This window comes from Mesoplodon mirus, assembly GCF_964341445.2.
Source record: "Mesoplodon mirus genome assembly, chromosome: 5".
Classification (NCBI taxonomy): Eukaryota; Metazoa; Chordata; class Mammalia; order Artiodactyla; family Ziphiidae; genus Mesoplodon; species Mesoplodon mirus.
The window spans coordinates 33,947,895-34,058,857 of record NC_138980.1 but is presented as its reverse complement, the minus strand read 5'-3'; the positions used below and the strand labels follow the sequence as shown (position 1 = coordinate 34,058,857).

Below are 110,963 nucleotides of genomic sequence, written 5' to 3'. Positions count from 1 at the left end.
TGGGATCTTCCCGGACGGGGGCACGAACCCGTGTCCCCTGCATCGGCAGGCGGACTCTCAACCACTGCGCCACCAGGGAAGCCCCACCTTGGACATTTCTTATTGCCCTGTCTTCTCTTGTGTCCAGTCTACTGTTGCTCCTAGCTGCCAATATTTTCATTACAGATACTGTATTTTTCAGTGCTAGACTGTCAAATATAGATATGTTCCAACTCTGTTGAATTTTGCTATTTTTTTCTTATGTATTCATTTATTTTAATTTTTTTTTACATTGGAGTATAGTTAATTTTCAGTGTTGTGTTTTAGGTGTACAGCAAAGTGACTCAGTTATACATATATCAATTCTTTTCCCACTTCGAATATTACAGACTGTTGAGTAGAGTTCCTTGTGCTATACAGTAGGTCCTTGTTGGTTATCTATTTTATGTCTAGTAGTGTGTATTTGTTAATCCCAACCTCCTAATTTATCCCTCCCCCCACCTTTCCCCTTTGGTAACCATAAGTTTGGTTTCTAAGTCTGTGAGTCTGTTTCTGTTTTGTAAATAAGTTCATTTGTATCATTTTTTTTAGATTCCACATATAAGTGGTATCATAAGATATTAGTCTTTTCTGTCTGACTTCACTTAGTATGAGAATCTCTCGGTCCATCCATGTTGCTGCAAATGGCATTATTTCGTTTTTTTATGGCTGAGTAGTATTCCATTGCATGTATGTACTGCATCTTCTTTATGTATTCATCTGTCAGTGGACATTTAGGTTGCTTCTGTGTCTTGCCTATTGTGAATAGTGCTGCTATGAACATTGGGGTGCATGTATCTTTTTGAATTATGGTTTTCTCTGGATATATGGCCAGGTGTGGGATTGCTGAATCACATGGTAGCTCTCTTTTTAGTTGTTTAAGGAACCTCCATACTGTTGTCCATAGTGGCTGCACCAATTTTCATTCCCACTAACAGGGTGGGAGGGTTCCCTTTTCTCCACACCCTCCCCAGCATTTATTGTTTGTAGCCTTTTTAAAAAATTAATTAATTAAATTTATTTTCGGCTGCGTTGGGTCTTCATTGCTGTGCGCGGGCTGCTTCTTTAGTTACGGTGAGCGGGGGCTACTCTTCGGTGCGGTGTGTGGCAGTGGCTTACTGCAGTGGCTTCTGTTGTCGCGGAGCATGGGCTCTAGGCACGCAGGCTTCACTAGTTGTGGCACGCGGGCTCAGTAGTTGTGGCTCGTGGGCCCTAGAGCGCAGGCTCAGCAGTCGTGGCTTGCGGGCTGCGGAGTGCAGGCTCAGTAGTTGTGGCGCACGGGCTTCGTTGCTCCGCGGCATGTGGGATCTTCCCGGACCAGGGTTCAAACCCGTGTGCCCTGCATTGGCAGGCGGATTCTCAGCCACTGCGCCACCAGGGAAGTCCCTGTTTGTCGACTTTTTGATGATGGCTGTTCTGACTGATGTGAGGTAATACCTCGTATTATAGTTTAGATTTGCATTTCTCTAGCAGTTAGTGACGTTGAGCATCTTTTCATGTGCTTTTTGACCATCTGTATGTCTTCTCTGGAGAAAGGCCTATTTAGGTCTTCTGCCCATCTTTCGATTGGGTGTTTTACTTTTTTTGATATTGAGCTGCATGAGCTGTTTGTATATGTTGGAGATTAATCCCTTGTAGGTCGCATCGTCTGCAAATGTTTTTTCCCATTTCTTAGGTTGTCTTTTTGTTTTGTTTATGGTTTCCTTTGCAGTTCAAAAGCTTTTAAGTTTAGTTAGGTCCCATTTGTTTATTTTTGTTTTTATTTTCATTACCCTAGGAGGTGAATCCAAAAAGACATTGCTGCAATTTATATCAGAGAGTGTTCTGCTTGTTGAAATTATTATTACATCTATTTTGTCCATTTTTCTACTGTCTTGAATATATGAATTCTCTGATAACTCCAATTTCTTTTATTGTTTTTGACGTATAGTTGATTTACCGTGTTCTGTTAGTTTCAGGTATACAGCGAAGTGATGCAGTTACCTATGTATCTGTTCTTCTTCAGATTCTTTTCCATTATAGGTTATTACAGGATGTTGGATATAGTTTCCTGTGTTATCAGTAGGTCCTTGTTGTTTATTTTAGACATAGTAGTGTGTGTATGTTAATCCCATACTCCCAACTAATCCCTCCCCCCACACCTTTCCCCTTTGGTAACTGTAAGTTTGTTTTCTATGTCTGTGAGTCTGGTTTGTACATATGTTCATTTGTATTATTTTTTAGATTCCACATGTAGCGGATATCATGAGACATTTGTCTTTCTGATTTACTTTGTATGATAATCTCTAGGTCCACGGATGTCGCTGCAAATGGCATTATTTCATTCATTTTTTATGGCTGAGTAGTATTCCATTTTATATATGTAGCATTTCTTTATCCATTCATCTGTCGGTGGACATTTAGATTGTTTGCATGTCTTGGCTATTGTCAACTATTAGAGCGCCGCTATTAGAGTGCTACTCTGAGCATAGGGGTTACATGTACCTTTTTTTTTTTTTTTGACGTGGACCGTTTTTAATGTTTTTATTGAAGTTGTTACAATATTGCTTCTGTTTTATGTTTTGGTTTTTTGGCTTGAGGCATGTGGGATCCTAGCTCCCCATCCAGGGATTGAACCGACACCCTGTACACTGGAAGGCAAAGTATTAACCACTGGACCACCAGGAAACTCCCTGCATGTACCTTTTTGAATTATGCTTTTGTCCAGATACATGCCCAGGAGTGGGATTACTGGATCATACGGTAGTTCTAGGTTTAGTTTTTGAAGGAACCTCCGTACTATTCTCCATAATGGCTGTACCAGTTTACATTCCCACCAACAGTGCAGGAGGGTTTCCTTCTCTCAACACCCTGTCCAGCATTTATTATTTGTAGACTTTTTAATGATGGCCATTCTGACTGGTGTGAGGTGATTCCTCATTGTTGTTTTGATTTGCGATATATGTACCTATACATATATATGTACATACATAGATATATATGTATTTATACCGTATGCAGATTAGGAACGATCCTGAACTGAATGATAATGTGATTATGGTATACCAGAAAAAAATGTATATATCATATTTTCTTTGTCTATTCATCCATCAAGGGACACTTAGGTTGTTTCCATGTCTTGGCTATTGTGAATAATGCTGCAGTGAACATGGGGGGTGCATATATGTCTTCAAGATAACCTGATTTCACTTCCTTTGGATATATACCCAGAAGTGGGACTGCTGAATCATATGGGAATTCTATTTTGAATTGTTTGAGGAACCGTCATGCTGTTTTCCATTGTGGCTGTATCTATATATGGTTTCTGTAGTGAATCTGTTCTTTTTCTAGTTTTATTTTTAACCGTCTAAAGTTATGGTCTTCCACAACAGTCTATGTCGTAACCAGAAATTGAACCCCTTTTATTATCTCTTTCATGTCTGTAGGATCTGTAGTGGTGTCCCCCTTCTCTTGTTTTTTTTTTTTAAAGGGAAGTTTATTTTTATTTATTTATTTACTTATTTATGGCTGCGTTGGGTCTTCATTGCTGCGTGCGGGCTTTCTTTAGTTGCAGCGAGCGGGGGCTGCTCTTCATTGCAGTATGTGGGCTTCTCATTGCGGTGGCTTCTCTTGTTGTGGAGCACGGGCTGTAGGGCGCGCAGGCTTCAGTAGCTGTGGCACGAGGGCTCAGTAGTTGTGGCGCACGGGCTTAGTTGCTCCGCAGCACGTGGGATCTTCCCGGACCAGGGCTCGAACCCGTGTCCCCTGCAGTGGCAGGTGGATTCTTAACCACTGCGCCACCAGGGAAGCCCCCGCTTCTCACGTTTGGTGTTAGTCATGTGTTTTCTCTTTAAAAACAAACAGACAGAAACGTTTGCTGTTGTTTTATCAAAGGACCAAAGGTTGGTTTGTATTTCATTCGTTTTCTGCTTCATGTTTGGCCTCCTTATTTTGTTATTTCTCCTGTTTTGGGTTGAACTTGCTGTTAATTCTCTAGTGTCTTAAGATGAAACCTGAGACCATGGATTTTAAACCTCTCTTCTTGGGAATACCCTGGCGGTGCAGTGGTTAGGACATGGCACTTTCACTTCGGGGCCCGGGTTAAATCCCTGGTCAGGGAACTAAGATCCTGCAAGCTGTGTGGTGCAGCCAAAAAATTAATGATAATAAAAAAGTAAAATAAACCTTTCTTCTTTTCCAACCTATGCATAAAGCATAAGTGTTCCCCTCAATCCTGCTTTAGCAGGATCTTCAAATTTTGGTGTATTATAATCACCATCATTCAGTTCAAAGTAGTTCTTAATTTCCATATGGTTTCTATTTTAGCCTATGTTTATGTCAAGGAGTTAATTACCAAACATTGGGGGATTTCTTGTTGTTATCCTGTGATTGATCCTAGTTTGATTCCACTTTAGCCAGAGAACATGCTCTGCAGGAGATAAATTATTCTTAAACCTGCATTAGGGTACATAGTATTACCTACTGTGGTCATCGTTTCCTGTGCACTTGAGAAGAACCTGTGTTCTGCAGTTGCTGGGAGTAGTGTTCTGTGTATGTCCACTAGGCAAGTCTGCTGTTCATGTTGTTCCGATCTTAATGATCCTTCCTGATTTCTTCTGTCATTTATAGAGAGCTGTGCGATGGTGTCCATCTCCAACTATGAATATAGATTTGCCTATTTTTCAATTTTGTCCTCTCAGTTCTTGTTTTTAATATATTTTTTTAAATATTTATTTATTTATTCATTCATTCATTCATTCATTCATTCATTCATTCATTCATTCATTTAGCTGCACCGGGTCTTAGTTGCAGCACATGGGATCTTTAGTTGTGGCATGCAGGATCTAGTTCCCTGACCGGGGATTGAGCAAGGGCCCACTGCATTGGGAGTGCGGAGTCTTTTTTTTTAAATGATTATTTTTTTAAAGAAATTTTTATTTATTTTTGGCTGCATTGGGTCTTCACCGAATGGAGTCTTCTTCATTCTTCCTCTTCCCCTCCTCTGGGACTCCACTGACAGACGTCAGGCCCTTTGTGTCCCACATCCCTTATGGTCTGTTTCATTTTCCCATTCTTATTACTGTTTACTTTCTTCACCTTGGACATTTCTCTTTTTTTTTTTTTTGGTGGTACGCGGGCCTCTCACTGTTGCGGCCTCTCCCGTTGCGAAGTACAGGCTCGGACGCGCAGGCTCAGCGGCCATGGCTCACGGGCCCAGCCGCTCCGCGGCATGTGGGATCTTCCCGGACGGGGGCACGAACCCGTGTCCCCTGCATCGGCAGGCGGACTCTCAACCACTGCGCCACCAGGGAAGCCCCACCTTGGACATTTCTTATTGCCCTGTCTTCTCTTGTGTCCAGTCTACTGTTGCTCCTAGCTGCCAATATTTTCATTACAGATACTGTATTTTTCAGTGCTAGACTGTCAAATATAGATATGTTCCAACTCTGTTGAATTTTGCTATTTTTTTCTTATGTATTCATTTATTTTAATTTTTTTTTACATTGGAGTATAGTTAATTTTCAGTGTTGTGTTTTAGGTGTACAGCAAAGTGACTCAGTTATACATATATCAATTCTTTTCCCACTTCGAATATTACAGACTGTTGAGTAGAGTTCCTTGTGCTATACAGTAGGTCCTTGTTGGTTATCTATTTTATGTCTAGTAGTGTGTATTTGTTAATCCCAACCTCCTAATTTATCCCTCCCCCCACCTTTCCCCTTTGGTAACCATAAGTTTGGTTTCTAAGTCTGTGAGTCTGTTTCTGTTTTGTAAATAAGTTCATTTGTATCATTTTTTTTAGATTCCACATATAAGTGGTATCATAAGATATTAGTCTTTTCTGTCTGACTTCACTTAGTATGAGAATCTCTCGGTCCATCCATGTTGCTGCAAATGGCATTATTTCGTTTTTTTATGGCTGAGTAGTATTCCATTGCATGTATGTACTGCATCTTCTTTATGTATTCATCTGTCAGTGGACATTTAGGTTGCTTCTGTGTCTTGCCTATTGTGAATAGTGCTGCTATGAACATTGGGGTGCATGTATCTTTTTGAATTATGGTTTTCTCTGGATATATGGCCAGGTGTGGGATTGCTGAATCACATGGTAGCTCTCTTTTTAGTTGTTTAAGGAACCTCCATACTGTTGTCCATAGTGGCTGCACCAATTTTCATTCCCACTAACAGGGTGGGAGGGTTCCCTTTTCTCCACACCCTCCCCAGCATTTATTGTTTGTAGCCTTTTTAAAAAATTAATTAATTAAATTTATTTTCGGCTGCGTTGGGTCTTCATTGCTGTGCGCGGGCTGCTTCTTTAGTTACGGTGAGCGGGGGCTACTCTTCGGTGCGGTGTGTGGCAGTGGCTTACTGCAGTGGCTTCTGTTGTCGCGGAGCATGGGCTCTAGGCACGCAGGCTTCACTAGTTGTGGCACGCGGGCTCAGTAGTTGTGGCTCGTGGGCCCTAGAGCGCAGGCTCAGCAGTCGTGGCTTGCGGGCTGTGGAGTGCAGGCTCAGTAGTTGTGGCGCACGGGCTTCGTTGCTCCGCGGCATGTGGGATCTTCCCGGACCAGGGTTCAAACCCGTGTGCCCTGCATTGGCAGGCGGATTCTCAGCCACTGCGCCACCAGGGAAGTCCCTGTTTGTCGACTTTTTGATGATGGCTGTTCTGACTGATGTGAGGTAATACCTCGTATTATAGTTTAGATTTGCATTTCTCTAGCAGTTAGTGACGTTGAGCATCTTTTCATGTGCTTTTTGACCATCTGTATGTCTTCTCTGGAGAAAGGCCTATTTAGGTCTTCTGCCCATCTTTCGATTGGGTGTTTTACTTTTTTTGATATTGAGCTGCATGAGCTGTTTGTATATGTTGGAGATTAATCCCTTGTAGGTCGCATCGTCTGCAAATGTTTTTTCCCATTTCTTAGGTTGTCTTTTTGTTTTGTTTATGGTTTCCTTTGCAGTTCAAAAGCTTTTAAGTTTAGTTAGGTCCCATTTGTTTATTTTTGTTTTTATTTTCATTACCCTAGGAGGTGAATCCAAAAAGACATTGCTGCAATTTATATCAGAGAGTGTTCTGCTTGTTGAAATTATTATTACATCTATTTTGTCCATTTTTCTACTGTCTTGAATATATGAATTCTCTGATAACTCCAATTTCTTTTATTGTTTTTGACGTATAGTTGATTTACCGTGTTCTGTTAGTTTCAGGTATACAGCGAAGTGATGCAGTTACCTATGTATCTGTTCTTCTTCAGATTCTTTTCCATTATAGGTTATTACAGGATGTTGGATATAGTTTCCTGTGTTATCAGTAGGTCCTTGTTGTTTATTTTAGACATAGTAGTGTGTGTATGTTAATCCCATACTCCCAACTAATCCCTCCCCCCACACCTTTCCCCTTTGGTAACTGTAAGTTTGTTTTCTATGTCTGTGAGTCTGGTTTGTACATATGTTCATTTGTATTATTTTTTAGATTCCACATGTAGCGGATATCATGAGACATTTGTCTTTCTGATTTACTTTGTATGATAATCTCTAGGTCCACGGATGTCGCTGCAAATGGCATTATTTCATTCATTTTTTATGGCTGAGTAGTATTCCATTTTATATATGTAGCATTTCTTTATCCATTCATCTGTCGGTGGACATTTAGATTGTTTGCATGTCTTGGCTATTGTCAACTATTAGAGCGCCGCTATTAGAGTGCTACTCTGAGCATAGGGGTTACATGTACCTTTTTTTTTTTTTTTGACGTGGACCGTTTTTAATGTTTTTATTGAAGTTGTTACAATATTGCTTCTGTTTTATGTTTTGGTTTTTTGGCTTGAGGCATGTGGGATCCTAGCTCCCCATCCAGGGATTGAACCGACACCCTGTACACTGGAAGGCAAAGTATTAACCACTGGACCACCAGGAAACTCCCTGCATGTACCTTTTTGAATTATGCTTTTGTCCAGATACATGCCCAGGAGTGGGATTACTGGATCATACGGTAGTTCTAGGTTTAGTTTTTGAAGGAACCTCCGTACTATTCTCCATAATGGCTGTACCAGTTTACATTCCCACCAACAGTGCAGGAGGGTTTCCTTCTCTCAACACCCTGTCCAGCATTTATTATTTGTAGACTTTTTAATGATGGCCATTCTGACTGGTGTGAGGTGATTCCTCATTGTTGTTTTGATTTGCGATATATGTATCTATACATATATATGTACATACATAGATATATATGTATTTATACCGTATGCAGATTAGGAACGATCCTGAACTGAATGATAATGTGATTATGGTATACCAGAAAAAAATGTATATATCATATTTTCTTTGTCTATTCATCCATCAAGGGACACTTAGGTTGTTTCCATGTCTTGGCTATTGTGAATAATGCTGCAGTGAACATGGGGGGTGCATATATGTCTTCAAGATAACCTGATTTCACTTCCTTTGGATATATACCCAGAAGTGGGACTGCTGAATCATATGGGAATTCTATTTTGAATTGTTTGAGGAACCGTCATGCTGTTTTCCATTGTGGCTGTATCTATATATGGTTTCTGTAGTGAATCTGTTCTTTTTCTAGTTTTATTTTTAACCGTCTAAAGTTATGGTCTTCCACAACAGTCTATGTCGTAACCAGAAATTGAACCCCTTTTATTATCTCTTTCATGTCTGTAGGATCTGTAGTGGTGTCCCCCTTCTCTTGTTTTTTTTTTTTTAAAGGGAAGTTTATTTTTATTTATTTATTTACTTATTTATGGCTGCGTTGGGTCTTCATTGCTGCGTGCGGGCTTTCTTTAGTTGCAGCGAGCGGGGGCTGCTCTTCATTGCAGTATGTGGGCTTCTCATTGCGGTGGCTTCTCTTGTTGTGGAGCACGGGCTGTAGGGCGCGCAGGCTTCAGTAGCTGTGGCACGAGGGCTCAGTAGTTGTGGCGCACGGGCTTAGTTGCTCCGCAGCACGTGGGATCTTCCCGGACCAGGGCTCGAACCCGTGTCCCCTGCAGTGGCAGGTGGATTCTTAACCACTGCGCCACCAGGGAAGCCCCCGCTTCTCACGTTTGGTGTTAGTCATGTGTTTTCTCTTTAAAAACAAACAGACAGAAACGTTTGCTGTTGTTTTATCAAAGGACCAAAGGTTGGTTTGTATTTCATTCGTTTTCTGCTTCATGTTTGGCCTCCTTATTTTGTTATTTCTCCTGTTTTGGGTTGAACTTGCTGTTAATTCTCTAGTGTCTTAAGATGAAACCTGAGACCATGGATTTTAAACCTCTCTTCTTGGGAATACCCTGGCGGTGCAGTGGTTAGGACATGGCACTTTCACTTCGGGGCCCGGGTTAAATCCCTGGTCAGGGAACTAAGATCCTGCAAGCTGTGTGGCGCAGCCAAAAAATTAATGATAATAAATAAGTAAAATAAACCTTTCTTCTTTTCCAACCTATGCATAAAGCATAAGTGTTCCCCTCAATCCTGCTTTAGCAGGATCTTCAAATTTTGGTGTATTATAATCACCATCATTCAGTTCAAAGTAGTTCTTAATTTCCATATGGTTTCTATTTTAGCCTATGTTTATGTCAAGGAGTTAATTACCAAACATTGGGGGATTTCTTGTTGTTATCCTGTGATTGATCCTAGTTTGATTCCACTTTAGCCAGAGAACATGCTCTGCAGGAGATAAATTATTCTTAAACCTGCATTAGGGTACATAGTATTACCTACTGTGGTCATCGTTTCCTGTGCACTTGAGAAGAACCTGTGTTCTGCAGTTGCTGGGAGTAGTGTTCTGTGTATGTCCACTAGGCAAGTCTGCTGTTCATGTTGTTCCGATCTTAATGATCCTTCCTGATTTCTTCTGTCATTTATAGAGAGCTGTGCGATGGTGTCCATCTCCAACTATGAATATAGATTTGCCTATTTTTCAATTTTGTCCTCTCAGTTCTTGTTTTTAATATATTTTTTTAAATATTTATTTATTCATTCATTCATTCATTCATTCATTCATTCATTCATTCATTCATTTAGCTGCACCGGGTCTTAGTTGCAGCACATGGGATCTTTAGTTGTGGCATGCAGGATCTAGTTCCCTGACCGGGGATTGAGCAAGGGCCCACTGCATTGGGAGTGCGGAGTCTTTTTTTTTAAATGATTATTTTTTTAAAGAAATTTTTATTTATTTTTGGCTGCATTGGGTCTTCACTGAATGGAGTCTTCTTCATTCTTCCTCTTCCCCTCCTCTGGGACTCCACTGACAGACGTCAGGCCCTTTGTGTCCCACATCCCTTATGGTCTGTTTCATTTTCCCATTCTTATTACTGTTTACTTTCTTCACCTTGGACATTTCTCTTTTTTTTTTTTTGGTGGTACGCGGGCCTCTCACTGTTGCGGCCTCTCCCGTTGCGAAGTACAGGCTCGGACGCGCAGGCTCAGCGGCCATGGCTCACGGGCCCAGCCGCTCCGCGGCATGTGGGATCTTCCCGGACGGGGGCACGAACCCGTGTCCCCTGCATCGGCAGGCGGACTCTCAACCACTGCGCCACCAGGGAAGCCCCACCTTGGACATTTCTTATTGCCCTGTCTTCTCTTGTGTCCAGTCTACTGTTGCTCCTAGCTGCCAATATTTTCATTACAGATACTGTATTTTTCAGTGCTAGACTGTCAAATATAGATATGTTCCAACTCTGTTGAATTTTGCTATTTTTTTCTTATGTATTCATTTATTTTAATTTTTTTTTACATTGGAGTATAGTTAATTTTCAGTGTTGTGTTTTAGGTGTACAGCAAAGTGACTCAGTTATACATATATCTATTCTTTTCCCACTTCGAATATTACAGACTGTTGAGTAGAGTTCCTTGTGCTATACAGTAGGTCCTTGTTGGTTATCTATTTTATGTCTAGTAGTGTGTATTTGTTAATCCCAACCTCCTAATTTATCCCTCCCCCCACCTTTCCCCTTTGGTAACCATAAGTTTGGTTTCTAAGTCTGTGAGTCTGTTTCTGTTTTGTAAATAAGTTCATTTGTATCATTTTTTTTAGATTCCACATATAAGTGGTATCATAAGATATTAGTCTTTTCTGTCTGACTTCACTTAGTATGAGAATCTCTCGGTCCATCCATGTTGCTGCAAATGGCATTATTTCGTTTTTTTATGGCTGAGTAGTATTCCATTGCATGTATGTACTGCATCTTCTTTATGTATTCATCTGTCAGTGGACATTTAGGTTGCTTCTGTGTCTTGCCTATTGTGAATAGTGCTGCTATGAACATTGGGGTGCATGTATCTTTTTGAATTATGGTTTTCTCTGGATATATGGCCAGGTGTGGGATTGCTGAATCACATGGTAGCTCTCTTTTTAGTTGTTTAAGGAACCTCCATACTGTTGTCCATAGTGGCTGCACCAATTTTCATTCCCACTAACAGGGTGGGAGGGTTCCCTTTTCTCCACACCCTCCCCAGCATTTATTGTTTGTAGCCTTTTTAAAAAATTAATTAATTAAATTTATTTTCGGCTGCGTTGGGTCTTCATTGCTGTGCGCGGGCTGCTTCTTTAGTTACGGTGAGCGGGGGCTACTCTTCGGTGCGGTGTGTGGCAGTGGCTTACTGCAGTGGCTTCTGTTGTCGCGGAGCATGGGCTCTAGGCACGCAGGCTTCACTAGTTGTGGCACGCGGGCTCAGTAGTTGTGGCTCGTGGGCCCTAGAGCGCAGGCTCAGCAGTCGTGGCTTGCGGGCTGCGGAGTGCAGGCTCAGTAGTTGTGGCGCACGGGCTTCGTTGCTCCGCGGCATGTGGGATCTTCCCGGACCAGGGTTCAAACCCGTGTGCCCTGCATTGGCAGGCGGATTCTCAGCCACTGCGCCACCAGGGAAGTCCCTGTTTGTCGACTTTTTGATGATGGCTGTTCTGACTGATGTGAGGTAATACCTCGTATTATAGTTTAGATTTGCATTTCTCTAGCAGTTAGTGACGTTGAGCATCTTTTCATGTGCTTTTTGACCATCTGTATGTCTTCTCTGGAGAAAGGCCTATTTAGGTCTTCTGCCCATCTTTCGATTGGGTGTTTTACTTTTTTTGATATTGAGCTGCATGAGCTGTTTGTATATGTTGGAGATTAATCCCTTGTAGGTCGCATCGTCTGCAAATGTTTTTTCCCATTTCTTAGGTTGTCTTTTTGTTTTGTTTATGGTTTCCTTTGCAGTTCAAAAGCTTTTAAGTTTAGTTAGGTCCCATTTGTTTATTTTTGTTTTTATTTTCATTACCCTAGGAGGTGAATCCAAAAAGACATTGCTGCAATTTATATCAGAGAGTGTTCTGCTTGTTGAAATTATTATTACATCTATTTTGTCCATTTTTCTACTGTCTTGAATATATGAATTCTCTGATAACTCCAATTTCTTTTATTGTTTTTGACGTATAGTTGATTTACCGTGTTCTGTTAGTTTCAGGTATACAGCGAAGTGATGCAGTTACCTATGTATCTGTTCTTCTTCAGATTCTTTTCCATTATAGGTTATTACAGGATGTTGGATATAGTTTCCTGTGTTATCAGTAGGTCCTTGTTGTTTATTTTAGACATAGTAGTGTGTGTATGTTAATCCCATACTCCCAACTAATCCCTCCCCCCACACCTTTCCCCTTTGGTAACTGTAAGTTTGTTTTCTATGTCTGTGAGTCTGGTTTGTACATATGTTCATTTGTATTATTTTTTAGATTCCACATGTAGCGGATATCATGAGACATTTGTCTTTCTGATTTACTTTGTATGATAATCTCTAGGTCCACGGATGTCGCTGCAAATGGCATTATTTCATTCATTTTTTATGGCTGAGTAGTATTCCATTTTATATATGTAGCATTTCTTTATCCATTCATCTGTCGGTGGACATTTAGATTGTTTGCATGTCTTGGCTATTGTCAACTATTAGAGCGCCGCTATTAGGGTGCTACTCTGAGCATAGGGGTTACATGTACCTTTTTTTTTTTTTTTGACGTGGACCGTTTTTAATGTTTTTATTGAAGTTGTTACAATATTGCTTCTGTTTTATGTTTTGGTTTTTTGGCTTGAGGCATGTGGGATCCTAGCTCCCCATCCAGGGATTGAACCGACACCCTGTACACTGGAAGGCAAAGTATTAACCACTGGACCACCAGGAAACTCCCTGCATGTACCTTTTTGAATTATGCTTTTGTCCAGATACATGCCCAGGAGTGGGATTACTGGATCATACGGTAGTTCTAGGTTTAGTTTTTGAAGGAACCTCCGTACTATTCTCCATAATGGCTGTACCAGTTTACATTCCCACCAACAGTGCAGGAGGGTTTCCTTCTCTCAACACCCTGTCCAGCATTTATTATTTGTAGACTTTTTAATGATGGCCATTCTGACTGGTGTGAGGTGATTCCTCATTGTTGTTTTGATTTGCGATATATGTATCTATACATATATATGTACATACATAGATATATATGTATTTATACCGTATGCAGATTAGGAACGATCCTGAACTGAATGATAATGTGATTATGGTATACCAGAAAAAAATGTATATATCATATTTTCTTTGTCTATTCATCCATCAAGGGACACTTAGGTTGTTTCCATGTCTTGGCTATTGTGAATAATGCTGCAGTGAACATGGGGGGTGCATATATGTCTTCAAGATAACCTGATTTCACTTCCTTTGGATATATACCCAGAAGTGGGACTGCTGAATCATATGGGAATTCTATTTTGAATTGTTTGAGGAACCGTCATGCTGTTTTCCATTGTGGCTGTATCTATATATGGTTTCTGTAGTGAATCTGTTCTTTTTCTAGTTTTATTTTTAACCGTCTAAAGTTATGGTCTTCCACAACAGTCTATGTCGTAACCAGAAATTGAACCCCTTTTATTATCTCTTTCATGTCTGTAGGATCTGTAGTGGTGTCCCCCTTCTCTTGTTTTTTTTTTTTAAAGGGAAGTTTATTTTTATTTATTTATTTACTTATTTATGGCTGCGTTGGGTCTTCATTGCTGCGTGCGGGCTTTCTTTAGTTGCAGCGAGCGGGGGCTGCTCTTCATTGCAGTATGTGGGCTTCTCATTGCGGTGGCTTCTCTTGTTGTGGAGCACGGGCTGTAGGGCGCGCAGGCTTCAGTAGCTGTGGCACGAGGGCTCAGTAGTTGTGGCGCACGGGCTTAGTTGCTCCGCAGCACGTGGGATCTTCCCGGACCAGGGCTCGAACCCGTGTCCCCTGCAGTGGCAGGTGGATTCTTAACCACTGCGCCACCAGGGAAGCCCCCGCTTCTCACGTTTGGTGTTAGTCATGTGTTTTCTCTTTAAAAACAAACAGACAGAAACGTTTGCTGTTGTTTTATCAAAGGACCAAAGGTTGGTTTGTATTTCATTCGTTTTCTGCTTCATGTTTGGCCTCCTTATTTTGTTATTTCTCCTGTTTTGGGTTGAACTTGCTGTTAATTCTCTAGTGTCTTAAGATGAAACCTGAGACCATGGATTTTAAACCTCTCTTCTTGGGAATACCCTGGCGGTGCAGTGGTTAGGACATGGCACTTTCACTTCGGGGCCCGGGTTAAATCCCTGGTCAGGGAACTAAGATCCTGCAAGCTGTGTGGTGCAGCCAAAAAATTAATGATAATAAATAAGTAAAATAAACCTTTCTTCTTTTCCAACCTATGCATAAAGCATAAGTGTTCCCCTCAATCCTGCTTTAGCAGGATCTTCAAATTTTGGTGTATTATAATCACCATCATTCAGTTCAAAGTAGTTCTTAATTTCCATATGGTTTCTATTTTAGCCTATGTTTATGTCAAGGAGTTAATTACCAAACATTGGGGGATTTCTTGTTGTTATCCTGTGATTGATCCTAGTTTGATTCCACTTTAGCCAGAGAACATGCTCTGCAGGAGATAAATTATTCTTAAACCTGCATTAGGGTACATAGTATTACCTACTGTGGTCATCGTTTCCTGTGCACTTGAGAAGAACCTGTGTTCTGCAGTTGCTGGGAGTAGTGTTCTGTGTATGTCCACTAGGCAAGTCTGCTGTTCATGTTGTTCCGATCTTAATGATCCTTCCTGATTTCTTCTGTCATTTATAGAGAGCTGTGCGATGGTGTCCATCTCCAACTATGAATATAGATTTGCCTATTTTTCAATTTTGTCCTCTCAGTTCTTGTTTTTAATATATTTTTTTAAATATTTATTTATTTATTCATTCATTCATTCATTCATTCATTCATTCATTCATTCATTTAGCTGCACCGGGTCTTAGTTGCAGCACATGGGATCTTTAGTTGTGGCATGCAGGATCTAGTTCCCTGACCGGGGATTGAGCAAGGGCCCACTGCATTGGGAGTGCGGAGTCTTTTTTTTTAAATGATTATTTTTTTAAAGAAATTTTTATTTATTTTTGGCTGCATTGGGTCTTCACTGAATGGAGTCTTCTTCATTCTTCCTCTTCCCCTCCTCTGGGACTCCACTGACAGACGTCAGGCCCTTTGTGTCCCACATCCCTTATGGTCTGTTTCATTTTCCCATTCTTATTACTGTTTACTTTCTTCACCTTGGACATTTCTCTTTTTTTTTTTTTGGTGGTACGCGGGCCTCTCACTGTTGCGGCCTCTCCCGTTGCGAAGTACAGGCTCGGACGCGCAGGCTCAGCGGCCATGGCTCACGGGCCCAGCCGCTCCGCGGCATGTGGGATCTTCCCGGACGGGGGCACGAACCCGTGTCCCCTGCATCGGCAGGCGGACTCTCAACCACTGCGCCACCAGGGAAGCCCCACCTTGGACATTTCTTATTGCCCTGTCTTCTCTTGTGTCCAGTCTACTGTTGCTCCTAGCTGCCAATATTTTCATTACAGATACTGTATTTTTCAGTGCTAGACTGTCAAATATAGATATGTTCCAACTCTGTTGAATTTTGCTATTTTTTTCTTATGTATTCATTTATTTTAATTTTTTTTTACATTGGAGTATAGTTAATTTTCAGTGTTGTGTTTTAGGTGTACAGCAAAGTGACTCAGTTATACATATATCTATTCTTTTCCCACTTCGAATATTACAGACTGTTGAGTAGAGTTCCTTGTGCTATACAGTAGGTCCTTGTTGGTTATCTATTTTATGTCTAGTAGTGTGTATTTGTTAATCCCAACCTCCTAATTTATCCCTCCCCCCACCTTTCCCCTTTGGTAACCATAAGTTTGGTTTCTAAGTCTGTGAGTCTGTTTCTGTTTTGTAAATAAGTTCATTTGTATCATTTTTTTTAGATTCCACATATAAGTGGTATCATAAGATATTAGTCTTTTCTGTCTGACTTCACTTAGTATGAGAATCTCTCGGTCCATCCATGTTGCTGCAAATGGCATTATTTCGTTTTTTTATGGCTGAGTAGTATTCCATTGCATGTATGTACTGCATCTTCTTTATGTATTCATCTGTCAGTGGACATTTAGGTTGCTTCTGTGTCTTGCCTATTGTGAATAGTGCTGCTATGAACATTGGGGTGCATGTATCTTTTTGAATTATGGTTTTCTCTGGATATATGGCCAGGTGTGGGATTGCTGAATCACATGGTAGCTCTCTTTTTAGTTGTTTAAGGAACCTCCATACTGTTGTCCATAGTGGCTGCACCAATTTTCATTCCCACTAACAGGGTGGGAGGGTTCCCTTTTCTCCACACCCTCCCCAGCATTTATTGTTTGTAGCCTTTTTAAAAAATTAATTAATTAAATTTATTTTCGGCTGCGTTGGGTCTTCATTGCTGTGCGCGGGCTGCTTCTTTAGTTACGGTGAGCGGGGGCTACTCTTCGGTGCGGTGTGTGGCAGTGGCTTACTGCAGTGGCTTCTGTTGTCGCGGAGCATGGGCTCTAGGCACGCAGGCTTCACTAGTTGTGGCACGCGGGCTCAGTAGTTGTGGCTCGTGGGCCCTAGAGCGCAGGCTCAGCAGTCGTGGCTTGCGGGCTGTGGAGTGCAGGCTCAGTAGTTGTGGCGCACGGGCTTCGTTGCTCCGCGGCATGTGGGATCTTCCCGGACCAGGGTTCAAACCCGTGTGCCCTGCATTGGCAGGCGGATTCTCAGCCACTGCGCCACCAGGGAAGTCCCTGTTTGTCGACTTTTTGATGATGGCTGTTCTGACTGATGTGAGGTAATACCTCGTATTATAGTTTAGATTTGCATTTCTCTAGCAGTTAGTGACGTTGAGCATCTTTTCATGTGCTTTTTGACCATCTGTATGTCTTCTCTGGAGAAAGGCCTATTTAGGTCTTCTGCCCATCTTTCGATTGGGTGTTTTACTTTTTTTGATATTGAGCTGCATGAGCTGTTTGTATATGTTGGAGATTAATCCCTTGTAGGTCGCATCGTCTGCAAATGTTTTTTCCCATTTCTTAGGTTGTCTTTTTGTTTTGTTTATGGTTTCCTTTGCAGTTCAAAAGCTTTTAAGTTTAGTTAGGTCCCATTTGTTTATTTTTGTTTTTATTTTCATTACCCTAGGAGGTGAATCCAAAAAGACATTGCTGCAATTTATATCAGAGAGTGTTCTGCTTGTTGAAATTATTATTACATCTATTTTGTCCATTTTTCTACTGTCTTGAATATATGAATTCTCTGATAACTCCAATTTCTTTTATTGTTTTTGACGTATAGTTGATTTACCGTGTTCTGTTAGTTTCAGGTATACAGCGAAGTGATGCAGTTACCTATGTATCTGTTCTTCTTCAGATTCTTTTCCATTATAGGTTATTACAGGATGTTGGATATAGTTTCCTGTGTTATCAGTAGGTCCTTGTTGTTTATTTTAGACATAGTAGTGTGTGTATGTTAATCCCATACTCCCAACTAATCCCTCCCCCCACACCTTTCCCCTTTGGTAACTGTAAGTTTGTTTTCTATGTCTGTGAGTCTGGTTTGTACATATGTTCATTTGTATTATTTTTTAGATTCCACATGTAGCGGATATCATGAGACATTTGTCTTTCTGATTTACTTTGTATGATAATCTCTAGGTCCACGGATGTCGCTGCAAATGGCATTATTTCATTCATTTTTTATGGCTGAGTAGTATTCCATTTTATATATGTAGCATTTCTTTATCCATTCATCTGTCGGTGGACATTTAGATTGTTTGCATGTCTTGGCTATTGTCAACTATTAGAGCGCCGCTATTAGGGTGCTACTCTGAGCATAGGGGTTACATGTACCTTTTTTTTTTTTTTTGACGTGGACCGTTTTTAATGTTTTTATTGAAGTTGTTACAATATTGCTTCTGTTTTATGTTTTGGTTTTTTGGCTTGAGGCATGTGGGATCCTAGCTCCCCATCCAGGGATTGAACCGACACCCTGTACACTGGAAGGCAAAGTATTAACCACTGGACCACCAGGAAACTCCCTGCATGTACCTTTTTGAATTATGCTTTTGTCCAGATACATGCCCAGGAGTGGGATTACTGGATCATACGGTAGTTCTAGGTTTAGTTTTTGAAGGAACCTCCGTACTATTCTCCATAATGGCTGTACCAGTTTACATTCCCACCAACAGTGCAGGAGGGTTTCCTTCTCTCAACACCCTGTCCAGCATTTATTATTTGTAGACTTTTTAATGATGGCCATTCTGACTGGTGTGAGGTGATTCCTCATTGTTGTTTTGATTTGCGATATATGTATCTATACATATATATGTACATACATAGATATATATGTATTTATACCGTATGCAGATTAGGAACGATCCTGAACTGAATGATAATGTGATTATGGTATACCAGAAAAAAATGTATATATCATATTTTCTTTGTCTATTCATCCATCAAGGGACACTTAGGTTGTTTCCATGTCTTGGCTATTGTGAATAATGCTGCAGTGAACATGGGGGGTGCATATATGTCTTCAAGATAACCTGATTTCACTTCCTTTGGATATATACCCAGAAGTGGGACTGCTGAATCATATGGGAATTCTATTTTGAATTGTTTGAGGAACCGTCATGCTGTTTTCCATTGTGGCTGTATCTATATATGGTTTCTGTAGTGAATCTGTTCTTTTTCTAGTTTTATTTTTAACCGTCTAAAGTTATGGTCTTCCACAACAGTCTATGTCGTAACCAGAAATTGAACCCCTTTTATTATCTCTTTCATGTCTGTAGGATCTGTAGTGGTGTCCCCCTTCTCTTGTTTTTTTTTTTTAAAGGGAAGTTTATTTTTATTTATTTATTTACTTATTTATGGCTGCGTTGGGTCTTCATTGCTGCGTGCGGGCTTTCTTTAGTTGCAGCGAGCGGGGGCTGCTCTTCATTGCAGTATGTGGGCTTCTCATTGCGGTGGCTTCTCTTGTTGTGGAGCACGGGCTGTAGGGCGCGCAGGCTTCAGTAGCTGTGGCACGAGGGCTCAGTAGTTGTGGCGCACGGGCTTAGTTGCTCCGCAGCACGTGGGATCTTCCCGGACCAGGGCTCGAACCCGTGTCCCCTGCAGTGGCAGGTGGATTCTTAACCACTGCGCCACCAGGGAAGCCCCCGCTTCTCACGTTTGGTGTTAGTCATGTGTTTTCTCTTTAAAAACAAACAGACAGAAACGTTTGCTGTTGTTTTATCAAAGGACCAAAGGTTGGTTTGTATTTCATTCGTTTTCTGCTTCATGTTTGGCCTCCTTATTTTGTTATTTCTCCTGTTTTGGGTTGAACTTGCTGTTAATTCTCTAGTGTCTTAAGATGAAACCTGAGACCATGGATTTTAAACCTCTCTTCTTGGGAATACCCTGGCGGTGCAGTGGTTAGGACATGGCACTTTCACTTCGGGGCCCGGGTTAAATCCCTGGTCAGGGAACTAAGATCCTGCAAGCTGTGTGGTGCAGCCAAAAAATTAATGATAATAAATAAGTAAAATAAACCTTTCTTCTTTTCCAACCTATGCATAAAGCATAAGTGTTCCCCTCAATCCTGCTTTAGCAGGATCTTCAAATTTTGGTGTATTATAATCACCATCATTCAGTTCAAAGTAGTTCTTAATTTCCATATGGTTTCTATTTTAGCCTATGTTTATGTCAAGGAGTTAATTACCAAACATTGGGGGATTTCTTGTTGTTATCCTGTGATTGATCCTAGTTTGATTCCACTTTAGCCAGAGAACATGCTCTGCAGGAGATAAATTATTCTTAAACCTGCATTAGGGTACATAGTATTACCTACTGTGGTCATCGTTTCCTGTGCACTTGAGAAGAACCTGTGTTCTGCAGTTGCTGGGAGTAGTGTTCTGTGTATGTCCACTAGGCAAGTCTGCTGTTCATGTTGTTCCGATCTTAATGATCCTTCCTGATTTCTTCTGTCATTTATAGAGAGCTGTGCGATGGTGTCCATCTCCAACTATGAATATAGATTTGCCTATTTTTCAATTTTGTCCTCTCAGTTCTTGTTTTTAATATATTTTTTTAAATATTTATTTATTCATTCATTCATTCATTCATTCATTCATTCATTCATTCATTCATTCATTTAGCTGCACCGGGTCTTAGTTGCAGCACATGGGATCTTTAGTTGTGGCATGCAGGATCTAGTTCCCTGACCGGGGATTGAGCAAGGGCCCACTGCATTGGGAGTGCGGAGTCTTTTTTTTTAAATGATTATTTTTTTAAAGAAATTTTTATTTATTTTTGGCTGCATTGGGTCTTCACTGAATGGAGTCTTCTTCATTCTTCCTCTTCCCCTCCTCTGGGACTCCACTGACAGACGTCAGGCCCTTTGTGTCCCACATCCCTTATGGTCTGTTTCATTTTCCCATTCTTATTACTGTTTACTTTCTTCACCTTGGACATTTCTCTTTTTTTTTTTTTGGTGGTACGCGGGCCTCTCACTGTTGCGGCCTCTCCCGTTGCGAAGTACAGGCTCGGACGCGCAGGCTCAGCGGCCATGGCTCACGGGCCCAGCCGCTCCGCGGCATGTGGGATCTTCCCGGACGGGGGCACGAACCCGTGTCCCCTGCATCGGCAGGCGGACTCTCAACCACTGCGCCACCAGGGAAGCCCCACCTTGGACATTTCTTATTGCCCTGTCTTCTCTTGTGTCCAGTCTACTGTTGCTCCTAGCTGCCAATATTTTCATTACAGATACTGTATTTTTCAGTGCTAGACTGTCAAATATAGATATGTTCCAACTCTGTTGAATTTTGCTATTTTTTTCTTATGTATTCATTTATTTTAATTTTTTTTTACATTGGAGTATAGTTAATTTTCAGTGTTGTGTTTTAGGTGTACAGCAAAGTGACTCAGTTATACATATATCAATTCTTTTCCCACTTCGAATATTACAGACTGTTGAGTAGAGTTCCTTGTGCTATACAGTAGGTCCTTGTTGGTTATCTATTTTATGTCTAGTAGTGTGTATTTGTTAATCCCAACCTCCTAATTTATCCCTCCCCCCACCTTTCCCCTTTGGTAACCATAAGTTTGGTTTCTAAGTCTGTGAGTCTGTTTCTGTTTTGTAAATAAGTTCATTTGTATCATTTTTTTTAGATTCCACATATAAGTGGTATCATAAGATATTAGTCTTTTCTGTCTGACTTCACTTAGTATGAGAATCTCTCGGTCCATCCATGTTGCTGCAAATGGCATTATTTCGTTTTTTTATGGCTGAGTAGTATTCCATTGCATGTATGTACTGCATCTTCTTTATGTATTCATCTGTCAGTGGACATTTAGGTTGCTTCTGTGTCTTGCCTATTGTGAATAGTGCTGCTATGAACATTGGGGTGCATGTATCTTTTTGAATTATGGTTTTCTCTGGATATATGGCCAGGTGTGGGATTGCTGAATCACATGGTAGCTCTCTTTTTAGTTGTTTAAGGAACCTCCATACTGTTGTCCATAGTGGCTGCACCAATTTTCATTCCCACTAACAGAGTGGGAGGGTTCCCTTTTCTCCACACCCTCCCCAGCATTTATTGTTTGTAGCCTTTTTAAAAAATTAATTAATTAAATTTATTTTCGGCTGCGTTGGGTCTTCATTGCTGTGCGCGGGCTGCTTCTTTAGTTACGGTGAGCGGGGGCTACTCTTCGGTGCGGTGTGTGGCAGTGGCTTACTGCAGTGGCTTCTGTTGTCGCGGAGCATGGGCTCTAGGCACGCAGGCTTCACTAGTTGTGGCACGCGGGCTCAGTAGTTGTGGCTCGTGGGCCCTAGAGCGCAGGCTCAGCAGTCGTGGCTTGCGGGCTGCGGAGTGCAGGCTCAGTAGTTGTGGCGCACGGGCTTCGTTGCTCCGCGGCATGTGGGATCTTCCCGGACCAGGGTTCAAACCCGTGTGCCCTGCATTGGCAGGCGGATTCTCAGCCACTGCGCCACCAGGGAAGTCCCTGTTTGTCGACTTTTTGATGATGGCTGTTCTGACTGATGTGAGGTAATACCTCGTATTATAGTTTAGATTTGCATTTCTCTAGCAGTTAGTGACGTTGAGCATCTTTTCATGTGCTTTTTGACCATCTGTATGTCTTCTCTGGAGAAAGGCCTATTTAGGTCTTCTGCCCATCTTTCGATTGGGTGTTTTACTTTTTTTGATATTGAGCTGCATGAGCTGTTTGTATATGTTGGAGATTAATCCCTTGTAGGTCGCATCGTCTGCAAATGTTTTTTCCCATTTCTTAGGTTGTCTTTTTGTTTTGTTTATGGTTTCCTTTGCAGTTCAAAAGCTTTTAAGTTTAGTTAGGTCCCATTTGTTTATTTTTGTTTTTATTTTCATTACCCTAGGAGGTGAATCCAAAAAGACATTGCTGCAATTTATATCAGAGAGTGTTCTGCTTGTTGAAATTATTATTACATCTATTTTGTCCATTTTTCTACTGTCTTGAATATATGAATTCTCTGATAACTCCAATTTCTTTTATTGTTTTTGACGTATAGTTGATTTACCGTGTTCTGTTAGTTTCAGGTATACAGCGAAGTGATGCAGTTACCTATGTATCTGTTCTTCTTCAGATTCTTTTCCATTATAGGTTATTACAGGATGTTGGATATAGTTTCCTGTGTTATCAGTAGGTCCTTGTTGTTTATTTTAGACATAGTAGTGTGTGTATGTTAATCCCATACTCCCAACTAATCCCTCCCCCCACACCTTTCCCCTTTGGTAACTGTAAGTTTGTTTTCTATGTCTGTGAGTCTGGTTTGTACATATGTTCATTTGTATTATTTTTTAGATTCCACATGTAGTGGATATCATGAGACATTTGTCTTTCTGATTTACTTTGTATGATAATCTCTAGGTCCACGGATGTCGCTGCAAATGGCATTATTTCATTCATTTTTTATGGCTGAGTAGTATTCCATTTTATATATGTAGCATTTCTTTATCCATTCATCTGTCGGTGGACATTTAGATTGTTTGCATGTCTTGGCTATTGTCAACTATTAGAGCGCCGCTATTAGGGTGCTACTCTGAGCATAGGGGTTACATGTACCTTTTTTTTTTTTTTTGACGTGGACCGTTTTTAATGTTTTTATTGAAGTTGTTACAATATTGCTTCTGTTTTATGTTTTGGTTTTTTGGCTTGAGGCATGTGGGATCCTAGCTCCCCATCCAGGGATTGAACCGACACCCTGTACACTGGAAGGCAAAGTATTAACCACTGGACCACCAGGAAACTCCCTGCATGTACCTTTTTGAATTATGCTTTTGTCCAGATACATGCCCAGGAGTGGGATTACTGGATCATACGGTAGTTCTAGGTTTAGTTTTTGAAGGAACCTCCGTACTATTCTCCATAATGGCTGTACCAGTTTACATTCCCACCAACAGTGCAGGAGGGTTTCCTTCTCTCAACACCCTGTCCAGCATTTATTATTTGTAGACTTTTTAATGATGGCCATTCTGACTGGTGTGAGGTGATTCCTCATTGTTGTTTTGATTTGCGATATATGTATCTATACATATATATGTACATACATAGATATATATGTATTTATACCGTATGCAGATTAGGAACGATCCTGAACTGAATGATAATGTGATTATGGTATACCAGAAAAAAATGTATATATCATATTTTCTTTGTCTATTCATCCATCAAGGGACACTTAGGTTGTTTCCATGTCTTGGCTATTGTGAATAATGCTGCAGTGAACATGGGGGGTGCATATATGTCTTCAAGATAACCTGATTTCACTTCCTTTGGATATATACCCAGAAGTGGGACTGCTGAATCATATGGGAATTCTATTTTGAATTGTTTGAGGAACCGTCATGCTGTTTTCCATTGTGGCTGTATCTATATATGGTTTCTGTAGTGAATCTGTTCTTTTTCTAGTTTTATTTTTAACCGTCTAAAGTTATGGTCTTCCACAACAGTCTATGTCGTAACCAGAAATTGAACCCCTTTTATTATCTCTTTCATGTCTGTAGGATCTGTAGTGGTGTCCCCCTTCTCTTGTTTTTTTTTTTTAAAGGGAAGTTTATTTTTATTTATTTATTTACTTATTTATGGCTGCGTTGGGTCTTCATTGCTGCGTGCGGGCTTTCTTTAGTTGCAGCGAGCGGGGGCTGCTCTTCATTGCAGTATGTGGGCTTCTCATTGCGGTGGCTTCTCTTGTTGTGGAGCACGGGCTGTAGGGCGCGCAGGCTTCAGTAGCTGTGGCACGAGGGCTCAGTAGTTGTGGCGCACGGGCTTAGTTGCTCCGCAGCACGTGGGATCTTCCCGGACCAGGGCTCGAACCCGTGTCCCCTGCAGTGGCAGGTGGATTCTTAACCACTGCGCCACCAGGGAAGCCCCCGCTTCTCACGTTTGGTGTTAGTCATGTGTTTTCTCTTTAAAAACAAACAGACAGAAACGTTTGCTGTTGTTTTATCAAAGGACCAAAGGTTGGTTTGTATTTCATTCGTTTTCTGCTTCATGTTTGGCCTCCTTATTTTGTTATTTCTCCTGTTTTGGGTTGAACTTGCTGTTAATTCTCTAGTGTCTTAAGATGAAACCTGAGACCATGGATTTTAAACCTCTCTTCTTGGGAATACCCTGGCGGTGCAGTGGTTAGGACATGGCACTTTCACTTCGGGGCCCGGGTTAAATCCCTGGTCAGGGAACTAAGATCCTGCAAGCTGTGTGGTGCAGCCAAAAAATTAATGATAATAAATAAGTAAAATAAACCTTTCTTCTTTTCCAACCTATGCATAAAGCATAAGTGTTCCCCTCAATCCTGCTTTAGCAGGATCTTCAAATTTTGGTGTATTATAATCACCATCATTCAGTTCAAAGTAGTTCTTAATTTCCATATGGTTTCTATTTTAGCCTATGTTTATGTCAAGGAGTTAATTACCAAACATTGGGGGATTTCTTGTTGTTATCCTGTGATTGATCCTAGTTTGATTCCACTTTAGCCAGAGAACATGCTCTGCAGGAGATAAATTATTCTTAAACCTGCATTAGGGTACATAGTATTACCTACTGTGGTCATCGTTTCCTGTGCACTTGAGAAGAACCTGTGTTCTGCAGTTGCTGGGAGTAGTGTTCTGTGTATGTCCACTAGGCAAGTCTGCTGTTCATGTTGTTCCGATCTTAATGATCCTTCCTGATTTCTTCTGTCATTTATAGAGAGCTGTGCGATGGTGTCCATCTCCAACTATGAATATAGATTTGCCTATTTTTCAATTTTGTCCTCTCAGTTCTTGTTTTTAATATATTTTTTTAAATATTTATTTATTCATTCATTCATTCATTCATTCATTCATTCATTCATTCATTCATTCATTTAGCTGCACCGGGTCTTAGTTGCAGCACATGGGATCTTTAGTTGTGGCATGCAGGATCTAGTTCCCTGACCGGGGATTGAGCAAGGGCCCACTGCATTGGGAGTGCGGAGTCTTTTTTTTTAAATGATTATTTTTTTAAAGAAATTTTTATTTATTTTTGGCTGCATTGGGTCTTCACTGAATGGAGTCTTCTTCATTCTTCCTCTTCCCCTCCTCTGGGACTCCACTGACAGACGTCAGGCCCTTTGTGTCCCACATCCCTTATGGTCTGTTTCATTTTCCCATTCTTATTACTGTTTACTTTCTTCACCTTGGACATTTCTCTTTTTTTTTTTTTTGGTGGTACGCGGGCCTCTCACTGTTGCGGCCTCTCCCGTTGCGAAGTACAGGCTCGGACGCGCAGGCTCAGCGGCCATGGCTCACGGGCCCAGCCGCTCCGCGGCATGTGGGATCTTCCCGGACGGGGGCACGAACCCGTGTCCCCTGCATCGGCAGGCGGACTCTCAACCACTGCGCCACCAGGGAAGCCCCACCTTGGGCATTTCTTATTGCCCTGTCTTCTCTTGTGTCCAGTCTACTGTTGCTCCTAGCTGCCAATATTTTCATTACAGATACTGTATTTTTCAGTGCTAGACTGTCAAATATAGATATGTTCCAACTCTGTTGAATTTTGCTATTTTTTTCTTATGTATTCATTTATTTTAATTTTTTTTTACATTGGAGTATAGTTAATTTTCAGTGTTGTGTTTTAGGTGTACAGCAAAGTGACTCAGTTATACATATATCTATTCTTTTCCCACTTCGAATATTACAGACTGTTGAGTAGAGTTCCTTGTGCTATACAGTAGGTCCTTGTTGGTTATCTATTTTATGTCTAGTAGTGTGTATTTGTTAATCCCAACCTCCTAATTTATCCCTCCCCCCACCTTTCCCCTTTGGTAACCATAAGTTTGGTTTCTAAGTCTGTGAGTCTGTTTCTGTTTTGTAAATAAGTTCATTTGTATCATTTTTTTTAGATTCCACATATAAGTGGTATCATAAGATATTAGTCTTTTCTGTCTGACTTCACTTAGTATGAGAATCTCTCGGTCCATCCATGTTGCTGCAAATGGCATTATTTCGTTTTTTTATGGCTGAGTAGTATTCCATTGCATGTATGTACTGCATCTTCTTTATGTATTCATCTGTCAGTGGACATTTAGGTTGCTTCTGTGTCTTGCCTATTGTGAATAGTGCTGCTATGAACATTGGGGTGCATGTATCTTTTTGAATTATGGTTTTCTCTGGATATATGGCCAGGTGTGGGATTGCTGAATCACATGGTAGCTCTCTTTTTAGTTGTTTAAGGAACCTCCATACTGTTGTCCATAGTGGCTGCACCAATTTTCATTCCCACTAACAGGGTGGGAGGGTTCCCTTTTCTCCACACCCTCCCCAGCATTTATTGTTTGTAGCCTTTTTAAAAAATTAATTAATTAAATTTATTTTCGGCTGCGTTGGGTCTTCATTGCTGTGCGCGGGCTGCTTCTTTAGTTACGGTGAGCGGGGGCTACTCTTCGGTGCGGTGTGTGGCAGTGGCTTACTGCAGTGGCTTCTGTTGTCGCGGAGCATGGGCTCTAGGCACGCAGGCTTCACTAGTTGTGGCACGCGGGCTCAGTAGTTGTGGCTCGTGGGCCCTAGAGCGCAGGCTCAGCAGTCGTGGCTTGCGGGCTGCGGAGTGCAGGCTCAGTAGTTGTGGCGCACGGGCTTCGTTGCTCCGCGGCATGTGGGATCTTCCCGGACCAGGGTTCAAACCCGTGTGCCCTGCATTGGCAGGCGGATTCTCAGCCACTGCGCCACCAGGGAAGTCCCTGTTTGTCGACTTTTTGATGATGGCTGTTCTGACTGATGTGAGGTAATACCTCGTATTATAGTTTAGATTTGCATTTCTCTAGCAGTTAGTGACGTTGAGCATCTTTTCATGTGCTTTTTGACCATCTGTATGTCTTCTCTGGAGAAAGGCCTATTTAGGTCTTCTGCCCATCTTTCGATTGGGTGTTTTACTTTTTTTGATATTGAGCTGCATGAGCTGTTTGTATATGTTGGAGATTAATCCCTTGTAGGTCGCATCGTCTGCAAATGTTTTTTCCCATTTCTTAGGTTGTCTTTTTGTTTTGTTTATGGTTTCCTTTGCAGTTCAAAAGCTTTTAAGTTTAGTTAGGTCCCATTTGTTTATTTTTGTTTTTATTTTCATTACCCTAGGAGGTGAATCCAAAAAGACATTGCTGCAATTTATATCAGAGAGTGTTCTGCTTGTTGAAATTATTATTACATCTATTTTGTCCATTTTTCTACTGTCTTGAATATATGAATTCTCTGATAACTCCAATTTCTTTTATTGTTTTTGACGTATAGTTGATTTACCGTGTTCTGTTAGTTTCAGGTATACAGCGAAGTGATGCAGTTACCTATGTATCTGTTCTTCTTCAGATTCTTTTCCATTATAGGTTATTACAGGATGTTGGATATAGTTTCCTGTGTTATCAGTAGGTCCTTGTTGTTTATTTTAGACATAGTAGTGTGTGTATGTTAATCCCATACTCCCAACTAATCCCTCCCCCCACACCTTTCCCCTTTGGTAACTGTAAGTTTGTTTTCTATGTCTGTGAGTCTGGTTTGTACATATGTTCATTTGTATTATTTTTTAGATTCCACATGTAGTGGATATCATGAGACATTTGTCTTTCTGATTTACTTTGTATGATAATCTCTAGGTCCACGGATGTCGCTGCAAATGGCATTATTTCATTCATTTTTTATGGCTGAGTAGTATTCCATTTTATATATGTAGCATTTCTTTATCCATTCATCTGTCGGTGGACATTTAGATTGTTTGCATGTCTTGGCTATTGTCAACTATTAGAGCGCCGCTATTAGGGTGCTACTCTGAGCATAGGGGTTACATGTACCTTTTTTTTTTTTTTTGACGTGGACCGTTTTTAATGTTTTTATTGAAGTTGTTACAATATTGCTTCTGTTTTATGTTTTGGTTTTTTGGCTTGAGGCATGTGGGATCCTAGCTCCCCATCCAGGGATTGAACCGACACCCTGTACACTGGAAGGCAAAGTATTAACCACTGGACCACCAGGAAACTCCCTGCATGTACCTTTTTGAATTATGCTTTTGTCCAGATACATGCCCAGGAGTGGGATTACTGGATCATACGGTAGTTCTAGGTTTAGTTTTTGAAGGAACCTCCGTACTATTCTCCATAATGGCTGTACCAGTTTACATTCCCACCAACAGTGCAGGAGGGTTTCCTTCTCTCAACACCCTGTCCAGCATTTATTATTTGTAGACTTTTTAATGATGGCCATTCTGACTGGTGTGAGGTGATTCCTCATTGTTGTTTTGATTTGCGATATATGTATCTATACATATATATGTACATACATAGATATATATGTATTTATACCGTATGCAGATTAGGAACGATCCTGAACTGAATGATAATGTGATTATGGTATACCAGAAAAAAATGTATATATCATATTTTCTTTGTCTATTCATCCATCAAGGGACACTTAGGTTGTTTCCATGTCTTGGCTATTGTGAATAATGCTGCAGTGAACATGGGGGGTGCATATATGTCTTCAAGATAACCTGATTTCACTTCCTTTGGATATATACCCAGAAGTGGGACTGCTGAATCATATGGGAATTCTATTTTGAATTGTTTGAGGAACCGTCATGCTGTTTTCCATTGTGGCTGTATCTATATATGGTTTCTGTAGTGAATCTGTTCTTTTTCTAGTTTTATTTTTAACCGTCTAAAGTTATGGTCTTCCACAACAGTCTATGTCGTAACCAGAAATTGAACCCCTTTTATTATCTCTTTCATGTCTGTAGGATCTGTAGTGGTGTCCCCCTTCTCTTGTTTTTTTTTTTTAAAGGGAAGTTTATTTTTATTTATTTATTTACTTATTTATGGCTGCGTTGGGTCTTCATTGCTGCGTGCGGGCTTTCTTTAGTTGCAGCGAGCGGGGGCTGCTCTTCATTGCAGTATGTGGGCTTCTCATTGCGGTGGCTTCTCTTGTTGTGGAGCACGGGCTGTAGGGCGCGCAGGCTTCAGTAGCTGTGGCACGAGGGCTCAGTAGTTGTGGCGCACGGGCTTAGTTGCTCCGCAGCACGTGGGATCTTCCCGGACCAGGGCTCGAACCCGTGTCCCCTGCAGTGGCAGGTGGATTCTTAACCACTGCGCCACCAGGGAAGCCCCCGCTTCTCACGTTTGGTGTTAGTCATGTGTTTTCTCTTTAAAAACAAACAGACAGAAACGTTTGCTGTTGTTTTATCAAAGGACCAAAGGTTGGTTTGTATTTCATTCGTTTTCTGCTTCATGTTTGGCCTCCTTATTTTGTTATTTCTCCTGTTTTGGGTTGAACTTGCTGTTAATTCTCTAGTGTCTTAAGATGAAACCTGAGACCATGGATTTTAAACCTCTCTTCTTGGGAATACCCTGGCGGTGCAGTGGTTAGGACATGGCACTTTCACTTCGGGGCCCGGGTTAAATCCCTGGTCAGGGAACTAAGATCCTGCAAGCTGTGTGGTGCAGCCAAAAAATTAATGATAATAAATAAGTAAAATAAACCTTTCTTCTTTTCCAACCTATGCATAAAGCATAAGTGTTCCCCTCAATCCTGCTTTAGCAGGATCTTCAAATTTTGGTGTATTATAATCACCATCATTCAGTTCAAAGTAGTTCTTAATTTCCATATGGTTTCTATTTTAGCCTATGTTTATGTCAAGGAGTTAATTACCAAACATTGGGGGATTTCTTGTTGTTATCCTGTGATTGATCCTAGTTTGATTCCACTTTAGCCAGAGAACATGCTCTGCAGGAGATAAATTATTCTTAAACCTGCATTAGGGTACATAGTATTACCTACTGTGGTCATCGTTTCCTGTGCACTTGAGAAGAACCTGTGTTCTGCAGTTGCTGGGAGTAGTGTTCTGTGTATGTCCACTAGGCAAGTCTGCTGTTCATGTTGTTCCGATCTTAATGATCCTTCCTGATTTCTTCTGTCATTTATAGAGAGCTGTGCGATGGTGTCCATCTCCAACTATGAATATAGATTTGCCTATTTTTCAATTTTGTCCTCTCAGTTCTTGTTTTTAATATATTTTTTTAAATATTTATTTATTCATTCATTCATTCATTCATTCATTCATTCATTCATTTAGCTGCACCGGGTCTTAGTTGCAGCACATGGGATCTTTAGTTGTGGCATGCAGGATCTAGTTCCCTGACCGGGGATTGAGCAAGGGCCCACTGCATTGGGAGTGCGGAGTCTTTTTTTTTAAATGATTATTTTTTTAAAGAAATTTTTATTTATTTTTGGCTGCATTGGGTCTTCACTGAATGGAGTCTTCTTCATTCTTCCTCTTCCCCTCCTCTGGGACTCCACTGACAGACGTCAGGCCCTTTGTGTCCCACATCCCTTATGGTCTGTTTCATTTTCCCATTCTTATTACTGTTTACTTTCTTCACCTTGGACATTTCTCTTTTTTTTTTTTTGGTGGTACGCGGGCCTCTCACTGTTGCGGCCTCTCCCGTTGCGAAGTACAGGCTCGGACGCGCAGGCTCAGCGGCCATGGCTCACGGGCCCAGCCGCTCCGCGGCATGTGGGATCTTCCCGGACGGGGGCACGAACCCGTGTCCCCTGCATCGGCAGGCGGACTCTCAACCACTGCGCCACCAGGGAAGCCCCACCTTGGACATTTCTTATTGCCCTGTCTTCTCTTGTGTCCAGTCTACTGTTGCTCCTAGCTGCCAATATTTTCATTACAGATACTGTATTTTTCAGTGCTAGACTGTCAAATATAGATATGTTCCAACTCTGTTGAATTTTGCTATTTTTTTCTTATGTATTCATTTATTTTAATTTTTTTTTACATTGGAGTATAGTTAATTTTCAGTGTTGTGTTTTAGGTGTACAGCAAAGTGACTCAGTTATACATATATCTATTCTTTTCCCACTTCGAATATTACAGACTGTTGAGTAGAGTTCCTTGTGCTATACAGTAGGTCCTTGTTGGTTATCTATTTTATGTCTAGTAGTGTGTATTTGTTAATCCCAACCTCCTAATTTATCCCTCCCCCCACCTTTCCCCTTTGGTAACCATAAGTTTGGTTTCTAAGTCTGTGAGTCTGTTTCTGTTTTGTAAATAAGTTCATTTGTATCATTTTTTTTAGATTCCACATATAAGTGGTATCATAAGATATTAGTCTTTTCTGTCTGACTTCACTTAGTATGAGAATCTCTCGGTCCATCCATGTTGCTGCAAATGGCATTATTTCGTTTTTTTATGGCTGAGTAGTATTCCATTGCATGTATGTACTGCATCTTCTTTATGTATTCATCTGTCAGTGGACATTTAGGTTGCTTCTGTGTCTTGCCTATTGTGAATAGTGCTGCTATGAACATTGGGGTGCATGTATCTTTTTGAATTATGGTTTTCTCTGGATATATGGCCAGGTGTGGGATTGCTGAATCACATGGTAGCTCTCTTTTTAGTTGTTTAAGGAACCTCCATACTGTTGTCCATAGTGGCTGCACCAATTTTCATTCCCACTAACAGGGTGGGAGGGTTCCCTTTTCTCCACACCCTCCCCAGCATTTATTGTTTGTAGCCTTTTTAAAAAATTAATTAATTAAATTTATTTTCGGCTGCGTTGGGTCTTCATTGCTGTGCGCGGGCTGCTTCTTTAGTTACGGTGAGCGGGGGCTACTCTTCGGTGCGGTGTGTGGCAGTGGCTTACTGCAGTGGCTTCTGTTGTCGCGGAGCATGGGCTCTAGGCACGCAGGCTTCACTAGTTGTGGCACGCGGGCTCAGTAGTTGTGGCTCGTGGGCCCTAGAGCGCAGGCTCAGCAGTCGTGGCTTGCGGGCTGCGGAGTGCAGGCTCAGTAGTTGTGGCGCACGGGCTTCGTTGCTCCGCGGCATGTGGGATCTTCCCGGACCAGGGTTCAAACCCGTGTGCCCTGCATTGGCAGGCGGATTCTCAGCCACTGCGCCACCAGGGAAGTCCCTGTTTGTCGACTTTTTGATGATGGCTGTTCTGACTGATGTGAGGTAATACCTCGTATTATAGTTTAGATTTGCATTTCTCTAGCAGTTAGTGACGTTGAGCATCTTTTCATGTGCTTTTTGACCATCTGTATGTCTTCTCTGGAGAAAGGCCTATTTAGGTCTTCTGCCCATCTTTCGATTGGGTGTTTTACTTTTTTTGATATTGAGCTGCATGAGCTGTTTGTATATGTTGGAGATTAATCCCTTGTAGGTCGCATCGTCTGCAAATGTTTTTTCCCATTTCTTAGGTTGTCTTTTTGTTTTGTTTATGGTTTCCTTTGCAGTTCAAAAGCTTTTAAGTTTAGTTAGGTCCCATTTGTTTATTTTTGTTTTTATTTTCATTACCCTAGGAGGTGAATCCAAAAAGACATTGCTGCAATTTATATCAGAGAGTGTTCTGCTTGTTGAAATTATTATTACATCTATTTTGTCCATTTTTCTACTGTCTTGAATATATGAATTCTCTGATAACTCCAATTTCTTTTATTGTTTTTGACGTATAGTTGATTTACCGTGTTCTGTTAGTTTCAGGTATACAGCGAAGTGATGCAGTTACCTATGTATCTGTTCTTCTTCAGATTCTTTTCCATTATAGGTTATTACAGGATGTTGGATATAGTTTCCTGTGTTATCAGTAGGTCCTTGTTGTTTATTTTAGACATAGTAGTGTGTGTATGTTAATCCCATACTCCCAACTAATCCCTCCCCCCACACCTTTCCCCTTTGGTAACTGTAAGTTTGTTTTCTATGTCTGTGAGTCTGGTTTGTACATATGTTCATTTGTATTATTTTTTAGATTCCACATGTAGCGGATATCATGAGACATTTGTCTTTCTGATTTACTTTGTATGATAATCTCTAGGTCCACGGATGTCGCTGCAAATGGCATTATTTCATTCATTTTTTATGGCTGAGTAGTATTCCATTTTATATATGTAGCATTTCTTTATCCATTCATCTGTCGGTGGACATTTAGATTGTTTGCATGTCTTGGCTATTGTCAACTATTAGAGCGCCGCTATTAGAGTGCTACTCTGAGCATAGGGGTTACATGTACCTTTTTTTTTTTTTTTGACGTGGACCGTTTTTAATGTTTTTATTGAAGTTGTTACAATATTGCTTCTGTTTTATGTTTTGGTTTTTTGGCTTGAGGCATGTGGGATCCTAGCTCCCCATCCAGGGATTGAACCGACACCCTGTACACTGGAAGGCAAAGTATTAACCACTGGACCACCAGGAAACTCCCTGCATGTACCTTTTTGAATTATGCTTTTGTCCAGATACATGCCCAGGAGTGGGATTACTGGATCATACGGTAGTTCTAGGTTTAGTTTTTGAAGGAACCTCCGTACTATTCTCCATAATGGCTGTACCAGTTTACATTCCCACCAACAGTGCAGGAGGGTTTCCTTCTCTCAACACCCTGTCCAGCATTTATTATTTGTAGACTTTTTAATGATGGCCATTCTGACTGGTGTGAGGTGATTCCTCATTGTTGTTTTGATTTGCGATATATGTATCTATACATATATATGTACATACATAGATATATATGTATTTATACCGTATGCAGATTAGGAACGATCCTGAACTGAATGATAATGTGATTATGGTATACCAGAAAAAAATGTATATATCATATTTTCTTTGTCTATTCATCCATCAAGGGACACTTAGGTTGTTTCCATGTCTTGGCTATTGTGAATAATGCTGCAGTGAACATGGGGGGTGCATATATGTCTTCAAGATAACCTGATTTCACTTCCTTTGGATATATACCCAGAAGTGGGACTGCTGAATCATATGGGAATTCTATTTTGAATTGTTTGAGGAACCGTCATGCTGTTTTCCATTGTGGCTGTATCTATATATGGTTTCTGTAGTGAATCTGTTCTTTTTCTAGTTTTATTTTTAACCGTCTAAAGTTATGGTCTTCCACAACAGTCTATGTCGTAACCAGAAATTGAACCCCTTTTATTATCTCTTTCATGTCTGTAGGATCTGTAGTGGTGTCCCCCTTCTCTTGTTTTTTTTTTTTAAAGGGAAGTTTATTTTTATTTATTTATTTACTTATTTATGGCTGCGTTGGGTCTTCATTGCTGCGTGCGGGCTTTCTTTAGTTGCAGCGAGCGGGGGCTGCTCTTCATTGCAGTATGTGGGCTTCTCATTGCGGTGGCTTCTCTTGTTGTGGAGCACGGGCTGTAGGGCGCGCAGGCTTCAGTAGCTGTGGCACGAGGGCTCAGTAGTTGTGGCGCACGGGCTTAGTTGCTCCGCAGCACGTGGGATCTTCCCGGACCAGGGCTCGAACCCGTGTCCCCTGCAGTGGCAGGTGGATTCTTAACCACTGCGCCACCAGGGAAGCCCCCGCTTCTCACGTTTGGTGTTAGTCATGTGTTTTCTCTTTAAAAACAAACAGACAGAAACGTTTGCTGTTGTTTTATCAAAGGACCAAAGGTTGGTTTGTATTTCATTCGTTTTCTGCTTCATGTTTGGCCTCCTTATTTTGTTATTTCTCCTGTTTTGGGTTGAACTTGCTGTTAATTCTCTAGTGTCTTAAGATGAAACCTGAGACCATGGATTTTAAACCTCTCTTCTTGGGAATACCCTGGCGGTGCAGTGGTTAGGACATGGCACTTTCACTTCGGGGCCCGGGTTAAATCCCTGGTCAGGGAACTAAGATCCTGCAAGCTGTGTGGTGCAGCCAAAAAATTAATGATAATAAATAAGTAAAATAAACCTTTCTTCTTTTCCAACCTATGCATAAAGCATAAGTGTTCCCCTCAATCCTGCTTTAGCAGGATCTTCAAATTTTGGTGTATTATAATCACCATCATTCAGTTCAAAGTAGTTCTTAATTTCCATATGGTTTCTATTTTAGCCTATGTTTATGTCAAGGAGTTAATTACCAAACATTGGGGGATTTCTTGTTGTTATCCTGTGATTGATCCTAGTTTGATTCCACTTTAGCCAGAGAACATGCTCTGCAGGAGATAAATTATTCTTAAACCTGCATTAGGGTACATAGTATTACCTACTGTGGTCATCGTTTCCTGTGCACTTGAGAAGAACCTGTGTTCTGCAGTTGCTGGGAGTAGTGTTCTGTGTATGTCCACTAGGCAAGTCTGCTGTTCATGTTGTTCCGATCTTAATGATCCTTCCTGATTTCTTCTGTCATTTATAGAGAGCTGTGCGATGGTGTCCATCTCCAACTATGAATATAGATTTGCCTATTTTTCAATTTTGTCCTCTCAGTTCTTGTTTTTAATATATTTTTAAAAATATTTATTTATTTATTTATTTATTTATTTATTTATTTGTGTATTTATTTATTTATTTATTTGGCTGCACCGGGTCTTAGTTGCAGCACATGGGATCTTTAGTTGTGGCATGCAGGATCTAGTTCCCTGACCGGGGATTGAGCAAGGGCCCACTGCATTGGGAGTGCGGAGTCTTTTTTTTTAAATGATTATTTTTTTAAAGAAATTTTTATTTATTTTTGGCTGCATTGGGTCTTCACTGAATGGAGTCTTCTTCATTCTTCCTCTTCCCCTCCTCTGGGACTCCACTGACAGACGTCAGGCCCTTTGTGTCCCACATCCCTTATGGTCTGTTTCATTTTCCCATTCTTATTACTGTTTACTTTCTTCACCTTGGACATTTCTCTTTTTTTTTTTTTGGTGGTACGCGGGCCTCTCACTGTTGCGGCCTCTCCCGTTGCGAAGTACAGGCTCGGACGCGCAGGCTCAGCGGCCATGGCTCACGGGCCCAGCCGCTCCGCGGCATGTGGGATCTTCCCGGACGGGGGCACGAACCCGTGTCCCCTGCATCGGCAGGCGGACTCTCAACCACTGCGCCACCAGGGAAGCCCCACCTTGGACATTTCTTATTGCCCTGTCTTCTCTTGTGTCCAGTCTACTGTTGCTCCTAGCTGCCAATATTTTCATTACAGATACTGTATTTTTCAGTGCTAGACTGTCAAATATAGATATGTTCCAACTCTGTTGAATTTTGCTATTTTTTTCTTATGTATTCATTTATTTTAATTTTTTTTTACATTGGAGTATAGTTAATTTTCAGTGTTGTGTTTTAGGTGTACAGCAAAGTGACTCAGTTATACATATATCAATTCTTTTCCCACTTCGAATATTACAGACTGTTGAGTAGAGTTCCTTGTGCTATACAGTAGGTCCTTGTTGGTTATCTATTTTATGTCTAGTAGTGTGTATTTGTTAATCCCAACCTCCTAATTTATCCCTCCCCCCACCTTTCCCCTTTGGTAACCATAAGTTTGGTTTCTAAGTCTGTGAGTCTGTTTCTGTTTTGTAAATAAGTTCATTTGTATCATTTTTTTTAGATTCCACATATAAGTGGTATCATAAGATATTAGTCTTTTCTGTCTGACTTCACTTAGTATGAGAATCTCTCGGTCCATCCATGTTGCTGCAAATGGCATTATTTCGTTTTTTTATGGCTGAGTAGTATTCCATTGCATGTATGTACTGCATCTTCTTTATGTATTCATCTGTCAGTGGACATTTAGGTTGCTTCTGTGTCTTGCCTATTGTGAATAGTGCTGCTATGAACATTGGGGTGCATGTATCTTTTTGAATTATGGTTTTCTCTGGATATATGGCCAGGTGTGGGATTGCTGAATCACATGGTAGCTCTCTTTTTAGTTGTTTAAGGAACCTCCATACTGTTGTCCATAGTGGCTGCACCAATTTTCATTCCCACTAACAGGGTGGGAGGGTTCCCTTTTCTCCACACCCTCCCCAGCATTTATTGTTTGTAGCCTTTTTAAAAAATTAATTAATTAAATTTATTTTCGGCTGCGTTGGGTCTTCATTGCTGTGCGCGGGCTGCTTCTTTAGTTACGGTGAGCGGGGGCTACTCTTCGGTGCGGTGTGTGGCAGTGGCTTACTGCAGTGGCTTCTGTTGTCGCGGAGCATGGGCTCTAGGCACGCAGGCTTCACTAGTTGTGGCACGCGGGCTCAGTAGTTGTGGCTCGTGGGCCCTAGAGCGCAGGCTCAGCAGTCGTGGCTTGCGGGCTGCGGAGTGCAGGCTCAGTAGTTGTGGCGCACGGGCTTCGTTGCTCCGCGGCATGTGGGATCTTCCCGGACCAGGGTTCAAACCCGTGTGCCCTGCATTGGCAGGCGGATTCTCAGCCACTGCGCCACCAGGGAAGTCCCTGTTTGTCGACTTTTTGATGATGGCTGTTCTGACTGATGTGAGGTAATACCTCGTATTATAGTTTAGATTTGCATTTCTCTAGCAGTTAGTGACGTTGAGCATCTTTTCATGTGCTTTTTGACCATCTGTATGTCTTCTCTGGAGAAAGGCCTATTTAGGTCTTCTGCCCATCTTTCGATTGGGTGTTTTACTTTTTTTGATATTGAGCTGCATGAGCTGTTTGTATATGTTGGAGATTAATCCCTTGTAGGTCGCATCGTCTGCAAATGTTTTTTCCCATTTCTTAGGTTGTCTTTTTGTTTTGTTTATGGTTTCCTTTGCAGTTCAAAAGCTTTTAAGTTTAGTTAGGTCCCATTTGTTTATTTTTGTTTTTATTTTCATTACCCTAGGAGGTGAATCCAAAAAGACATTGCTGCAATTTATATCAGAGAGTGTTCTGCTTGTTGAAATTATTATTACATCTATTTTGTCCATTTTTCTACTGTCTTGAATATATGAATTCTCTGATAACTCCAATTTCTTTTATTGTTTTTGACGTATAGTTGATTTACCGTGTTCTGTTAGTTTCAGGTATACAGCGAAGTGATGCAGTTACCTATGTATCTGTTCTTCTTCAGATTCTTTTCCATTATAGGTTATTACAGGATGTTGGATATAGTTTCCTGTGTTATCAGTAGGTCCTTGTTGTTTATTTTAGACATAGTAGTGTGTGTATGTTAATCCCATACTCCCAACTAATCCCTCCCCCCACACCTTTCCCCTTTGGTAACTGTAAGTTTGTTTTCTATGTCTGTGAGTCTGGTTTGTACATATGTTCATTTGTATTATTTTTTAGATTCCACATGTAGCGGATATCATGAGACATTTGTCTTTCTGATTTACTTTGTATGATAATCTCTAGGTCCACGGATGTCGCTGCAAATGGCATTATTTCATTCATTTTTTATGGCTGAGTAGTATTCCATTTTATATATGTAGCATTTCTTTATCCATTCATCTGTCGGTGGACATTTAGATTGTTTGCATGTCTTGGCTATTGTCAACTATTAGAGCGCCGCTATTAGAGTGCTACTCTGAGCATAGGGGTTACATGTACCTTTTTTTTTTTTTTTGACGTGGACCGTTTTTAATGTTTTTATTGAAGTTGTTACAATATTGCTTCTGTTTTATGTTTTGGTTTTTTGGCTTGAGGCATGTGGGATCCTAGCTCCCCATCCAGGGATTGAACCGACACCCTGTACACTGGAAGGCAAAGTATTAACCACTGGACCACCAGGAAACTCCCTGCATGTACCTTTTTGAATTATGCTTTTGTCCAGATACATGCCCAGGAGTGGGATTACTGGATCATACGGTAGTTCTAGGTTTAGTTTTTGAAGGAACCTCCGTACTATTCTCCATAATGGCTGTACCAGTTTACATTCCCACCAACAGTGCAGGAGGGTTTCCTTCTCTCAACACCCTGTCCAGCATTTATTATTTGTAGACTTTTTAATGATGGCCATTCTGACTGGTGTGAGGTGATTCCTCATTGTTGTTTTGATTTGCGATATATGTATCTATACATATATATGTACATACATAGATATATATGTATTTATACCGTATGCAGATTAGGAACGATCCTGAACTGAATGATAATGTGATTATGGTATACCAGAAAAAAATGTATATATCATATTTTCTTTGTCTATTCATCCATCAAGGGACACTTAGGTTGTTTCCATGTCTTGGCTATTGTGAATAATGCTGCAGTGAACATGGGGGGTGCATATATGTCTTCAAGATAACCTGATTTCACTTCCTTTGGATATATACCCAGAAGTGGGACTGCTGAATCATATGGGAATTCTATTTTGAATTGTTTGAGGAACCGTCATGCTGTTTTCCATTGTGGCTGTATCTATATATGGTTTCTGTAGTGAATCTGTTCTTTTTCTAGTTTTATTTTTAACCGTCTAAAGTTATGGTCTTCCACAACAGTCTATGTCGTAACCAGAAATTGAACCCCTTTTATTATCTCTTTCATGTCTGTAGGATCTGTAGTGGTGTCCCCCTTCTCTTGTTTTTTTTTTTTAAAGGGAAGTTTATTTTTATTTATTTATTTACTTATTTATGGCTGCGTTGGGTCTTCATTGCTGCGTGCGGGCTTTCTTTAGTTGCAGCGAGCGGGGGCTGCTCTTCATTGCAGTATGTGGGCTTCTCATTGCGGTGGCTTCTCTTGTTGTGGAGCACGGGCTGTAGGGCGCGCAGGCTTCAGTAGCTGTGGCACGAGGGCTCAGTAGTTGTGGCGCACGGGCTTAGTTGCTCCGCAGCACGTGGGATCTTCCCGGACCAGGGCTCGAACCCGTGTCCCCTGCAGTGGCAGGTGGATTCTTAACCACTGCGCCACCAGGGAAGCCCCCGCTTCTCACGTTTGGTGTTAGTCATGTGTTTTCTCTTTAAAAACAAACAGACAGAAACGTTTGCTGTTGTTTTATCAAAGGACCAAAGGTTGGTTTGTATTTCATTCGTTTTCTGCTTCATGTTTGGCCTCCTTATTTTGTTATTTCTCCTGTTTTGGGTTGAACTTGCTGTTAATTCTCTAGTGTCTTAAGATGAAACCTGAGACCATGGATTTTAAACCTCTCTTCTTGGGAATACCCTGGCGGTGCAGTGGTTAGGACATGGCACTTTCACTTCGGGGCCCGGGTTAAATCCCTGGTCAGGGAACTAAGATCCTGCAAGCTGTGTGGTGCAGCCAAAAAATTAATGATAATAAATAAGTAAAATAAACCTTTCTTCTTTTCCAACCTATGCATAAAGCATAAGTGTTCCCCTCAATCCTGCTTTAGCAGGATCTTCAAATTTTGGTGTATTATAATCACCATCATTCAGTTCAAAGTAGTTCTTAATTTCCATATGGTTTCTATTTTAGCCTATGTTTATGTCAAGGAGTTAATTACCAAACATTGGGGGATTTCTTGTTGTTATCCTGTGATTGATCCTAGTTTGATTCCACTTTAGCCAGAGAACATGCTCTGCAGGAGATAAATTATTCTTAAACCTGCATTAGGGTACATAGTATTACCTACTGTGGTCATCGTTTCCTGTGCACTTGAGAAGAACCTGTGTTCTGCAGTTGCTGGGAGTAGTGTTCTGTGTATGTCCACTAGGCAAGTCTGCTGTTCATGTTGTTCCGATCTTAATGATCCTTCCTGATTTCTTCTGTCATTTATAGAGAGCTGTGCGATGGTGTCCATCTCCAACTATGAATATAGATTTGCCTATTTTTCAATTTTGTCCTCTCAGTTCTTGTTTTTAATATATTTTTTAAAATATTTATTTATTTATTTATTTATTTATTTATTTATTTGTGTATTTATTTATTTATTTATTTGGCTGCACCGGGTCTTAGTTGCAGCACATGGGATCTTTAGTTGTGGCATGCAGGATCTAGTTCCCTGACCGGGGATTGAGCAAGGGCCCACTGCATTGGGAGTGCGGAGTCTTTTTTTTTAAATGATTATTTTTTTAAAGAAATTTTTATTTATTTTTGGCTGCATTGGGTCTTCACTGAATGGAGTCTTCTTCATTCTTCCTCTTCCCCTCCTCTGGGACTCCACTGACAGACGTCAGGCCCTTTGTGTCCCACATCCCTTATGGTCTGTTTCATTTTCCCATTCTTATTACTGTTTACTTTCTTCACCTTGGACATTTCTCTTTTTTTTTTTTTGGTGGTACGCGGGCCTCTCACTGTTGCGGCCTCTCCCGTTGCGAAGTACAGGCTCGGACGCGCAGGCTCAGCGGCCATGGCTCACGGGCCCAGCCGCTCCGCGGCATGTGGGATCTTCCCGGACGGGGGCACGAACCCGTGTCCCCTGCATCGGCAGGCGGACTCTCAACCACTGCGCCACCAGGGAAGCCCCACCTTGGACATTTCTTATTGCCCTGTCTTCTCTTGTGTCCAGTCTACTGTTGCTCCTAGCTGCCAATATTTTCATTACAGATACTGTATTTTTCAGTGCTAGACTGTCAAATATAGATATGTTCCAACTCTGTTGAATTTTGCTATTTTTTTCTTATGTATTCATTTATTTTAATTTTTTTTTACATTGGAGTATAGTTAATTTTCAGTGTTGTGTTTTAGGTGTACAGCAAAGTGACTCAGTTATACATATATCAATTCTTTTCCCACTTCGAATATTACAGACTGTTGAGTAGAGTTCCTTGTGCTATACAGTAGGTCCTTGTTGGTTATCTATTTTATGTCTAGTAGTGTGTATTTGTTAATCCCAACCTCCTAATTTATCCCTCCCCCCACCTTTCCCCTTTGGTAACCATAAGTTTGGTTTCTAAGTCTGTGAGTCTGTTTCTGTTTTGTAAATAAGTTCATTTGTATCATTTTTTTTAGATTCCACATATAAGTGGTATCATAAGATATTAGTCTTTTCTGTCTGACTTCACTTAGTATGAGAATCTCTCGGTCCATCCATGTTGCTGCAAATGGCATTATTTCGTTTTTTTATGGCTGAGTAGTATTCCATTGCATGTATGTACTGCATCTTCTTTATGTATTCATCTGTCAGTGGACATTTAGGTTGCTTCTGTGTCTTGCCTATTGTGAATAGTGCTGCTATGAACATTGGGGTGCATGTATCTTTTTGAATTATGGTTTTCTCTGGATATATGGCCAGGTGTGGGATTGCTGAATCACATGGTAGCTCTCTTTTTAGTTGTTTAAGGAACCTCCATACTGTTGTCCATAGTGGCTGCACCAATTTTCATTCCCACTAACAGGGTGGGAGGGTTCCCTTTTCTCCACACCCTCCCCAGCATTTATTGTTTGTAGCCTTTTTAAAAAATTAATTAATTAAATTTATTTTCGGCTGCGTTGGGTCTTCATTGCTGTGCGCGGGCTGCTTCTTTAGTTACGGTGAGCGGGGGCTACTCTTCGGTGCGGTGTGTGGCAGTGGCTTACTGCAGTGGCTTCTGTTGTCGCGGAGCATGGGCTCTAGGCACGCAGGCTTCACTAGTTGTGGCACGCGGGCTCAGTAGTTGTGGCTCGTGGGCCCTAGAGCGCAGGCTCAGCAGTCGTGGCTTGCGGGCTGCGGAGTGCAGGCTCAGTAGTTGTGGCGCACGGGCTTCGTTGCTCCGCGGCATGTGGGATCTTCCCGGACCAGGGTTCAAACCCGTGTGCCCTGCATTGGCAGGCGGATTCTCAGCCACTGCGCCACCAGGGAAGTCCCTGTTTGTCGACTTTTTGATGATGGCTGTTCTGACTGATGTGAGGTAATACCTCGTATTATAGTTTAGATTTGCATTTCTCTAGCAGTTAGTGACGTTGAGCATCTTTTCATGTGCTTTTTGACCATCTGTATGTCTTCTCTGGAGAAAGGCCTATTTAGGTCTTCTGCCCATCTTTCGATTGGGTGTTTTACTTTTTTTGATATTGAGCTGCATGAGCTGTTTGTATATGTTGGAGATTAATCCCTTGTAGGTCGCATCGTCTGCAAATGTTTTTTCCCATTTCTTAGGTTGTCTTTTTGTTTTGTTTATGGTTTCCTTTGCAGTTCAAAAGCTTTTAAGTTTAGTTAGGTCCCATTTGTTTATTTTTGTTTTTATTTTCATTACCCTAGGAGGTGAATCCAAAAAGACATTGCTGCAATTTATATCAGAGAGTGTTCTGCTTGTTGAAATTATTATTACATCTATTTTGTCCATTTTTCTACTGTCTTGAATATATGAATTCTCTGATAACTCCAATTTCTTTTATTGTTTTTGACGTATAGTTGATTTACCGTGTTCTGTTAGTTTCAGGTATACAGCGAAGTGATGCAGTTACCTATGTATCTGTTCTTCTTCAGATTCTTTTCCATTATAGGTTATTACAGGATGTTGGATATAGTTTCCTGTGTTATCAGTAGGTCCTTGTTGTTTATTTTAGACATAGTAGTGTGTGTATGTTAATCCCATACTCCCAACTAATCCCTCCCCCCACACCTTTCCCCTTTGGTAACTGTAAGTTTGTTTTCTATGTCTGTGAGTCTGGTTTGTACATATGTTCATTTGTATTATTTTTTAGATTCCACATGTAGCGGATATCATGAGACATTTGTCTTTCTGATTTACTTTGTATGATAATCTCTAGGTCCACGGATGTCGCTGCAAATGGCATTATTTCATTCATTTTTTATGGCTGAGTAGTATTCCATTTTATATATGTAGCATTTCTTTATCCATTCATCTGTCGGTGGACATTTAGATTGTTTGCATGTCTTGGCTATTGTCAACTATTAGAGCGCCGCTATTAGAGTGCTACTCTGAGCATAGGGGTTACATGTACCTTTTTTTTTTTTTTTGACGTGGACCGTTTTTAATGTTTTTATTGAAGTTGTTACAATATTGCTTCTGTTTTATGTTTTGGTTTTTTGGCTTGAGGCATGTGGGATCCTAGCTCCCCATCCAGGGATTGAACCGACACCCTGTACACTGGAAGGCAAAGTATTAACCACTGGACCACCAGGAAACTCCCTGCATGTACCTTTTTGAATTATGCTTTTGTCCAGATACATGCCCAGGAGTGGGATTACTGGATCATACGGTAGTTCTAGGTTTAGTTTTTGAAGGAACCTCCGTACTATTCTCCATAATGGCTGTACCAGTTTACATTCCCACCAACAGTGCAGGAGGGTTTCCTTCTCTCAACACCCTGTCCAGCATTTATTATTTGTAGACTTTTTAATGATGGCCATTCTGACTGGTGTGAGGTGATTCCTCATTGTTGTTTTGATTTGCGATATATGTATCTATACATATATATGTACATACATAGATATATATGTATTTATACCGTATGCAGATTAGGAACGATCCTGAACTGAATGATAATGTGATTATGGTATACCAGAAAAAAATGTATATATCATATTTTCTTTGTCTATTCATCCATCAAGGGACACTTAGGTTGTTTCCATGTCTTGGCTATTGTGAATAATGCTGCAGTGAACATGGGGGGTGCATATATGTCTTCAAGATAACCTGATTTCACTTCCTTTGGATATATACCCAGAAGTGGGACTGCTGAATCATATGGGAATTCTATTTTGAATTGTTTGAGGAACCGTCATGCTGTTTTCCATTGTGGCTGTATCTATATATGGTTTCTGTAGTGAATCTGTTCTTTTTCTAGTTTTATTTTTAACCGTCTAAAGTTATGGTCTTCCACAACAGTCTATGTCGTAACCAGAAATTGAACCCCTTTTATTATCTCTTTCATGTCTGTAGGATCTGTAGTGGTGTCCCCCTTCTCTTGTTTTTTTTTTTTAAAGGGAAGTTTATTTTTATTTATTTATTTACTTATTTATGGCTGCGTTGGGTCTTCATTGCTGCGTGCGGGCTTTCTTTAGTTGCAGCGAGCGGGGGCTGCTCTTCATTGCAGTATGTGGGCTTCTCATTGCGGTGGCTTCTCTTGTTGTGGAGCACGGGCTGTAGGGCGCGCAGGCTTCAGTAGCTGTGGCACGAGGGCTCAGTAGTTGTGGCGCACGGGCTTAGTTGCTCCGCAGCACGTGGGATCTTCCCGGACCAGGGCTCGAACCCGTGTCCCCTGCAGTGGCAGGTGGATTCTTAACCACTGCGCCACCAGGGAAGCCCCCGCTTCTCACGTTTGGTGTTAGTCATGTGTTTTCTCTTTAAAAACAAACAGACAGAAACGTTTGCTGTTGTTTTATCAAAGGACCAAAGGTTGGTTTGTATTTCATTCGTTTTCTGCTTCATGTTTGGCCTCCTTATTTTGTTATTTCTCCTGTTTTGGGTTGAACTTGCTGTTAATTCTCTAGTGTCTTAAGATGAAACCTGAGACCATGGATTTTAAACCTCTCTTCTTGGGAATACCCTGGCGGTGCAGTGGTTAGGACATGGCACTTTCACTTCGGGGCCCGGGTTAAATCCCTGGTCAGGGAACTAAGATCCTGCAAGCTGTGTGGCGCAGCCAAAAAATTAATGATAATAAATAAGTAAAATAAACCTTTCTTCTTTTCCAACCTATGCATAAAGCATAAGTGTTCCCCTCAATCCTGCTTTAGCAGGATCTTCAAATTTTGGTGTATTATAATCACCATCATTCAGTTCAAAGTAGTTCTTAATTTCCATATGGTTTCTATTTTAGCCTATGTTTATGTCAAGGAGTTAATTACCAAACATTGGGGGATTTCTTGTTGTTATCCTGTGATTGATCCTAGTTTGATTCCACTTTAGCCAGAGAACATGCTCTGCAGGAGATAAATTATTCTTAAACCTGCATTAGGGTACATAGTATTACCTACTGTGGTCATCGTTTCCTGTGCACTTGAGAAGAACCTGTGTTCTGCAGTTGCTGGGAGTAGTGTTCTGTGTATGTCCACTAGGCAAGTCTGCTGTTCATGTTGTTCCGATCTTAATGATCCTTCCTGATTTCTTCTGTCATTTATAGAGAGCTGTGCGATGGTGTCCATCTCCAACTATGAATATAGATTTGCCTATTTTTCAATTTTGTCCTCTCAGTTCTTGTTTTTAATATATTTTTAAAAATATTTATTTATTTATTTATTTATTTATTTATTTATTTGTGTATTTATTTATTTATTTATTTGGCTGCACCGGGTCTTAGTTGCAGCACATGGGATCTTTAGTTGTGGCATGCAGGATCTAGTTCCCTGACCGGGGATTGAGCAAGGGCCCACTGCATTGGGAGTGCGGAGTCTTTTTTTTTAAATGATTATTTTTTTAAAGAAATTTTTATTTATTTTTGGCTGCATTGGGTCTTCACTGAATGGAGTCTTCTTCATTCTTCCTCTTCCCCTCCTCTGGGACTCCACTGACAGACGTCAGGCCCTTTGTGTCCCACATCCCTTATGGTCTGTTTCATTTTCCCATTCTTATTACTGTTTACTTTCTTCACCTTGGACATTTCTCTTTTTTTTTTTTTGGTGGTACGCGGGCCTCTCACTGTTGCGGCCTCTCCCGTTGCGAAGTACAGGCTCGGACGCGCAGGCTCAGCGGCCATGGCTCACGGGCCCAGCCGCTCCGCGGCATGTGGGATCTTCCCGGACGGGGGCACGAACCCGTGTCCCCTGCATCGGCAGGCGGACTCTCAACCACTGCGCCACCAGGGAAGCCCCACCTTGGACATTTCTTATTGCCCTGTCTTCTCTTGTGTCCAGTCTACTGTTGCTCCTAGCTGCCAATATTTTCATTACAGATACTGTATTTTTCAGTGCTAGACTGTCAAATATAGATATGTTCCAACTCTGTTGAATTTTGCTATTTTTTTCTTATGTATTCATTTATTTTAATTTTTTTTTACATTGGAGTATAGTTAATTTTCAGTGTTGTGTTTTAGGTGTACAGCAAAGTGACTCAGTTATACATATATCTATTCTTTTCCCACTTCGAATATTACAGACTGTTGAGTAGAGTTCCTTGTGCTATACAGTAGGTCCTTGTTGGTTATCTATTTTATGTCTAGTAGTGTGTATTTGTTAATCCCAACCTCCTAATTTATCCCTCCCCCCACCTTTCCCCTTTGGTAACCATAAGTTTGGTTTCTAAGTCTGTGAGTCTGTTTCTGTTTTGTAAATAAGTTCATTTGTATCATTTTTTTTAGATTCCACATATAAGTGGTATCATAAGATATTAGTCTTTTCTGTCTGACTTCACTTAGTATGAGAATCTCTCGGTCCATCCATGTTGCTGCAAATGGCATTATTTCGTTTTTTTATGGCTGAGTAGTATTCCATTGCATGTATGTACTGCATCTTCTTTATGTATTCATCTGTCAGTGGACATTTAGGTTGCTTCTGTGTCTTGCCTATTGTGAATAGTGCTGCTATGAACATTGGGGTGCATGTATCTTTTTGAATTATGGTTTTCTCTGGATATATGGCCAGGTGTGGGATTGCTGAATCACATGGTAGCTCTCTTTTTAGTTGTTTAAGGAACCTCCATACTGTTGTCCATAGTGGCTGCACCAATTTTCATTCCCACTAACAGGGTGGGAGGGTTCCCTTTTCTCCACACCCTCCCCAGCATTTATTGTTTGTAGCCTTTTTAAAAAATTAATTAATTAAATTTATTTTCGGCTGCGTTGGGTCTTCATTGCTGTGCGCGGGCTGCTTCTTTAGTTACGGTGAGCGGGGGCTACTCTTCGGTGCGGTGTGTGGCAGTGGCTTACTGCAGTGGCTTCTGTTGTCGCGGAGCATGGGCTCTAGGCACGCAGGCTTCACTAGTTGTGGCACGCGGGCTCAGTAGTTGTGGCTCGTGGGCCCTAGAGCGCAGGCTCAGCAGTCGTGGCTTGCGGGCTGCGGAGTGCAGGCTCAGTAGTTGTGGCGCACGGGCTTCGTTGCTCCGCGGCATGTGGGATCTTCCCGGACCAGGGTTCAAACCCGTGTGCCCTGCATTGGCAGGCGGATTCTCAGCCACTGCGCCACCAGGGAAGTCCCTGTTTGTCGACTTTTTGATGATGGCTGTTCTGACTGATGTGAGGTAATACCTCGTATTATAGTTTAGATTTGCATTTCTCTAGCAGTTAGTGACGTTGAGCATCTTTTCATGTGCTTTTTGACCATCTGTATGTCTTCTCTGGAGAAAGGCCTATTTAGGTCTTCTGCCCATCTTTCGATTGGGTGTTTTACTTTTTTTGATATTGAGCTGCATGAGCTGTTTGTATATGTTGGAGATTAATCCCTTGTAGGTCGCATCGTCTGCAAATGTTTTTTCCCATTTCTTAGGTTGTCTTTTTGTTTTGTTTATGGTTTCCTTTGCAGTTCAAAAGCTTTTAAGTTTAGTTAGGTCCCATTTGTTTATTTTTGTTTTTATTTTCATTACCCTAGGAGGTGAATCCAAAAAGACATTGCTGCAATTTATATCAGAGAGTGTTCTGCTTGTTGAAATTATTATTACATCTATTTTGTCCATTTTTCTACTGTCTTGAATATATGAATTCTCTGATAACTCCAATTTCTTTTATTGTTTTTGACGTATAGTTGATTTACCGTGTTCTGTTAGTTTCAGGTATACAGCGAAGTGATGCAGTTACCTATGTATCTGTTCTTCTTCAGATTCTTTTCCATTATAGGTTATTACAGGATGTTGGATATAGTTTCCTGTGTTATCAGTAGGTCCTTGTTGTTTATTTTAGACATAGTAGTGTGTGTATGTTAATCCCATACTCCCAACTAATCCCTCCCCCCACACCTTTCCCCTTTGGTAACTGTAAGTTTGTTTTCTATGTCTGTGAGTCTGGTTTGTACATATGTTCATTTGTATTATTTTTTAGATTCCACATGTAGCGGATATCATGAGACATTTGTCTTTCTGATTTACTTTGTATGATAATCTCTAGGTCCACGGATGTCGCTGCAAATGGCATTATTTCATTCATTTTTTATGGCTGAGTAGTATTCCATTTTATATATGTAGCATTTCTTTATCCATTCATCTGTCGGTGGACATTTAGATTGTTTGCATGTCTTGGCTATTGTCAACTATTAGAGCGCCGCTATTAGGGTGCTACTCTGAGCATAGGGGTTACATGTACCTTTTTTTTTTTTTTTGACGTGGACCGTTTTTAATGTTTTTATTGAAGTTGTTACAATATTGCTTCTGTTTTATGTTTTGGTTTTTTGGCTTGAGGCATGTGGGATCCTAGCTCCCCATCCAGGGATTGAACCGACACCCTGTACACTGGAAGGCAAAGTATTAACCACTGGACCACCAGGAAACTCCCTGCATGTACCTTTTTGAATTATGCTTTTGTCCAGATACATGCCCAGGAGTGGGATTACTGGATCATACGGTAGTTCTAGGTTTAGTTTTTGAAGGAACCTCCGTACTATTCTCCATAATGGCTGTACCAGTTTACATTCCCACCAACAGTGCAGGAGGGTTTCCTTCTCTCAACACCCTGTCCAGCATTTATTATTTGTAGACTTTTTAATGATGGCCATTCTGACTGGTGTGAGGTGATTCCTCATTGTTGTTTTGATTTGCGATATATGTATCTATACATATATATGTACATACATAGATATATATGTATTTATACCGTATGCAGATTAGGAACGATCCTGAACTGAATGATAATGTGATTATGGTATACCAGAAAAAAATGTATATATCATATTTTCTTTGTCTATTCATCCATCAAGGGACACTTAGGTTGTTTCCATGTCTTGGCTATTGTGAATAATGCTGCAGTGAACATGGGGGGTGCATATATGTCTTCAAGATAACCTGATTTCACTTCCTTTGGATATATACCCAGAAGTGGGACTGCTGAATCATATGGGAATTCTATTTTGAATTGTTTGAGGAACCGTCATGCTGTTTTCCATTGTGGCTGTATCTATATATGGTTTCTGTAGTGAATCTGTTCTTTTTCTAGTTTTATTTTTAACCGTCTAAAGTTATGGTCTTCCACAACAGTCTATGTCGTAACCAGAAATTGAACCCCTTTTATTATCTCTTTCATGTCTGTAGGATCTGTAGTGGTGTCCCCCTTCTCTTGTTTTTTTTTTTTAAAGGGAAGTTTATTTTTATTTATTTATTTACTTATTTATGGCTGCGTTGGGTCTTCATTGCTGCGTGCGGGCTTTCTTTAGTTGCAGCGAGCGGGGGCTGCTCTTCATTGCAGTATGTGGGCTTCTCATTGCGGTGGCTTCTCTTGTTGTGGAGCACGGGCTGTAGGGCGCGCAGGCTTCAGTAGCTGTGGCACGAGGGCTCAGTAGTTGTGGCGCACGGGCTTAGTTGCTCCGCAGCACGTGGGATCTTCCCGGACCAGGGCTCGAACCCGTGTCCCCTGCAGTGGCAGGTGGATTCTTAACCACTGCGCCACCAGGGAAGCCCCCGCTTCTCACGTTTGGTGTTAGTCATGTGTTTTCTCTTTAAAAACAAACAGACAGAAACGTTTGCTGTTGTTTTATCAAAGGACCAAAGGTTGGTTTGTATTTCATTCGTTTTCTGCTTCATGTTTGGCCTCCTTATTTTGTTATTTCTCCTGTTTTGGGTTGAACTTGCTGTTAATTCTCTAGTGTCTTAAGATGAAACCTGAGACCATGGATTTTAAACCTCTCTTCTTGGGAATACCCTGGCGGTGCAGTGGTTAGGACATGGCACTTTCACTTCGGGGCCCGGGTTAAATCCCTGGTCAGGGAACTAAGATCCTGCAAGCTGTGTGGCGCAGCCAAAAAATTAATGATAATAAATAAGTAAAATAAACCTTTCTTCTTTTCCAACCTATGCATAAAGCATAAGTGTTCCCCTCAATCCTGCTTTAGCAGGATCTTCAAATTTTGGTGTATTATAATCACCATCATTCAGTTCAAAGTAGTTCTTAATTTCCATATGGTTTCTATTTTAGCCTATGTTTATGTCAAGGAGTTAATTACCAAACATTGGGGGATTTCTTGTTGTTATCCTGTGATTGATCCTAGTTTGATTCCACTTTAGCCAGAGAACATGCTCTGCAGGAGATAAATTATTCTTAAACCTGCATTAGGGTACATAGTATTACCTACTGTGGTCATCGTTTCCTGTGCACTTGAGAAGAACCTGTGTTCTGCAGTTGCTGGGAGTAGTGTTCTGTGTATGTCCACTAGGCAAGTCTGCTGTTCATGTTGTTCCGATCTTAATGATCCTTCCTGATTTCTTCTGTCATTTATAGAGAGCTGTGCGATGGTGTCCATCTCCAACTATGAATATAGATTTGCCTATTTTTCAATTTTGTCCTCTCAGTTCTTGTTTTTAATATATTTTTTTAAATATTTATTTATTCATTCATTCATTCATTCATTCATTCATTCATTCATTTAGCTGCACTGGGTCTTAGTTGCAGCACATGGGATCTTTAGTTGTGGCATGCAGGATCTAGTTCCCTGACCGGGGATTGAGCAAGGGCCCACTGCATTGGGAGTGCGGAGTCTTTTTTTTTAAATGATTATTTTTTTAAAGAAATTTTTATTTATTTTTGGCTGCATTGGGTCTTCACTGAATGGAGTCTTCTTCATTCTTCCTCTTCCCCTCCTCTGGGACTCCACTGACAGACGTCAGGCCCTTTGTGTCCCACATCCCTTATGGTCTGTTTCATTTTCCCATTCTTATTACTGTTTACTTTCTTCACCTTGGACATTTCTCTTTTTTTTTTTTTGGTGGTACGCGGGCCTCTCACTGTTGCGGCCTCTCCCGTTGCGAAGTACAGGCTCGGACGCGCAGGCTCAGCGGCCATGGCTCACGGGCCCAGCCGCTCCGCGGCATGTGGGATCTTCCCGGACGGGGGCACGAACCCGTGTCCCCTGCATCGGCAGGCGGACTCTCAACCACTGCGCCACCAGGGAAGCCCCACCTTGGACATTTCTTATTGCCCTGTCTTCTCTTGTGTCCAGTCTACTGTTGCTCCTAGCTGCCAATATTTTCATTACAGATACTGTATTTTTCAGTGCTAGACTGTCAAATATAGATATGTTCCAACTCTGTTGAATTTTGCTATTTTTTTCTTATGTATTCATTTATTTTAATTTTTTTTTACATTGGAGTATAGTTAATTTTCAGTGTTGTGTTTTAGGTGTACAGCAAAGTGACTCAGTTATACATATATCAATTCTTTTCCCACTTCGAATATTACAGACTGTTGAGTAGAGTTCCTTGTGCTATACAGTAGGTCCTTGTTGGTTATCTATTTTATGTCTAGTAGTGTGTATTTGTTAATCCCAACCTCCTAATTTATCCCTCCCCCCACCTTTCCCCTTTGGTAACCATAAGTTTGGTTTCTAAGTCTGTGAGTCTGTTTCTGTTTTGTAAATAAGTTCATTTGTATCATTTTTTTTAGATTCCACATATAAGTGGTATCATAAGATATTAGTCTTTTCTGTCTGACTTCACTTAGTATGAGAATCTCTCGGTCCATCCATGTTGCTGCAAATGGCATTATTTCGTTTTTTTATGGCTGAGTAGTATTCCATTGCATGTATGTACTGCATCTTCTTTATGTATTCATCTGTCAGTGGACATTTAGGTTGCTTCTGTGTCTTGCCTATTGTGAATAGTGCTGCTATGAACATTGGGGTGCATGTATCTTTTTGAATTATGGTTTTCTCTGGATATATGGCCAGGTGTGGGATTGCTGAATCACATGGTAGCTCTCTTTTTAGTTGTTTAAGGAACCTCCATACTGTTGTCCATAGTGGCTGCACCAATTTTCATTCCCACTAACAGGGTGGGAGGGTTCCCTTTTCTCCACACCCTCCCCAGCATTTATTGTTTGTAGCCTTTTTAAAAAATTAATTAATTAAATTTATTTTCGGCTGCGTTGGGTCTTCATTGCTGTGCGCGGGCTGCTTCTTTAGTTACGGTGAGCGGGGGCTACTCTTCGGTGCGGTGTGTGGCAGTGGCTTACTGCAGTGGCTTCTGTTGTCGCGGAGCATGGGCTCTAGGCACGCAGGCTTCACTAGTTGTGGCACGCGGGCTCAGTAGTTGTGGCTCGTGGGCCCTAGAGCGCAGGCTCAGCAGTCGTGGCTTGCGGGCTGCGGAGTGCAGGCTCAGTAGTTGTGGCGCACGGGCTTCGTTGCTCCGCGGCATGTGGGATCTTCCCGGACCAGGGTTCAAACCCGTGTGCCCTGCATTGGCAGGCGGATTCTCAGCCACTGCGCCACCAGGGAAGTCCCTGTTTGTCGACTTTTTGATGATGGCTGTTCTGACTGATGTGAGGTAATACCTCGTATTATAGTTTAGATTTGCATTTCTCTAGCAGTTAGTGACGTTGAGCATCTTTTCATGTGCTTTTTGACCATCTGTATGTCTTCTCTGGAGAAAGGCCTATTTAGGTCTTCTGCCCATCTTTCGATTGGGTGTTTTACTTTTTTTGATATTGAGCTGCATGAGCTGTTTGTATATGTTGGAGATTAATCCCTTGTAGGTCGCATCGTCTGCAAATGTTTTTTCCCATTTCTTAGGTTGTCTTTTTGTTTTGTTTATGGTTTCCTTTGCAGTTCAAAAGCTTTTAAGTTTAGTTAGGTCCCATTTGTTTATTTTTGTTTTTATTTTCATTACCCTAGGAGGTGAATCCAAAAAGACATTGCTGCAATTTATATCAGAGAGTGTTCTGCTTGTTGAAATTATTATTACATCTATTTTGTCCATTTTTCTACTGTCTTGAATATATGAATTCTCTGATAACTCCAATTTCTTTTATTGTTTTTGACGTATAGTTGATTTACCGTGTTCTGTTAGTTTCAGGTATACAGCGAAGTGATGCAGTTACCTATGTATCTGTTCTTCTTCAGATTCTTTTCCATTATAGGTTATTACAGGATGTTGGATATAGTTTCCTGTGTTATCAGTAGGTCCTTGTTGTTTATTTTAGACATAGTAGTGTGTGTATGTTAATCCCATACTCCCAACTAATCCCTCCCCCCACACCTTTCCCCTTTGGTAACTGTAAGTTTGTTTTCTATGTCTGTAAGTCTGGTTTGTACATATGTTCATTTGTATTATTTTTTAGATTCCACATGTAGTGGATATCATGAGACATTTGTCTTTCTGATTTACTTTGTATGATAATCTCTAGGTCCACGGATGTCGCTGCAAATGGCATTATTTCATTCATTTTTTATGGCTGAGTAGTATTCCATTTTATATATGTAGCATTTCTTTATCCATTCATCTGTCGGTGGACATTTAGATTGTTTGCATGTCTTGGCTATTGTCAACTATTAGAGCGCCGCTATTAGGGTGCTACTCTGAGCATAGGGGTTACATGTACCTTTTTTTTTTTTTTTGACGTGGACCGTTTTTAATGTTTTTATTGAAGTTGTTACAATATTGCTTCTGTTTTATGTTTTGGTTTTTTGGCTTGAGGCATGTGGGATCCTAGCTCCCCATCCAGGGATTGAACCGACACCCTGTACACTGGAAGGCAAAGTATTAACCACTGGACCACCAGGAAACTCCCTGCATGTACCTTTTTGAATTATGCTTTTGTCCAGATACATGCCCAGGAGTGGGATTACTGGATCATACGGTAGTTCTAGGTTTAGTTTTTGAAGGAACCTCCGTACTATTCTCCATAATGGCTGTACCAGTTTACATTCCCACCAACAGTGCAGGAGGGTTTCCTTCTCTCAACACCCTGTCCAGCATTTATTATTTGTAGACTTTTTAATGATGGCCATTCTGACTGGTGTGAGGTGATTCCTCATTGTTGTTTTGATTTGCGATATATGTATCTATACATATATATGTACATACATAGATATATATGTATTTATACCGTATGCAGATTAGGAACGATCCTGAACTGAATGATAATGTGATTATGGTATACCAGAAAAAAATGTATATATCATATTTTCTTTGTCTATTCATCCATCAAGGGACACTTAGGTTGTTTCCATGTCTTGGCTATTGTGAATAATGCTGCAGTGAACATGGGGGGTGCATATATGTCTTCAAGATAACCTGATTTCACTTCCTTTGGATATATACCCAGAAGTGGGACTGCTGAATCATATGGGAATTCTATTTTGAATTGTTTGAGGAACCGTCATGCTGTTTTCCATTGTGGCTGTATCTATATATGGTTTCTGTAGTGAATCTGTTCTTTTTCTAGTTTTATTTTTAACCGTCTAAAGTTATGGTCTTCCACAACAGTCTATGTCGTAACCAGAAATTGAACCCCTTTTATTATCTCTTTCATGTCTGTAGGATCTGTAGTGGTGTCCCCCTTCTCTTGTTTTTTTTTTTTAAAGGGAAGTTTATTTTTATTTATTTATTTACTTATTTATGGCTGCGTTGGGTCTTCATTGCTGCGTGCGGGCTTTCTTTAGTTGCAGCGAGCGGGGGCTGCTCTTCATTGCAGTATGTGGGCTTCTCATTGCGGTGGCTTCTCTTGTTGTGGAGCACGGGCTGTAGGGCGCGCAGGCTTCAGTAGCTGTGGCACGAGGGCTCAGTAGTTGTGGCGCACGGGCTTAGTTGCTCCGCAGCACGTGGGATCTTCCCGGACCAGGGCTCGAACCCGTGTCCCCTGCAGTGGCAGGTGGATTCTTAACCACTGCGCCACCAGGGAAGCCCCCGCTTCTCACGTTTGGTGTTAGTCATGTGTTTTCTCTTTAAAAACAAACAGACAGAAACGTTTGCTGTTGTTTTATCAAAGGACCAAAGGTTGGTTTGTATTTCATTCGTTTTCTGCTTCATGTTTGGCCTCCTTATTTTGTTATTTCTCCTGTTTTGGGTTGAACTTGCTGTTAATTCTCTAGTGTCTTAAGATGAAACCTGAGACCATGGATTTTAAACCTCTCTTCTTGGGAATACCCTGGCGGTGCAGTGGTTAGGACATGGCACTTTCACTTCGGGGCCCGGGTTAAATCCCTGGTCAGGGAACTAAGATCCTGCAAGCTGTGTGGTGCAGCCAAAAAATTAATGATAATAAATAAGTAAAATAAACCTTTCTTCTTTTCCAACCTATGCATAAAGCATAAGTGTTCCCCTCAATCCTGCTTTAGCAGGATCTTCAAATTTTGGTGTATTATAATCACCATCATTCAGTTCAAAGTAGTTCTTAATTTCCATATGGTTTCTATTTTAGCCTATGTTTATGTCAAGGAGTTAATTACCAAACATTGGGGGATTTCTTGTTGTTATCCTGTGATTGATCCTAGTTTGATTCCACTTTAGCCAGAGAACATGCTCTGCAGGAGATAAATTATTCTTAAACCTGCATTAGGGTACATAGTATTACCTACTGTGGTCATCGTTTCCTGTGCACTTGAGAAGAACCTGTGTTCTGCAGTTGCTGGGAGTAGTGTTCTGTGTATGTCCACTAGGCAAGTCTGCTGTTCATGTTGTTCCGATCTTAATGATCCTTCCTGATTTCTTCTGTCATTTATAGAGAGCTGTGCGATGGTGTCCATCTCCAACTATGAATATAGATTTGCCTATTTTTCAATTTTGTCCTCTCAGTTCTTGTTTTTAATATATTTTTAAAAATATTTATTTATTTATTTATTTATTTATTTATTTATTTGTGTATTTATTTATTTATTTATTTGGCTGCACCGGGTCTTAGTTGCAGCACATGGGATCTTTAGTTGTGGCATGCAGGATCTAGTTCCCTGACCGGGGATTGAGCAAGGGCCCACTGCATTGGGAGTGCGGAGTCTTTTTTTTTAAATGATTATTTTTTTAAAGAAATTTTTATTTATTTTTGGCTGCATTGGGTCTTCACTGAATGGAGTCTTCTTCATTCTTCCTCTTCCCCTCCTCTGGGACTCCACTGACAGACGTCAGGCCCTTTGTGTCCCACATCCCTTATGGTCTGTTTCATTTTCCCATTCTTATTACTGTTTACTTTCTTCACCTTGGACATTTCTCTTTTTTTTTTTTTGGTGGTACGCGGGCCTCTCACTGTTGCGGCCTCTCCCGTTGCGAAGTACAGGCTCGGACGCGCAGGCTCAGCGGCCATGGCTCACGGGCCCAGCCGCTCCGCGGCATGTGGGATCTTCCCGGACGGGGGCACGAACCCGTGTCCCCTGCATCGGCAGGCGGACTCTCAACCACTGCGCCACCAGGGAAGCCCCACCTTGGACATTTCTTATTGCCCTGTCTTCTCTTGTGTCCAGTCTACTGTTGCTCCTAGCTGCCAATATTTTCATTACAGATACTGTATTTTTCAGTGCTAGACTGTCAAATATAGATATGTTCCAACTCTGTTGAATTTTGCTATTTTTTTCTTATGTATTCATTTATTTTAATTTTTTTTTACATTGGAGTATAGTTAATTTTCAGTGTTGTGTTTTAGGTGTACAGCAAAGTGACTCAGTTATACATATATCAATTCTTTTCCCACTTCGAATATTACAGACTGTTGAGTAGAGTTCCTTGTGCTATACAGTAGGTCCTTGTTGGTTATCTATTTTATGTCTAGTAGTGTGTATTTGTTAATCCCAACCTCCTAATTTATCCCTCCCCCCACCTTTCCCCTTTGGTAACCATAAGTTTGGTTTCTAAGTCTGTGAGTCTGTTTCTGTTTTGTAAATAAGTTCATTTGTATCATTTTTTTTAGATTCCACATATAAGTGGTATCATAAGATATTAGTCTTTTCTGTCTGACTTCACTTAGTATGAGAATCTCTCGGTCCATCCATGTTGCTGCAAATGGCATTATTTCGTTTTTTTATGGCTGAGTAGTATTCCATTGCATGTATGTACTGCATCTTCTTTATGTATTCATCTGTCAGTGGACATTTAGGTTGCTTCTGTGTCTTGCCTATTGTGAATAGTGCTGCTATGAACATTGGGGTGCATGTATCTTTTTGAATTATGGTTTTCTCTGGATATATGGCCAGGTGTGGGATTGCTGAATCACATGGTAGCTCTCTTTTTAGTTGTTTAAGGAACCTCCATACTGTTGTCCATAGTGGCTGCACCAATTTTCATTCCCACTAACAGGGTGGGAGGGTTCCCTTTTCTCCACACCCTCCCCAGCATTTATTGTTTGTAGCCTTTTTAAAAAATTAATTAATTAAATTTATTTTCGGCTGCGTTGGGTCTTCATTGCTGTGCGCGGGCTGCTTCTTTAGTTACGGTGAGCGGGGGCTACTCTTCGGTGCGGTGTGTGGCAGTGGCTTACTGCAGTGGCTTCTGTTGTCGCGGAGCATGGGCTCTAGGCACGCAGGCTTCACTAGTTGTGGCACGCGGGCTCAGTAGTTGTGGCTCGTGGGCCCTAGAGCGCAGGCTCAGCAGTCGTGGCTTGCGGGCTGCGGAGTGCAGGCTCAGTAGTTGTGGCGCACGGGCTTCGTTGCTCCGCGGCATGTGGGATCTTCCCGGACCAGGGTTCAAACCCGTGTGCCCTGCATTGGCAGGCGGATTCTCAGCCACTGCGCCACCAGGGAAGTCCCTGTTTGTCGACTTTTTGATGATGGCTGTTCTGACTGATGTGAGGTAATACCTCGTATTATAGTTTAGATTTGCATTTCTCTAGCAGTTAGTGACGTTGAGCATCTTTTCATGTGCTTTTTGACCATCTGTATGTCTTCTCTGGAGAAAGGCCTATTTAGGTCTTCTGCCCATCTTTCGATTGGGTGTTTTACTTTTTTTGATATTGAGCTGCATGAGCTGTTTGTATATGTTGGAGATTAATCCCTTGTAGGTCGCATCGTCTGCAAATGTTTTTTCCCATTTCTTAGGTTGTCTTTTTGTTTTGTTTATGGTTTCCTTTGCAGTTCAAAAGCTTTTAAGTTTAGTTAGGTCCCATTTGTTTATTTTTGTTTTTATTTTCATTACCCTAGGAGGTGAATCCAAAAAGACATTGCTGCAATTTATATCAGAGAGTGTTCTGCTTGTTGAAATTATTATTACATCTATTTTGTCCATTTTTCTACTGTCTTGAATATATGAATTCTCTGATAACTCCAATTTCTTTTATTGTTTTTGACGTATAGTTGATTTACCGTGTTCTGTTAGTTTCAGGTATACAGCGAAGTGATGCAGTTACCTATGTATCTGTTCTTCTTCAGATTCTTTTCCATTATAGGTTATTACAGGATGTTGGATATAGTTTCCTGTGTTATCAGTAGGTCCTTGTTGTTTATTTTAGACATAGTAGTGTGTGTATGTTAATCCCATACTCCCAACTAATCCCTCCCCCCACACCTTTCCCCTTTGGTAACTGTAAGTTTGTTTTCTATGTCTGTGAGTCTGGTTTGTACATATGTTCATTTGTATTATTTTTTAGATTCCACATGTAGCGGATATCATGAGACATTTGTCTTTCTGATTTACTTTGTATGATAATCTCTAGGTCCACGGATGTCGCTGCAAATGGCATTATTTCATTCATTTTTTATGGCTGAGTAGTATTCCATTTTATATATGTAGCATTTCTTTATCCATTCATCTGTCGGTGGACATTTAGATTGTTTGCATGTCTTGGCTATTGTCAACTATTAGAGCGCCGCTATTAGGGTGCTACTCTGAGCATAGGGGTTACATGTACCTTTTTTTTTTTTTTTGACGTGGACCGTTTTTAATGTTTTTATTGAAGTTGTTACAATATTGCTTCTGTTTTATGTTTTGGTTTTTTGGCTTGAGGCATGTGGGATCCTAGCTCCCCATCCAGGGATTGAACCGACACCCTGTACACTGGAAGGCAAAGTATTAACCACTGGACCACCAGGAAACTCCCTGCATGTACCTTTTTGAATTATGCTTTTGTCCAGATACATGCCCAGGAGTGGGATTACTGGATCATACGGTAGTTCTAGGTTTAGTTTTTGAAGGAACCTCCGTACTATTCTCCATAATGGCTGTACCAGTTTACATTCCCACCAACAGTGCAGGAGGGTTTCCTTCTCTCAACACCCTGTCCAGCATTTATTATTTGTAGACTTTTTAATGATGGCCATTCTGACTGGTGTGAGGTGATTCCTCATTGTTGTTTTGATTTGCGATATATGTATCTATACATATATATGTACATATATAGATATATATGTATTTATACCGTATGCAGATTAGGAACGATCCTGAACTGAATGATAATGTGATTATGGTATACCAGAAAAAAATGTATATATCATATTTTCTTTGTCTATTCATCCATCAAGGGACACTTAGGTTGTTTCCATGTCTTGGCTATTGTGAATAATGCTGCAGTGAACATGGGGGGTGCATATATGTCTTCAAGATAACCTGATTTCACTTCCTTTGGATATATACCCAGAAGTGGGACTGCTGAATCATATGGGAATTCTATTTTGAATTGTTTGAGGAACCGTCATGCTGTTTTCCATTGTGGCTGTATCTATATATGGTTTCTGTAGTGAATCTGTTCTTTTTCTAGTTTTATTTTTAACCGTCTAAAGTTATGGTCTTCCACAACAGTCTATGTCGTAACCAGAAATTGAACCCCTTTTATTATCTCTTTCATGTCTGTAGGATCTGTAGTGGTGTCCCCCTTCTCTTGTTTTTTTTTTTTAAAGGGAAGTTTATTTTTATTTATTTATTTACTTATTTATGGCTGCGTTGGGTCTTCATTGCTGCGTGCGGGCTTTCTTTAGTTGCAGCGAGCGGGGGCTGCTCTTCATTGCAGTATGTGGGCTTCTCATTGCGGTGGCTTCTCTTGTTGTGGAGCACGGGCTGTAGGGCGCGCAGGCTTCAGTAGCTGTGGCACGAGGGCTCAGTAGTTGTGGCGCACGGGCTTAGTTGCTCCGCAGCACGTGGGATCTTCCCGGACCAGGGCTCGAACCCGTGTCCCCTGCAGTGGCAGGTGGATTCTTAACCACTGCGCCACCAGGGAAGCCCCCGCTTCTCACGTTTGGTGTTAGTCATGTGTTTTCTCTTTAAAAACAAACAGACAGAAACGTTTGCTGTTGTTTTATCAAAGGACCAAAGGTTGGTTTGTATTTCATTCGTTTTCTGCTTCATGTTTGGCCTCCTTATTTTGTTATTTCTCCTGTTTTGGGTTGAACTTGCTGTTAATTCTCTAGTGTCTTAAGATGAAACCTGAGACCATGGATTTTAAACCTCTCTTCTTGGGAATACCCTGGCGGTGCAGTGGTTAGGACATGGCACTTTCACTTCGGGGCCCGGGTTAAATCCCTGGTCAGGGAACTAAGATCCTGCAAGCTGTGTGGCGCAGCCAAAAAATTAATGATAATAAATAAGTAAAATAAACCTTTCTTCTTTTCCAACCTATGCATAAAGCATAAGTGTTCCCCTCAATCCTGCTTTAGCAGGATCTTCAAATTTTGGTGTATTATAATCACCATCATTCAGTTCAAAGTAGTTCTTAATTTCCATATGGTTTCTATTTTAGCCTATGTTTATGTCAAGGAGTTAATTACCAAACATTGGGGGATTTCTTGTTGTTATCCTGTGATTGATCCTAGTTTGATTCCACTTTAGCCAGAGAACATGCTCTGCAGGAGATAAATTATTCTTAAACCTGCATTAGGGTACATAGTATTACCTACTGTGGTCATCGTTTCCTGTGCACTTGAGAAGAACCTGTGTTCTGCAGTTGCTGGGAGTAGTGTTCTGTGTATGTCCACTAGGCAAGTCTGCTGTTCATGTTGTTCCGATCTTAATGATCCTTCCTGATTTCTTCTGTCATTTATAGAGAGCTGTGCGATGGTGTCCATCTCCAACTATGAATATAGATTTGCCTATTTTTCAATTTTGTCCTCTCAGTTCTTGTTTTTAATATATTTTTTTAAATATTTATTTATTCATTCATTCATTCATTCATTCATTCATTCATTTAGCTGCACCGGGTCTTAGTTGCAGCACATGGGATCTTTAGTTGTGGCATGCAGGATCTAGTTCCCTGACCGGGGATTGAGCAAGGGCCCACTGCATTGGGAGTGCGGAGTCTTTTTTTTTAAATGATTATTTTTTTAAAGAAATTTTTATTTATTTTTGGCTGCATTGGGTCTTCACTGAATGGAGTCTTCTTCATTCTTCCTCTTCCCCTCCTCTGGGACTCCACTGACAGACGTCAGGCCCTTTGTGTCCCACATCCCTTATGGTCTGTTTCATTTTCCCATTCTTATTACTGTTTACTTTCTTCACCTTGGACATTTCTCTTTTTTTTTTTTTGGTGGTACGCGGGCCTCTCACTGTTGCGGCCTCTCCTGTTGCGAAGTACAGGCTCGGACGCGCAGGCTCAGCGGCCATGGCTCACGGGCCCAGCCGCTCCGCGGCATGTGGGATCTTCCCGGACGGGGGCACGAACCCGTGTCCCCTGCATCGGCAGGCGGACTCTCAACCACTGCGCCACCAGGGAAGCCCCACCTTGGACATTTCTTATTGCCCTGTCTTCTCTTGTGTCCAGTCTACTGTTGCTCCTAGCTGCCAATATTTTCATTACAGATACTGTATTTTTCAGTGCTAGACTGTCAAATATAGATATGTTCCAACTCTGTTGAATTTTGCTATTTTTTTCTTATGTATTCATTTATTTTAATTTTTTTTTACATTGGAGTATAGTTAATTTTCAGTGTTGTGTTTTAGGTGTACAGCAAAGTGACTCAGTTATACATATATCAATTCTTTTCCCACTTCGAATATTACAGACTGTTGAGTAGAGTTCCTTGTGCTATACAGTAGGTCCTTGTTGGTTATCTATTTTATGTCTAGTAGTGTGTATTTGTTAATCCCAACCTCCTAATTTATCCCTCCCCCCACCTTTCCCCTTTGGTAACCATAAGTTTGGTTTCTAAGTCTGTGAGTCTGTTTCTGTTTTGTAAATAAGTTCATTTGTATCATTTTTTTTAGATTCCACATATAAGTGGTATCATAAGATATTAGTCTTTTCTGTCTGACTTCACTTAGTATGAGAATCTCTCGGTCCATCCATGTTGCTGCAAATGGCATTATTTCGTTTTTTTATGGCTGAGTAGTATTCCATTGCATGTATGTACTGCATCTTCTTTATGTATTCATCTGTCAGTGGACATTTAGGTTGCTTCTGTGTCTTGCCTATTGTGAATAGTGCTGCTATGAACATTGGGGTGCATGTATCTTTTTGAATTATGGTTTTCTCTGGATATATGGCCAGGTGTGGGATTGCTGAATCACATGGTAGCTCTCTTTTTAGTTGTTTAAGGAACCTCCATACTGTTGTCCATAGTGGCTGCACCAATTTTCATTCCCACTAACAGGGTGGGAGGGTTCCCTTTTCTCCACACCCTCCCCAGCATTTATTGTTTGTAGCCTTTTTAAAAAATTAATTAATTAAATTTATTTTCGGCTGCGTTGGGTCTTCATTGCTGTGCGCGGGCTGCTTCTTTAGTTACGGTGAGCGGGGGCTACTCTTCGGTGCGGTGTGTGGCAGTGGCTTACTGCAGTGGCTTCTGTTGTCGCGGAGCATGGGCTCTAGGCACGCAGGCTTCACTAGTTGTGGCACGCGGGCTCAGTAGTTGTGGCTCGTGGGCCCTAGAGCGCAGGCTCAGCAGTCGTGGCTTGCGGGCTGTGGAGTGCAGGCTCAGTAGTTGTGGCGCACGGGCTTCGTTGCTCCGCGGCATGTGGGATCTTCCCGGACCAGGGTTCAAACCCGTGTGCCCTGCATTGGCAGGCGGATTCTCAGCCACTGCGCCACCAGGGAAGTCCCTGTTTGTCGACTTTTTGATGATGGCTGTTCTGACTGATGTGAGGTAATACCTCGTATTATAGTTTAGATTTGCATTTCTCTAGCAGTTAGTGACGTTGAGCATCTTTTCATGTGCTTTTTGACCATCTGTATGTCTTCTCTGGAGAAAGGCCTATTTAGGTCTTCTGCCCATCTTTCGATTGGGTGTTTTACTTTTTTTGATATTGAGCTGCATGAGCTGTTTGTATATGTTGGAGATTAATCCCTTGTAGGTCGCATCGTCTGCAAATGTTTTTTCCCATTTCTTAGGTTGTCTTTTTGTTTTGTTTATGGTTTCCTTTGCAGTTCAAAAGCTTTTAAGTTTAGTTAGGTCCCATTTGTTTATTTTTGTTTTTATTTTCATTACCCTAGGAGGTGAATCCAAAAAGACATTGCTGCAATTTATATCAGAGAGTGTTCTGCTTGTTGAAATTATTATTACATCTATTTTGTCCATTTTTCTACTGTCTTGAATATATGAATTCTCTGATAACTCCAATTTCTTTTATTGTTTTTGACGTATAGTTGATTTACCGTGTTCTGTTAGTTTCAGGTATACAGCGAAGTGATGCAGTTACCTATGTATCTGTTCTTCTTCAGATTCTTTTCCATTATAGGTTATTACAGGATGTTGGATATAGTTTCCTGTGTTATCAGTAGGTCCTTGTTGTTTATTTTAGACATAGTAGTGTGTGTATGTTAATCCCATACTCCCAACTAATCCCTCCCCCCACACCTTTCCCCTTTGGTAACTGTAAGTTTGTTTTCTATGTCTGTGAGTCTGGTTTGTACATATGTTCATTTGTATTATTTTTTAGATTCCACATGTAGCGGATATCATGAGACATTTGTCTTTCTGATTTACTTTGTATGATAATCTCTAGGTCCACGGATGTCGCTGCAAATGGCATTATTTCATTCATTTTTTATGGCTGAGTAGTATTCCATTTTATATATGTAGCATTTCTTTATCCATTCATCTGTCGGTGGACATTTAGATTGTTTGCATGTCTTGGCTATTGTCAACTATTAGAGCGCCGCTATTAGAGTGCTACTCTGAGCATAGGGGTTACATGTACCTTTTTTTTTTTTTTTGACGTGGACCGTTTTTAATGTTTTTATTGAAGTTGTTACAATATTGCTTCTGTTTTATGTTTTGGTTTTTTGGCTTGAGGCATGTGGGATCCTAGCTCCCCATCCAGGGATTGAACCGACACCCTGTACACTGGAAGGCAAAGTATTAACCACTGGACCACCAGGAAACTCCCTGCATGTACCTTTTTGAATTATGCTTTTGTCCAGATACATGCCCAGGAGTGGGATTACTGGATCATACGGTAGTTCTAGGTTTAGTTTTTGAAGGAACCTCCGTACTATTCTCCATAATGGCTGTACCAGTTTACATTCCCACCAACAGTGCAGGAGGGTTTCCTTCTCTCAACACCCTGTCCAGCATTTATTATTTGTAGACTTTTTAATGATGGCCATTCTGACTGGTGTGAGGTGATTCCTCATTGTTGTTTTGATTTGCGATATATGTATCTATACATATATATGTACATACATAGATATATATGTATTTATACCGTATGCAGATTAGGAACGATCCTGAACTGAATGATAATGTGATTATGGTATACCAGAAAAAAATGTATATATCATATTTTCTTTGTCTATTCATCCATCAAGGGACACTTAGGTTGTTTCCATGTCTTGGCTATTGTGAATAATGCTGCAGTGAACATGGGGGGTGCATATATGTCTTCAAGATAACCTGATTTCACTTCCTTTGGATATATACCCAGAAGTGGGACTGCTGAATCATATGGGAATTCTATTTTGAATTGTTTGAGGAACCGTCATGCTGTTTTCCATTGTGGCTGTATCTATATATGGTTTCTGTAGTGAATCTGTTCTTTTTCTAGTTTTATTTTTAACCGTCTAAAGTTATGGTCTTCCACAACAGTCTATGTCGTAACCAGAAATTGAACCCCTTTTATTATCTCTTTCATGTCTGTAGGATCTGTAGTGGTGTCCCCCTTCTCTTGTTTTTTTTTTTTAAAGGGAAGTTTATTTTTATTTATTTATTTACTTATTTATGGCTGCGTTGGGTCTTCATTGCTGCGTGCGGGCTTTCTTTAGTTGCAGCGAGCGGGGGCTGCTCTTCATTGCAGTATGTGGGCTTCTCATTGCGGTGGCTTCTCTTGTTGTGGAGCACGGGCTGTAGGGCGCGCAGGCTTCAGTAGCTGTGGCACGAGGGCTCAGTAGTTGTGGCGCACGGGCTTAGTTGCTCCGCAGCACGTGGGATCTTCCCGGACCAGGGCTCGAACCCGTGTCCCCTGCAGTGGCAGGTGGATTCTTAACCACTGCGCCACCAGGGAAGCCCCCGCTTCTCACGTTTGGTGTTAGTCATGTGTTTTCTCTTTAAAAACAAACAGACAGAAACGTTTGCTGTTGTTTTATCAAAGGACCAAAGGTTGGTTTGTATTTCATTCGTTTTCTGCTTCATGTTTGGCCTCCTTATTTTGTTATTTCTCCTGTTTTGGGTTGAACTTGCTGTTAATTCTCTAGTGTCTTAAGATGAAACCTGAGACCATGGATTTTAAACCTCTCTTCTTGGGAATACCCTGGCGGTGCAGTGGTTAGGACATGGCACTTTCACTTCGGGGCCCGGGTTAAATCCCTGGTCAGGGAACTAAGATCCTGCAAGCTGTGTGGTGCAGCCAAAAAATTAATGATAATAAATAAGTAAAATAAACCTTTCTTCTTTTCCAACCTATGCATAAAGCATAAGTGTTCCCCTCAATCCTGCTTTAGCAGGATCTTCAAATTTTGGTGTATTATAATCACCATCATTCAGTTCAAAGTAGTTCTTAATTTCCATATGGTTTCTATTTTAGCCTATGTTTATGTCAAGGAGTTAATTACCAAACATTGGGGGATTTCTTGTTGTTATCCTGTGATTGATCCTAGTTTGATTCCACTTTAGCCAGAGAACATGCTCTGCAGGAGATAAATTATTCTTAAACCTGCATTAGGGTACATAGTATTACCTACTGTGGTCATCATTTCCTGTGCACTTGAGAAGAACCTGTGTTCTGCAGTTGCTGGGAGTAGTGTTCTGTGTATGTCCACTAGGCAAGTCTGCTGTTCATGTTGTTCCGATCTTAATGATCCTTCCTGATTTCTTCTGTCATTTATAGAGAGCTGTGCGATGGTGTCCATCTCCAACTATGAATATAGATTTGCCTATTTTTCAATTTTGTCCTCTCAGTTCTTGTTTTTAATATATTTTTAAAAATATTTATTTATTTATTTATTTATTTATTTATTTATTTGTGTATTTATTTATTTATTTATTTGGCTGCACCGGGTCTTAGTTGCAGCACATGGGATCTTTAGTTGTGGCATGCAGGATCTAGTTCCCTGACCGGGGATTGAGCAAGGGCCCACTGCATTGGGAGTGCGGAGTCTTTTTTTTTAAATGATTATTTTTTTAAAGAAATTTTTATTTATTTTTGGCTGCATTGGGTCTTCACTGAATGGAGTCTTCTTCATTCTTCCTCTTCCCCTCCTCTGGGACTCCACTGACAGACGTCAGGCCCTTTGTGTCCCACATCCCTTATGGTCTGTTTCATTTTCCCATTCTTATTACTGTTTACTTTCTTCACCTTGGACATTTCTCTTTTTTTTTTTTTGGTGGTACGCGGGCCTCTCACTGTTGCGGCCTCTCCCGTTGCGAAGTACAGGCTCGGACGCGCAGGCTCAGCGGCCATGGCTCACGGGCCCAGCCGCTCCGCGGCATGTGGGATCTTCCCGGACGGGGGCACGAACCCGTGTCCCCTGCATCGGCAGGCGGACTCTCAACCACTGCGCCACCAGGGAAGCCCCACCTTGGACATTTCTTATTGCCCTGTCTTCTCTTGTGTCCAGTCTACTGTTGCTCCTAGCTGCCAATATTTTCATTACAGATACTGTATTTTTCAGTGCTAGACTGTCAAATATAGATATGTTCCAACTCTGTTGAATTTTGCTATTTTTTTCTTATGTATTCATTTATTTTAATTTTTTTTTACATTGGAGTATAGTTAATTTTCAGTGTTGTGTTTTAGGTGTACAGCAAAGTGACTCAGTTATACATATATCAATTCTTTTCCCACTTCGAATATTACAGACTGTTGAGTAGAGTTCCTTGTGCTATACAGTAGGTCCTTGTTGGTTATCTATTTTATGTCTAGTAGTGTGTATTTGTTAATCCCAACCTCCTAATTTATCCCTCCCCCCACCTTTCCCCTTTGGTAACCATAAGTTTGGTTTCTAAGTCTGTGAGTCTGTTTCTGTTTTGTAAATAAGTTCATTTGTATCATTTTTTTTAGATTCCACATATAAGTGGTATCATAAGATATTAGTCTTTTCTGTCTGACTTCACTTAGTATGAGAATCTCTCGGTCCATCCATGTTGCTGCAAATGGCATTATTTCGTTTTTTTATGGCTGAGTAGTATTCCATTGCATGTATGTACTGCATCTTCTTTATGTATTCATCTGTCAGTGGACATTTAGGTTGCTTCTGTGTCTTGCCTATTGTGAATAGTGCTGCTATGAACATTGGGGTGCATGTATCTTTTTGAATTATGGTTTTCTCTGGATATATGGCCAGGTGTGGGATTGCTGAATCACATGGTAGCTCTCTTTTTAGTTGTTTAAGGAACCTCCATACTGTTGTCCATAGTGGCTGCACCAATTTTCATTCCCACTAACAGGGTGGGAGGGTTCCCTTTTCTCCACACCCTCCCCAGCATTTATTGTTTGTAGCCTTTTTAAAAAATTAATTAATTAAATTTATTTTCGGCTGCGTTGGGTCTTCATTGCTGTGCGCGGGCTGCTTCTTTAGTTACGGTGAGCGGGGGCTACTCTTCGGTGCGGTGTGTGGCAGTGGCTTACTGCAGTGGCTTCTGTTGTCGCGGAGCATGGGCTCTAGGCACGCAGGCTTCACTAGTTGTGGCACGCGGGCTCAGTAGTTGTGGCTCGTGGGCCCTAGAGCGCAGGCTCAGCAGTCGTGGCTTGCGGGCTGTGGAGTGCAGGCTCAGTAGTTGTGGCGCACGGGCTTCGTTGCTCCGCGGCATGTGGGATCTTCCCGGACCAGGGTTCAAACCCGTGTGCCCTGCATTGGCAGGCGGATTCTCAGCCACTGCGCCACCAGGGAAGTCCCTGTTTGTCGACTTTTTGATGATGGCTGTTCTGACTGATGTGAGGTAATACCTCGTATTATAGTTTAGATTTGCATTTCTCTAGCAGTTAGTGACGTTGAGCATCTTTTCATGTGCTTTTTGACCATCTGTATGTCTTCTCTGGAGAAAGGCCTATTTAGGTCTTCTGCCCATCTTTCGATTGGGTGTTTTACTTTTTTTGATATTGAGCTGCATGAGCTGTTTGTATATGTTGGAGATTAATCCCTTGTAGGTCGCATCGTCTGCAAATGTTTTTTCCCATTTCTTAGGTTGTCTTTTTGTTTTGTTTATGGTTTCCTTTGCAGTTCAAAAGCTTTTAAGTTTAGTTAGGTCCCATTTGTTTATTTTTGTTTTTATTTTCATTACCCTAGGAGGTGAATCCAAAAAGACATTGCTGCAATTTATATCAGAGAGTGTTCTGCTTGTTGAAATTATTATTACATCTATTTTGTCCATTTTTCTACTGTCTTGAATATATGAATTCTCTGATAACTCCAATTTCTTTTATTGTTTTTGACGTATAGTTGATTTACCGTGTTCTGTTAGTTTCAGGTATACAGCGAAGTGATGCAGTTACCTATGTATCTGTTCTTCTTCAGATTCTTTTCCATTATAGGTTATTACAGGATGTTGGATATAGTTTCCTGTGTTATCAGTAGGTCCTTGTTGTTTATTTTAGACATAGTAGTGTGTGTATGTTAATCCCATACTCCCAACTAATCCCTCCCCCCACACCTTTCCCCTTTGGTAACTGTAAGTTTGTTTTCTATGTCTGTGAGTCTGGTTTGTACATATGTTCATTTGTATTATTTTTTAGATTCCACATGTAGCGGATATCATGAGACATTTGTCTTTCTGATTTACTTTGTATGATAATCTCTAGGTCCACGGATGTCGCTGCAAATGGCATTATTTCATTCTTTTTTTATGGCTGAGTAGTATTCCATTTTATATATGTAGCATTTCTTTATCCATTCATCTGTCGGTGGACATTTAGATTGTTTGCATGTCTTGGCTATTGTCAACTATTAGAGCGCCGCTATTAGAGTGCTACTCTGAGCATAGGGGTTACATGTACCTTTTTTTTTTTTTTTTGACGTGGACCGTTTTTAATGTTTTTATTGAAGTTGTTACAATATTGCTTCTGTTTTATGTTTTGGTTTTTTGGCTTGAGGCATGTGGGATCCTAGCTCCCCAACCGGGGATTGAACCCGCACCCCGTACACTGGAAGGCAAAGGCTTAACCAGTGGACCACCAGGAAAGTCCCTGCATGTACCTTTTTGAATTATGCTTTTGTCCAAATATATGCCCAGGTGTGGGATTGCTGGATCTTATGGTAGTTCTATTTTTAGTTTTTTAAGGAACCTCCATACTGTTCTGTCTAATGGCTGTACCAATTTACATTCCCATCAACAGTGCAGGAGGCTTCCCTTTTCTCCACACCCTCTCCAGCATTTATTATTTGTAGACTTTTTTTTTTTTTTTTTTTTGTCTGTACGCTGGCCTCTCACTGTTGTGGCCTCTCCCGTTGCGGAGCACATGCTCCGGATGTGCAGGCTCAGCGGCCATGGCTTACAGGCCCAGCCGCTCCGCGCCATATGGGATCTTCCCGTCCCGGGGCACGAACCCGTGTCCCCTGCATCGGCAGGCGGACTCTCAACCACTGCGCCACCAGGGAAGCCCCTATTTGTAGACTTTTTAATGATAGCCCTTCTGACTGGTGTGACGTGGTATCTCACTGTAGTTTTGATTTTCATTTCTGTAATAATTGGTGATGTTGAGCATCTTTTCATGTGCCTATTGGCCATCTGTATATTTTCTTTGGAGAAATGGTTGTTTAGATCTTCTGCTCAATTTTTGATTGGGTTTTGGGTTTTGTTTTTTGTTTTTAATATTTATTTCTTCATTTGCCTGCACCAGGTGTTAGTTGTGGCACATTGGGTCTTTGTTGCTGCGTGTGGGATCTTTTTTTTTTTTTTTTTTAGTTGCTGCATGCATGGTCCTATAGTTGTGGCATGCAGAATGTAGTTCCGACCAGGGATTGAACTTAGACCCTCTGCCTTGGGGTGCAGAGTCTTAACCACTGGACCACCAGGGAAGTCCTGGGTTGTTTTTTTGATATTGAGCCTGCATGAGCTGTTTGTGTATTTTTGAAATTAATCACTTGTTGGTCACATTGTTTACAAATATTTTCTCCTAGTCTGTAGGTTGTCCTTTCATTTTGTTTATGGTTTGTTTTGCTGTGCTAAAGCTGTTACGTTTAGTTAATTCCCATTTGTTTATTTTTGCTTTTGTTTTCATTAATCTAGGGGGTGGACCCAAAAAGATACTGCTGTGATTCATGTCACAGAGTGCTCTATGTTTTCCTGTAGGGGTTTTATAGTATCTGGTCTTATATTCAGGTGTTAATCCATTTTGAGTTTATTTTGTATATGATGTTAGAGAATGTTCTAATTTCATTCTTTTACATTTAGCTGTCCAGTCTTCCCAGCACCACTTAGTGAAGAGAGTGTCTTTTCTCCACGGTATATCTTTGTCTCATAGATTGACAGTGAGTACGTGGGTTTATTTCTGGGCTTTCTGTGCTGTTCCAGTGCTCTATATGTGTGTTGTTGTGCCAGTACCATACTGTTTTGATGACTGTAGCTTTGTAATACAGTCTGAAGTCACGGAGAGTGTTCTGACTTCAGCTCTTCTTTCTCGAGATTGTTCTGGCTATTTGGGATTGTGTTTCAATATGAATTTAACATTTTTTTGTTCTAGTTTTGTGGAAAATGCCATTGGTAATTTGATATAGATTGCATTGAATCTGTAGATTGCCTTGGGTAGTATGGTCATTTTAACAATATTGATTCTTCCAATCTAGGAACATGGTATATCTTTCCATATGTTTGTGTCATCTTCAATTTCTTTCATCAGCATCTCATAGTTTTCTGCGTACAGGTCTTTTGCCTCCTTAGGTAGGTTTATTCTTAGGTATTTTACTTTTTTTGATGCAGTGGTACATGGGTTTCCATAATTTTTCTTATTTCATTGTTAGTGTATAGAAATGCAAGAGATTTCTGTATATTAATTTTGTATCCTGCAACTTTACCAAATTCATTGGTGAACTCTAGTAGTTCTTTGGTAGCATTTTGAGGATTTTCTGTGTATAATATCATGTCATCTGCAAATAGTGACAATTTTTATTCTTTTCCAATTTGGATCCCTTTTATTTCTTCTTCTCTGATTGCTGTAGCTAGGACTTCCAAAACTATGTTGAATAAGAGTAAGAATGGGAGTCCTTGTCTTGTTCCTGATCTTAGAGGAACTGCTTTCAGCTTTTCACCCATGAGTATCATGTTAGCTGTAGGTTTGTCTTATATGGCCTTTATTTTGTTGAGGTATGCGATAACTCCAATTTCTGAAGTACATGTGGATCAGTTTCCGTTTTCTCTCTTGCTTTGTAATTTTTGAGTTCCTGTAGGACATCATCATGACAGCTGGTAGAGGCTCATACTGTCGTCTTTCTCCAGAGGGTGAGTTGCATGTTCCTTTTGGCAGGTGACTGTGACCCTACATAGCTACACGTCTTGGGAGTGGGACGCAGATGTCTCTGGGGCTATTCTGACAACCCCACCATCTTGTTGCCAGGCTTTGCTCCTACTCATGCCCACCCGCCATGGGTGCCCCAGCTGTGCCCTCATCTGACACCATCTGTCATCCTGTCCTGAGGCGGCAGCCTTGAACTGCAGTGGCCCCCAGGACAGACTGCTCTGGGGGCTACAGTGGAAGGCCTGGCCCCCGACCCCGTGGATCCCTCAGTTGGGGTCTGCCTGCAGTGTGGCTGGTCTCAGGAGGTGACACAGCCTGAGGGCCAGAGTGGGTCTCGGCAGCCAGCCCATTCCTGGGTCCGGATCGTCCCTGCCTTGGGACAGTAAAATGTCACATCCTCCTTTGGGCCACCTTGGGCGTAAATTGTTACTTGTACCCAAGAGTTCTCACTGCACAGATGGAGGGGCCAGGGGTGGGGGTGTGAAGGCAGGGGGCCTCCCCTGGTGCAGAGCCGCTCTGGGGTGCAGCCCCAGGTCCAGAGGGCAGAGCTGACAAGATCCCTACATGGCTCACTTCAGTGGGGGCCCTGCTGACATCCTCAGAAAGTGCCAGGAGGCTCCCAGGGCCGCACCAGGGCACAGCCCCACTGCGTGGCCATCACCTGCTGGCGGCTCTGCCCACTGTGCCCAGGGTCCCTGATCGCTGCACAACAGGGGCACAATGGGAACCCCAGGGTTTTGTGCAGAGGACAGAGGGTCCGGGGAGGGTTCGCAGCCCACGTGGAGCCCCACGTGATTTGGACGCCCCGAAGGTGAGAATTCTGTGTCAGGAGATGGCCCCTCCTGTGGGCCCCCTAGCCCAGCTGGCCCTTCTAACAGTGGGGAAACAGATGCAGTGAGAAGGGCCAGGGCTCCAGCTGCCAGGGGCCCATTCTGCTGGGAAGCAGCACGTGGGTCAGGGCCAGTACATTTCTTTCCTTTATTAAAAAAAAAAAACATTTTGGGGTGTGGTGTGAGGACACACCTTCCATGGCTTCGGGGAGGACACAGGCTCCAGGTGGAAGCATGGGGGTGGGGAGGGGACAGTACCTGGGGGTCAGGGAGGGGCTGTGCCCTCCAGCACCTCTGGGCAGAGTGCTCACTGGGGGCCAGGAGTGGGGCTACAGGATGTGCAGGTGGGCCAGCTGGGATGCGGCCCCCTTGTGTGGCCCGCAGCATCGCCCTTCCCAGGCAGACAGGGTCTGCCACCCGTGTCCACAGCTGCAGGGGCTGGGAGGGGCCGTCCAGGAGGGCTGGACAGGGATGGTCCTTCACTGGGCCCACGGGCTGGGCCTGGGCCTGGCAGGAAGCCGGCCTGCAGGACCTCGGGAGGGCTCGAGCCCATGTCCTAGGGGTGGGTCAAGGTGGTCTGAGTGTCCCCAGGGAACAGAACAGAGGAACACAGGACCCAGGCCCACGAGGGGCCCCGTACGTGGTCTCCTACCAGAGAAACGGGAATCCAAGATGCATTGCCACGTGCAGCTGAAACAAACAGGCAACACCCTACACGAATCCTATGGTCGGGCAGCTGGTCAGGCGACCATGAACTGCAGGGGCAGCAGGCAGACCCTCGGCTCAGGGCAGGGTCAGGCCGGCCCTGCCCCCCGAGTCCTGAGGGATTGTCTCCTGCTGCCCTGCCCATCCGCCACCTCGGAACAGAGGAGCCCTCCTGGCGCCCGGGACCGAGGCACGGGGAACAGCGGGCGTGGCATGGGACGGGGCAGCCTAGGTGTAGAAGATGACCTCAGGGATCTGCCCGTCCTCCACGGACGTGCCATTGTTGTTCCCGGCCGCATAGCAGAAGGTGAAGCACGTCTTGGCCCCAGTCGTGGGCGACTCGTGGGTGACCTTGCGCAGGCCCTTGGTGCCGTAGTGGGAGTCCGGGCCCTGCGGGGTGGGGCCCGGTGGGTCAGGATGGATGTGCTGCGTGTGGAGAGGGCGCAGGATCCTGACCCAGCGCGGGCAGCAGGTCCTCCGTGGCTGCGACGCAGGGTTGCGCACTCCTAGCCCCACGGTGGGCAGTGGACTGGGAGGCAGGGTCCCACGTATGGCTCAGGGGTCAGGTTCAGGGTTGGGGTCTCGGGCACGGGTCAGGGTCAGGGTCCTGGGTTTGGCTCGGGTCAGGACCAAGTTCAGGGTCAGGGTCCCGGGTACGGCTCAGGGACCAGCATCAGGGTCGGGGTCCCAGCTATAGCTCAGGGATCAGGGCTGGGGTCTCGGTCTTGGGTGGGGTGGGGCGTCAGGGGCGTGGCTAGGGTTGGGGTTGGGCACACCTTGAGCGTGGCGCAGGCCGTGTAGTTGACATTGGGCAGCACCTCCACCGGCTCCTTGAACATGACTCGGAATGTGCTGGCGGAGCCATCACAGCTGAAGCCTGTGTCGTTCTGGCCCAGGACCGTGTTGCTGTCTGTGTGGATGATCTGTGGGCCAGGAGCCAGGCACAGCTAACTCTGGCGCCCCTGCCCCTGTGCCCACCCCCAGGAGCCTGGACCCCAGGGCTGAGCCCCACCTCCAGGCCCTGCAGCAGGGAGTCCGACCCGTGACCTGCAAGAAGGAGGCCAATGGCAGGAGTGGGGAGGCATCGTCCTGGGTCCCATAGACTCCAGAACACTCATGCCACCTTGGGGGAAACACGAGCAGACCCTTGACTGAGAGGGACGGGGTGGGATGGGAAGGGATACGAAGAAGGGAAGAGGTGGGAGGGCTGTGGAGGGGCAGGGCCTGGGGCGAGCGGTACCTGGATGTTCACTTGGTAATCGGTGGGGCCGTGGATTGAGCCGTAGAGCCCGAAGCCAACCACGAAGATGCGCTTGTTGACCGAGAACCTGAACCCATCAGAGGAGGGAGATGCTGAGCTAGCTCGACCGTCCAGTGCCCACCCCTCCCCACAGAGGACCCCAGCCCCCCACCCTCCGCCGCTGTGCTCACGGCCCGTGCCGCCCAGCCTGCACCTACCTGATGCGGTCGCTTGTGCCGCTGTAGCCCCAGCGGCTCTCCACCTGCTGGAAGCGGTTGACGCTGCACTCCTTCCCGCGGAGGCAGCAGCGTGGACGGTCAATGAAGTCCACGCGCGGCTTGGGGTTGACGGTGAAGTGCAGGAAGAGGCTGACCACCTCGCGGTCCACCAGGATGCCCGACTGTGCGGGCCCTGAGGGCACAGGGGCGGGTAGGGAAGGCTGGGCAGACCCTGAGCACGCAGAAGACACTGGAAAGCATGGCACCCAGCCTCTCAACTCCTCAGCATCTTTCTTCTGCAGAACGTCACCGGTCCAACCACCCCCGCAGGGGGATGGCCCTTCTGCCGCGTTTGGGGAAGGGTCCGAAGCAGACATGGGGCCAAAGCTCTGAGCTGCTGGCTAATCGGGCAAAATCCCCCTCACTGCCCCAGGCCTCCCAACCTCCACTGGGACCACCCCAGGGGACCACTCCTGGTCCATGGAGCACCCGCCACCCTGCCTGTCCACCCTGGGCACCTACACAGACGGTGGGGATGCCAGCCCCCAAGAGAGAGAGGCCCAGAGTCGGAGAGGGGTCTGGAGGTGGGGGCCTGGATGTAGCCATGAGCCAGTGACGGGGGGCAGCGTGTGGGGCGGACAGGAGGTGTGGAAGGATTGTACGCGCCCCTGCCCGCCACCTGCACTGCGACAGGGCGCCTAATGCAGGCCTTATGGCACCACCCTCGCTTTACAAGAATCACTCATTCACCAGCTTTGAGCTCATTTCTGCCACAGGTCAGCCACAACCCGGCCCACAGCCCCAACAGCTCACAGGCACACAGGTCTGAGCAAGAGATCTCCATGGATCATGAGAGCAAGTAAGATACAAAAGTGAACACAGGGATTCCCTGGGGGCTCACTGGTTAAGAATCCTGCCAATGCGGGGGACACGGGTTCGAGCCCTGGTCTGGGAGGATCCCACATGCCGCGGAGCAACTAAGCCCGTGAGCCACAACTACTGAGCCTGCACTCTAGAGCCTGCGAGCCACAACTACTGCGCCTGCGTGCCACAACTACTGAAGCCTACGCGCCTAGAGCCTGTGCTCTGCAGCAAGAGAAGCCACCGCAATGAGAAGCCTGCGCACCACAATGAAGAGTAGCCCCCACTTGCCGCAACTAGAGAAAGCCCACGTGCAGCAACAAAGACCCAACACAGCCAAAAATGAATGAATAAATAAATAAATAAAAGTGAATACAGATATTAACCATTTTTTTTACATCTCTGCATACAGAATACAGAAAGAAAAATACATCAGACCTCAGTTGTGACACACTGAGCCAGGGGAGTCTTTGGGGGAGCTTTTTTTCCATACGTCTCTCTACATTCTTGTAATTTCAAGTGGAACATAAGAGGCAGGAGAATTCTCTACAACACACTGAGTGACAAAGAGCTGAAGCCTCGCAGGCCGTGCTGCAGATGGACAAGGCCAGAGGCCCAGCTCACAACCCCTGGACACACACACACTCATCCCAGGCGCTTGCAAGCTGAGGGGTGGTGGGCTGTTCTTGCCTGGGGGCCCGTCGTGGGAGGAGTGGCGAGGGGGCCAAGGGTGAGAGGATGGCGCTTCTAGGAGATCTGAGACCCCGGGGGATTTGGCGGCCAGGTGGCCTACGAGGAGAGTGGTTTCAGGGGTGCAAACGGGGCTGGAGTGAGAGGGGTCCAGCAAGGCTCACACAGGTGTCTTAGGCCGGGACAGCTCAACACTATAGCTCGGGGCTCTCACCCGGGGCATCCTGCCCCCCAGGGGACACTGGGCAATGTTTGGGGACATCTGTGATCAAGACTAGGGGTGCGGGCTTCCGTGGTGGCTCAGTGGTTGAGAGTCCGCCTGCCAATGCAGGGGACACGGGTTCGTGCTCTGGTCCGGGAAGATCCCACATGCCACAGAGCAGCTGGGCCCGTGAGCCATGGCCACTGAGCCTGCACGTCCAGAGCCTGTGCTCCACAACGGGAGAGGCCACAACAGTGAGGCCTGCGTAGCCAAAAAAAAAAAGACTAGGGGTGCTGGGACTTCCCTGGTGGCACAGTGGTTAGGAATCCGCCTGCCCATGCAGGGGACACGGGTTCGAGCCCTGCTCCGGGAAGATCCCACATGCCACGGAGCAACTAAGCCCGTGAGCCACAACTACTGAGCCCGCGAGCCACAACTACCGAAGCCCGCACGCGTAGAGCTCGTGCTCCGCAACAAGAGAAGCCACCACCGTGAGAAGCCTGTGCCCGTAAGGAAGAGGAGCCCCGCTCGCCACAACTAGAGAGAGCCTGCGCACAGCAACGAAGAGCCAATGCAGCCAAAAAATAAATAAATATATAAATATATAAAAAAAATAAAGCCCTCATACTGTTAAAAAAGAAAAAAAGACTAGGGGTGCTCCTGGCATCGAGGGGGTGGGACCAGGGAGGCTGCTCCACACCCCACAGTGCCCAGGACAGCCCCCCACAGAGGAGGACCTGGCCCCATGTCCGCAGTGCCCAGGCTGCCTCGGTCACCACTGTGCTGCCAGGGCCAGGTACCCAGGAGGTGCTAAGTATTTGAGGGATGAGTGACCCCCAGTGTGGAGACGGCCTCTCAGGCTTCGCCCCAGCACTGAGGGAACACCGTGGACCGCCAGATAAAACGCAGGACACCCAGCCAAGTCTCGATTTCAGATCAAAGAGGGCTGACCTGTAGGATAAGTGTCTCCCAGCTGCTGCACAGGACACGCTTACACTAAAAAAAATTGTTTGCTCTTGTTGCTAAATCTGGCAACCCTAAGCCTGGGTGGGAGCAGGGGCAGCACGGACCGGGGAGAGGCAGGACAGCGGTGCACCCGCCACGGGGCTGCATCACGGAGCCCCGTCCAGAACCTTCCAGGCCAGTTTGGCTCCAGGACCGTGGTCGGCACCGGCCATGAGAGTGACATGAAGGGGAGGCCCAGGCCCAGGGGAGGGGTCACCAAGCTGGCCACCGCTGCTGCTGGTGCACAGCCCCAAGACCCGAGCGTGCCCCCAGCGCGAGAGGCAGGGTCAGGGCCAACCCCACCTGGGCCCAAGTCCAGGCCCGGCAGCAGCGGCCCACAGTCCCAGACACCACCCACCCTTTCATGGGGCTTGTCAAGGACGCGGGCACCAGAGCCCAGCTCCCAGGACCTGAGCCCCAGGCGGGACCCTCAGGGGCCTGGTACATTCGGATACGTGCGTGTCGACACCTGAGACGTGGGGGTGGGAGAGGCTGGGACGTGGGAGGGTCGGCATCTGGGGGTCGTTCCAGCTTCACCCTCTCGAGCCAGTCCAGGCTCCCGCATGGACACAGCCAGCACCCGACCCGCTGTGGCCGGGCCGAGTGTCATGGGACTGAGTCACATGCAGCAGGGTCCCTGGGGTCACGCCCCTCCTGAGCATTCCCTAGGTGCCCCCTGACCGTTACCTGCAGCAAACTCCTCGATGGTCATCAGCGGGAAGCGGATGAGGGCCAACGCCTTGCCCAGAACCTTCCGCTTGTTCTCGGGCGTCACCTGCAGCTGCTGCCGCTGACACTCAGCCTCAGACCAGCGGACGACAGCGTTGAACAAGCGCACCTCGCGGATGCCCAGGGTGTCCCGCTCCAGCACGGCCACCAGCGTGTCTGCAAGGGGAGGGGCCATCAGCGAGCGCCGGCCTCCATGGCCTCGGGGATGACCTCTGACCGGCTCGCGGCCAGGCCGTCCACGGCCCTCGGGCAGCCGCAGAGTGGGGCAGGCAGCGGGACGCATGTGACCACCGAGCCCTCCCCAGCCCTGTGGCCTTACCCAGGTCGATGTCTGTGAAGCCCTCTGCAGTGATGGCGTCGGCCGTGTTCTTGTCGATGTTTTCCAGACACAGGCTGGCGAGCTGCGGTTCGTCGAAAAGCCTCGCCTGCGGGGGAGAGAGCCTGTCAACACCCAGCCAGATGGACCTTGGCTCCAGACTGGGCACGGATTTCAAGTCCCGGGCACAGATTTCAAGTCCCGGGCCGAGGGGCCAGAGGGATCTTCTTTCTTGAGGTTCACGGGCTCTCATCTCAGTAACCACTGCCTGGGGCGGGGGCGGTCAGGCCTGCACCTCGAAAGCTGGGGCACCTAGAGGTTCAGGCTGGAGGCGGGCCCAGTCGCCCCTTGGGGCAGGCAGGAGCCCGGGGGAGAGGGCCAAGAGGACCCGTGGGACGCGGCAGCGCTGTGCTTCTGACTGTCCGAGAACTCGCACACGGGCCGGGGACGGAGAACCTGTGGGGCAGCTCGACGCCCACACCCCGGTGCATCGGTCTCTGCCTGGGGCCTGGCTAAGAGGCTAGGACAGCCCACGTGGCTGCAGGTCTCAGCAAATGGCCGGGAGCAGCCGACCCCCACCCAACCGTCCAGGCTCTGGCCCTTGAGAACGACTCAGCAGACGGGGCCGAGGCCCAGGTGCCACCTCAGCGAGGGGTCTGTGGAGCCACGATGACACTCAGGCTCTGCCCCGTCTCCGCCAGGCTCCCAGCCCCCACAGTGGTCCAGGACTGCCGCAGCCCATCAGACGGGACAACCCCAAAGGGTCCCCCCTTCCAAGAAACCTAGTACGGAACGCCTTTCCCCCCACACCTGAGCTCTGCACAAGGGCACCAAAACGGAAACGGGAAGCCTTTAGCAAATGACTGTCGTGAGGCCGGCCTGCCAACAAGGTGCACTGCACGAGAGGCGACCAGGGAAACACCGCGGTGCCACCAGGGGCAGGGACAGGGCAGGACGAAGTGAGGGAGACACTAACCCGGGCGCAAGAGTTAAGCGGCGCCTAAACTCCGAAATTCCCCCATCCGTCCTCCCCTGCCCCAGCGTCCTTACTCGCACCCACGCACCTGCATCCTTGTGCAGACCCGGAGCACCTGCTCCCCAGCGGGTCCCGCGCCCTCGCCCCGCCCCGCAGCCCTGCTCCTGCGCCCTCGCCCCGCCCCGCAGCCCTGCTCCTGCGCCCTCGCCCCGCCCCGCAGCCCTGCCCCTGCGCCCTCGCCCTGCCCCGTAGCCCTGCCCCTGCCCCGTAGCCCTGCCCCTGCGCCCTCGCCGCGCCCCCTGTGCCCCTCGCCCCACACCTGCACGCCCGACCCGTACCTGCGTCAGCAGCATGAACGCGTTGTCCGCCCGCAGGTTCTTCTTCAGGAACTCCACGCAGTGGGCCTCGAGCGCGGGCACCGCGTACTTCTTGGCGGTGTACAGCGTGGTCATGACCGTCTCAGGCCCGATCTGAACCTCGTCCGAGTAGAGAAACCTGGGGTGGGGGGGAGGAGCGGACGGCGTCATGAGGACAGCCGCCCAGCCCCCACCCACCGGCCTGGCCCGAGGAACCAACCGAATTAGCATCGGTCGCCCTCTGACCTGTGAACGTGACCCCGTAAAGGCAGTTACCCAGGAAAAGGAGTGCCCACAGGCCAACCCTGGAAACGAGTCTACACAGCAGGTGGGCCTCTGTCCGGCTCCTCCGTGGGCAGCACGGGATTTGCCCCGGGACAAGGAGAGGCTTCCACACCCCCCCGACCCGGCCACAGCCGGCTGCCATGCCCGACCACTAACGGGACCAGAAGTGTCAGCCGGAATCGCAGACACCAGACGTGTTGACCCCCCGCCATCGGCCCGACTCTATATGTGGGTCAGAAGTCAGGGTCGATTACAAAACCACTGGGAGATGGTGAGAAATCAGAACCCTGGTCCGTCTGGTGGGAGCGCCTCAGAGGCGGCCCTGGGTGCGCAGCTCACGCCTCTGCGTCTGAGAGAAATGACGCATGTTCACAGCAGCGCGATCCACGCGAAACCACCCAAGTGTCCGTCCACGGGCACCATGGACACGGGATCGGGGGGTGGAGGAGCCCAACCGGGAGCCGCCCAAAGAGCAAGTTCCTGGAAGGTGCCCCCAGCCTCCTGGGACTCACTCCCCTGCAACACACAGGAAGCCCTAACAGCAGCGGCCGGCGGGGTCAGGGACCGAATGACCACTAATGTCAGCAGTGCTGAGGGGGACCTGGTAAGGGGACAGGCCAAGACATGTGCGGGGAGATGGGTGAGCCCTTCACATGCCAGTGGAGACAGTGTCCACCCTCTCGGGGGGGCAGCTTGGTTACCAAAACCCAAGTTGATACGGGGAGAGAGAGACAAGGAGAGATATAGAGACAGAGAGACACAGGGATGGAGAGGGAGACGGAGAGAATAGCCTTCCACCCCACATCTCACCAACTTTAGACTAAGGCAGGGTTTGGCTAACTGCAACCTGTCACCTGTTTGGGGTCTTGATTTTCTTTTACAGATATGACTTTTACATTTTTTCATTTTTTTACATTATGGTAAAATACACATAACATAAAATTTACCATTTTAACCAGTAGCATTAGGTACATTCATATTGCTGTGCAACCATCCCCACCATCCATCTCCAGAACTTTCTCATCTTCCCGAACTGAAACTCTGTCCCCCGACTCCCCCTCCCCCAGCCCCCACCATCTACTTCCTGTCTCTATGGATGTAACTCCTCTAGGACCTCCTGTGAGTAGGTTCACACTGTATTTGTCCTTTTTCATCTGGCTTATTTCACTAAGCATCATGTCCTCAAGGTCCATCCACGTTGGAGCAAGCGTCAGAATTTTGGGGTTTTTTAATTTTTATTTATTTATTTATTTTTGGCTGCACTGGGTCTTCATTACTGTCCGTGGGCTTTCTGTAGTTGCGGCCAGCGGGGGCTATTCTTCGTTGCAGTGCACGGGCTTCTCATTGCAGTGGCTTCTCTCATTGTGGAGCATGGGCTCTATGTGCACGGGCTTCAGTAGTTGTGGCACGTGGGCTCAGTAGTTGTGGCTCGTGGGCTCTAGAGCGCAGGCTCAGTAGTTGTGGCGCACGGGCTTAGTTGCTCTGTGGCATGTGGGATCTTCCCAGACCAGGGCTCGAACCCGTGTCCCCTGCATTGGCAGGTGGATTCTTAACCACTGCACCACCAGGGAAGTTGCCAGAATCCTTTATGACATAAACGGGTGTTGAATTTTGTCAAAAGCTTTTTCTGCAACCTATTGAGATGATCGTATTGTTTTTATTCTTCAACCTCTTGATGTGGTGTATCACGCTGATTGATTTGTGGATACTGAAAAATCCTTGCAGCCCTGGAATAAATCCCATTTGACCATGGTATAGGATCCTTTTAATGTGTTATTGAATTCCAGAATCCTTTTGAAGGCTGAGTAATATTCCAGTGTGTGGATGGATCACACCTCGTTCATCCCTCAACTGTTCATGGACACTTGGGGATGTTCCCATCTTTTGGCTGTTGTGAATCAAGCTGCTGTGAACACGGGTGTGCAAATATCTCTTCGAGCCCCCGCTTCTCCCTTCTTTGGGGGATGTACCCAGGAATGGGATTGCTGGAGCACACAGTGATTCTATGTTTAGCTTTTGAGGATCGTCTGACTGTTTCTACAGTGGCTGCCTCATTTCACATTCCCACCAGAAGCACATGAGGGTCCCAATTTCTCCACCTCCTCGAGACAAGTTGTTTTGTTTGTTTTTTTAATAATAGCCACCCTGGTGGGTGTGAAGTGATATCTCACCGTGCTTTTGTCCCCTATTTTGTACATAAAGTTTCCTTGGCCCACAGCCCTGCCCACAGTTTACAAATCCTTCCAGGCTGCTTTTGCAATGTCGGCAGGGAGCTGTGGAGACAGAGCCCCTGCCCTCCCACCCACCCAGGGGCAGCCTGCGGCCCCTGGTCTGAGGAACCATCTGAAAAGTTGCCTGAAGACAGAGGAGTGAGATTATTCCACAAAGTGCTGTGATCAGCCCACAGGATTCAACACTGTTAGATGGAGCTGAAGGGAACCAGTTTACACCCTGCAGACACCAGAGGAAAAAAGGAGATGACGACACAGTGGGTGCGGAGGGGTGCTGTGAGCACGTGATATAAATGGGACCTGATATGAATGGGAGCGGCCAGCCAAGGCCCCGCCCGTGGTGCTGAGAGGCTAGACAGGTTCACTCCATTTTCTTCCTTATGCTTTCTTTTCTCTTCTTTTCTTCTCTCCCTCCCTTTTTCTTTCTCTTTCTTTCTGTGAGCCAATGCCATTTTTATAATCAGAAGGGGAAAAAAAAAAATAAGCTCCCCATCTGAAGAGCTGTCTTGACTGTTTGGGATTACCTTTCAAGCCACCCAGACCATTTACACCCAGGGTTTCCGGACGGTGCTCCGCGGAGCAGGGGTGTATGCTAGTTCCAGAGAGCCACAGGCCTCCTTCTCGGTGGAGCTGCAATCTGTGGGCGGCACTCCCACCCCCAACATCCACTATATTTGTTTTAAAGTCCTTGAGAAAAAATTTGAAACCCAGGAAGAAAAAATATAGGTGGAATTTAAAATTCTTGCATTAGGCTATTTCTTCAAAAACTCTTGAAAGGATGAAAACTTAGGGACTCACACACGCTGCAGCGTGGCTGGACCTGGAACCGCGATGCTCAGTGAGAGAAGCCAGACACAGAAGGACACACAGTGTGTGATTCCACTGATGGGAACCATCCAGAACAGGCAGATCCACAGACACAGAGAGTGGGTTCCTGGTTGTCAGGGGCTGGGGGAGGGGGATGCCATTCCTTTGGGGGTGATGGAATGTTCTGGAATTAGAGGTGATGGTTGCACACTCTGTAAACATACTAAATGTCACTGAATTGTACACTTCACATGGGTGAGTTGTATGGTATGCAAATTACATCTTGATATTAAAAATACAAAAATGAAAATGGGGGGGCATCCAGAGCCCACTCCTCACTGAGGAGGTGAGTTCTAGAAATCTCCAGGGAGCTGGGGGCTCTGGAGGCAATGTCACGAGGGCTCTATTTTTTTCAAACATCAGGTGTGTCTGTCCCTCCCCCCAGGGCGTGAAGGACCTGGAAAGTCTTACTTGAGCAGTGCCAGGAAGGCAGCGGGCTCCACGTCCGGCAGCTCGATCTCGGTGGACGTGGTGGCCATTCCCCCGTTGAACATGGCATCAAAGACAGCACTGCCCACGGCCAGCACGAACCTGTTGTGTCAGAGAAGACCCAGTTACCCTTTGTGAGGCCCACCGGTCCCCACCACCCGAGCCCGGGGGGCTGTCGGGGCCCCGGGATGTGGAAGGCGAGTGTCCCCACAGCAGTGACACCCCAGCCAGCACCTGCAGCAGATGCTGTGCCCAGAGCATCCTGCCCTGGATGCTTCCATTAGGAGGACCCTGAGGGCTGAGAAGGCAGCGCATGTGGATGAGTAGCAACAGAGGCCAGAGAAGCGAAATCATCTCCCCAGGGGCTGAATGGCTTATGGCAGAGAGCTCATGCCCTCCCCACGCAACTCATTCACTCCTTCCCTCCGTCATTCCCTCCCTCCGTCATTCATTCACTCACTCATTCATTCATTCACGGATTCACCCAATCATTCATTCACTCGACCACTCCCTCCCTCCGTCATTCATTCACTCACTCATTCCTTCACTCACTCATTGGCTCACCCAATTCATTCATTCACTCCCTCATTCATTCGTCATTCACTCCATCCTTTCATTCATTCATTCACTGACTCACTCAACCACTCCCTGCCTCCCTCATTCACCCCCTCCTTCATCACTCCCTCCTTACTCTACACACACGGCCCCCATGCTGGGGCTGTGGGCACTGAGACCCTGGCCTTGTTGGAGGAAGGCAGCCACGGGTCCACGGCATGGACAGCCTGACAGTGCGGCAAGAAGGAGAACGCAGGGCCGCGAGGGAGCAGGGTCAGGGAAGGCCTGGCGGGGTCGCCTGAATCGGGCTGAGTCCGTGGGGAAGGGCGTGGAGGCCAAGGGAGCATCCAGACGTGGGTGGCCACGGGGGCCTGCAGGTTCTGCCTGGCGTCACGCGCCCACTGTGCTGTGCACCCGCGGTCCCCAGGGCCCGCCCCACGACAGCCTACCCCGGGGCGGCAGAGATGGCGGGGGCCGAGATCCAGGCCTGCCCCCTGCAGAGCCCCTGTCCTCTGGGTCTGCAAGGCCCCACGTCGCAGCCCCTCCCGGGGTCCCCAAGGTGACACACGCAGGGCTCTGAGAGGCCACCCCCTTGCAGAACTGCTGGAGTCGGCAGCCACAGCCCGATTCCCGGCCTCTGCCCAGTGCCCGGGGGACGTTCCCACCGCTCCCAGCGAGCCCCACCTGGGCAGCCCCCTACTCTCCGCGAAAAGAACCGCCCCCCCCCCCGCCTCCCACCCACTCCTCCATCGTGGACTGGTGCTCCCGGCCCCGCCAGGCCCTTGTCTGGTCCCCAGTCTGGCCCAGGGCTCTACGGCACCCCAAAGGCCAGGCCAGAGATGGGGGCCAGGTGGAAACCGAGTGAGTGTAGTGGGGTGAACAGTGTCTCCAAAGTCATGTCCACGTGGAACGTCAGGATGGTACCCTGTTTGGAAACAGGGTCTTTGCGGATGCCATTTATTAAGATGAGGCCACCCAAATCCAGGCTGGCCCTAATCCAATGATTATAAAAGGGAAATGTGGACCCAGCACACAGGGAGAGGCCACGTATTGACGGAGGCAGAGCCTGGAGCGCCGCGGCCACAAGCCCAGGACGCCTGGAGCCCCAGAAGCCGGAGGAGATAGGAAGGACCCTCCCCGGGAACCTCTGGAGGGAGCGCGGCCCTGCAGTACCCTGATCCTGGGCTTCTGGATTCCAGAACTGAGAGAGGACAGATCTGGGTGGCTTTGCCCATCCATCGGCGTTGCTTTGTTTCGGCCGCCCCAGGTCGCTCAGGCCCTGTTCTGCCCCACCACGTCCTCAGAGCCCCGCTCATTCACCACCGCAGCTGGGCCCCTGGAGCCTCACTGCACTTCCCTATGCACACTCTCCATAAAGAAAGTGTCTTCCTGTTCCTCCTTTCTTTCTAGATTAAACAAAGCATCTTGATCTCCCGCGGGGAAAACTTTCCCCAACGATTCACTGGCAGGAAGTAAGCGGCGGCCCAACTGGGCCTGTGTGTCTGTGCAGAGCCCCGGATGCCAGGCTGTACGCACCCTCAGTGCCCTCGGCAGACGCGGCGACAAACCCCAGGGCCGGCAAGGCCACTGGGTCGAAGGCGGTCTGAACATCTCCAAGGCTCCTCCCCCCACAGCCCCACCCGCCGGCCCCTCGCTGGCCTCCCGCCAGGAGTCTTCCACCCTCCCTTATCCATCCATCCTCAGAAACATGACGATGAACATGGCAAATCAAAACCACCATGAGACACCACCTCACCCCCACTAGGAAACGCCAGCTAGGATAAAAAATCTGGACAATGACAAGAGTTGCTGCGGATGTGGAGAAATCAGAGCCCTCGTGCAGGGCGGGTGGGGACATAAAGTGTGCAGCCGCGGTGGATGACAGGCCAGTGATTCATCGGAGGGTTCAACGTGGAGTTACCGTCTGACCCGGCAGTTCCACTCCTAAGTTGTGTACCCGAGAGAAACGAACACACACGTCCACACAAAACCTGTGCACAAGTGCTCACAGAGACACGATTCATAGACGGCCAAAGGTGGAGGCAACCCAGTATCAATGGACAGACGATGGATGAACACAATGTGGTCCCTCCATACGTACAAGGACTATTAGTTACCTTAAGAAGAAGGAAATTCCGACACATGTTACAGAGTGGATGGACCTTGGGGACGTGATGCTCAGTGAGAGAAGCCAGACATAGAAGGACACACAGTGTCTGATTCCACTCACAGGAGGTCCCTGGGGGAGTCAGATCCAGAGACAGGAAGTAGATGGTGGGGGCTGATGGAGGTGGAGTCAGTGTTTCATGCGGACAGAGCTTCAGTTTGGGAAGATGAGAAAGTTCTGGAGATGATGGTGGGATGGCTGCCCGACAATGTGAAGGTGCTTAATGCCACTGAACTGTGCACTTAAAAAGGGTAAAGAGGGTGAACTTTATGGTATGTGTATTTTACCACAAGTTAAAAATTAAAAAAAAAAAGAAAGAATGACATATTACCCTGAAGGGGCAGGGAAGAAAAGACCAGCTAAGTAGCTTTGGGAAACAGGTTAAAGGCCAAATGAACTGCATACAAATACTGTGCTTTACTTAGTAAAAGTATTTTTCACAGGAGAGGGTTAGCAGCTCTGAAACTACTCTACATATCTAGGTTTATGCTACCAAGTAGACGTGTGCAGAATGAGAGCCAGGGTCCTCATCGTGGGAGAAAACAGTTATAGATAAGGGGAGGGGGGGCTGGAATAAATTCTGGAGGGCTGAACCGAAATCAGAGCGATCAAGATGATCTCGTGGCTTTTAGACAGGTAGATGGATGGTGGATGGGTGGACAGATGGACAGACGGGTGGAGGGACAGAAATAAACAGAGATGTGTGTGTGCTGGTACATTTCCTCGCTCTACCTGCTAAAAAGGTCTCTAAACAACAACACCCCAGCAGCAGTGGGCACACCCAGCACCCAAGTCTTGGTTTCTAAATACCGTTTTCCACTAAAATGAACCAGAACTCCTTGGAGAAGTGGCTGACTTGCAGGGCTGGGGCAGGGGAAGGACAAGATGAGCTTGGAGTATCTTGTGGCGCCAGAAAGTAAAAACACGCTCCAACATGACGGGGAAATGCTGAACGGACACGGGAGCCAAATCTGGGACGATACGAACAACAAAATAATGTTCGCACTGGATGATGACCCACAGGATAAAATAAATATCCGTGAGTCCATGATGAAATAAATATATAACTGAAGGAATGGATGAGTAAGGGAGAAGGGACAGCTCTTCTAGAACCCCAGTTGACAAATGCAGAGGGAGTTACGGAAATAGGAAATCACCATATGGCAGACGCTAGAGTAAATAACTCTTTCCAGCAGGAACCACCATACACCAGCAGGCAAAGCAGGAGGGGAAATGGGATGTCTGTACAGTCCCAAAGTATCCCTCAGGAAGAGTGATTTACAAGGGGACGTTGGTGACACCCAGTGGAGAAATCTACCCCATGACCAAGGCTCACATCACCAGAGATGGGACAGGTGGACGTCACGGGCTCAGAAGTTTCACATTCAAACACACAAAGGGGATGAAAGGAGAAAGATGGGGAAAGACATACCTTGCATTTGGAAACCACCAGAGAGCTGGAGTGGCTACACAGATATCAGACAAGACAGACGTGAAGATGAGGAATATTACTGAACAATGGATGTTTCATGTGAACAGAGGGTCAGTACATGGGGATAGGTAACAGTACAAATGAATACACAACAGAGTCCCAAACCACACGAAGCAGACACTGTTAAAGGAGAAAGAGACAATCCAAGAATGATGGTTGGAGGTTCTGATGCCTCACTCTCCACAACTGACAGAACAGCCAGACAAAATCGGCAAGAACACAGAAGACTGAATAACGCTGCCAAGCGACCTTTACGGAACCCTCAGCCCAACGACGGCAGAATGCACGCTCTTAGGCGCAATGGCACATTCTCCAGGACAGACCACATGCAAGGCCAAACAAATATACTCAGAGGCACTGAAAGCAGTCAAAGCATGTTCTCCAAAGAGAGGAATTAAACTCCATACCAACAACAGAAAGACCTCTGAGAAATCTCCAAATATTTGGAAATGAAACAACACTTATAAGTAACCCATGGGTCAGAGAAGGAACACAAGGGAAATTAGAAAAGATCTTAACTGAAACAAAAATGCAAACACGGCGCATCAAAATGTAAGGGATGCAGGGCTTCCCTGGTGGCGCAGTGGTTTTGAGTCCACCTGCCGATGCAGGGGACACGGGTTCGTGCCCTGGTCCGGGAAGATCCCACATGCCGCGGAGCGGCTGGGCCCGTGAGCCATGGCCACTGAGCCTGCGCGTCCGGAGCCTGTGCTCCGCAACGGGTGAGGACACGACAGTGAGAGGCCCACGTACCGCAAAAAACAAAAAAACAAAAAACAAAACAAAAATGTAAGGGATGCAGCTAAAACAGTGCTTAGAAGTAAACAGTGTATATCTATTAAATAGAGATCTAAAATCAGCAAGGTAAGCTTCCAGTAATTCCCTGGTGGTCCAGTGGTTAGACTTGGCACTTTCACTGCCGGGGCCCGGGTTCAATCCCTGGTTGAGGAACTAAGATCTCGCAAGCCATGTGGCATGACCAAAAAATAATTAATTAATTTAAAAAATAAAATCAGCTTCCATCTCAAGAATCTAGAAAATGAAGAGCAAATTGAGCCCAAAGAATGAAGAAAATAATAAAAGTGAGGGCAGGAATTAATGAAACTGGGAATGGAAAAATAGAGACAAATCAATGAAACCTAAAGGTCACTCTTTGGGGGTGGGGGGGAAATCAACAATTGCTAGAACTTTAGCTAGACTGACCAAGAGAAAAAAACACAAGTTACCAAAATCAGGAATGAAAAAGGGAACATCACTACAGACGCTATAGGTGATAAAAAAAAAAAAAACTTTGAAACAATTTTATGCCAACAACTTAAGACAACTTAGAGAAAATGGACGACTTCCTGGAAAGACACAAACTGCCATCACTCACCGGTGAAGAGAAAATCTAAACAAACACATAACAAGTAAGTGAACTAGTCATTAATAATCTTCCGGGACTTCCCTGGTGGCACAGTGGTTAAGAATCTGCCTGCCAATGCAGGGAACCCGGGTTTGAGCCCTGGTCTGGGAAGATCCCACATGCCGCGGGGCAACTAAGCCCGTGTGCCACAACTACTGAGCCTGTGTGCCACAACTACTGCAGCCCACGTGCCTAGAGCCTGTGCTCTGCAACAAAGAGAAGCCACCACAAGAAGCCCGCGCACTGCAACAAAGAGTAGCCCCCGCTCGCCACAACTAGAGAAAGCCTGTGCACAGCAATGAAGACCCAAAGCAGCCAAAAAAAAAAAAAAAAAATTCCCACTGGGACTTCCCTGGTGGCGCAGTGGATAGGACTCCACGCTCCCAATGCAGGGGGACCGGGTTTGATCCCTGATCAGGGAACTAGATCCCACATGCATGCCACAACTAAGAGTTTGCATGCCACAACTAAGGAGCCCACCTGCCGCAACTAAGGAGCCCTCAAGCCGCAACTAAGAAGCCTGCCTGCTGCAACGAAGACCCGGTGAGACCAAATAAATAAATAAATATTTTAAAAAATCTTCCCACACAGAAAAGCCCACTCCCAGAAGAAATAATACCAACCCTATGCAAACTCTTCCAGAAAGGAGAGGGGGAAGGAATATTTCCCAATCACCTATGAGGCCAAAGACACTCTGGAACCCTTGGGCACCACTGGGGGGTGGGGAATGGGGCGGCCACTTTGGAAACCAGTTTGGCAGTTTCTTAAAATGTCACGTTACCCTGTAATTCCAACATGTGACCCCTAGGTATTCACCTAAGAGAAAAGGAGCAGTTCTTCCACAGGCAAATTTCTACACGAATGTGGAATGTTCATGGCAGTATGATTCCTCATAATGAAAAGCTGGAAATAACCTATATAACCCGTATGCCCATCGACTGATGAGTGGACGAACCGTGGTCCATCCATGCAATGGAATTCAGCAGTAACATGAATTACTTTAGCAATAGAAAGAAATGAACTGCCGATACAACGGTGTGGATGGACCTTATAAACAGCACACTCAGTGAAAGAAGCCAGACCAAAGCCTACACATTCTATCATTCTAATTCTATGAAATTTCTACAAAGAGCAAAACTAGAGAGAGAGAAGGAGGTCAGTGATTGCCCAGGGATCAGGGTGGGAGTGGGGACTGAGGGTAAGTGGGGAAAGGGGTTTCTGCGGGTGACAGAAGTGCTCCCAAACTGGGCTATGGCAGTTGTCACACATATGCATAATTTTCTATATGGCCAATTGTCAGATCAAACAAACCAAAATCCATTAAAAGCACTCGATGACATCCCATGCCCACACTTCATGGAAACTCGTAGTGAACAAGGGATGGAAAGAAACTTGTTACTGTATTAAAAAGAATGTCAGAAACCAGTATCAATGATCACATTGAACTGTGAAAAACACCTCTGTTACGGAACAATGCCCTGGTGGTCAGAAATGCAATCAGAACAGAAAAAATGAGGCAGAAATATGAGAGAGAATGAGAAATTAATTGCCCATAACGTGATTGTCTCACTTAAAACTCTAAATTCAGGGCTTATGTAAATCTAAATTAAGATTAAGGTAAATAAAAGATTCAGTTTGGGAATTCCCGGGTGGTCCAGTGGTTAGGACTCTTTGCCTTCACTGCCAAGGGCGCAGGTTCAATCACTGGTTGGGGAACTAAGATCCTGCAAGCCACGCAGTGTGTCCAAAAAAACAAAACAAAACAAAAGGATTCAGTTCCTCAGCTGTAAGAGCCACAATTCAAGTGCTCAGCAGCCACAAGTGATTAGTGGCTAGGACTGGAGAGCACAGATCTAGAACAATCCCATCATCACAGAAAAGTCTACTGGACAGTGACAGACCACGGAATCAGTGGAGCAATTATTAACGCTAAGAAGGGTTCAGAAAGAAATCGTTCAAATAGATAAAAATAAATACGCAAAAAATCTACAGCTTCCCAGCAAGAACCAACTAGAAAAAATACAATGGAGAAATTACTCACAACAGAGAAAAAACAAACAAAAATATAATTCGAAAAGAGTCATGTACCAAAATGTTCATTGCAGCTCTATTTACAATAGCCCGGAGATGGAAACAACCTAAGTGTCCATCATCGGATGAATGGATAAAGAAGATGTGGCACATATATACAATGGAATATTACTCAGCCATAAAAAGAAACGAAATTACCTATTTGTAATGAGGTGGATAGACCTAGAGTCTGTCATACAGAGTGAAGTAAGTCAGAAAGACAAAGACAAATACCGTATGCTAACACATATATATGGAATTTAAGAAAAAAAAAAGAAGAACCTAGGGGTAAGACAGGAATAAAGACACAGACCTACTTGAGAATGGACTTGAGGATATGGGGAGGGGGAAGGGTAAGCTGTGACAAAGCGAGAGAGAGGCATGGACATATATACATTACCAAATGTAAAATAAACAGCTAGTGAGAAGCAGCCGCATAGAACAGGGAGATCAGCTCAGTGCTTTGTGACCACCTAGAGGGGTGGGATAGGGAGGGTGGGAGGGAGGGAGACGCAAGAGGGAAGGGATATGGGAACATATGTATATGTATAACTAATTCACTTTGTTATAAAGCAGAAACTAACACACCACCGTGAAGCAATTATACTCCAATAAAGTTGTAAAAAAAAAAACGAATCAGAAACTTAGCAATATATGTGCAAGACCTATTTGAAGAAACTACAAAACTTTCCTAGGGTTTCACAAAAATGCCCTGGATAAACGTGTTCCCAGATATATTTTGTATTCTAAACTGTCAGCTCTCCCAACCTGTACCTTTGCAAAGACCAATCCCTCCAGGAAATTCCTTTAGCATTTGATAAATTGATTCTAAAGATCGTAAGGAACCACTGAGGCAGAGGCTGGTCAACTACCGCCCTGGGACTCAATCCGGCCCACCGCTTGTTTTTGTAAATAAAGTTTTATTGGCACAAAGCCACACCCATTCATTTCTGTCTTAATGCATTCGTGTTGCTATGCCAGAATTAAGCAGTTGGGACAGAGACCGTGTGGCCTGCTGACACTATATACTATCTGGCTCTTTACAAAACTTTGCTGGTGCAAATTTACCTGAAGGTAAGTCCCACAGGGAAAGAGATGTCTTCTGTCAGCACTGTTTCAATGACTGTTGGATGCAGGGAGGGACAGATGGATGGGTGATTGATTCTGGAGGAGTTAAGTGTGTGAGACGCGCTGAAAAAAGTCTTGACACGGAGTAAAACTGGGAAGAACAGCCACGGCAGTTCTCAAAACCCACCATAAAGCCACAGTCATCAAAAAACGTGTTATTGGGCTAAGCACACACAGATCGATGAAAGAGAAGGGACCTCAGACACAGACTGCTCCACTTCTGGGACTTCTCTGCACTGCTAAGTTTTCCGTGATAGATGAATAAAGGTATTTTAGATATTAATGTGGGTCCATCCGATTTGTGCACAGTGCTACCCTGAAAATGCTCGGTATTTCCTCAGAGGGAGCCCCGCGAGCGCGTGTAGACAGTGGACTCACAGGTTTCCTGAGCACCTGCCGTGCCAGGCATTTTCCTGGGCCTAGCAGGACGGAGAGAAGCAAAACCCTGTGGCCGTCCAGTGGCTGGGACTCCACGCTTCCACTGCCAGGTGCTGGGGTTCAATCCCTGGTTGGGGAACTAAGATCCCACAAGCTGTGACTCAGCCAAAAAAAAAAAAAAAAAAATCCTGCTCACAGGAAGCCAATGACAGCAGTCACAGAGAAAGTTTGAAGGAGAAAGCTGTCAAAAAGCAGTGCAGTGCAGGGCGAGGGGGTGGGGCTAAGCCGACTTGGGGCACGGGGCAGGGGGCGGCTCCGAATGAGGTCTGAACTTGTCAGGGGCCAGAGCTGGCCCCTTCTGCCATCACTCATGCCAGGCCGTCCTGTGTCCCATGCCCCAGGTCACCCTGTACCCAGAATTCACGGCCCCAGCCTGAGACCACCCCAAGCCTGGGTCCCGGGAGATGGTGGGTCCAGACCCCATGGCCTTCCTCAAAGTTAGCACGAGCCCCTCCCCGACTCGGCCCTGCTCCCCAGTCACCAGCTCCGGATGCTCTCCACCCCAGGCCTGCATCCAGGATCCCACGTGGCTTTCACTTGTGTCCTCAGGCTCCTCCCAGGACCGGCTGGCGGCTGGCGTCCTGCAGCATGGCCCCAAGCTGGGTTTATCTGGTATTTTCTCCGATAGGACCAGGTGTACTGGTTTCCTGGGGCTGCTCTAACAAATTACTGCAAATTGGGTGACTTGAAAGAACAGGAATTTCCTCTCTCACGTTCTGGAGGCCACACGTCCAAGGTCAGTGTGTCCCAGGGCCGTGCTGCCCCCGGAGGGTCCCCCTCCGGCCTCTTCCAGCTTCTGGGGTCCCAGGCGTCCTGGGCTTGTGGCCGTGTGTCCCTCCCATCTCTGCCTCTGTTGTCACATGGCCATCTTCTCTCGGTCTCTCCTCTGTGTGTCTCTCATAAGGATACTTGCTGGATTTAGGGCCCGTTCAGATAATCCAGGATGATCTCTTCTTGAAACTCTTAATCACATCTACAAAGACCCTTTTTCCAAATAAGGTCCCATTCACAGGTTCTGGGTGTCAGGATGTGGACACACCTTGTTGGGGGCCACCATTCAACCCACTACACTGGGGTTAAGAGTTTGGGGTGGCGCACACTGAGGTGAGGTGCCCTTCTCATTGATTCCTTCTAGGGGGACCCTGATACCCCCAGGACATCACCCTGAGGTCGACCTTGACCACCTGGCTGAGGTGGCATCTGCCGAGTTCCCCCAAGGTGGGATTCCAATCTACTCTTTACAAGCAAGTCCCCAAATCCAGCCCACCTGGGACAGAGACGGGAGTTAGGTCCAGCCCGGGAGCATGGCGCACGGTATAAGGAATTTTCCCCACTCCTGTCTGTGTTCCATCAGCGATGCTGCGAGGTGTTTCCTTTATGCGTTGGGTCACAGCCCCACCTGCATTTTAAGCCAGCCCGTATGGAGGATGAGCCCCGGGCCACTGTGATAAGGACCTGGTTGGGTCACAGGGTCCACCCTCCCTGTGGCCCTCGGAAGGAGGTGTCTGAGTGGTCAGTCCCAGGTCCCGGGGGGTGGGGAGGTGGGGGGAACTGAGGCTCAGCAGGGTTCACGGTCACTCACGGTACAGTCATCTACCTGATCGCTGCAGGTAAAATGGCAACAATGCGTATGAAATAACAACCCAAAGGCTGAAAAGACAAAGAACTAGAACCCTTCGATCTGGGAGGTCCACACAGCAGGAATGTGGGACAAGAAAGGCATGAGAGAGGCTGGGGGCTCATAGGTGACACATCAACTGGCCCCCTACTCACAGCTTGCAGGAGAGTGGGGAGGACCGCAACACACACACAGGGCAGGGAGGTACTGGGAACCCCATCACGGGCCTGGAAGCGTCCTTGGACAGGAATCTAGACCCAGTTGTATATAAATAACCAAGAAAAGCCAAAAAGAGGAATCTCGAAGGCACAAGTTAAATAAAGGCCACACGTCAGAAAGGTGGGGAGGACCCTCACAGCAGGTTGGGGGACACTCCGGGCAGAGTGGTGACAACCCATGCAGCCCCCCTCCCCAGACAGAACCCTCCCCAGCACCCCCCAGCGAGCAGGGGCAGAGGAACCAGCAGTGGGCAGGACGCTGACATCAGTCCCACCCTACCCAGGAGTCTGGGGGCTGCACCCTGGAGACTGGCAGAGGGATGGGGCCTGGACCAACACCCACCCCCCTTTCGAAAGGAGGCCCGGGGGATGGGGCGTCACGGAGCTGGGTGATCGCAGAGCTGGGAGTCACTGGGGGTCCTGGGTTCACAAGGTGGGAGTCTGGTGGGGCTCTGGCGGTCTCAGCCCCAGAAGAATGGGGCACTCGGGGGAAGAGGTCACTGGGGCAGGAAGGAGGAAATGGAGGGAGATGGTAGTGTCTGGGGGTCCTCGGGCTGGCCAGGCTGGGGGTTGCAGGGCCTGGAGAGCCTGGCAGGGGCTGAGGGGTCACAGGGATGCTGGGGGTAGAAGAGGTCACTGGGTCTGAGAGATCCTGGCCAAGGTGGCAGGGTCAGGGGTCACAGAGCCAGGAGACGCTGATGAGAGTGGAGGGGCAGGGGTCGCAGGACCAGAATACGGCCAGTATCTGGAAGTACGGGTGGAAGGGGGCCTGGCAGGGTCACAGGGCCTAGGGGTGGTAGGGCCCGGGGATGGTGGTTACTGGGAACAGCAGGGTCCCAGGGATGGTGGGTGTCCCGGGGTGAGGGCAGGTCCCCGGGACCAGCAGGGGTTCCAAGAATAACGGGTTGGGTCCTAGGACGACGGGGTCCTGAGGGTGGTGGGGTCCCGGGGACGGCAGGGATTCCAAGAAGGGCGGGTCCTGGGGGATGACTAGGTCCCCGGGGGTGGCGAGTATCCCCGGCGGGGGGGAGGGGTGGCGGGATCTCAGGGATGACTGAGTCCCGGGGGCTGGCGGGGGCTGGGCCCGGGGATGCTGGGTCCCCGGGGGGGCGGCGGGTCCCGGGACGGCGGCCCACCTGTGCGCCGGGATGCGCTGCGCGCCGAGCCCCTTGCCCACCAGGAAGTGCACGTCGCAGAGCACCTCGTTGTTGAAGAGGAAGGCGAAGCGCTCCTTCACCGTGGGCTTGGTGGCCTGCCAGTTGTAGACGGGCTCGCGCAGCAGCGCCCCCGCCCCCGGCTCCTCGGCCGCCCGCTCCCCACCCGCAGAGGCCTGCGCGCCCGGCCCCGGCCCCGGCCCCGACACCGACACCAGCGGGGGCGGCCCGGGGGCGGCGGGGGCCTGGGCAGCAGCGGCGGCGGCCGCGTTGCCGGGGGCCGGGGCAGCGTTGGCGCTGGGCCCGGGGCCGCCCCCCGCGCCCGGGCCGACCCCCGGCGGGCACGAAGCGCGCCCGCCGCTCCCACCCGCCGCCATCTTGTCGGTGCGGCGCCCGGCGGGGCGGGGCGGGCGGGGGAGGGCCGGGGAGGGGGAGGGGAGGAGGAGAAAGGAGGGGGCAGAGGAGGGGAAGAGGGGGAGAGGGGAGGAGGAGGGAGGGGGCGGGGCAGGGGGAGAGAAGGGAGGGGGAGGAGGTGGGGGACCTGGAGAGCAGGGAGGAGAAGGGAGGGGGCCGGGGAGGGGCTAGGAGGAGGGAGGGGGCGGGGCAGGGGCACGGTGGGGCGAGGGGCAACGGACCTCGTACCTCCGACCCTGGGCCTGGACCCCAGACCTCAGACATGGGACCCCAAGTGCTAGATCTCGTACTTCACACCAGGGACCCAGACCCTGGACTCTATATCCTTTACTTCAGACCCAGCCCCCCAGATCCTGGACCTCAGACCCTGACCCCCAGACTCTAGATCTTTAACCTCAGACTCTGGACCCCCGGATTCTAGATCATTTACTTCAGACCCCGACCCCAGACCCTGGACCCCATACGCCAGAACCCAGGTACAAGAGCCCAGATCCCCTACTTCAGACACTAGACCCCAGACCCAGAAATGGCAACCCCACACCTCAAGACCCTGACCTTGGATTCAGGATCGCCAGCCCCAAATCCTAGATCCTCCATCCCAGTAGCCCCAGACCTGGGACCCCAGTCCCTATATCCCAGACCTCAGGCCTCAGAACTCAGGCTCTGGATCCCAAACTCCAGACCTCAGATTCCAGACCTGGGGCTCCAGAACTCAGATCCCCAGCCCCAGACCCCATATCAGACCCCAGCTCCAGTCCCTGAAACCCAGATCCCAATCTCTGACCCAGGACCCCCAATCCCAAAGCCAGACCCAACTCCAGAGTCCAAACCCCAGACCTGGGATCCCAGACCCTATCCCCAGTCGGTCTGCCTGCCCAGTGGACGGGACAACATTGTGTGTGTGGCAGGGAAAGCTGAGGCCCAGGCAGGCTGCCACTGAATGCAGGGAGGATGCTCTGTGCCTCCCAGACTCAACAGATATATGGAGCCCTCCTCCGGGCCAGGTCTCGGCTTCCCAGCGCCGGCAGAGCTGGAACTCCCAAATGACTAACTGCACCCACAGTGTCAGAGTGACAGACTGCCTTGAAGATGAGGCACAGGGAGCTAGGAGGGCATAAAATGGGGTCCCTTGAGCAACCTGGGGGTTGCAACCTGGAGATGCAGCCTGGGGGATATAATGGGGGTACAAGTTCAGGGGTGCAGGGGGCAGCCCGGAGGGCTTCCTGAAGGAAGGGATGCTGACCAGTGACTTAGAGTCAGGAAGATGAATAGGGGTTGGGTAACCTCTTTAAAGTCCCAGAAGTCAGGGGCTGGGTGGAGAGGGAGGGGTGAGGGGCCCTCCACCGGCCCCCACCTGAGCATGGGACTTGAGTAACACCTGTGATAATTTAGCATCTAAAGAGTGGCTGGGGCTTCCCTGGTGGCGCAGTGGTTGAGAGTCTGCCTGCCAAGGCAGGGGACACAGGTTCGTGCCCTGGTCTGGGAAGATCCCACATGCCGCGGAGCGGCTGGGCCCGTGAGCCATGGCCGCTGAGCCTGCGCGTCCGGAGCCTGTGCTCCGCAACAGGAGAGGCCCCAACAGTGAGAGGCCCGCATATCGCAACAAAAAAAAAAAAGTAAAAAAGTGACTGGGAGGGCTTCCCTGGTGGCACAGTGGTTGAGACTCCACCTGCCGATGCAGGGGACACGGGTTCGTGCCCCGGTCCGGGAAGATCCCACATGCCGCGGAGCGGCTGGGCCCGTGAGCCATGGCCGCTGAGCCTGTGCGTCCGGAGCCTGCGCTCCGCAACGGGAGAGGCCACAACAGTGAGAGGCCCGCGTACGGCAAAAAAAAAAAAAAAAAAAAAGTGGCTGGGAGACCCCCAGGGGTCTTGGACCTGGTCCATCCCATGGAGAAGGGATTTCTGCGTGTGGGCTGTGGCCCATGGACACCCAGGAGAGGCACAGGCAAGACATTCTGCCTCAGCGTCCAGTCTCTGCCAGAATCCTGGCCAATCCTTACCTCCAAAGCAGACCTTGCAGCGGCTCCCTTTTTCTGGGTCCCCACAGGGGTTCAGCCCCTGCACTTGATTGAATGCTCTGCTGCCACCATTGTGAAATTCATAATAATTTTCCGACAAGGGGCCGCGTGTTTTCATTTTGCACTGCGGCCCAGGTCCCACTCCTCCTCCACTGCCGTCTAGAACTGCCCAGCCCTCTCCCTGACGACCCCCAGCCCCAGCTACTTAACCTTCCTTACTCTTTTTAGAATCTAGGCTCCTCCCAACTTAAGCTAGGTCTCTGGGAGCCAGTGCTTAAAGCCCTACCAGTACTTCCCTCAATTGAAAGCTAAACCCCCTCACCTGGGGACAACATTTACCCCCAGGGCCGAGGACCCAGCTCCACAGATTTTACCAGCCCTCTTAGCTCAATGTCTTTCAGCCCCACCTCATAGGATGTACTCCCATCCTCAGCCTTGGGATCTGGATTTTATAAAATCCCACTTGCAATCCTCTGCTTTTTGGGGTGAGAAATTTCCCAAAGACCAAACCATACAACGTTATAACCATGGAAAAAGACATCCTGAACCCAGAGATAAGTAGTGTTTTTGTTTTTTAATATTTGCTTCTCTTTTCAAGAAAGTATTTAAAAAAAATTTTTTTTTACAATTTCTCTCTCGTTTTTTTTTCTTTTGGCCTCACCACATGGCATGCGGGATCTTCGTTCCTTAACCAGGGATCGAACCTGTGCCCCCTGCAGTGGAAGCACAGAGTCTTAACCACTGGACTGCCAGGGAAGTCCCTGGAGATAAATTTTTTTCAAAGATTTTTCTTTTTCACTCTAAAAGTAATATATAAAAAATAAAGGCGGGAACTTGGAAATGCCAGAAAAAATTCAGGAAAAGAACATGAGTATCATCTATCATATTACTATCCAAAAATAACCAATGTTAATACTGTATTTATTATGTTTTTCATTGTTTATTTTTTACAAAGAGGAGAATCTTTTTATATAGTTGGGATCACCCTGAATATATATCATTTGGTAAGAAGATGTCAGCCTTTTTATGTAGGGATGCTAAAAAATGGTTCACCCAAATAAAATCAGGCTATGGATATAGAACTAGCAGCTTCATAAAGAACAAAAATCCTGATTCTTGTCTTTTTTTTTTTTTTTTTTTTTCTTTTTTTTGCTGTATGCGGGCCTCTCACTGCTGTGGCCCCCCCCGCTGCGGAGCACAGGCTCCGGACACGCAGGCCCAGCGGCCATGGCCCACGGGCCCAGCCGCTCCGCGGCATATGGGATCCTCCCAGACCGGGGCACGAACCCGTATCCCCTGCATCGGCAGGCGGACTCTCAACCACTGCGCCACCAGGGAGGCCCCCTGATTCTTGTCTTTTGAGGATAATTATGAATTCATGGCATTCAGACTTGAGAGTAGTTTCATGAATTGGTCATTAACTAATCATTATTGACATGGGATACCTTTAAGTGGGTTCCGGTGTGCCTTCAACACACACCCAGAACTTAAAGAGGCATCCCTTCTTTCTGGCAACAAGATATACTAGGCCCATACTGCATCTTCCCTGCCCTGAAACATAAAACCAGCTATTCTCCAAAGAGCCCTTATTCCTTGGGGTGGGGAAAAGTACCGATGACTGCATTTTGGATATTGGGACCCCTCTCTAATTACTGCACACAAATTTGTGGTGGAAAACTGATTAAAGACTACTTCAGTGGTCAGGTAGAAATAATAAATTTCAACGATTGGAAGATCCTGTTGCTCTAATTTAGTTCTAACAATGCTGCAGAACACCTGCCCTCAGCAACTTCAGCCTGCCTGTGGGCCAGACCCTGCCCACCACCTGTGGTTGTAAATAAAGCTTTATTGGTACACAGCTACGCCCACTCATTTACACATTATGTACAGCTGCTTCCTGGTTTACAGGGATTTGAGTAGTTGCCACAGAGACATTATGGCCAGCAAAGCCGAAAATATTTACTCTCTGGCCCTTTACAGAAAACATCTGCAGATTCCTGCTCTATAAATGCCTCATCCAGATTATAATTTTACTCTTTTATCGTTCTGTGAACCATGTTAGTCTCCGAAGATCCTATTATAACTAGTGTAATTTCTTGTTTTATCTGGCAATATAAAATATAAACCCAGGCCATGACAGTAAGATCAACAATATCTAAAATAACTGCAGGTTGGAAATTAAGATCTAAGATCACAGAAGCTATCAGGATGAGTGTGAATGACTCACTCACTGATTGGGTAAGGGACCAGGCATATGACCAGTCCTGGCCAATGAGATGAGAGGAAAAGCCTGCAGGGATGGGGATGCCCCTAGCATCCCGAGCCTGGAGGCTGCCCTAGCTTGCAGCTATTTGTTCTGTAAACTAATAAATGTCTTTATGGAATTAAGCAAGCAGAGTTGTGTTCTCTGTTACTCATGGCTACAGGCGTGTAACTGGTGCAACTGGCCCCGGTGGCCACCTCTGAACACCTCCCGCTAATGACAGACAGGGAAGCAACTTTGTTCTTGCATCTGTTTTGATAATCCCTGACACTGTGTGGTTATTTACAGGTATCCTACAGTATCCTGGGGAGACTGGTTCCAGGACTGTTGCACATACTAAAATCCCAAGATGCTTAAGTCCCTCATATAAAATCGCATAGTATTTGCATACAACCTATGCACAAATGATACATATATTATTTCTAGATTATGTATAATACTTGATAAAATGTTTTGTTTTGTCTTCTATCTCTGTTCCCTGACCAGGGATTCAACCTGGGCCATGGCAAACATGTTGTAGATCTTAATAGAAGTTCAAGTTGCACAGATGTGTGCATCTGTCAAAACTCAGCAAAAGGGGACTTCCCTGGCGGTCCAGTGGTTAAGACTTCGCCTTCCAATGCAGGGGGTGCAGGTTCGATCCCTGGTTGAGGAGCTAAGATCCCACATGCCTCGAGGCCAAAAAACCAAAACATAAAACAGAAGCAACATCTTAAAAATTCAATAAAGACTTAAAAAAAAAACTCAGCAAAAGCATATTTAACACTTATGCAAGTCATTGTCAATTTTACTTCAAAAGAAAAAATATAAACAAATATTGGACTCTTGTTAGTCATATGCTAATGATATGCACACCAAACTATTCAGGGAGTAGTGGGCTGATGTCTGCAACTGTGAAATGCATCAAAAATGAGATGAAGTAAAAAACCAAAAAACAACAACAACAAAAAAAGAGATGAAGTGATGCATGAACAAACGGATGGGGAGATGACAGATTTAATAAAATGGGAATGGTAGAAGTGATGTGTTAGGAATGTGGGTGTTCACTGTAAACTTATTTAAACTTTGATACACATTTGAAATTTTTCACAATCAAATGTTGTTGGGAAAAAACTCGAATTTTGTTTTTTTTCCATTTGGTGGGTTAGGGGGCATTTCCTCTGTTGATCTTATCTGGGCTGATTTATGAGACCACAGACACCTGGAGGGTTCAGTCTGCTGCAAGGTCCAAGATGACTCCACTGGCATATTGGGCAATTGGTGCTGGTTGTTGGCTGGGAGGCCTCAGTTCTGCATGGAGTCTCCCAGTCTCCAAAAAACTACACTGGCTTCCTTACATCATGGTTGTTGAACTTCCACACCTCACTTCTTCCGAATTCTATAGGTCAAAGCAAGTCACATGGCCATGCATCGATTTAAATGGGTGGAGAAACTGACTCCCCCTCTGGCTAGGAGTTCCATTGCAAAGTGGCATGCATGGGGGATGGGATGGGGGGAATTTGTGGTCATTGTACAATACACCCAAGTCCTTTGGTCCAGTTGTTTAAGTTCATGTTTAGTCAGAAGGTGTTCTATCGGGACTTCCCTGGCAGTCCAGTGGTTAAGACTCCATACTTCCAATGCAGGGGGAGCAGGTTCGATCCCTGGTTGGGGAACTAAGATTCTACATGCCACAAGGCACAGCCAAAAAAAAGAAAAAGGTATCCTGACGCCTGACACTTCTTACTTGGTAGCTTACAGACATCGGGTCTTCCTTGATAATGGCATTTAGCTACTGGAGGGTCAGGGAGGTCAGCTCTAAGCAGTTTGCTTCATGAGACAGAAGGAAAACAACATAAGCCATTCAATGTCTGAAGGCTTCATGAAGAGACCCTACAACCACCCACCTGCAATGCAATGAAAATTGTACATGGGTAATTTTTTGGGGTTTTTTTGGCTGCACCATGCAGCTTTCAGGAACTTCCCCAACCAGGGATCAAACCCGCACCCCCTGAAGTGGAAGCACCAAGTCCTAACCAATGCACCACCAGGGAAGTCCCTGTGCATGGGTAAGTTAAGATTCAAATGCACACTGCCTGCTCTGGCCCCCCTTGACAGCATCACACTCATCCTGAAGTTGGAGGGCTTCTGGGCTTGAAGGCTGGTGAAGCAGATGAAATCTCCAAGAGTTTTCAGCTCTTCATGAAATTATTGATTCAGGCAAAGATTACCAATGGTGTTGAGATACTTAGGTTCTTTTTTTTTTTTTTTAGTAGTGCTACATGGCTTGCAGGATTTTAGTTCCCCAACCAGGGATCGAACCTGGGCCCCCTGAAGTGGAAGCACAGGGTCCTAACGACTGAACCGCCAGGCAAGTCCCCCTTTGGTTCACTGTTGATGGAGAACTAAGCCATTGTATATGCGGGATTCTCATCACACACAATACTGTCTCAGATAGCTATTGAGACTTCTTAAACAGCTATACAGTAGTCAGTAAGAAAGGGGCTGAAGGATTGACAAATGGATAGATTAGGAGCCCAAGACAGACCGTATCCACATCCAGAGGGTTGATTTATGATAGAGGTGGTAATGCAGAGCAGTGCAGAAAGGACAATCTCTTCAATAACTATGCTGCGACAACTGGATATCACTATGGAAAACACACAAAATGTGACCCCTACCTCACACCAAACACAAAGCCAATTTGGGGAGGACTGCAGAGCTAATGTGAAAGATGAAACAATAACATTTTAGAAGGTGATACAAAATAATACTTTTATAACCTTGCGGTAAGGTGGTTTTTTTTTTTTTTTGGCCTTGCTGCAAGGCTTGTGGTACCTTTAGTTCCCTGACCAGGGATTGGACCCAGGCTCTCAGCAGTGAGAGCACCGAGTCCTAACCACTGGACTACCAGGGAATTCCCAAGGATTGATTTCTGAAACAGGTCTCATAACAATAAAGGAAAAGAATGAAACATTGGGTTATATTAATATTAAGAATGGTTCCAGGACTTCCCTGGTGGCCCAGTGGTTAATGAGGCAGGAGATAGATGGGCCCCAGTCTGAGCAGTTGGAGTTTCTCCCCTGTGGACAGAGAGGAGGCTGGGCCCTGCCCAGATAAGAGATAAAAAAGCACATATTCCTCATTCTCAAAGTCAAGGAGACCTTCCTGACTACACATGTGCAGAAAGCCTCCTTGGAGGTCAAAAGAGAGGGGGCGTCACCCCATAGTAAGTGATGTCAACTACCCATAGGCCTCTTCACTAGAATCCATCTTGGCTGAGAGATGCACAGGCCCACAGGGAAGACCCTGAGGTATACCAAATACGGACTCCGAACCAGGCAAAGCAAGATGATTGGCCAAAGGAAACCTGGAAGAAATGCCCCATATAAGTGATTCAAACTACCATGAGGACGCAACTCTCTCTTTGAGCCCAGTCATGTGTCTATCCACACGTACTCTTTTTCCTCCTAATAAACACTTTACTTGTTTCACTACTTTCCATGTCTTTGTGGGAATTAATTTCTGTAAAGCCAAAGGGCCAGGGCCTTGTCACTGGCCACTGGTCTAGTGGCCAGGATTCAGCACTCTCACTACTGCGACCTGACTTCAATTTCTGGCTGGGAACTGAAATCCTGCTTCAAGCCACTGCAGGCCGAGGCCACCTGAGATCAGTTAGGGCTGTGTGCTTCCAGTGCAGGGGCTGCAGTGTGTGGGGGGCAAGAAAAAAAAATATTCAAAAGACACCCTAGAAATCATTGAGAGAAAATCAGGCAGCCAAGTTGAAAACTGGGCTATACCTAACTAAATGATTCATAAAAGGGGAAATCCAAATGGCCAATGAATCATGAAAAGATGTTCACCGTTATTAGTAAATAGAGAAATGGAAATTAAAACTGCAATAAGGGAATTCCCTGGCAGTCCAGTGGTTAGGACTCTGCACTTCCACTGCAGGGGGCATGGGTTTGATCACTGGTGGGGGAACTAAGATCCCCACAAGCCGTGTGGCATGGCCATAAATAAGTAAATAAATAAACATAAAAATCAAAACTACAATGAGATAACACTATAGACCCAACTGGTTGGGAAATAAAAATTCAGGTGTGCTGGTAAGTTGTGGCAAAGATGCAAGGCAATGGGAACTATCGCGTCCTCGTGGTGGGTGGCGATATAAATCAGTACAACAACTTTGGGTAAGAGTTTACCATTATCCATGAGTCTGCAGATTCACAAACACTACACCCTGGCAATACCACTCCTCGGTATATACTCTAGTGCAACACACAGATGTATATAGCCAGACTTATCCAGAGCCACAAGTTTTGGGGGGTAAAAGCCCAAGTCTGAAAATAACTCAAGTCAAATAGTAAATAATTTGATGGATATTCACACAATGGAATACATATAGTCATGAAAGTGAATGCACTCAGCTACATGGAATAACCTGGATGAATATTAATTGAAAGAAACCAGACAGAAAAGAATACATGCAATACACTTTCCCTTATGTAAAGTTTTAAAAGAGGCAACACTAAATTTATTTGGGCTGCACACTCATGTGGTCAAACCATAAAAAAAGCGAGAAAGTAATAATCATAAAATTCAAGTTACTGGCTACACTGTGGGAAGGGAGGACACGGTCCAGATGACCCCTGTGGTTGCAAGGGGTGTGGGGTGGGGAGGACTCCTAAGGTCCTGGCCGTGATCATGTGTTGGCTTTATAATAACTTGTTAAATTATCCATCGGCATCGCATGCACTTTTCTGAAAGTGCATTACAATTCACAATAAAAAGGTTTGCACACATGATGTTTTAAAAGACATCAGTAAGTTAGAGTATAACAAATTTTGGTATAAAGCCATAGTCATATCTTATTTTCCATTCTCTGGAATAGTAGTTCACCAACTGGTAGGGTTTTTATTAAAGCAAAGGTAGAGAATTCAGAAAGCTTTAGCCATTTCAACATCAATGCAAAAATGCAAATCTTTGCAGGAAGTAAAATAGGTGATGCTTGATCCCCAAGTTCCATCTTTTTTTTTTGTAATAAATTTATTTACTTTTGGCTGCCTTGGGTTTTTGTTGCTGCACGCGGGCTTTCTCTAGTTGTGGCGAGCGGGGGCTACTCTTTGTTGCGGTACGCGGGCTTCCCATTGCGGTGGCTTCTCTTGTTGCGGAGCACAGGCTCTAGGCATGCAGGCTTCAGTAGTTGTAGCACGTGGCCTCAGTAGTTGTGGCTCACAGGCTCTAGAGCACAGGCTCAGTAGCGCAGGGAAGCCCCCCAAGGTTCCATCTTGTTGTAACTGCTCTATTGCTACAAAGATGAGTCAAAACTTAAAATCCTGGACTTCCCTGGTGGCACAGTGGTTAAGAATCCACCTGCCAATGCAGGGGACATGGGTTTGATCCCTGGTCCGGGAAGATCCCACATGCCGCGGAGCAATTAAGCCCATGTGCCACAACTACTGAGCCTGTGCGCCACAACTGCTGAAGCCCACCCGCCTAGAGCCTGTGCTCCGCAACAAGAGAAGCCACCGCAATGAGAAGCCTGCGCACCGCAACAAAGAGTAGCCCCCGCTACTCTAGATACCCAACTAGAGAAAGCCCGCGCACAGCAACAAAGACCCAATGCAGCCAAAAATAAAATTAATTAATTAATTAAAAATCAAACAAAAAGAACCACCAAAATCCTGAGACACATTTCTTTTAGCAACACATAAGGAAATATTCTGAAATGTGAGAAATAAATGTTCAATTTTAATATGCCATACTCTTTATGTTAAACTGAAAGCCTTTTAATAAAAGCCCCTAGATTTGAAACCATTTTAAATTTGTAAATGTAAACTTTTAAAACATCACCTTTGGATGGAGAAAGGGAATGCCATCCTCCCCTCTTTGAAATGTCAGAGCCTAGAAAAAGTCAAGCTCATGATTTTGATCAGAACATCTCCCTTCCTGGGCTTCCTTGGTGGCGCAGTGGTTGAGAGTCCGCCTGCCGATGCAGGGGACAGGGGTTCGTGACCTGGTCCAGGAAGATCCCACATGCCGCGGAGTGGCTAGGGCCGTGAGCCATGGCCGCTGAGCCTGTGCATCTGGAGCCTGTGCATCTGGAGCCTGTGCTCCGCAACGGGAGAGGCCACAGCAGTGAGAGGCCTGCGTACCGCAAAAAAAACAAAAAACAAAGAACATCTCCCTTCCTGTTGGCAAGATGATCTTTTCTAGGGATTTCCCTGGTGGTCCAGTGGTTAAGAATCCGCCATCCAATGCAGGGGATGCAGGTGCCCTTGTCGGGGAAGTAAGATCCCACATGCCGCGGGGCAACTAGACCCTCACGCCACAACTAGAGAGAAGCCCACAACGAAAAACGAAGACCCAGTGCAGGCAAAATTAAAAAAAAAAAAAAAAAAAGATGATCTTTTCTAAACAAATCAGGATGAAACGCAAAAACTGGTTAATTGACCATAATGCTATTTCAAGTCACCATTTTTGGTCCCCATAGGTGGTCAAGGTGGTTAAATTACTTTTGAGGAATAAGTTACAAGATCTTTAGTTATTTTGTACACATTTCACCCTTCCATGTCTGCGGGGAAGAGACCAACACATCTATCCATAAAGGTGTTTATGTTTCAAGTAAAAAAAATGTCTTAAGGGACTTCCTTGGTGGTCCAGTGGTTAAGACTTTGTCTTCCAATGCAGGGGGTGTGGGTTCGATCCCTGGTCAGGGAGCTAAGATCCCACAGGCCTCGTGGCCAAAAAACCAAAACACAAAACAGAAACAATATTGTAACAAATTCAATAAAGACTTAAAAAAAAATGGTCCACATCAAAAAAGATTTTGGGGGACTTCCCTGGTGGCACAGTGGTTGGGAGTCTGCCTGCTAATGCAGGGGACACGGGTTCGAGCCCTGGTCCGGGAGGATCCCACATGCCGCGGAGCGGCTGGGCCCATGTGCCACAACTAGAGCCCCCAAGCCACAACTGCTGAGGCCCGTGTGCCGGGAGCCTGTGCTCCGCAGCAAAGAGAGGCCACCGCAATAAGAAGCCTGTGCACCGCAACGAAGAGTAGGCCCCGCTCGCCTCAACTAGAGAGAGCCCACGCACAGCAACGGAGATGGAATGCAGCCAAAAATAAATTAATAAACCAATTAATTTTTTTAAAAAAAGAGAGTAGATTGCTCCATCTCCAAAGGAAAAAAAAAGATTTTTTTTAATGTTTTAAATTTCTCTGAATACAAACTTTCTTACCTTACGTCGTACCTTTGCAAAGTCACAGCTCTTTAGCCAGATGCTGAAGACATCCAGTGGGGGACCAACTGGATGAAGTTCCGGAACAAGCGTAATTTCTATGGTGCCAGAAATCAGGAAGACGGGTGTCTGGGGGAGTGGAAGGGACTTTTTAGGATCCCAGAATGTTCTAGGTCTTGATGGGGTGTGGGTGACATGGGTTCCCACACTTGCCTAAACCCATCGAAATACACTTAGGATCTGTGCAGGTCACCATTAGTAAACTATACCTCAATTAAGTTCAGCTGGCATAAAAATATTACATTTCTACCATCAGTTCTGGCATCTTTTCAAAGACACAGAGACTAGCTGTGAATGCAGAAAGTTGAGCCCGCCCAGACGCGGGGGTGACCAGAGAATGTCGCCAAGCCTTTCTGCCCCACCATGTTGATATACTTCCTGTTTGCTGATCAAACACCTGAGTCCCTCGCAGAAATTCTTGGAGAGGGTTTTGAGGTTCACACCCAGGGTTCCCTGAACCACCCCCATCCCTGTCTAAGCTGGTGGTGGCCTCTAGAGGGCGCTGTTAACATAGCCAATCCCAGGAGTTTTCATTCATTCTGGAGCTTCAGCAATTTTTAGGAAACTATCATTGGCAAGCAAGGTGGGAAATCATTTCCTTTCCCACCTCCCTGACTCTTGGACACTGGGGCTGTCCCTCAGGGATATCATTCACACCAAAAATGCCTGATATTGAAGAAAAATTTTGGAGAGGCAGCAGACAATGTGGGAAGAGCCAACTGGAGATGAGGATTAGCCGTCCCCAAACGTGCCGCTCTGGTGTAAGAAGTCCTCTGAGCTGAAAGCATCTGCGCTCTTGAAATCTGTTGTCTACCTAAACACAGAGCCTCATACTGTCATACATCCCTGCCTGGAATCAACTCATTTTCTCTTCTCAGAGGAGACAAGTCAGCTCCCAGACAGACTTTGTCACAAACTATCATATCTCTCACCTGTTCTCCAAAGGCCCAGTTATCTCTCCTAACATTCGTTTGCCCTCGCATAAGTGGCCTTTCTCCTCTCCCTTTCCTCTATTACGAAGGCCTATGAGCTCTCAAATCTCACTGTTCCTTTGGGGATTCACTTCTTTCTCTGATGCCCCAAGCATGTTAAATTAAAAATTAATACATTTGTATGCTTTGTCTCCTGTTAAAATATCCTTCGTCAGTTTAATTCGCAGCCCCCAGTTATGAACTTAAGAGGGTAGAGGAAAACATTTTCCTCCCCCACACAACGAGGTCAGTTGTGGGTTGATGCTTCCTGCTTCTACTTGGCCTAAGTTGGCTGGTGTCTAAGGTGGAAACACTTCTGAGAAGCCAGCCTAGCCTCTCCTTGACATCCTGGCCCAGGAGGGGACCCCTTACAAATGGGTCAGTGACCGCAAACAGATGCGGCCCAGCCCGTGCCAGGTGCTCGGCCTGGATTTATTTCTGGGCCATTTAATGTCTCATACCCCATCAGACTATGGGGTTTGCCAAAGCGCAGAACAGAAGATTCACCCACAGGGACAGCATGGCCCTTGTTACATCATAAATTGAGGATGTGCCTGGATTTGGGGAAAGGAAGAGACAATTTCAACTGAGGCCAGCCAGGAGTTTGGAGATCTTAATGAAATTCTTGGTTCCAGCAGTGGTGATCAGCAGTGTTGGGATGACCAGGTGAGTCACGAAAGGGGGAATCAAGCCACTCTATGTGTTAGAAGCTCGTCCCAAGAGTTTTATCCATGTGACTTGTGTCACTCGATTTTCTTTTTAAGTTATTTTATTATTTATTTATTTTTAAAATATTTCATGTATGTATGTATGTATGTGTGTGTGTATGTATGTATGTATTTTGGCTGAGCCGGGTCTTATTTTATTTATTGTGGCATGTGGGAGCTTCCTTGCGGCACGTGGCCTTCTTAGTTGTGGCATGCGGACTCTTTGTGGCA

General features: G+C 45.1%; 1 protein-coding gene and 2 long non-coding RNA genes across 3 annotated transcripts; all 3 read right to left on the bottom strand.

Moving 5' to 3' along the window:
- Nucleotides 1-5,102: 5,102 nt before the first annotated feature.
- Nucleotides 5,103-26,237, bottom strand: LOC309804262. Its single transcript, XR_014294106.1, has 2 exons — nucleotides 14,506-26,237; nucleotides 5,103-9,364 (listed from the first exon to the last, which is right to left on the bottom strand). It is a non-coding gene; the product is annotated as an uncharacterized lncRNA (long non-coding RNA).
- A 4,993-nt stretch (nucleotides 26,238-31,230) lies between these two features.
- Nucleotides 31,231-70,715, bottom strand: LOC309804261. Its single transcript, XR_014294105.1, has 3 exons — nucleotides 66,753-70,715; nucleotides 56,311-61,623; nucleotides 31,231-51,177 (listed from the first exon to the last, which is right to left on the bottom strand). It is a non-coding gene; the product is annotated as an uncharacterized lncRNA (long non-coding RNA).
- Nucleotides 70,716-73,855: 3,140 nt separating this feature from the next.
- Nucleotides 73,856-97,460, bottom strand: BTBD2 (BTB domain containing 2). The gene is made up of 9 exons (XM_082621532.1): nucleotides 97,059-97,460; nucleotides 84,814-84,933; nucleotides 81,002-81,158; nucleotides 79,691-79,796; nucleotides 79,330-79,527; nucleotides 75,885-76,077; nucleotides 75,667-75,754; nucleotides 75,203-75,349; nucleotides 73,856-74,816 (listed from the first exon to the last, which is right to left on the bottom strand). The coding sequence occupies exons 1-9, from the start codon at nucleotides 97,451-97,453 to the stop codon at nucleotides 74,655-74,657; spliced, it is 1,566 nt and encodes a 521-aa protein (XP_082477658.1). The 5' UTR covers nucleotides 97,454-97,460; the 3' UTR covers nucleotides 73,856-74,654.
- Nucleotides 97,461-110,963: the final 13,503 nt, after the last annotated feature.

Bases quoted from the DNA above. Each gene is read 5' to 3' on its own strand.
- BTBD2 (XM_082621532.1), bottom strand. From the start codon at position 97,453: ATGGCGGCGGGTGGGAGCGGCGGGCGCGCTTCGTGCCCGCCGGGGGTC. The intron at 81,159-84,813 runs GTAAGACTTTCC...CCCCCACCCCAG, and splicing joins GCCTTCCTGGCACTGCTCAA to GTTTCTCTACTCGGACGAGG. The intron at 75,350-75,666 runs GTACCGCTCGCC...CCTGGCCCACAG, and splicing joins ATTACCAAGTGAACATCCAG to ATCATCCACACAGACAGCAA.